Genomic DNA, 138178 nt, shown 5'->3' with positions numbered 1-138178 from the left:
GGTTGCTCCATTGACGAACAGACTTGCAGCCAAGGCCACGGCAGTCCTACTTGCGTCTTGCTTCCGTGAGAGCACCGAGTGATAGCTGATGGATCCCGCTGTTTTGGACGCCTTGATGGTCTGTTTGATGGGACCCTGCAGTGCAGAATGAGGGCCAACCTCGACAACCGCAAGCATGTTGCTTCGCTTTTCGTTTTTTCGCGCCGTGTCAAAGATCTCGGCCAGAGCATCGGCAAAGAGAACGGGAGATGTCAGGTTTCTACCCCAATACGTCGCATTCAGCTCCTCGCCTTGAACGGCCCTGCCCGTCACAGAAGATACCATTTGGACATGCTGCCCGCAGTGTAAAGGTTTGATGTCCTGAATGGCGTGCAGGTATTCTTCCAGAATCATGTTCATATGGTGCGAATGGTAGGCCACGTCAACCGCCAGCTTGCGGTTGAAAACGCCTCTGGCGGCGAGCGTCTCTTGAATGCTGCTCAACACTGCTTCATCTCCGGACAAGGTGATACTGGCAGGACTGTTGACGCACGCCACGACGACCTTTTCGCAAGTGGCGTCATTGTCAAGATATTTTTGCGCCTCGCCTACCGACAGTCCAACAGCAAGCATGCCGCCGGAAAGCTCGGGTTTCTTCTCCTTCAGCCGCTTCACCAGATGGCCACGAAAATAGGCGACTTTCAGACAATCCTGTGCTGTCATGATGCCAGCTGCATATGCCGCCGCAATTTCTCCGCTCGAGTGTCCGCACACCAAGGCTGGTCGAATTCCCCACGTCTCGAGCAAGTCGACGAGTCCAATCTGGATGGCGGTGCAGCAAGGCTGTGACAGGGCGGCTTCGTTGATTCGAGACGTTTCCCATGGTTTATCCAGCTCGGCGAGAAGCCGCCAGTCAGCACCGAGGTGGGTGAGATACTTTTCTGAGCGCTCCATGGACTTGGCAAATACAGGGTATGCGGCCAGCAATTCGCGGCCCATGCCTGCCCATTGAGCACCCTGACCTACGTGGTGTTAGACTCTTGTGTGCAAAAGTTTGCATATCCTCATCACGACTATACCTGTAAAAGCAAAGCATATTTTTCGCTCTTCAGCTTGTTGTAGGGCCCGATCCGTGCCCTCGACTATGTGTTCAAGTCCATCCACAAGTTCGTCACGACTGGATGCGGCTACACACCAACGAAACCTGTGGACAGACCGCCGATCCGATAGAGTGAAGGCAAGACTATCCAGAGATTCATTCGTATCAGGCAGCTTGTCCAAAATAAAGCGCTTGAAATTGGCCGCTAATTTCGCCACGCCCCCTTCCTGATCGTGCGACAAGGGAAAGAGGCGTGGTCGCGTCATGGCGTTGGTGGGTGAAGCTTTCAGGCTCCTCCTGTGTTGTAGAGTCGAATGGCCATGGACGTGCGTCGTCGTCGGTTCTGCTTCCGTTGGGTTTGAAACAATTATGGTCATGGCGAGACTACTTGTTTCCGTAACTTCTGCCACTTCGTGTGCCAAGTCTCCGTTGACTTTACCCTCGCAAGCTCGAATAGCGACTGGGGGGCACATGTGCTTCATATTGTCGAGGTAATCGTCGGCCGCATCCAGGATAACGTGGGCGTTTGTACCTCCATACCCAAAGCTGTTGACTGAGGCGCGGCGAGTGGCATTGTCCGGCCACTGGAGCATCCTTTTAGGCACCTGCACACAATGCATCAGTCCCAGCTTGACAGGATAGTAAAGGGGCTTCTGTGAGAGTCTGAAGACGCACTTCCATGCCCCAGCTTTCCAATGGAATGTCGCTGTTTGGTTTCATGAACGTGGCATTGGGGGGTATCATCTTTTTCTCGAGCATCAAAACCGTCTTGATCAGACCGGCCAATCCGGCCACACTCTCTGTATGGCCCACATTACCCTTGACGCTTCCGACAAACAGTCTATTTCCCTCTTGCCTTGCCTTGCAAAAGGTCTCATGGAGAGCAGTCGCTTCGGCCTTGTCTCCGGCCTTGGTTCCAGTTCCTGCTCGCCGAGTCAGTCATTTCTGCATCAAGGCATGGCAACCAGAAACGAACCATGTGCTTCCACATAGGTGGTATCCCTCGGGTCTAGGCCTGCCTGTTGGTAGGCTCTCTGAATCATTCTCCTCTGGATGTCGGAAGATGGCATTGTGACTCCAGGCGTGCGACCATCCGAGCAAACGTTGCTACCACGAATGACAGCCCGAATCGGGTCGCCGTCACCAAGGGCCATGTCTAAGCGCTTCAGCACGACAGCAGCCACGCCTTCACCCCTTCCAAAACCATCGGCACGGGAATCGAACGCGTAGCAGCGGCCGTGGGGAGAGAGGAAGCTGTCGCACAATTAAATCGTCGTCCCTCTTCTTTGAGCTCAGGAGCACTTACTCCATTGAAGATATGATATTGACCTGGTCTGGATCGAGAATCAAGTTCGTGCCACCGACTAGTGCTTGCGCCACGTCTCCCGCCCGGATGGCTTTACAGGCTTCATGAACCGCAACCAGTCCACCGGAACATGCTGTATCAAGAGTGATACTTGGCCCGTGCAAATCAAGCACGTAGGAAATGCGGTTGGAAACGAGCGCAGGTCCAGTTCCGGTAAATCGGTATCTTGTCCAATGTCAACATCTGATGAAAAAAACCCTCACGTCAAGAATCTCACCCTGGGGATAACTCGGGATCCCTGCCTAGGATCTTGTCATAGTCGTGATGTGAAACCGCGCAATATACCCCTGTATCTGAGCCTTTGACATTCTGCATCGTGATTCCCGCCGTCTCGAACGCTTCGTATGCTACTTCAAGCAGCATTCGTTGCTGAGGATCGATGGCCCTGGCCTCAATGTTGGTGACCCCAAAGAACAAATTATCAAACAATGCGGGATCCTGCTTGATCAAGTGGAAGCCTCTTGCGTTGAACTATAGCCTGTTAGTGGAAAGGGGGCGGCGGCAGCTTTCATGGCAGAGCTCGACTCACCGAAGCGTTCAAGTCAGACTGCGGGTGCCAGAAGGAATTCATTTGGAAGCGGCTGCTCCCGTTGCTTGACCATCCCGTTAAGCCCCTTGCCAGCATCTGCCAAAGGCCTTCCGGGCTCGTGGCAATACCTGAGAGGCGGCAGGACATTCCCACAACGGCGATCGGCATGAGACCATCGCCGTCTGTGCCGCTCGCATGGGAAGAGAGCCGGCCTGACATTGTGGGTAGTAACTGTCAAGTTTTCTGTCAGAGTCTGGTTTGCCAAAACGAATCGACATGTGCCTCTGCTGGGGCGGCTGCATATTATACCATATGCCAATAAGGCAGCGCTACTGACATTTGGTTGCAGACAGAGTGTCACGCGGAGGACGGTCTGTTCGCGGAGGAAACAGTCCACTTGCGTTGTCTGACACAGCTTTAGTTGTCTCATTGCGAGACACGACAACTGCTGATCGAGGAGATGTCGGCACCGCCAGCCCCCCCTGATATTGGCATCGCGTCTTGATTCAGGGGTAATGAGACAAATGAGATATGGAAGGGTGAAACCTTGACAAGGTGTTTCTCAGCTGGAAAAAGCAGACACGAGGTCGGGCGGAAGCATGTTATTGTTGTGAGATTGCAGAAATCGTTTCCAGCAGACGGAGGATAATAAGAAACACATTCCGTCTTGACTATATGAAAATACAACGTAATATACTGTAATACAGGGTGCCGCAAAAGTCAGACGAGGCTGCTTCTGTCAGTTGAACAAGCAAACATGACGTAATGGCCAGACGCCAAAATCGTTGATGTCAAAAGGTTGAAACTGGCCAGCCGCGCTGTTCATCAGAGGATAGATGATGCGCGACATTCAAAGCAAGAGTGAGAGAAATCGCTCACACCCAGGCGAGCACCGGTTCATCGACTCTCCCTGGCCAGCCGGAGCCACTCTTCATCCTGTCTCAAGAGCCTCAAGGTACTCTTCTCCAGACACATGAGCAGCTCTAGTCCCGCATCCGTTCTCTGCGGCAACACGTTGACCCAGCCATCCTTGATGGGCAGGTACGCATAGCGCAACGCTCTGATTCTCCCCAGCCCCGAACCCCATTCGGCACGATAAATGTCTCCCATGGCCGCAGTGCTGGTGACCTCGAGGTCGGGACCTTGGAAGTTGTCCATGCTTGGCTCGACCTTGTTCACCATTGCACTGGACTCAATGGCCCCAACCAGCTCCCAAATTCGCTCCGACGTCCACCACTCAATCGCGTCGGTGATTTGCCTGGCCATCTTGTACAGCATCCCGGGCTCGGTCGACTCCACGTCAGCGGTGGCGGCCGACGTTTTCGCGTGGACAACTGCATTTCCGGGATATTCCAACGGCAGCGGGGGATCCAGCCGCCTCCGAACATTGACCGTGTTGACAAAGGAGCTCGCAACGATGCCCCGGCACGATAGCCGACGCGCTCGGGAGATGTGACGCCACAGCACCGCGCACAGGATCGTGTTGTCGGTCAACAAGGGCAGTCCCTCGGACGGCGGCAGTGCAGCGTCCCTCATGGCGCGCATCGACTCCGCCGAGATGAACCAGTGCGAAAGGCTGAGTTTCTGCAACAGCGGGAGCCTGGGGTGGTGCCCGGAAACGGCAGCCTCGACCAGCTCTCGTTCCATGGCGCATCGGTACGTTTGACTCAGGCGATAGTTGGGGAAATCGCCGACTTCCTTGCCGCCACACCCAAACACGTTTGATCGGTCGAGAGCTTCCTCTGGAAATGCATCCCCGGGCGCGATGAAGCGACCGCCGGACAGCGCCGCCATGTGCTTTGCAAACGTCGTGGCCAAGGTGAGCATCCCGGCACCGTCCATGACAGAGTGGTGGCTGTTGAACGTCAGCAGCAGTCCGCCGGCGATGAACGTTGCAAGTACAGTGAGGACGGGACTTTGCTCTGCGTGGTGAACGCGAGGCTCCGGCATCAAAGCCAGGAGGGGGAATTCGCCAGGCGGAAACTCGCGGCGCTCGAGTGCATAGTAATCGATTTCCGGCAGCTCCTGGGAGTGGAACCAGACGCCAGCGTCATCCGAGATTTCTAGTTGGATCGTGCCCTGCTCTTCACAGTCCGGCACAACATTTGCCGCCAAAAACGGCATCTCCCCGATGGTGCTGGCAAGACTTGTCTCCAAGTCTCGCAGTACGAGCCGCCCAAGAGCCGGTGAGGACATGTTGAAAACCAGCACCAATGGCAATATGAATCGACTCTCGATTTGGTCTAGAGGAGTCAATTTCATCCATCCGGGGATCAATGGGACTCTTGGTGTGATCAAGGTGCTCTGGCGGCCCGTGGAGGCAAGAGATGGAGGTGAGATGGAATCGTCCTCATGGTTTTGAGGCGCCATGCCGACCCCATTCGCGGCCGCAGGTTGAGAAGGAGAAGTAGGCATGGTGGTCCTTGGGAATCGTGCGTCTGCCTCTTTACACCGGGCAGGTATGGAGGGAAGCATAGACGCGCTCTATTATCTCTTGTTGCTGCAAGCAGCTCTTGGGCCGTGGGAAAACCTGGGGTTCGGACTCTCATTGCCAAGGGAGCCCCGGGGTTCCAAAGGCGAACTGAATCATGGCCCACCCATGGACATTCCAGCCCATCCGCGCAACTATGCAGGGAAGCGTGAAACGATTCAATTTCATGCTCATTGTAGTTGTGGTAGCGTGGATTCCCACCGGTTGATTGAATGCAGCGTCGGTCAGCCCAACAATAGGTAGGAGGTTTGACACGTTCCTTCAGGCGAGCAGGGAGGGACCGCGCGAGGGGTCTACGATGAAGGCACAACTCGTGATGCAAACGACAAGTGCTGTATTGCAAGAGAGCTGGTAGAAGTGAAAGGCTTGATCATGGTGACATTTGTGAGAGAGGAAGATACCTAGCTAGCTAGAAGAGCCGGCGTAGGAACAACGACCAGATGCAGGCGGTGCCACACGTGACTGTGGGGGCCCTGGGGGCCTGGGGCCCTTACACACTGTGAGCTATCAGCAATTGTCACATGTGCACTATCAATTCTAGAATGGCAATTTTACTTGGTGTTTTCTCCTCACCTTTTGGACCTTTGGTTTGCGTCCATCCCTTCTTCTAGATGCTGATGGAAAGTATTCATGCAAGCAAGGTCTCTGGGCGGACTCGGACGTAGGGATGGGTGTGTCCATGATAGAGGCCGGAATGGTCACTGCCTTGGATTCCTTTTTGCCTCGCCATCCATTTCCGCAAAAGATGCCATGCCCGTTCTTTCCGAGACACGCTTGGCGATCATTATTCAGATCAGTTTACCTGTCGCAAGACGTCCCTACCCCCTTTTTTGTCTTTTTTTAGGGTGGAGGTAGGGAGGATGGCGGCCAAGACGGAACCTGAAAAGGGCACGGGGGTTTGGCACGCTGTGCAGCCGTTTATTGACCCCAGAAAATGGGGCGTTGCACGAAAAAACAATGAATAAAAGAATACCCCGCAGTATATGATTTAAAAGACACGCCGCGTATGTAATAGAAACAGGCAGCGATGAAGCGGCAAAGACTCGCCCGGATTACGCACACCGGACACAAAAAGTAATACCAAGACACGGAGCGAGACACGGAGACTGGCAGCATACAAATCGAGACTTGGATAGTGCGGACTGGCGCGGGTGGTGGCGTGGTTGCTGCGAATATATGATATATCTCGGCAATCACACTATTAGCTTGCAATAACGGATTTCCAAGCACAAACTCTTACCACGTATAGCTACTTAAGCCCAAAGACGACTCCTTTCTGGCCTACCCCCAAGCCTCTTAAACTTTCTACTCTCATGAAAGGTTACCCTTGGTCCAATATTGTGACTTGCACCCGAGCTTCAGTCCATCAAATCCTGAGCATCGTCTCTACAAATCTGAAACCCGTCAATCGACTGCCTACAAGTACGTTGTGACACATCGACTAATAAACATTGAGGCTAATATTTCCAATAGATAAAATGGCGTACATCACAGTAGTCAACAATGCGTCGGGGGACATTTGGGTCGGTGTCACTGCAGCAGATGACCAGGGAGATGAGAAATGGCAGCCGCGTAACGCTGTAGCTGTAAGTGGCAGAGGAACAATTGGGAGATGGTGAAATTTGTCAGGAGCAGGACCCCTGGAGCCACAGTCGAGACTGTCTTTGGGCCAGTGGACAATACTGTAAACATATATTAGCCGGAGATCTAGTCAGGCAAGTACATGTTATTTTAAAGTCAACATGTTCTGGGGGCGGCGAGAGGGCAGAAATGGTTTTATATACCTACTTAGGTAGGTAGTAATTTTCATGTATCCAATTCACCAAAGTACCTAGAATTCATCTCCTACAAGTTCCACCAACCCGTCTTGGCGGTGAAATAAAGGGGCTCTTATGCCCCAGTCGCTATACGCTGAATAGCAGTCAACATTCTGATCACGACTGGCGAATTTTAGATCAATTGATTGCGGCACTAGCTGGCACTTACTATTAGGTAGCCACGAACAGGTGGCTGCGGGCAAAGCTTAGCGTTCAGAAGTAGTCTGGTGAGATCACCTAGTCTTGGGCCTGTCTTCGCGTTGCCCCGATAATTTTCCTCTTTAAGCTTATTTCTCATCGTAAAAGTGTATTCAAGTCCTAAATTTACGTCCAGTTTCTCCGGGTCCACAGCAATAAATCGTCCTCGCGGCAGGAGCCAATCAAGCCCACTAATGTGCACAAGGGTCAATAACGGAAAGCAAGAACTATTAATCCGAACGTTTATTTACTCTGTTGCCTGGGCGAGATCTCCGCACGAGCAACGCGTTCACTCTGCCTCACGCAGAGGAGACCACTTCCGACTTCGAGACATAATTTTTCGAGTCTGTTAGAGTATAGCTGCAATGAATCGGCAAGGTTTGCAGCAGCAACCTGACTTTGAAGCGGCAGCTCGCGCCCTGGAGGTTGTTGTTGACAATGTGAAGCTTTGTTCCAACATCCCAGCTGTTGACAGTGGTGCGGCCTTGGAGCGCAAAATGGACGCTCTCATGGAACAGATGGTCTTGTTTAACCGGAAGCTAGATGCACTGGATAGCAAGGTTACGGCACTGGGTGGAAGGTTTACGGGACTGGATGGAAAGTTTATGGGACTGGATGGAAAGTTTACGGGACTGGATGGCAAGGTTATGGCACTGGATGGCAAGGTTACGGGACTGGATGGCAAGGTTACGGCACTGGATGGCAAGGTTACGGGACTGGATGGCAAGGTTACAGCATTGTGAGTGATACCGCGTTCTTATTGATTCCACAGTCACGGCTGACAGGCGTTTCGCAGGGACAAGAATTCTAGGGCTCGGGCGGCGAATTCCATTGTCATTAGTCCTTTGATGGAACTGACACCAATGCACAATGTTCGGACAGGTGAAGAGATATCCGATTGCCCATCCACACTGGGACAGCTTGAGGGATTATCAAGTAAGCCAAATGCACTAAATCTGAGGAGGAGATGGCACCTGGGTGCATGTTAGTGCTAATGCTTTGTTTTGCTAGTGCAAGAGTTGGCACGATTATTACGAGAGCTTGGTGAGCCTGTGCCTAGAGCCGAGCGTGAGAGAAGGCGATTAGTAAAATTAGCTTTTGGCCTTAGAACACGGGAGGTATAATAAAATATAATAAAATATAATAAAATATAATAAAGTATATTAAAGTATTTATAAAAATAAGTATTTACAGCCAGGCCTGAATTCTTTATATTTTAAGGTATATATCAGGCACGCAGTTAAACTTACCTTTTAGTGCTATTAAAGACGCTTTTAAATACCTATTAGTTGTCACGAGGGGCGGGCCGTGCCGGCGAGCCGAGGCAATTCTTGGCAATTTGCCTGCCAGAAATAGTATTTTCCGAGAGCAAGGCGCACATTGGCTACGACGGGACACTTTGACTGGCGGGATTTACTATCACGGGCATGGATTCGTCCGAAAAGCGTAGTAGCCGGTCACATTCATTGCCTATCCCAAAGTTTGAACCAGACTGCTGCCCACGTTCCATGTTGTCTAATCTCGGAATGACATGAACCAAATACCCCTTGTATGCGATTCGCTTTTCTGCTGGGTATTGGCAAAATCCGCAATGACGATATTGCCGAGAACAATATTCCTGGGTGCACCCAAAGGGCTTAGTCTTCCTTTGTCTCCTCAGCGCTCTTCAAAAACCTGTCTGGCTTTCCTGGACGTGGGCGAGAGGCGAATAAAGCTCCGGGTTATTCCCTTTAGAGCCATCCTCCCTCTTTCCAAACTTGGCCGGTGGGTACCAACTGGGTCCGGTGGACGCATCCAACGCGGGGCCATTCTCAGACTTTTTTGTAATGATTCGAAAGACGGCTGGCCTGTATGTGGTTTCCGACAGCGGATCGTAGAGGTCATGGGGAATTCCAGGAGCGGGCTGTTTAATCGTCAGTGCTGGCGTTTTTCTGGCCATGGGGACAATTACATCGATTGGAGCGGCCGCGACCACGGCAATACATGCCGCGAGGATAGTTGCTTTGGAAACCATAATGATGATGATAAATACCGCGAAGCTGATGGTGAATTGCCCAGAGATTTTAAGAATAAAAAGCTACATCGCGGCGATGGAGGCCATTTTTATAGTTGAACCCAACCCATGCGAATGAGTCTCTCGTAGCTAGTAAGCCTGTTACGAATGGAAACTTGTAATTTGCTGATAAATTATCATGGTTAGCCGTTCGAGAATTTGTGCGCAGTGACTCTCTCTTGACGGTATATTCTTCATTTGTTCAACGCCGACACAGCCGCACCATGCAAAGGTCCCGTACAACACAAAATTGGCGCAAGGGCCCTCTCCAAAAGCTCTGATTCGTAGCAGTTTGACAAACGATTCCTATTGTAGTGTCATGGCGGCTCGGCGGGCGTGCATGAACGAAAACAACGTAAACGACCGCCGGCACTATTGGTCCGGCATTGTCCTAATAAGGAAAGTATTTCAACGCAAAATCTTATTGGTGCCCGCGCCGGTTCCAGGATCAAGTCCTTGGCATTATTCGCCCGGTGGAACACGAGGCTGTCACAAGATATAGGGGTTACCAACACACAATTACATGTGGCGTGGCCACGCCCATTTTTTGGTGTGACAGTTATGAGCCCGGGAGGCATGCTACGTCCTATAACTTGCCGGATTACCGGTAATTACTACATGTACTAATTTACACCACAACATGCTATTACTCACAAGTTTAAGCTCCTGATACAGGCCATAAAAGAAGTAGCCCCATAAACGCGTTATGTAGCCTAAAATGGCATATAGATCGCTATAGCGGTGAGAAAGACCCTATCACTCGACTATATCCGCTAGTTGATATTAGTATTTAGGCGCATCTTATTCTTACGGTACTTTTAGCGTCACAGAATATGCTAGAAAGTAGGGGGTGTGTTACGAGATGTAGGGGCTAACACACAATTCCATGTGGCGTGGCCTCGGCTATTGCTTACTCCAAGAGGGCCGAAAAAGATGTTGCAAAAAGATGGATGTGTTTTTAATCCCATTTTTTGCATCCATTACATTCCATGGCCTTTTTTCATTTGGTCCAAGTTGCCACAAATGGCTGCGAAATATACCAAGCCCAAGGCCCAGTACTCTTGGTTACCAGACGAGGACAAGTCACTGTTGCAGAGTGACAATGACAGCAGAGAGCTTGACATGGGGCAAGCGACTGTCCGTCTAAAGAAAAGGCTCCTCATATCAACCATCTGCAACGCAATATCGTTGCTACTGTTCATCGGTATCGGCGTTGCCCGCCTCCACGACAGCCGTCAGTTGAATGGCAATTTGCGAAAATGCTCATCGTACAGTACATGGCACCAGCACCCACCACCTGCATTGTTACTAAAACTATACAGGTCCTATTCACGATCAACTCGACCTTGAGCCCAGTATTCAAAAGATCAACGGCACCTTGTTCCCCAGCAACGCCCCGTCCATAGCCCGTGAACTGCCAAACCCAGCTGCCGATCAAGTCTGGGAAGAATGGGAGCTGACACGAGTTTTGCCCATTACCAAAGACCAAGTCATCAAGATGGGAAAAGACCCCGCATATACCGCCAAGTTGGAGGACGACATATGGGGCCTAGGAGACGACGCCTACGCCGGCGTGTTGGACGTGTACCACCAGCTTCATTGCCTCAACTCCCTGCGGCAAATTGCCTACGGGGCGTATTATAACGCGTCAACCGTTAATCCGAAAGTCGCGAGGCTGCCGGAGATTCACGTCAATCATTGCGTGGATATTCTGATGCAAGCTTTACAGTGCAGCGGCAACGTCAATATCATAACGCTTGATTGGGTCGAAACGCAAACGTACCCGTTTCCTGACATGTAAGTCAGTTTTGGAGGATGCTTGTAGCAGGGGATTGACATTTGGCAGGTCTGTGAATCGGCAATGTGTCAATTTTGAGCGGCTGACGGCGTGGCGGAAAGAAAACACGATTGACATGGATAAATATGTCCGGGTCATGAAGAAGCCCGAGGGTATAAGGGGACGTCCCATGGCGGATCAGTTCTACGCGTATCATAACTTGGACAACCCTAACCACCTCCATGGCGCTAATCTAGGTCAGGATTTCAATGTTTGACACGCTGTGAAGTCGTAGTAATGTAAGGGCCTGGGCTTGATGGCATTGTAGCTCGTGGCTTTTAATTCACAAGTTGACTTTATGACCACATGTACCCATCGTGGAACGTGTAGGGAACATACATGCACACAGAGTTGGACAAGATTGGCCACGAAACTGCAAAATTGTATTAGAGGCCCCCGCCCCCATTCCCAACCCGAGAAAAAAAAAACAACAACGAAAATCACAAAAAAACAATCTCCCCCCTGCCCTTCCCCCAGGAACAAATCACCAAATGGCATTGGCCTAATCCACTATAAGTCAGTCAATTGCACCAGATATGAGTTTGAAACTGCTTGCACTCACCTTGCGGCCGCAGACAGGACTTGACTCGACTTCAAGACAAGTCTTCATCCATCCTTTCATCCAGCTTGTCACTGGCAGGACGGTGAAAAGGGCGCGGGTCGGCCATGTCCTCATCCTCCTCCCGTCGTGGGTACCATGGGTCACCACCGGTACTGCCAATGACTTGGAGTGGAATCTGGAAAAGTGATTCCGCATGCTCAATGACGGTTTCTTGGCCGGCCGTCATAGGATCCAAGGGCAGTTTAGACGAGTCGTTTGCGACATAGTCAAAATCTGTCCAAGGCTGAGTCTCGCGCTCCATCAATTCCTGGGCGAAAAATGGTGTCCACGGGAATTTTGATGGCAAGGTGATGTCACCTTTTTCACTGGCCTCCATGAATAGTTTTGCCCAGTTGGGGAACGCGGCCAGAGTAGGACGGTTGGCGCGGTGTTCAATCGCCCAACCCAGCTTCCTTTCCAGACGTTGCGGCCATGTCTGCTTGCAATCTTTAGCTGACTCATGGTCAGCTTTATTGCAGACAGGACAGCCGTGCACAAAGCCGTCCTCGGCCGGATGGACACAGTCACGGACTCTATGTCCATGCTTGAGGCAATTGCCGCAAAAGAGCTCATTTTGAGCTTTCTCTTGGGCTGCCCGGGCCGTGTCGCGACCTCGAGACACCTCCTGTTGACGCCACTTGTTGGCATCTTGTATGATTGAAGGGTCCTGGCCGAGCCTGGCCCCCAAGCTACGAGCAGAAGACGATGTCCCCTGACGGCGAGATTTTTGAATGCCACCACGGCTGGGCCCGCGTGATTGGCCGCGGCGGTCTTGTCCACGGGAGTTCTGTCCTTGGACTTGCCACCCTCGGCGGTCTTGCCCTCGGCGGCCTTGGCCTGACCGTGGCGTCTGCGACCCCCGAGCGTCCCGGGCCTGTCCACGGAATGCTCCGCGTTGGACTGAGGCCGGAGTCCGGGGACTGGCTGTGATGCCAAGCAAATCCCTGGGAGGGGCTGGCGGCGGCGGCAGGAGTCCACCTGTCAACATGCGTGAAGCATTGTTGGCATAGATGACCCAATCATCGTCGTCATGCGCCTCGGAACGCCTTGCTATATCCTCCATGGCCCCCGAGAGATCCCTGGTGGTGGTGGTGGCCACGAAGCTGGAGCGCTCGTCGTTGAGGGAGCGGACTCTGCGGCTGCCACCGGGCTGCTCCACAACGCCGTCTTCTACTCCCTTGCTCATCTGCTTGTTTGAAGACATGATGATGGTGGTGATGGTGGTGGTGGTGGTGTTGGTGTTGTTGTTGTTGTTGTTGTGATGGTGGTGGTGATGCTTGTGCTTGTGCTCGTGCTTGTGCTTGTGTGGTGGTGATGGTGAGTACAAATTTTAAAAATTCACTCGCCCATCAATTATTCAATGTAAAAATTTTCTGGCACGTGGGAGCTTTTACACAGTGGAAGCAGGGGGGCTGGCAGCGGCTAGTTAAAGTGAGAAAAAAGTGAACAAAAGGGGAGCAGGCTGTCCGAGAACCTGGCCATGAATTTGCATCACAAAAACAAACTAGAAAATATTTGTACGCCATCTGTCTCTTCTGCCTTTTACACCTTGACAGCATTTCCATTGACATATCCATCACAGACAAACTCAACATGTCCAAGGTGTGTCGATGTGCTTGAACACGGAATATCAAATTCACTAACTTTCAGCAGCTCACACTTACCGATTGGGCCAACCAGCCCGAGGCTGTGGTCTTTGGCCACTGCAACCCGAACAACCTTGCGCCATACGAGCAGGTTCAACTCCTGTTTGAGGGAATGGATATGACTGCCGAGGGTCATGTCAAGCTCTACGTCGTGGCCGACGACACCGAGAGCCAGATCATGTCGGCCGAGTTGAAGCAGCGCGCTGCCCTCTCTCCCGACTTCGCCATTCCCACCATTTGCGACTATGCCTTGCTTCTGCAGCAGCTGCGAAAGACCAAGGTCTCCAAGCTGTGGGAACAGGCCTGCGTTACCATCGTGGCGCAGATTGACCAATATTGCTCGGCACCATTCGCCTTGGCCATCCTCGAGTTGGTCAAGTGGGCAGCAAACCCAACGTCCCAGACTCGTCTTCGTTTCCTGACAGTCTCTACCTTTGAAGAACCGGAAGAGTCCGTCCAGAGGGCTCTGGAGTACTTTTGCCCAAAGCTCACGGTCTCACTGGTACAGGTGCCAACTCGGGTCGCCACCACCCGCCCAGCCCCGAAACGACTGCTCTGGTCGGATCCAGACTCTGTCGATGAAGTCGTCAAACTTGTTAAAGCGCAGGTCGACGGGCAAAGGACATCCATTGTTCTTTGCCACCCTGATGAAATACATGCCATTATCACAGGTTTGTTGCGGATGAGGGCAAGGGTCAATAATCTGGTCAATAGTAGCCGTTTCTTGGCCCATATACTGGCGATGAGAATTGAACCAGTCAAGCCCGGTTCCTTCCCGGCAGTTCTTTTCTGCACCGAGAAGAGCCAAATTCCCATGGAAATTCACAACCTCGGTGCCATCATCATTAGCCGTCGTCGACAGGCAGCCATTTGGGAATGTGGCCGGATCGTGTACAAGCCCGAGCAAACATCGCAGTGGGAGGTCAACCAAGCTGTTTCGTACGTGTGGCAAACCTCGACACCCACGACGGGAATTACAATCTTGGCGCCCGAGGCGTCAAAGCTCGCTGAGCTGCTGCCTCGTCGTCGAGTTGACAATGACCAATCCATCCCATTCCTCCTAGATCTCCTTGCCAACTTTGATGGAATGAGTATGGATGACATGCTTGGATGTTTTGTGACAGACTTTCCCATTGTCTATTCGAACCTGTCACAGCTGAAGCTCATGAAGTGTGCCCGCGAGTGCAGTGACGATCTTCGCATGTTCTCGCTGGTGCCAGGTAATGCACAGGAGCTTTTGTTGGAATTGCTGCCACAGTTCGAGCACCAGTTTCTTCCTGCTTGGTTCCTCGCAACTGGCATCACCTTCCCAGGGGCCACCGTGTCGGCCAAGAAGGCCATGATTCGACTCGCTGCCATTGTGCACGAGGGGGTGGGCTTTATTGATCGCGGAAGCATCTTCTGGCAGGAGGTTCCGGAAATCGAAAAGGCCGAGCACCTCCAGACCCTTGGTTACAAAATCTCGGGGCAGTTCAAGATGCCTCACGGGCTGATGAGGCAGGGAGGTCTGTGGGTGGCACTCGCGGCCTGGCACTCTGCGTCCGTAACCCTGCAAGGGTTCAAGGACGTCTCCAAAGCCGAGACCGATGCTGATTGCGTCAAAGACATAGCTAATGGTTCTCGCATCGTGCTGATCCAAACCCAGCTTGCAAAGCGGATCGCGGACTTGGTTGATAAGCTGGAGGATTTCATCGGCATCAGCCCCCAAGACAAGGGAAACCAACCATTGTCCTTGGACGAGAATGACTGCATAGTTATTCAAACCGTCATGGTGCAGACTTGGATGCATCGTACCATTGGCATTGCCAAACAGCCTCGTGCCGATGGCGCGGGACATACCATTCTGTGCACCGACATGGTGTCGATGGACACCCCGGTAGCTTCATCTGGGACAGACCTGATGCCCTTTGCCGCCATTATGGAATCCCCTGGCACAGGAGACGCGTCCATGCTTGTGGCGGCACTGCATCTTCAACGTCATTTGCGCACAAGAACCCCCGTACTGTTTGGGTCTTGTGTCATCCTTCCCATTGAGCGTATCTGGGAGTGGCAAAGAAACGAAGGAGGCAAAGACTTTCTTTTGCATATTCGCTGCCACCACCCTCCGGTCGGCGAACCCGAGGTATAAGTCTGATTTTGGGAGACGCTGGAAGCGTCGTGGTTGGCCGTTTGGCATGGTCACGATTCATGAGTGCGATCAAAAGGTCCGATAATGGGCGATGAAGTTTGTGCGTATATTCTAAATTAAAAAAAAGTTTCGCCTCCCAATCAATGCTGATCTATGTGACTGTCTGTTGGTCAAATTCCAGTAAAGTCATCTCCAGCGCTTTCGTTCAAATTATACACTTTCGGGCCAAAGCTATATGATGAGGGACGAATTGATCTGGTTAGATATAACACTCTCAGCTCGTTTTTGTGTTAATAAATAAGCGAGATGTTAGTTTTGACGGAATTTTGTGATTCTTGACCGGGGTGGCTGGTTCTGGTTGGCTGGTTGGCGTGACTTGTTCACGTTCAACTCACCTTGTGCTCACTACAAGCAGTAACTCATTTAATCACGGTCAGCTAGTAAATTTCCTAGTTTTTAAATTCGTTGCAAAATGCAAGCGCCCGTTTAACTTTACTCCAACAACCACCAACGCCAGCAGCAGCAGCAACAGCAGCAGTAGCACCACCACCACCACCACCACCACCACCACCACCAACAGCAACAGCAGCAGAAGCAGCAGCAGCAAAATGGCGTTGAATGAGCAGCAAGTTTTGAAGCTTGCCAAAGAGAAGCCAGAGGAGTTTGTCGCCTGGGCTGAAGGCGATATCGTCAACCAGCCGCTCAAGGAGACGGTGATGGCAGCGGTACGCAAAGTCCGCCCTCACGTCACCACTGGCCAAGTGATGAGTCTCTTGCACGACATGAGATCCGAAGTCTACCAGGAGAAGCTCCGGGAGCTTACTCCCCCCGTCACCATTCTCGGCAGACCATTTGTCGAGTTCAAAATGATGGAAAAGCTGTGCCGAATGCTCGGCATCAGCATGTGGTGGATGACTGAGAGATACTGTCCCGCCCAGACGACTGAGCCAGCCGACATTGTGTACAGCACACTGTACCTGAAGGCTCAGGAGGCCACCAAGGCCAGGTTGGTGGAAAAGTTTCAAAGATTCAAGCTCGAGCGTGAGGCCAGGGAGTCCTCCCAGCCCGCTGCGAAGCCCGTCACCAAGCCCAGCGCACCCGGTGACTTGGGAAAGTCTCGATGGGCTCCCAATACCGAGGCTGCTGCTGGCCCAGCGCCGAAAGATGATTCTGGCGTGGCTTCAGGCAAGTCGTCCAAGGACACTGCCGCCACAAAGCCCGCCGCTCCATCCGCAGGTGGCAAGGGCAAAGGGAGGGAGATGGACCCCTCGGAGGAGGCACTGAGATCGGCTTGGAAAAGCATCATGGGCAGCGAGGCGCCTCCAAGCTGGCCTGCCTGGCCGGGATTCCCGCACCACGAGTTCGGGACATTTGACATTCCGTTCCCCCCGGAGAGAGACTGGGAGGCTTGCTACGGGCGTCCGGGTCGGGATCTCCGGCTCTACGTGTCCCCGGCAGTCCAAGTTGACTGTCACGTTTACGGCGAGGGGTTTCGCAAGTTGGTTGTGCGTCTACGCGACCAACAAGCCGCGACTCCATTCAACCACATGGAACTGTTTCGTTCCTGGGCTGGACTTGCCGCATGGGCCAATCAGCTCGCAAAGGGGAATCAAGATATTCCCATCACTGACTTCATGAAGAATTACCTCAGGGTCAGTGTCAAGTGCGCGTTCACCGTGATCTCTGGTGAAGATTGATTGGTTTCATTTTTATCTCCTTGTTCTTGTGGGAAGGGCGGGAGAGGGGGGGAGGGGGGGGAGGGGCGGTTTTCTCTTTTTTTTTTTTGGTATTTGGTATTTGGGGATGAATAAAAAAGTTGTGTTGTCTGGTCTCAATGAATTTTGCACATGTGCAATGCCAAGTTTTGCCAAAGTGAACAGTCCTCAACCACCACCCCTTTTGTAAGAGAGAGCGTAGAAGATTACGTTCAAGAAACTGTAAAAAAGGGTGACTGGTCAGCCGCTCCCGCACGTCAACGCCAGCGCGTACTCGTAATTTTGCCAGCATATTTATAAGTAGAAAAGTAAATTTACGTTGGTGAGTTATACATGTTAAGAAAAAAAAAAGAAAAAAAAAACTAAGCAGTGGCCCACGTGGCTCTGGCGTAAACAAACGGTCGAATCGAAATTTACCGCCCGACAACTGGCAACTTTAAACAGCACAATCTCGACTTTACCTCCAACAACGAATTCTTGTTTGCTACCAAAAAGAATCCAAAACTCTTCCCATGTAAGCAGACCCGTGTCTCTTCGAATTGTGTGCTAACCACTATTTTGTAGCACTTGACAAATTTACAAACAAGCCGACAATCCCCTCCGCGATCTTGATTCTCGACAAAATGGCTAGCTTTCGAGATGTTCGCGAAGATCATGCCAACGAGTCTCACGATCAACTGCGGGACAAAGTCCTCACGTTTTGGCCCAATGGTAAACATGACCTTGGCGCTTCGACATCGGGTATCAACTGCCTGATTGTGCTTCTTAAAAGAATCTACGTCTCCATGAATGAGCCATTATGGAACAAGCATGATGAGTCCGTGAAGCAAATGGAGGACGATAACCCGTTTATGGCTCACGCCTGGCTGCTTCTCGGCCTGTCGCTAAATACAATTGGTGTTGCCTTGGACAATCTTACTGTCCAGGTATGGGGAAAGAAATTGGACAACGTCGCACCTGAAGACCTCCATTTCAAGAACCTTGTGAGCCACGCGCGAATGCAGACCACCCTTTGGTCCATGCCGCAATTCAATCTAATGCTGGATCATCTCTGGTGGCAGCAGGATACTCGTCGGTGGCGCCGGCTCCAGCACAAGGCCACGCCTACTGAGGTGAAGGACTACTTTGCAAAGTGGCATCCTACGCCGACTCCCGACTCTGTTCGACTCGATGCCTTTCCAGGAATGAGCCTGGACGTCGAGGTGAACAAACTGTTTGGAGAGTTCTCCGTCGGAGAATTTACCGTCCTGGTCCGCCCAGACGCACCGTCCTTCTTTTACGCAACGTTTACGGTAAAGGATGTTGGCCAAGAAAAGCTTGATTTCAATGCTTTTCGCCGTTTCACTCTGGAGGTTGGCAAATCTGTCGACGTCGATGGAGTCATGCGCTGGCAGCGAACAGGACGCCCAGGACAAATGCCATACAACCTCATGGCTATTGTCAAGTATAGGGACACTGCTGATGGCAGTGACTTGATTCGGGTCTACGATGATTTCGGCAATAATAGCATTCCAGTTGGAAAGTTGCCCGACTACGCATCGCCTGAATGGAGAATGGCGGATATGAAAAACGGGGACACCTTTTTGGCCTTGTTTGTCTATTCTCGCATGCCGCCAAAGTCCAGACCTCCGTTTCCAGAGGTCTACAAGAATGTCGACAAGACTGAATTTTGCGAGCAAAGTCGCTTTTTCTCTAAATTTTCTGCTGGGCGCCGAGTGAGAAAGCGAGAGTAAGACGCACATATATGGTACCGATGGCACATTCGTGTGCACAAGGCAGCTTCGTGGCCCTTTTTTCTTTTTTTCCATATTCTGTTTGTTATGTAGTTGGCACTCAATCAATGCAGAACTCTTGACTCATCCAAGTCAATTCATTACTAGATTCAGCTCCATTGCCTTTGTCGCTTTCATTGTCATCCACACACAACCCTTCTTCCAGGTGGGAATCCGAGTGCTGCGCCCGTATTGTTAAAGTGAGAAAACACGAGATTCTAAAAGTTGTGCTTACTGGCTGCCAATGCCAAAGAAGCTTGAGGAATTCCTTTACTGCCGCTTTATATTTCGTGGTGGATATTGTGTAAATGAGGGGGGATTTATTAGGATATGGCTTTGCTTTTACATCTTCTCATTTAACTGACCAAGTTTCGCCCTGCTATGCTGCTATTTCATGTGCCATGTAGACCAATTGCTTACTCTGTGATTTCACTTTACTTTTCAGCAGCCCCAGGCCTAGAGATGTTACGACAAGTGTCACCACTGATTCCATAAATACCATGAATTACATATTTTAATAGCTAAAAACCTTCGGTTTCGTGGACCTCGTCCACAATAAGGCAAACGTAATACCACGGAATCTGGATTGCAAACGAGGAACGGTGCCTTTATCTGAGTATCTCTGCAGAGTAGTGCATTTAGATACCGCAAGTGTGTCGTAGTAAATTCAAGTAAACCTTGGATTCCAAAGGCGCTGAGTTGTAAAGCAGTGACACTAATTTGGTGAAAATATTACGTGGTTTGGTTGCGTCGAGATCACAGTAATTCTCTTCTGTTTTTTTACCATTGTGTAGCCCGTTTGCACCTCAAGTGCCGGTTTTGTGCAAATAATAAAATTTGCAGCTGCCATGGTGCACAGACTCAGTCACCTACAGAAGCCAGACCAGACAACTCCAATCTCATTCTTCACACTTGAAATACAATTTCATGAAATTCGAGTCTTCCCTGCGTAACGTGCATCCCTTTTATTTTGATTGTTTTACGAGTCTAATGCAGCCTGCTAACTCGCCAACTTGAACTAGACGAAAAAAAAAAATGTCCGAACCACGACCCTCGAGATCGGCCAAGTCCAAGGCCAAGGCCAAACTCACCAGGAGAACGACTCGTGGGAATATACGAGACGAGAACGACGATGAAGAGCACGAAGAAGTCGAGCTCGACCCTCGAAAGATGCACGTTGGAATGCTAAAGGCGTTTCAGAGGATGGCTGACAAGTACCAGTCCGATGTGCTTGATCCAGCCTCGGCCATCCACAAGGATCAGCTCACGGCCCTGAACAAGCGGATGAAGAAGTCCATTCATCCTGCAATGCCCAAGGTCCATGTTGGTCGAGATGGCTGGTCCAAGCAGGACGAGAACGACGTTCTCGACCAGTGGGAAGCCGAAAAGCACCACTGGATCGACATTAATGACGTGAAGCTATATCACATGCTCTGGAAGATATGCCTACAATACGCCAAGTGCACGCCGTGGGACATTGTGGGCTTCAACACCAAGCTCTCTTTTGAGCTTAGTTGTCGAGGCGACTTGGGAGGCGAAGTTGAAGAGAACCACACCTGGTCCTCCGATTTCAGTGACCACCTCGCCTGGCTCATCCCTCATCCCGCATGGGCCGGGGGGGAAAGCTCTTCGCGACCGTCTTTGCTAGCCACCGCAATTCAGTACGCCGTTATTCTGCGTACAAACGATCAAAGAGTCTGGCGGCTCAACCACCTCGGGGACGAGTTCTTGGTGGCATTCGCCGCCCTATGTCGAGAAAGCTGCCCTTGCTCAATTGCAGGGGTCCACGCAGAGGTGCTCGCACGTAGGAGGGCGGAGGGAATCAAGACGATTCCCATCATCTCCCGCGTGTTTCAGTCGTTGGAAAAGGTGATCCAGACACCAACTGACAGCTTTGTGCCCGCAGATGAAGAGCCGTACTTTGTCACGACTCAAGATTTGACCAATCTCATCCGGGCACTGGATCAGATTGTTGATCCAGACACAAAACTCAGAATGTTCTTGCCCGTAGAGTTTGTGTATGAGAGCGCACAGTCGGCTCACGGCGGCCGCCAGCCCCCGACCAGAGAACAGCTTCACGAGTACCACAAGCTGGCTCTGATTGAGGAAATGAGGCGCAAGGCCAAAGCCACTCGATCGGCACAGAGCAACCTTGGCCCAGATGACGATCACCAAGGCGGCGGCCAGGGCGACGACGACGACGACGACGACGATGTCGATCCGTTTCAAAGCCTCACCCTGCCTCGGCGGCCCACGAGTACCACGAGTACCACGAGACGGCGGCGCTTGTCCCATGTCTCTGCAACGCCAAGCGACGACAGAAGTCGCCCGGCCGCATCGTCGGAAGCTCAGGGCTTGGACAGCGAACCGCGTCTCACGCGCCCACGGCCATCATCCGCAGGGATCACTCAATCCCTCGGCCTTGGATCGAGTCGTGGTTTACATTGGGGTAGTGATGACTCCGGCCAAAGTGGCGGGGGCGCATCAGAGCCAGAATCGCGCGATGATTTTGGCCTTGACGACGGGTTCGATCATGGCGGTGAGTCTGAAATGGGTGGTGGCTCCGGCCATGACGGCGAGGACGCACCCGAGCCAGACCTAGGTGGTGAGTCTGGCCATGATGGCGAGGAAGCACCCGAGACCCTCGACGACGATGCAATGAGTGTCGACAGCACAGAGTCAGAATGTGCGCTGGGGGGATCAGCACGAGAACAGCCAATGGCTCCTCGTACTTACCGCTTTGCTCGATGGGGTCAAACCGGACAAACTCGCACTTCTGGTATGGGTTTGTTTCGCTAGGTCGTCAGCAGACATGCTGCTTTGGCGCTGAATTTGGAGACGTGGACGGGAGCTAATGTGTTGCGGCTTCTGCCAACACCGGAAAAAAAGGGAAAAAATCAGAGGCGGAGGGACCATTTGATTGATGTACAATAGCCAGATGACACAGAAGATGAACACAGTCGGATCAGAGTTCCATTCGCCTTGATAAATTTGCCAACCTCTATGATTCCACCATCTGTCAAGACCAGACTTGGAAGATAGCCAAGCCCCCCCTTTCCTCTCAATCCTAATCTCAAAAACAAGCATAAAAAAGCCCCTTCCCACTTCCAAAAAGAACTGCCAAGTTGTATTGACCTTGCACATAACTGTGTGTGGCCCTGGCACTCATGGCAACGTGTGACACACTCTCAATCCCAATCCTCGAAAAAAAGAATAACAAACAAGCCCCTCGCCACTTCCAAGAAGAATTGCCAGATTTCATTGACGCTTTTTTAAAAAAAAAAAACAACGAGACGGTGAATTTGCTTGTGGTATGTATCTTGTGGGGAAAAACTTTTACAACTCGGACGAATTTCTGGGGGTTTCTTCGTGGTTGTTGGACTCTGGGAAGGAGCGAGCGGGAGCTCCTTCCGTTTTCGTTGGCACATCACGTCTTCCCTTGTTCGCGTCGGCGCCTCTGGAATACGCAGACATCTGGGACAATGGAATCGGAACGATTGCAGGGCGAAACTCGGTCAATTAAACGAAAAGATGTAAAAGCAAACCCCGACCAAATGAGTCCTCCGCATTTCCCCTCGTGTGCACAATATCCACCGCGAAATACAAAGCAGCAGTGAGACCTCGAGCTGGCTTCTCTGCAAGGAATATCTCGGCGGCCTTGCGTTTTGACAATCAAAAAAAAAAGAAAAAAAAAGAAAAAAAAAGAAAAAAAAAGAAAAGAAAAGAAAAGAAAAGAAATACATACCTACATACGACCCACTGTAGGTACTTTTTTTTAGCGAGCAGGCTGCTGGCGGTCAAGTCCAGAAAGTGAATAACAGCAACGGGCAAACGGCAACGAGCAAACGGGAAAATAAAGGGCACCCAAACAATCCGTTTTTGCTCCTTGAACCGACTTGTCGAAGCGGCGAGCTTCACTTTCGCGTTGGCGGCCAGTAAGCCCGACTTTTGGAATCTTGTGCTGTGTTTTCGCACTTGAACAATACAGGCGCAGCACCCCAATTTACACCTGTATGAAGGGTCCCGAGGGCATTCAAAATTGCATGGAAACTTTAGATGAAAGGGTTTTCAAGTATTCCATCTGCCACTACCTGGAATATGTTGCCAGCCTCTATCATCCCATCATCTGCCAAAGCCGGGCTTAGAAGCCATCCAAGTCCCCCAAATCCCCCCCTTCTCGAAATTCCAATCCTCAAAAGAACAACAAAAAGGCCCTCTCCCACTTCCAAGACGAATTGCCAAACTGTATTGACCTAATTCACTGTCAGTCAGTTAACCGAGCGGAACTTGGAAGCTGTTGCGCTTACCTTGGACAAGTCTTTACACAGCTTGTCACTGCCCACCAGGCGACATTCGAGAATAACAAATAGTCCATTCGTCAGTCGGATCCGCTTGGGTTTGCAAAAAGCGAAAAAATTGACCCAGTTCACCCCCTTCTTGGGCCGGATGCTCTTGTTTATACGCTTCGAATGCCTCTCTCACCGCAACGTCATGTGGGTTGGATTCGTCAAAATGCACAACCGACTTCCCCTGGGAGTCGAAGGAAACTTGTATGCCGATCTGCACCAAGTCGAGGCCATTTTGAGGCTGCTGATGAGTGGCCTGGGACATATTGATTGTGGTGATATTGATTGTGTTGGGTGTTGGTGTTGGTGATGGCAGTGGTGTGCTGTGTCGAAAAAAAATTGTCCTTTTTTTCTCCCCAGGGGCCAGGTTATATACTTGATCAAATACAGGTCACGGGACAGAGCCATTAGATAACCACCAAGTCTGCCAGCTGTCGGGCAAGGAAGCGAGCAAACGGCAACAAGCAAACAACGGGTAATTACCGCGGTGAAAAACGGAAAAATTCGTCACGAGCATCAGTCACCGGCATCACCGGCATTGGTCACTGGCAACAAGCAAACGGCAATAGGCGAATAGCAACAAGTAGCTGGCCGTGAATCACCAGCATTAGTCACATCATTCACCAGCACTGGCAGTGAATCACCAGTATCAGTCACCAGAATCAATCACATCATTCACCAGCATCAGTGACTAGCAACAATCAAACGGCAACAGGCGAACGGCAACAAGCAAACAGCAACAGGCGAACAGCGACAAGTAACTAGCAGCAAATCACAAGCATTAGTCACTAGGTCTATCCAAACTCGCTGTCCAATGGGCAGAAGATCCCTCGAGCAAAGCAGAGTCCTGGTTGCAAGGCATCAAAGAGGGTCATCAGGATGAGCAGGTGACTGCGTGGAAAGGGGCTCTAGAAGCGCATAAGCAGCACGGGAAGGATCTCCAAAGGCAGTTGAACGCCTAGAGCAATCATCAAGCCGCAAGGCCCGCGAGCTATTCCTTGCAGAAAGGGAAAAGTTTGCACAGGAGCATCCGGCCCAAGCAGAGCCAGGGGCCGAAAACGGTTCATTGCCGACATCTCACGAGAGCCGCGACAGTTACTGGCAACAAGTAAACGGCAACGGGCAGCCAGCATTAGTCACTAGTAGGGCAAACAACAAGAAAACGGCAGTGAGAACAGGTACTAGGTAAACGGCTTGAACGGCAATAACCAAATAATGTTGGGCAACCGGCAAGAGATCTGGAAGCGAATGAGCAGCCGGTACTGAACAAACCGCAAGTATAAAGCGCCTCAACAATTCCCAGATACGTTCCAAGACACGAGCCCAGACACGAGCCCAACAACATTCCATCTCTTCGAAAACATCACTGGAAATAGCCAGGATGGATGAAATGCCCAAGGTAGTGTTGCAACATTGTCATTCGGATCTACACAGACAACTGACATGCCATGTAGCTCGCCCTCGGCCGACTAACCTGACGCCATACGATCAGGTCCAGCATCAGCACCACCACCGCCGCCGCCGCCGCCGCCATGTCCCAACCAAATGAGCAGCAGCCGCAAGATGGGAACAGGACTGTTGACGTCGTCATCCTCGTGGCTGCCATCTGAGCCACGAGAGCGCAAACATGGCACAGCTTCACGAGTATCACAAGCTGACCATCGTTGAGGAAATGAGGCCCAAGGCCAAAGCCGACTTTGTGTACGAGAACACAAACTATACGCCCAGGGTACTGTTGTAATGTTGTCATTTGGATATCCAGACAAACTGACATGCCATGTAGCTTACCATTACCGACGAGCAAGCTGACACCATACGATCGAGCCCACCACCACGAATACCTACGTTATTTTCGATGAAATCGAACGCCGAACCGAAAATACATTACATTACAACTCCCATTCGAGATACACACTGTCCGCCGTGTTGGCAAGCTTTTCCTTTCCTACCCACGAGCGATGAAGCCTGCGATTCTCAACTACGGCCAGACAACCGAACGAATATTCCAGCTCCACCACACAGAGCACCAGCGAGGAACACTGCCCTGCCATGACGACTGGACAGGCCGATACTGTGTTTACGGAGACAGGCAAACCACAATGGCTGTACAAGTACCAGACTGCAATTCTGGGACAGTACAATTGATCGGGTCATATCTGATCTAGCCATTCTCAACGTGGTTGGGGCCGAAAACATGGAGCCAGAAGAAGTGCGCCAATACTCTGCAACCCGACAACCTCGACGCCATAACCGTACCATGGCATCTTGAATGACGGCAAGGCTCCAGCCGCGCCCGAGCCAGAAACCCCAATAGAGATGGCTCAGAAAAGCGTCATGGGCCTAGATTCCCGAACCAAGAGCTTGAGCCTACATACGACTGATATGGATGGCGACGGTGGGTTGACTTTGCTATTTGTCCCGGGGAACGCAATCATAACAACACACAAGACGTAACAAACGACGGAGCAGGAATATAGCAACTCAGAAACATACAATGCCGTCACTCATTTATTGAACAACGACGACTGCAAACAAATGCTTTTGGGCCGCTCATGGCCCTCGTAAAGCACAGAAATAATACTGAGCTTGAACGCTGCCGAAGCGGAACCCAGAACGCTCGAACCACACTCAGCAGAAGCCTCGCTCTTAGGAGCCCATCGAGAATACAAGCCGAGCTGGCAGATCTCAATATTATTCGGAAACTGCGAGAAGATTTCAAAGAGCAACGGGCGGCCCTGCGAGACTTTCGCTCAAAGGACGACATTGACTCTGTTGTTGTGACAAGGGCCTAGCTTGGAGCAATTACTCAATTCATCTAATAACAGTCTTTGGTATCAAAGGTCCTTGGTTTCCCTTAAGGCCTTGAGGGACCGAAGCCGTCTATTTATACAAGAAGTCGGTGAGAGCCTTCTGCCCTAATCCCGTGACCGTAGCCCTTATGTAACCGTGTGACAGTTGTATCGCGCCTCTTTGCAACTCTCTCAAACAGAGTCAACGCGCTGGCAAACTGGCAGGCAACGACGTCCCCAGACGGCTTGGCCACTGAAATCCGACAAACCATGGCCCGGCCATCGCCCCCAAAGCCATCATGCCCAATATTTGCAACTACGCTTCCCTTTTGCAACAGCTACGAAACTCGCGAAGCTATAAGTCGTGGGAGCAAGCTAGCATTACCATAGTGGCGCAAATCGACCAATATTACTCCGTATTATTCGCCTTGAGCATTCTCGAGTTGGTCAAGTGGGCAGCAAACCCGACATCTAATGCCCGTCTTCGTGTCTTGACACTGTCTGCCTTTGAAGAATCAGATGATTTAAGGTTCCAGAAGTCCGAGAGGTCCGAGGGTCATGATACTTGCTTTTTCTAGAGTTTTCGAGTTGGGGCTATGAGGAGGGACATCACAGGGGTACTCGGGGGATTCAGCATGGTACAAGTATAGGGATACTGCGGATAGAAGTGGCTTGATTCGGGTTTACAATGAGTTGGGCAACATGAACATTCCCAAAAAAAGATGCGCGAGTACGCGGCACCTAGCTGAAAGATGGCAGACTTGGAGAATAGGGACAACCTTTTTTGGGCCCTGTTTGTCTACTCTCGCATGGTCAAAGTCTAACCTTTTATGACCAGAGTTCCTTCATGTATATGTAGTGGTAACTCGTCCCTCTCTTCCTGGAAAACCAAGGACCTTTGACACCCCCATTCCAAGTCTATAATCGTGCCCTTGTCACAAAATAATGATACAAGCATGACAAAAGTATTGTGCAAGCGCCTTCGGTAGCGAAAGAATTGGCTTGATACAGAGAGACTTGTTCATACCGTGTTTACCATCAACCCATTGTCCATGTTGCAGTGTTTGTCGCCATTATTCTTCTGTACTCCCTCTCTCGACATTCCAATAAACCCGAGAGCCAAAGCCGTTGTCGACATGACCGGCCAAGAACTTTTGTAGATCACTGGCAAATCCTCGGCGGTGGGCACAAATTGATGATTATCGCACGGCCAACACCTGGACAGAGGCATTAGACAACAGAGGCGCTGCAGCGAAAGTGTTTCTACGGACCATGTAAAGCAATACAACACACGGCAACGGCGTCAAGACACAAACGGGAAATAAAGATGTTGATGCGAGCAACAAGTGTATTCACTTGATCCCTATAGTACCCCAAAACCGAGACCCTAAAGACAGCACCAAAATGAAAAAGGAAATAGTAGTAAAGCGAAATGCCGTCTCTGCGGAACAACTAGGAGCGCAGCACATGTAAAAAAAGACAACCCATGACCATGGAGACCATGAGGCTTCATCTTCCAACTACCCTTGGAGCACCCCGTGGTAATCGACTTGGTCGTCTTGGAGAGCAGAGCTTTGAGTGGCAGCGTTGACCCCGGACATTCCAACGTCTTCGACATATACAGACTGCTGAGTCGGAGCATACAGTGCATCTCTAGCAGAGCTCGGGATGTTTGCGTTGTTGTGTCAAACAGTTAGTGGGCAGCATCTGCCAGTTGTTGGTGGCGTAGTCAAAGGTCAGCCAAGGAGGTGTGTCGCCCGACATCAGGCGTATAGTAAATGCCACCGTCCAAGGCAAGACACTTGAAAGGATACTTCCAGAAACAACTCGTGCCGGTATGTAGCCAAAGGTAGGCGATGCGCACGAGGTTCAATTACCTAGTAGAACTTTCGCTGCAGGCTTTTAGGTTACTTGTTGTTACAATTACCTGACTCGTGGTCAGATATATTGCAAATTGGACAGCTATAAACGAAGCCATCGCGGAAAGGATACAAACAGTCTGCAACCTTGTGACCAGGCTTACAGCAGTTCACATATAATTCTTTTGCGGTCATGTCTCGACGACTTTGAACTTTGGCGGATAAGAGTAAAGTTGGAGGTGCAGTCGGAGCTGGGTTTAGACCTGGATTTCGAGCTGAAAATATAAATTAAGTATTATTATATTAATTTATTTTTATGATATAATAGTAAATTTAATAGCCTTTTCTACTTACTTAGATTATATAATACTTAATATATACTTAAATAAATGTATTATATAAATTTATACTTTTAATAGCTAGTAAAAAAATAATTAGTTTATATTATAATAAAACTTATATAAAAAAGCGGTTTTCTTGCTTTTATATATTATATATTATATATTATATACTATAAAATTATAATTAAAACTTTACTTAACTTAATTATATTATAATTTAAATTTATACTTTTAATATCTAGTAAAAAAATATTACTAGGTAATATTATAATAAAACTTAAATATAAAAGTAATATTCCTGCTTTAATATATTATATTTTATATATTATATACTATAAAATTATAAGTAAAACTTTACTTTACTTAATTATATTATAATTTAAATTTATACTTTTAATATCTAGTAAAAAAATATAACTAGGTAATATTATAATAGAACTTAAATAAAAAAGTAGTGTTTTTATATTTATATATTATATATTACGTAATATATACTATGAAATTATAATTATTACTTTACTTTACTTAATTATACTATAATTTAAATTTATACTTTTAATATATATATAAAAATAAAAAAATAAAATATTTAAATATTAATTATATAAATATAATTATATATTAGTTTTACCTCTCCGGAAAAGGTAAAACCGCTAATACAAATTTATTTGGCAGCTTTAGCCTTGTAGGCCTTTTTGGCTTTTTTGGCCTTTTTGGCCTTGGCTTTGCTAGCCTGATTAGTGTTACGACCTAGCCGCAAGCTACAATATAGGTCACAGAATAAGCCGGCTATATAAGCCACCTTATAGTGGTAACTACTAACAATAAAACCCTAGTAGAATTAAATATATAAGTAATTAAAGTATTTAAGGTTTAATTATTTTAATAAGTATAAAAATTAAAAGAATTAAGTTTTAATTTACTTAATGTTACGACCCAGCCGCAGGCTGCAGTGTAGGTCGTAGAATAGGCCGCCTATATAAGCCACCCTATAAAGGAATAAGGCTTATATTAAAGAAATAATTAAAGTATATAAGGTAATTATAAGAGTTATTTTATAATTAAAATAATTACTAAGTAAGTTAATATAATTACCTTATAATTAAGATAATTTATAGTTAAAAGTTACTCTTAAGAAAAAGTAACTACTTTATATATAAAAACCTTAATTTTACTTTATAAATAAACTTTAACTTTTTAGCTTTTAATAATAATTATTATATTAACTTAAGCTTTACTTATAACTCTTTAACTTTAATTACTTAGTTATAATTTATAACTTATTACTAATATAATACCTAATTACTTAAATTAACTACCCTAATAGCTTTATTAATATAAATTATAATTAGTTTATTCCTTAAAAACCTTAGCTATTATATATTAAAAGCTTTTATTTAAACTATTACTATATTACTTTAAGTAATACTTAATAATTATTAATATAATATTATATAAAACTATTATTATATTTAAATTAAATAAAACCTAAGAAAAATTAATTATTATTTTTATTTATAATATACTTATTAAGATTATATACTTTTAAAAATAAGTTTAATAAATAAAAAAAAAATAATAAAAATAAGCTATAATTATAATTATAATTAAAAAGAACTTAAAAGAAATTCTTAAACCTAAAATATTAAGATTATATAATAAATTCCTAGGTATACTTTAAGGATTCTTTACTTAACTTAAGGCTTATTATTAATAATTCTTAATTAAAATAAAAGAATCCTTTATTAAGGTATTATATATAAGAGAATATATAATAAAAGTAATACTTATATAATTTAAACTTATTATAAGGGATTACCTTAATAAAAAAAAGATAATTATAAAGAAGAAATTAATATTATTTTTAAAAGTTATAATAAGTTTAAAAAAGCTATTAAAAAAGCTTTTAAAATAATTAATAAAGTTAGAGCTATTAAGTATTATATTAATAAGCTTAAGTAAAAGGGATTAATATTTAATTATATTACTTATTTTTAATAACTTATATCTTAGCTTAATTAAAAGAATAAACCTTTTATATTAGCTTTTTATAAAGGACTTAAAAAAGAAGTTAAAAATAAACTTTATAAAAAAAATAAACTAAATAACTTATTAAATTATATTATTATAATAATATAAATTAATAATAAATAATATTAATAATATATATAAAAGAAATAAGGTAAAGGAACTTAAAGCCTTACTAAAGAAAAAAGTTATTAAGCTAATTAATATAAAAAGTATAATAAACTTATTACTTATAATTATACTTTTAACCCTAAATAAATAAAGCTTAATATTACTAAGAAAAATAATAAAAAGAAAAAAAAATACTATAATTATAAAAAACTAAGATATTTTATTAATAAATATAAGAAACCTAAGAAAAAATAAAAGCTAATACTAAAAAAAGATAAAAAATAACTTAATTCTATTAATTAATAAAAAATCAAAGTTATTAAATTAAAGGTAAAATATAAGAACCTTAACTAAACCTTTTATTATAATAATAATTATTATATTTATATAAGTAATAAATAAGAAAAAGGATAGTTTTTAAAAAAACTAAGAAAATTAAAAAAAAAAGTTATAAACTTTATAAGAAATAAGCTATAAGTAGCTAAATAACTAGTATAAAAAAACCTAAATAAATAATTATTAAAGAAGAAAATACTTATAATAATAAGATAAAAGGAACTTTATAAACTAAAATTATTAAAATATTTAAATAAAAACTTATATTAAAAAATTCTTAATTAGATATAATAATAAGTAAAAGTAAAAAAAGTTTAAAGGGAATAATAATATAAGAAGAAATAAAATATATAAATCCTTATTACTTTTAATAAACTAAAAAATAAAATAAAGGAAATAAGTATTAATAATAATAATATAATCTTAAATACTCTAGAAGTATTTAAAGATAAATAAAGTAAAAAAAAAAACGCTTATAAGGCTAATAACTATATAAGAATAAGCTATATAATAATATTTCCTTATATTAATAATAAAATATTTTATAATTCTTATTTTAATAATAAATACTATTATAATAATAAAAAACTAAATATTATAGTTTTTAAAAGAAGAAAAAGAAAATAATTTTAAACTTTTACTAAAATATATAAAATATATATATTTAATATAAGTATTATATATATTTATAATATATTAAGTATATTTTTAAACTAAGATATAATTAGATATATTTTTAATTAAGATAAAAGAATATTTAATTAAAGTATTATACTTTAGATAAGAACTCTTAAAATAAAAAGTAAAAATAATTAATAATAATTAAATAATAATCTTAAAACCTAATTTAAATACACCTATTAAATACTAAGCTTATATAAATCTTATAAATATATATAAATTAAATATATATTAATTATATATATATATAAAAAATAAGTAATAATATTAATATATATATAAAAAAAAAATCTTAATATATAAAAAAAAGTTATTACTTAAGTTACCTTAATATAAAATAAAAGACTATATAATATACTTATTATTAAATTATTTAAAATATATAATAAATAAGGCTAAAAAATAATATAAGTAATAATATAAAATATTAATAATATATAAATAAATATAATAAGTATTAGATATACTTAAATAAAAAGACCTTAAAGGAACTATAAAATTAATATATTATAATAAATAATAATTAAATAAGTAATATAATAAATAAAAGTTTAACCTTAAATATAATAAAAAATATATAATAAATTATAATAACTTAAAATATAAAAAGCATAAAAAAATAAAAAACTAAATTTATAATTACTTATATTAAATATTTAATAATAGGTTTTACTTTAAGTACTTATAAAATAAAATTAAACCTATAAAATAATACTAAGAAATAAAATAATAAATCGTAAAGGAATCTATTCTAAAAAACTTAAAAAATAAGACATATTATTTATAAAAGGGCTATAAGCTAATATAAAGAGAAAAACGCTAATAACCCTTAATATAACTAAAAGTAAATAAAGTAATAAGATAATATTAAATACTAAAGTTATAAGATATTATGTTTATATACTTATAAATAATAATATAATAAGTAATTATATTTTACTTAAAGTTATAAATTATTATTAATTACTATAAAAATATAAAAAGATATTATATAAGTTAATTAATATTAAAAAAAAACTTTTTACTTATAATAATAGAATTATTAATTAAGAGATTAATTATCTTAAAGTATAAATTTAAGGTTATTTAAAAGTAATTTAACTTAATATTATAAATATATTAAAATATAACCTAGTATTAAAGTACTTATAGTTATAAGAGAGTAACCTATTAATTAATTAAAGAATAAGCTAATTAAAGTAAAATAAGACTTTAAGCTAATAAAATTAATAAAATTTAAAAAAAAGAATAAAATTTTATTATAACTTAGCTTATAAATAAAGTTCTAAAAAAAGAAAACCTTTAAGTAAGTTATTTAAGAACTAATAATAATAAATAAGTAATAAAAAAGTAATTAAAATAATTAGATCTATTATAATAACCTTAATAATACTATAAACTAAAATATAAATAATAATAAGTAATAAGAAGATAAAAGCTAAAATCTAAAAGGTTATTATTACCTTAAAAAAAAACCTTATAAATATAAATAAGAAACTTATAAAAAAAAAAAGAATAAAAATAATAAAAATAATAAAAGCTTAATAATAAAAAAAAAAAAACTTAAGAATATTCCTAAGAAATATTAAAAATATAAAAAATTATTTATAAAAGAATTAAAAACCAGACTATTAGAATATAATTAATAAAATTATTAAATTAACTTAATAAATAAAAAATTAATAATATTTTATAAGATTTATAACTTAAATATAAAAGAACTTAAAATATTATAAGAATATATTAATAAAATACTAATAAAAGATTATATTAAAGTATTTATATTAAAAGCTAAATACCTAATTATATTTATTCTAAAAAAAAATAAAAAACTATGGTTAATAGTAAATTATTAGTAATTAAATATAATTATTATAAAGGATTAAATATTATTATTACTTATATTAGAACTATAGGACTAATTATATAAAATAAATTAGTTTATTACTTTAGACCTAAAAGAAGTATATAATTTAATTTAAATAAAGAAAAGCTATAAATAAAAGATAGCTTTTAAAATAAAGTTTAAATTATTTAAATACTTAATAATATTATTTAAGCTTATTAATATATTAGTAATATTCTAATAAATAATTAATAATATACTATAAAAATATTTAAATAATTTTATAATAATATATTTAAATAATATATTAATCTTCTTAAAAACCCTAAAAAACCATAAAAGATATATATATAAGGTATTATAAGTACTATAAAACATAAAGTTACTAATAGAACTAATAAAAAGTAAATTTTATACCTAAAAAGTAGACTTTTTAGAATATATAATATAATTAAATAAAATATAAATAAAAAAGATAAAAATTAAGGTAATAAAAGACTAACTAATACTAAAAAATATTAAGAATATATAAAGCTTTAAAGGCTTTATAAATTATTATAAGAGATTTATTAAGAGCTATAGTAAAACCATAATACCCTTAAATAAACTTACTAAGAAGGATAAGTTAAATAAACTTACTAAGAAGGATAAGTAGTAGAATTAAAATAATAAAGCGTAATATACTTTTAATAAGATTAAAGAACTTATTATATTTAAACTTATTTTAAGAACCTTTAACCTAAAAAAAAAAATAAAACTAAAAACTAATTTTTTAAACTTTACTTTAAGAGTATAAGTTAAATAAAAAGATAATAATAAGAAATTATACCTTATTATATTTTATTTAAAAAAACTTTATAAAGTAGAACTTAATTACCTTATTTATAATAAAGAATTCTTAGTAATTATTAATACTTTTAAGGAATTTAAATATTATCTTATAAGAAGTAAATATAAAGTTAAAGTATATATTAATTATAAAAATATCTCTTATTTTATAATAATATAATAATTAAATAAATAATAAATTTAATAGGCTAAATATCTTTTAGAATTTATTATAAAATTATTTATTAAAAAGGATTTAAAAATAAATAAGTAAATACTTTAAGTTAAAAAAGTAATTATAATATAAGAGTACTTATAATAATAGGATAACTCTTTAAGATTAATAAAAATAGTAATTTTTAATAAAAATAACTAAATATTATATTAAAAATATAAAAAAAAAACCTAATATATAATAAAATATACTAATAAGTAATAAATAATATATAATATATTAAGGATATATTAATAAGATATATATACTACCTAAAAAAAGTATTAATATATAAAGAGAAAATCTAAATACTACTAGAATTATAAGAAGAATATATTAAAAAAATACATAAATATTTAGTTTATAAATATTAAAAAATCTATAAAATATTAAATAAGATATAATAATAATATAATTTCTTAGGAATTAAGAAAATAATTAAAAAGGTTATTAATAAATATATATAATATAAAAAAAGTAAGGCTTTATAATATAAGCTATATAAAGAACTATAATTATTACTAGTACTAATATAATTATAAGAATTAATAGCTTTTAATTATATTATAAAGCTATTAATATTAAAAGAACTAATAACTAATATAAAATATAATAATATATTTATAATTATAAATAAACTTATAAAGTATAAATATTTTTTATTATATAAAGAAGTAAGTAATATAAAAAAACTTATATATATATTCTTATAAATAATAATAAGTAATTATAGGCTATTAAAGGAAATTATATTAGATAAAAAAAGTATATTTACCTCTAAGTTTTAGTAAGTACTTATAATATAACTTAAAATAAATTATAAGTTATGTATTATATATTACTTATAAATAAATAAATAAATAAAAAAATTAAACTAAATACTTAAATAATATCTATAATATTATATTAATTATTAGTAGGATAATTAGGTAAAATAGTTACTTATAATATAATTAGCTTATAATAGCTTAATATTAGAATTAATAAAGTAAATATTAGCTTATATTAATTATAGATTTAATCCTAAAGTATTTTAAATATAATATAAAAAACTATAAGTAAAATAAGTAATATTATAAGTAAATAAACTAAATAAATTATATAAAAAAATATAATATAAATTAGAATTTATATAAAATAAAATAATATTATATTATAATTATAAAAGATTAAAAAAATTAATCTTTAAGGAGAGAAATATAGTTTACTTACTTTAATAAAATATTAAAATAATATAATTAAGTAATAAATTAAACTATAAAAAATTAAGATTATTTATTATTAAAAAATAAATATTAATAAATAATTATAAACTTTTATTATTAAAAACTATAAGAAATTATTTTATAATATATATTTTACTTCTTAAGAAAGTATTAAATAATATATTAATAAAAAAAAATATTAAAGTTTTAAATAATAAAAAATATAAAGTAAAATAAATTCTAAATATAAGAATAAAAAATAAAATATATTAATACCTTATTAAGTAAAAAAACTATAAATATAAAAAAAACATATAAGAACTTATAAAGCACTTAAAGAAGTACTAGTACTTATTAAGGCAGTTTTATTAAAAGTATTACTAAGATTAATAAATCTTAGGTTTATAAGTAAGAAAGGAGATAATATAATATTTAAATATATATTATTTTAGACCCTTTTAAAATTAATATCTAATAAACTAAAAGAAAAAGAATAGTTTTTAATTATATAATACTTTTTATACTTAGCCTTTTCCTTTTTTATATATTTTAACTCTTTTATATTATTAATACCTTATAAAACTACTTATATTATTTTCTTAAACTATATTTTTTTTTATTTTTTAAGATAAAAAACTTTCTTTTTTATAGCTTTTAATTTAAACTTAAGCTTAGTATATTAATTAATTATTTTTTAAAGCTAAGTAAAAGTAATACCTAAGATATTATATTATAAGTATTTTAAGTAAATATACTTAAAATATTATAAGGAATTAATAAGTAATACTTTATAAAAAAAAATACCTTAAAAAAAATAAGTAAAGTAAAATAATATATTAATTAAATAAAAGAGAATAATTAAAAAAAGATTATTAAAATAAAGTAATAACTTACTTTTTAATTTACTTTTAAAAATATAATTAAATATAATATTAAGAGAATATTATAAAAAATAAAAAAAGATAAGAAAACTTATAATTAATATAAGTAAAAAAAAAAAGCTACTTATAATATAAGACTTAAGCCTTAAGGATAAAACTATAAGAAAGGGGATATTATGTTATAATCTAGCTATAAGCTATAATATAGGTTATAAAATAGGCCGCTTATATAAGCTACCTTATAAAAGAATAAGGCTTATATTAAAGAAATAATTAAAGTATATAAGGTGATTATAAGAGTTATTTTATAATTAGAATAATTATTAAGTAAGTTAATATAATTACCTTATAATTAAGATAACTTATAGTTAGAAGTTACTTTTAAGAAAAAATAACTATCTTATATATAAGAACCTTAATTTTACTTTATAAATAGACTTTAACTTCTTAGCTTTTAATAATAATTATTATATTAACCTAAGCTTTACTTATAACTCTTTAACTTTAATTACTTAGTTATAATTTATAACCTATTACTAATATAACACCTAATTACTTAGATTAATTGCCCTAGTAGCTTTACTAATATAAACTATAACTAGTTTATCCCTTAGGAACCTTAGCCGTTACACTTAATTAACCTTATATAATAAATTATATAATTATTATAATTTTTTTTTATAAATAAATTTTAGTTTTTTAGCTTTTAATATAAATTATTATATTAAATAAGCTTTACTTATAACTTTTTAATTTTAATTATTTAATTATAATTTATAACTTATTATTAATATAATACTTAATTACTTAGATTAATTATTTTAATTATTTTATTAATATAAACTATAATTAGTTTATCTCTTAAAAATCTTAGTTATTATATATTAAAAGCTCTTATTTAAATAATTATTATATTATTTTAAGTAATATTTAATAATTATTAAAATAATACTTATAATATTTATTTTATTTAAGATAATTATATTATTAGTATTTTAAAAGCTTTAAAGCTTTAAACCTTAAAATATTATAAATAAACTTATATAATTATACTAATAAATTAAGTAATTTAGCCTTAAATATTAAATACTTATATTAAAATAAAAAAATTTAAAAGAAATTATTAAGCCTAGAATATTAGAACTTTATAATAATAATCTTGTAACGGCTAAGGTTCCCAAGGAATAAACTAGTTATAGTTTATATTAGCAGAGCTACTAGGGCAGTTAATCTAAGCAGTTAAGTGTTATATTAGTAATAAGTTATAAACTATAACTAAGTAATTAAAGTTAAAGAGTTATAAGTAAAGCTTATTTAATATAATAATTAGTATTAAAAGCTAAGAAGCTAAAGTTTATTTATAAAGTAAAATTAAGGTTCTTATATATAAGGTAATTACTTTTTCTTAAAAGTAATTTCTGATTATAAGTTATTTTAATTATAAGGTAATTATATTAATTTATATAATAATTATTTTAATTATAAAATAACTCTTATAATTACCTTATATACTCTGACTATTTCTTTAATATAGGCCTTATCCCTCCGCAGGATAGCTTATATAAGCAGCTTATCTTATAACTTATATTATAGCTTATAGCTAGATTATAATATAATATCCCCTTTTTTATAGTTTTATCTTTAAGGCTTAAGTTTTATATTATAAGTAGCTTTTTTCCCTTACTTATATTAATTATAAGTTTTCTTATTTTTTTTTATTTTTTATAATATTTTTTTAATATTATATCTAACTATATTTTTAAAAGTAAATTAAAAAATAAGTTATTACTTTATTTTAATAATTTTCTTTTAATTATTCTCTTTTATTTAATTAATATATTATCTTACTTTATTTATTCCTTTTAAGATATTTCTTTTTATAAGGTATTACTTATTAATTTCTTATAATATTTTAAGTATATTTACTTAAAATACTTATAATATAATATTTTAAATATTACCTTTACTTAGCTTTAAAAAATAACTAATTAATATACTAAGCTTAAGTCTAAGTTAAAAGCTATAAAAAAGAAAGTTTTTTACCTTAAAAAATAAAAAAAAATATAATTTAAAAAAATAATATAAGTAATCTTATAAAGTATTAATAATATAAAGAAGTTAGAATATATAAAAAGGAAAAAGGCTAAGTATAAAGAGTATTATATAGCTAAAAACTATCCTTCTTTTTTTGGTTTATTAGACGCTGATTTTAAAAGGGTCTAAAATAATATATATTTAGATATTATATTATTTTTTTTCTTACTTATAAACCTAGGGTTTACTAATCCTGGTAGTACTTCTGGTGGAATTACCTTAATAGGTGTTAGTACTTTTTTAGGTACTTTATAAGTTTTTATATATTTTTTTTATATTTATAGTTTTTTTACTTAATAAGGTATTAGTATTATTTATTTTTTATTTTTATATCTAAGATTTATTTTACTTTATACTCTTTATTATTTAAGACTTTAATATTTTCTTTTACTAATATATTATCTAGTACTTTTTTAAGAAGTGAAATATATACTATAAGATAATTTTTTATAATCTTTAATAATAAAAGTTTATAGTTATTTATTAATATTTGTTTTTTAATAGTAAATAATTCTAATTTTTTATAATTTAACTTATTACTTAGTTATGTTATTTTAATGTTTTATTAGAGTAAGTAAACCATGTTTCCCTCCTTAAAAATTAATCCCTTTAATCTTTTATAATTATAATATTATATTATTCTTTTTTATATAAATTCTAATTTATATTATATTTTTTTATATAATTTCTTTAGTTTATTTACTTATAATATTACTTATTTTACTTATGGTTTTTTATATTATATTTAAAATACTTTAGGATTAAATTTATAATTAATATAAGCTAGTATTTGCTTTATTAATTCTAATATTAAGCTATTATAAGCTAATTATGTTATAAATAATTATTTAACCTAATTATCTTATTAATAGTTAATATAGTATTATAAATACTATTTAAGTATCTAGTTTAATCTTTTTATTTATTTATTTATTTATAAGTAATATATAATACTTAACTTATGATTTATTCTAAGTTATATTATAAGTACTTATTAAAACTTAGAAGTAAATATACTTTTTTTATCTAATATAATTTCTTTTAGTAATTTATAATTACTTATTATTATTTATAAGAATATATATATAAGTTTTTTTATATTACTTGCTTCTTTATATAGTAGGAAGTATTTATACTTTATAAGTTTATTTATAACTATAAATATATTATTATATTTTATATTAGTTATTAGTTCTTTTAATATTAGTAGTTTTATAATATAATTAAAAGTTATTAATTTTTATAGTTATATTAGTATTAGTAATAGTTATAATTCTTTATATAGCTTATATTATAAAGCCTTACTTTTTTTATATTATATATATTTATTAATAACCTTTTTAATTATTTTCTTAATTTCTAAGAAATTATATTATTATTATATTTTATTTAATATTTTATAGATTCCTTAATATTTATAAACTAAGTATTTATATATTTCTTTAATATATTCTTCTTATAACTCTAGTAATATCTAGATTTTCTCTTTATATATTAGTACTCCTCCTAAGTAATATATATATTTTATTAATATATCTTTAATATATTATATATTATTTATTACTTATTAGTATATTTTCTTATATATTAGGTTTTTTTTTTATATTTTTAGTATAATATTAAGTTATTTTTATTAAAAGTTATTATTTTTATTAATCTTAAAAAGTTATCTTATTATTATAAATACTCTTATATTATAATTACTTTTTTAACTTAAAGTATTTACTTATTTATTCTTAGATTCTTTTTAATAAATAATTTTATAATTAAATTCTAAAAGATATTTAGCCTATTAAATTTATTATTTATTTAATTATTATATTATTATAAAGTAAAAGATATTCTTATAATTAATATATACCTTAACTTTATATTTACTTCTTATAAGATAATACTTAAATTCCTTAAAAGTATTAATAATTACTAAGAATTTCTTATTATAAATAAGGTAATTAAGTTCTACTTTATAAAGTTTTTTTAAGTAAAATATAATAAAGTATAGTTTTTTATTATTATTTTTTTATTTAACTTATACTTTTAAAGTAAAGTCTAATAAATTAGTTTTTAATTCTATTTTTTTTTTAAGTTAAAAGTTCTTAAAATAAGTTTAAATATAATAAGTTTTTTAATTTTATTAAAGGTATATTATACTTTATTATTCTAATTTTACTGCTTATTCTTCTTAGTAAGTTTATCTAAAGGCATTATGATTTTATTATAGCTTTTAATAAATTTTTTATAATAGTTTATAAAGCTTTTAAAGCTTTATATATTCTTAATATTCTTTAATATTAGCTAGTTTTTTACTACCTTAATTTTTATTTTTTTTATTTATATTTTATTTAATTATATTATATATTTTAAAAAGTTTACTTTTTATATATAGAACTTACTCTTTACTGGTTCTATTAGTAACTTTATATTTTATAGTACTTATAATACTTTATGTATATATTTCTTATGGTTTTTTAGGGTTTTTAAGAAGATAAGTATATTATCTAGATATATTATTATAAAATTATTTAAGTATTTTTATAGTATATTATTAATTATTTTTTAAAATATTACTAGTATATTAGTAAGCTTAAATAGTATTACTAGGTATTTAAATAGTTTAAGCTTTATTCTAAAAGCTGTTTTTTATTTATGGCCTTTTTTTATTTAAATTAAATTATATACTCTTTTTAGGTTTAAAGCAGTAAATTAATTTATTTTATGTAATTAGTTTTATAGTTCTGATATTAGTGGTAATAGTATTTTATTTTTTATGGTAATTATATTTAATTACTAATAATCTACTATTAATTATAGTTTCTTATTTTTTTTTAGAATAAATATAACTAGGTATCTAGCTTTTAATATAAATACTTTAATATAGCTTTTTATTAATATCTTATTAATATACTCTTATAGTGTTTTAAGTTTTTTTACGTTTAAGTTATAAATCTTATGAAATATTATTAATTTTTTGTCTATTAATTTAATCTAATAATTCTACTAGCTATGTTCTAGTAATCTGGTTTTTAATTCTTTTATAAATAACTTTTTATATTTCTAGTATTTCTTAGAAATATTTTTAAGTTTTTTTTTTTTTATTATTAGGCTTTTATTATTTTTATTATTTTTATTTTTCTTTTTTTTTTTAAGTTTCTTATTTATATTTATAAGATCTTTTCTTAAGGTGATAATAACCTTTTAGATTTTAGCTTTTATCTTTTTATTGCTTATTATTATTTATATCCTAGTTTATAGTGTTATTAAGGTTATTATCGTAGATTTAATTATTTTTTTCTTTATACTTATTATTTTTATATTATTTATTTATTATTATTAGTTCTTAAATAACTTACTTAAAGGTTCCTTTTTTTTAGAACTTTATTTATAAGCTAAGTTATAATAAAATTTTATTTTTTCTTTTAAATTTTACTGATTTTATTAGCTTAAAGTCTTATTTTACTTTAGTTAGCTTATCTTTTAGTTAATTAGTAGGTTACTTTTTTATAATTATAAGTACTTTAGTACTAGGTTATATTTTAATATATTTATAATATTAAGTTAAATTACTTCTAAATAATCTTAAATTTATATTTTAAGATAATTAGTTTCTTAGTTAATAATTCTATTATTATAAGTAAAAAGTTTTCCTTTAATATTAATTAATTTATATAGTATTTTTTTATATTTCTATAATAATTAATAATAATTTATAACTTTAAGTAAAATATAATTACTTATTATATTATTATTTATAAGTGTATAAACATAATATTTTATAACTTTAATGTCTAATATTATCTTATTACTTTATTTATTTTAGATTATATTAAGGGTTATTAGTGTTTTTCTTTTTATACTAGCTTATAGCCTTTTTATAAATAATATATCTTATTTTTTAAGTTTTTTAGAATAGATTTTTCTGCGATTTATTATTTTATTTCTTAGTATTATTTTATAAATTTAGTTCTATTTTATAAGTACTTAAAATAAAACCTATTATTAAATATTTAATATAAGCGGCTATAAATTTAGTTTTTTATTTCTTTATACTTTTTATATATTAAATTATTATAGTTTATTATATATTTCTTATTATATCTAGGATTAAACTTTTATTTATTATATTACTTATTTAGATTTTATTTATTATAATATATTAATTTTATAATTTTCTTAGAGTTTTTTTATTTAAGTATATCTAATACTTACTATATTTATTTATATATTATTAGTATTTTATATTATTATTTATATTATTTTTTAGCCTTATTTACTATATATTTTAAGTAATTTAATAGTAAGTATACTATATAGTTTTTTATTTTATATTAAGGTGATTTAAGTAATAGCTTTTTTTTATATATTAGGATTTTTCCCTTATATATATATTAATATTATTACCTGTTCTTTATATATATATATAACTAATATATATTTAATTTATATATATTTATAGGATTTATATATACTTAGTATTTAATAAGTATATTTAAATTAAGGTCTAAGATTATTATTTAATTATTATTAATTATTTTTACTTTTTATTCTAGGAGTTCTTATCTAAAGTATAATACCTTAATTAAATATCCCTTTATCCTAATTAGAAATATATCTAGTTATATCTTAGTTTAAAAGTATACTTAATATATTATAAACGTGTATAATACTTATATTAAATATATATACTTTATATATTTTAATAAAAGTCTAGGATTATTTTTCTTCTTTTCTTTTAAAAATTATAATATCTGGTTTTTTATTATTATAGTAGTATTTATTACTAGAATAAGAATTATAAAATAATTTCTTATTAATATAAGAAAATATTATTATATAGCTTATTCTTATATAACTATTAGCCTTATAAGTGTTTTTTCCTTACTTTATTTATTTTTAAATACTTCTAGAGTATTTAGAATTATATTATTATTATTAATACTTATTTCCCTTACTTTATTTTCTGGTTTATTAAAGGTAATAAGTATAACAGCTAAGGTTCCTAAGGGATAAACTAGTTGTAGTTTATGTTGGTAAAGCTACTAGGGTAGTTAGTCTAAGTAGTTAGGTGTTATATTAGTAATAGGTCGTAGACTATAACTAAGTGATTAGAGTTAAAGAGTTATAAGTAAAGCTTAGGTTAATATAATAATTATTATTAAAAGCTAAGGAGTTAAAGTTTATTTATAAAGTAAATTTAGGGGTCCTTATATATTATAGTTACTAGTTAATGTAGAGGTAAGTATCCTTAATACTTACTTTTAAATATTAATAAGTATTATATATACTTACTTATAATAACTAAGTATTCTTCTTATTAGTCTTAATATACTAACTAATATTTTATGGTCCATTTTGCCTGTGCTGCCTAGCGGCCTATATAGCCGGCCTAACCTATAGCCTACTTCTTATATATGACTAGGTTATAATATAATATCCCCTCTCTTATGGTTTTATCCTTAAGACCTAGGCCTTATTTTATAAGTAGTCTTATGTTCCTTTCTCTTATTAGTAAGTTCTTTTTTTTTTTATCCTTTATAATGTTCTTTTAACGCTATATCTAGTTATATTATTATTCCTTATACTTATAAGTAAAAAGATCCCTTATTAAAGGCTTTTTTTACCTTATAGAATAATTATTTAGTTAATTTTATTAAATCATTTAGTTATAATATTATATTATATTCTTTTTATTTTACTTATGGCTTTTATTATAAGATGATTAAGTGTTCCTTTAAGTATAAGGAATATATATAGTAAGGGCATTCTTATAATGCTTTTAGTATTATAATTAACTTATATAGGTACCTTTTTTATGTGTTATTACCTCTTATTAATAAGTATCTTTTAATTAATTATATTATTTTTAAATTAAAATATTTAAATTAAGAGGAAGAGAGAGTAAAAGAGTAAATACTTAAAGCTTAGGCTAAGTTAAATAAAGTATTAGCCTATTTAGCGTGGTTACGCTGTTAAAAATAGCAGTTAATTACTAAGGGTTAATAAATAACTTATTTAGGTCTATAATTATTAAATGTATTAAAGGAGGAGGAGTATTATAAATCTAAGGCTATTATTAATATATAGTCTTTAGGCGTTATTAACGTGTTAAATTAAAATATTATGTTTAAGGATGCCTTATTAAGTACTACTAGTAATACTACTATAATAGGTGCTAGTAATTCTTTAAATGCTTTGTAAGTTCTTATGTGTTTTCCTTATCTTTATAGTTTTTTTATTTAATAAGATATTAATATGTTTTATTTCTTATCCTTATATCTAGGATCTGTTTTACTTTATATTTTATTTTATTTATGACTTTAATATCTTTTTTTATTAGTGCGTTACTTAGTGCCTTTTTAAGGAGTAAAATATATACTATAGGATGATTCCTTATAGTCTTTAATAATAAAAGTTCATAGTTATTTATTAATATTTATTTTTTAATGGTAAATAGTCTTAATTTTTTATAATTTAATTTATTACTTAGTTATATTATTTTAATGTTTTGTTAGAGTAGGTAAACCATGTCTTCCTTCTTAAAGATTAGTCCCTTTAATTTTTTATGATTATAGTATTATACTATTTTATTTTATACGAATTCTAATTTATATCGTATTTCTTTATATAATCTCTTTAGTTTATTTACTTATAATATTACTTATTTTGCTTATAGTCCTTTATACTATGTTTAAAATACTTTAGGATTAAATTTATAATTAGTGTAGGCTAGTATTTGCTTTATTAATTCTAATATTAAGCTATTATAAGCTAATTATATTATAAGTAACTATTTAACCTAATTATCTTATTAATAATTAATATAATATCGCAGATACTATTTAAGTGTTTGGTTTAATCTTTTTATTTATTTATTTATTTATAGGTAATATATAGTACTTAACTTATAATTTATTCTAAGTTATACTATAAGTGCTTATTAAAACTTAGAAGTAAATATACTCCTTTTATTTAATATGATTTCTTTTAGTAGTCCATGGTTACTTATTATTATTCTTAAGAATATATATATAAGTTCTTTTATATTACTTACTTCTTTATATAATAAAAAGTATTTATACTTTATAAGTCTATTTATAACTATAAATATATTATTATATTCTACATTAGTTATTAGTTCTTTTAATATTAATAGCTTTATAATATAATTAAAAGCTATTAATTCCTATAGTTATGTTAGTACTGGTAATAGTTATAATTCTTTATATGGCTTATATTATAAAGCCTTGCTTTTTTTATATTATATATACTTATTAATAACCCTTTTAATTATTTTCTTAATTCCTAAGAAATTATATTATTATTATATCTTATCTAGTATTTTATGGATTTCTTAGTGTTTATAAACTAGGTGTTTATGTATTTTTTTAATGTATTCTTCTTATAACTCTAGAGGTATTTAGGTCTTTTTATGGTACTTTAGGATATTTCTGGGTTTTATAAGATATTCTTTTAGTGTGTTTATAAACCTAACCTTCTTTTTTACCTATTATTAGATTTTCTTATATATTAGGTCTTTATTTTATACCTTTAATATAGCATTTAGTTATCTTTATTAAAAGTTATTATTTTTATTAATCTTAAGGAGTTATCTTATTACTATAGGTACTCTTATATTATAGTTACTTATTTAACTTAGAGTGTTTACTTATTTATTCTTAGATCCTTTTTAATAGATGATTTTATAATTAAATTCTAAAAAATATTTGGCTTATTAAATTTATTATTTATTTAATTATTATGTTATTATAAAATAAGAGATGTTTTTATGATTAGTATATACCTTAACTTTATATTTACTTCTTATAAGGTAATATTTAAATTCCTTAAAGGTATTAATAATTACTAGGAATTCTTTATTATAAATAAGGTAATTAAGTTTTACTTTATGAAGTTTCTTTAAGTAAAACATAATAAGGTATAGTTTTTTATTATTATCTTATTATTTAACTTATACTCTTAAAGTAAAATTTAATAAGTTAGTTTTTAATTTTATTTCTTTTTTTAGGTTAAAGGTTCTTAAAATAGGTTTAAATATAATGAGTTTTTTAATTTTATTAAAGGTATATTATGCCTTATTATTTTAATTCTATTACTTATTCTTCTTAGTAAGTTTATTTAAGGGTATTACGATTTTATTATAGTTTTTAATGAATCTTTTATAATAGTTTATAAAGCCTTTAAAGCTTTATATATCCTTAATATTTTTTAATATTAGTTAATTTCTTATTACCTTAATCTTTATTTTTTTTATTTATATCTTATTTAGTTATATTATATATTCTAGGAAGTCTACTTCTTATATATAGAACTTATATTTTATTAGTTTAAGTAATAGTTTAGTATCTTATAATATTCTTAGTACTATATATATATATTCCTTATGGTCTTTTAGGGTTTTTAAGAAGATTAGTATATTATTAAGATATACTATTATAAAGTTATTTAAATATTCTTATAGTATATTATTAATTATTCTTTAGAATATTATTAGTGTATTAATAAGCCCTATTAGTATTACTAAATATTTAAATAGTTTAAACTTTATTCTAAAGGCTATTATTTATTTATAACCCTTCTTTATTTAAATTAAGTTATATGCTTCTTTTAGGTCTACTATAATAAACTAATTTATACCGTGTAATTAGTCCTGTAGTTCTAATATTAATAGTAATAATGTTCTATCTTTTATAGTAATCGTGTTTAATTACTAATAATCTATTATTAACTATAATTTTTTATTTTTCTTTAGAATAAATATAACTAGGTATCTAGCTTTTAATATTAATGCTTTAATATAGCCTTTTACTAGTATCTTATTAATATATTCTTATAATATTTTAAGTTCTTTTATGTTTAAGTTATAGATTTTATAGAATATTATTAATTTTTTATTTATTAATTTGATTTTATAATCCTATTAATTATATTTAAGTAATCTGGTTTTTAATTCTTTTATAAATAATTTTTTATATTTTTAGTATTTTTTAAGGATATTCTTAAGTCTTTTTTCTTTTATTATTAGGCTTTTATTATCTTTATTATTCTTATTCCTTTTTTTTCCTTTAAGTTTCTTATTTATATTTATAAGGTCTTTCCTTAAGGTAGTAATAACCTTTTAGATCTTAGCTTTTATCTTCTTATTACTTATTATTATTTATATCCTGGTTTATAGCGCTATTAAGGTTATTATAGTAGATCTAATTATTTTAACTGCTTTTTTATTGCTTATTTATTATTATTAGTTCTTAAATAACTTACTTAAAGGTTTTTTTTCTTTAGAACTTTATTTATAAGCTAAGTTATAATAAAATTTTATTCTTTTTTTTAAATTCTATTAATTTTATTAGCCTAAAGTCTTATTTTACTTTAATTAGCTTATCCTTTAATTAATTAGTAAGTTACTCTCTTATAATTATAAGTACCTTAATATTAAGTTATATTCTAATACGTCTATAATATTAAGTTAAATTACTTTTAAATAACCTTAAATTTATACTTTAAGATAATTAGTCTCTTAGTTAATAATTCTATTATTATAAGTAAAAAGTTTTCTTTTAATATTAATTAACTTATATAATACCTTTTTATGTTTTTATAGTAGTTAATAATAATTTATAACTTTAGGTAAGATATAATTACCTATTATACTACTATCCATAAGTATATAAATATAATATCCTATAACTTTAGTATTTAATACCATCTTATTACTTTATCTGCTTTTAGTTATATTAAGGGTTATTAACGTCTTTCTTTTTATGCCAGCTTATAGCCCTTTTATAGATAATATACCTTATTTTTTAAGTTTTTTAAAATAGATTCTTCTACGATTTATTATTTTATTTCTTAATATTATTTTATAGGTTTAATTTTATTTTATAGGTACTTAAAGTAAAACCTATTATTAAATATTTAATATAAGTGATTATAAATTTAGTTTTTTATTTCTTTATATTTTTTATATCTTAGGTTATTATAGTTTATTATATATTTCTTATTATATTTAGGATTAAACTTCTATTTATTATATTACTTATTTAGATTTTATTTATTATAGTATATTAATTTTATAGTTCCTTTAGGGTTTTTTTATTTAAGTATATCTAATACTTATTATATCTGTTTATATACTATTAGTATTCTATATTACTACTTATATTATTTTTTAGCCTTATCTACTATATATTTTAAGTAATTTAGTAGTAAGTATATTATATGGTCTTTTATTTTATATTAAGGTAATTTAAGTAATAACTCTTTTTTATATATTAGGATTTTTCCCTTATATATATACTAATACTACTACTTATTCTTTATATATATATATAACTAATATATATCTGATTTATATACGTTTATAAGATCTATATAAGCTTAGTATTTAATAAGTATATTTAAATTAGGTTCTAAGATTATTATTTAATTATTATTAATTATCTTTACTCTTTATTTTAAGAGTTCTTATCTAAAGTATAATACCTTAATTAAATATCCTTTTATCTTAATTAAAAATATATCTAGTTATGCCTTAGTTTAAAAGTATACTTAGTATATTATAAATACGTATAATGCTTATATTAAACGTGTATATTTTATATATCTTAGTAAGAGTCTAGGATTATCTTTCTTCTCTTCTTCTAAAAACTATAATATTTGGTTTTTTATTATTATAATAGTGTCTACTACTAGAATAAGAATTATAAAATGTTTTTTTATTAGTATAAGGAAATATTATTATATAGCTTATTCTTATACGGTTATTAGCCTTATAGGCGTTTCTTCCTTACTTTATTTATCTTTAGATGCTTTTAGAGTATCTAGGATTATATTATTATTATTAACGCTTATTTCCTTTATTTTATCTTCTGGTTTATTAAAGGTAGTAAGGATTTATACGTCTTACTCCTTCTTATATTATTATTTTTTTTAAATCTTCTTTACTTTTACTTATTATTATACCTAATTAAGAATTTCTTAGTATAAGTCTTTATTTAAATATTTTAGCGATTTTAGTTCATAAAGTTCCTTTTATCCTGTTATTATAAGAGTTCTCTTCTTTAGTGATTATTTATTTAGGTCTTCTTATACTAGTTATTTAGTTACTTATAGCCTATTTCCTATAAAGTTTATAATTTTTTTCTTTAGTTTTCTTAGTTCTTTTAGAAATTATCCTCTTTTTTATTTATTACTTATATAAATATAGTAGTTATTATTATAATAAAAGGTCTAGTTAAGGTTCTTATATTCCACCTCTGATTTAGTAACTTTGATTTTTTATTAATTAGTAAAATTAAGTTATTTTTTACCTCCTTTTAGTACTAGCTTTTATTTTTTCTTAGGTTTCTTATATTTATTAATAAAATATTTTATTTTTTTATAATTATAATATTTCTTTTCCTTTTTATTATTTTTCTTAGTAATATTAAGCTTTATTTATCTAGGGTTAAAAGTATAACTATAAGTAATAGGTTTATTATACTTTTTATATTAATTAGCTTAGTAACTCTTTCCTTTGGTAAGGCTTTAGGTTCCTTTACCTTATTTCTTTTATATGTGTTATTAATATTATTTATTATTAATTTATATTACTATAATAATATAGTTTAATAAGTTATTTAGTTTATTCTCTTTATAAAGTTTATCCTTAACTTCTTCTTTAAGTCCCTTATAGAAAGCTAATATAAGAGGTTTATTCTCCTAGTTAAGCTAAGATATAAGTTATTTAAAGTAAGTAATATAATTAAATACTAATCCCTTTTACTTAAGCCTGTTAATATAGTACTTAATAGCTTTAGCTTTATTAACTATTTTAAAGGCCTTTTTAATAGCTTTTTTAAATTTATTATAACTTTTAAAAATAGTATTAGTTTCTTTTTTATAATTATCTTTTTCTTTATTAAGGTAGTCCCTTATAATAGGTTTAAACCATATAAGTATTACTCTTATTATATATCCTTTTATATAAAGTACCTTAATAAAGGATTCTTTTATTTTATTTAAGAATTATTAATAATAAGCCTTAAGTTAAGTAAGGAATCCTTAAAGTGTACCTAGGGATTTATTATATAGTCTTAATACCCTAGGTCTAAGGATTTCTCTTAAGTCCTTTTTAATTATAATAATAATTATAGCTTATTCTTATTATTTTTCTTTTATTTATTAGACTTATTCCTAAAAGCATATGATCTTAATAAGTATATTATAAGTAAAAATAATAATTAGTTCTTCTTAGGTTTTATTTAATTTAAATATAGTAATAGTCTTATATAATATCATATTAATAATTATTAGGTATTACTTAGAGTAATATAGTAGTAGTTTAAATAAGAGCTTTTAATGTGTAATAGCTAAGGTTCTTAAGGGATAAACTAGTTATAATTTATATTAGTAGAGCTATTAGGGTAGTTAATCTAAGTAATTAGGTGTTATATTAGTAATAGGTTATAGACTATAACTAAGTAATTAGAATTAAAGAGTTATAAGTAAAGCTTAGGTTAATATAATAATTATTATTAAAAGCTAAGGAGTTAAAGTTTATTTATAAAGCAAATTTAAGGGTCCTTATATACTATGGTTATTAGTTAACGCGGAGGTAAGTATCCTTAATGCTTACTTTTAAATACTAGTAAGTATTATATATGCTTACTTATAATAACTAAGTATTTTTCTTATTAGTCTTAATATACTAACTAATATTCTATGGTTTGTTCTGCCTGTGCCGCCTAGCGGCCTATGTAGCTGGCCTAACCTGCAGCCTGCTTCCTGCATATGACTGGGTTGTGATAATAAGGATTTATATATCTTACTTTTTCTTATATTATTATTCTTTTTAAATTTTTCTTGCTTTTACTTATTATTATACCTAATTAAGAATTTCTTAGTATAAGTTTTTATTTAAATATTTTAGTGATTTTAGTTTATGGAGTTCCTTTTATCTTATTATTATAAGCGTTTTCTTTTTTATTAGTTATTCATTTAGGTTTTCTTATACTATTTATTTGGCTATTTATAGCCTATTTTCTATAAAGTTTATACTTTTTTTTTTTAGTTTTCTTAGTTCTTTTAGAAACTATTCTTTTTCTTATTTACTACTTATATAAACGTAGTAGTTATTATTATAGTAAAAGGTTTAATTAAGGTTTTTATATTTTACCTTTAATTTAATAACTTTGATTTTTTATTAGTTAATAGAATTAAGTTATTTTTTACCTTCTTTTAGTACTAGCTTTTATTTTTTCTTAGGTTTCTTATATTTATTAGTAAAATATCCTAGTTTTTTATAATTATAATACTTTTTTTCTTTTTTATTATTTTTCTTAGTAATATTAAGCTTTATTTATTTAGGGTTAAGAGTATAATTATAAGTAATAGGTTTATTATACTTTTTATATTAATTAGCTTAATAACTCTTTTTTTTAGTAAGGCTTTAGGTTTTTTTACCTTATTTTTTTTATATATATTACTAATATTATTTATTATTAATTTATACTACTATAATAATATAATTTAATAAGTTATTTAGTTTATTTTTTTTATAAAGTGTATTTTTAACTTTTTCCTTAAGTTTTTTATAAAAAGCTAATATAAAAGGCTTATTCTCTTAGTTAAGCTAAGATATAAGTTATTTAAAGTAAGTAATATAATTAAATACTAATCCCTTTTATTTAAGCCTATTAATATAATACTTAATAGCTCTAGTTTTATTAATTATTTTAAAGGCTTTTTTAATAGCTTTTTTAAACTTATTATAGCTTTTAAAAATAGTATTAGTTTCTTTTTTATAGTTATTTTTTTTTATTAAGGTAGTCTCTTATAATAGGTTTAAATTATATAAGTATTACTTTTATTATATATTTTTTTATATAAAGTATTTTAATAAAGGATTTTTTTATTTTATTTAAGAATTATTAATAATAAGCCCTAAGTTAAGTAAGGAATTCTTAAAGTATACCTAGGGATTTATTATATAAGCTTAATACTTTAGGTTTAAGGATTTCTTTTAAGTTCTTTTTAATTATAATAATAATTATAGCTTATTCTTATTATTTTTTTTTTATTTATTAAACTTATTCTTAAAAGTATATAATTTTAATAAGTATTTTATAAGCAAAAATAATTATTAATTCTTTTTTAGTTTTACTTAATTTAGATATAATAATAGTCTTATATAATGCTATATTAATAATTATTAGGTATTACTTAAAGTAATATAATAATAATTTAAATAAAAGCTTTTAACGTATAATAGCTAAGGTTCTTAAGGGATAAACTAGTTATAATTTATATTAATAAAGCTATTAGGGTAGTTAATCTAAGTAGTTAGGTGTTATATTAGTAATAGGTTATAAATTATAACTAAGTGATTAGAGTTAAAGAGTTATAAGTAAAGCTTATTTAATATAATAATTAGTATTAAAAGCTAAGAAGCTAGAGTTTATTTATAAAGTAAAATTAGGGTTCTTATATATAGGATAATTACTTTTTCCTAAGAGTAACTTCTAACTATAAGTTATCCTAATTATAAGGTGATTATATTAACTTATATAGTGATTATTCTAATTATAAGACGATTCTTATGATCACCTTATATGCTCCGATTATTTCTCTGATATAGGCCTTATCTCTCCGCGGGGTAGCTTATGTAGGCGGCCTATCCTGCGACCTATATTGTAGCCTGCGGCTGGGTCGTAACAAATCTAAGAATACTTTAAGAATTTTTAATTTAACTTAAAGTATATTATTAATTTTACTTAAATAAGTTAATTAATATATAAATAAAAGTCTTATATATTAAAAAATATATAATAAGTATTATACTTATATAATTTAAATTAATTATATAAAATTATCTTATTAATATAAAAAATAATTAAAAAAATAAAATAAAAAAAATATTTATTAATTATAAAAAATTTAAAAAAGTATTTAAAAAAATATTTAAATTAATTAATAAAATAAAAATTATAATTATTTATATAAATTAACTTAAATAAAAAGGATTTATATTAGATTATATAATATATTTTAAATAAGTTATTTTAATATTAGATTAAAAAGATAAGTTATTTATATTAGCTTTTTTTAAAAAACTAAAAAAAGAAATTAAAAATAAGCTATATAAAGAAAATATATTAAATAATTTTTTAAATTATATAATAATAATAATTTAAATTAATAATAAATAATATTAATAATATATATAAAAATAATAAGAAAAAAAAACTTAAAATTTTATAAGAAAAAAAAATAATAAGCTAATTAAAAAAAAAGGTAAAAAAAACTTATTACTTATAATTATACTTTTAATTTTAAATAAATAAAGCTTAATATTATTAAAAAAAATAATAAGAAAAAAAAATATTATAATTATAAAAAACTAGAATATTTTATTAATAAATATAAAAAACCTAAGAAAAAATAAAAGCTAGTATTAAAAAAAAGTAAAAAATAACTTAATATTATTAATTAATAAAAAAATAAAATTATTAAATTAAAAGTAAAATATAAAAACCTTAATTAAACTTTTTATTATAATAATAATTATTATATTTATATAAATAATAAATAAAAAAAAATTTTTTTTAAAAAAAATTAAAAAAACTAAGAAAAAAAATTATAAATTTTATAAAAAATAAGCTATAAATAGTTAAATAATTAATATAAGAAAAACTAAATAAATAATTAATAAAAAAAAAATTTTTTATAATAATAAAATAAAAAAAACTTTATAAATTAAAATTATTAAAATATTTAAATAAAAACTTATATTAAAAAATTCTTAATTAAGTATAATAATAAATAAAAATAAAAAAAATTTAAAGAAAATAATAATATAAAAAAGAATAAAATATATAAATTTTTATTACTTTTAATAAATTAAAAAATAAAGTAAAAAAAATAAATATTAATAATAATAATATAATTTTAAATACTTTAAAAGTATTTAAAAATAAGTAAAATAAGAAAAAAATACTTATAAAATTAATAATTATATAAAAATAAGCTATATAATAATATTTTTTTATATTAATAAAAAAATATTTTATAATTTTTATTTTAATAATAAATATTATTATAATAATAAAAAACTTAATATTATAATACTTAAAAAAAAAAAAATAATTTTAAACTTTTATTAAAATATAAAAACTATATATAATTAATATAAGTATTATATATATTTATAATATATTAGGTATATTTTATAATTAAAATATAATTAAATATATTTTTAATTAAAATAAAAAAATATTTAATTAAAATATTATATTTTAAATAAAAACTTTTAAAATAAAAAGGAAAAATAATTAATAATAATTAAATAATAATTTTAAAACCTAATTTAAATATATTTATTAAATATTAAGCTTATATAAATTTTATAAATATATATAAATTAAATATATATTAATTATATATATATATAAAAAATAAATAATAATATTAATATATATATAAAAAAAAATCATAATATATAAAAAAAAGTTATTACTTAAATTATTTTAATATAAAATAAAAAATTATATAATATACTTATTATTAAATTATTTAAAATATATAATAAATAAAACTAAAAAATAATATAAGTAATAATATAAAATATTAATAATATATAAATAAATATAATAAGTATTAAATATATTTAAATAAAAAAATTTTAAAAGAATTATAAAATTAATATATTATAATAAATAAAAGTTAAATAAATAATATTATAAATAAAAGTTTAACTTTAAATATAATAAAAAATATATAATAAATTATAATAACTTAAAATATAAAAAGTATAAAAAAATAAAAAATTAAATTTATAATTACTTATATTAAATATTTAATAATAGATTTTATTTTAAGTACTTATAAAATAAAACTAAACTTATAAAATAATAATAAAAAATAAAATAATAAATTATAAAAAAATTTATTTTAAAAAACTTAAAAAATAAAATATATTATTTATAAAAAAACTATAAGCTAATATAAAAAAAAATATTAATAATTCTTAATATAATTTAAAATAAATAAAATAATAAAATAATATTAAATATTAAAATTATAAAATATTATATTTATATACTTATAAATAATAATATAATAAGTAATTATATTTTACTTAAAATTATTAATTATTATTAATTATTATAAAAATATAAAAAAATATTATATAAATTAATTAATATTAAAAAAAAACTTTTTATTTATAATAATAAAATTATTAATTAAGAAATTAATTATTTTAAAATATAAATTTAAAATTATTTAAAAGTAATTTAACTTAATATTATAAATATATTAAAATATAATTTAATATTAAAGTATTTATAATTATAAGAAAATAACTTATTAATTAATTAAAAAATAAGCTAATTAAAATAAAATAAAATTTTAAGCTAATAAAATTAATAAAAATTAAAAAAAAAAAAAATTTTATTATAATTTAGCTTATAAATAAAATTTTAAAAAAAAAAACTTTTAAGTAAATTATTTAAGAATTAATAATAATAAATAAATAATATAAAAATAATAAATATAAAAAAAAAATAATTAAATTTATTATAATAATCTTAATAATATTATAAACTAAAATATAAATAATAATAAGTAATAAAAAAATAAAAGTTAAAATCTAAAAAATTATTATTATTTTAAGAAAAAACCTTATAAATATAAATAAAAAACTTAAAAAAAAAAAAAAAATAAAAATAATAAAAATAATAAAAGCTTAATAATAAAAAAAAAAAAATTTAAAAATATTTTTAAAAAATATTAAAAATATAAAAAATTATTTATAAAAAAATTAAAAATTAAATTATTTAAATATAATTAATAAAATTATAAAATTAAATTAATAAATAAAAAATTAATAATATTTTATAAGATTTATAACTTAAATATAAAAAAACTTAAAATATTATAAAAATATATTAATAAAATATTAATAAAAAGTTATATTAAAATATTAATATTAAAAGCTAAATATTTAATTATATTTATTTTAAAGAAAAATAAAAAATTATAATTAATAATAAATTATTAATAATTAAATATAATTATTATAAAAAATAAAATATTATTATTATTAATATTAAAATTATAAAATTAATTATATAATATAAATTAATTTATTATAATAAACCTAAAAAAAGTATATAATTTAATTTAAATAAAAAAAAGTTATAAATAAATAATAGCCTTTAAAATAAAGTTTAAATTATTTAAATATTTAATAATATTAATAAAGCTTATTAATATATTAATAATATTTTAAAAAATAATTAATAATATATTATAAAAATATTTAAATAACTTTATAATAATATATTTTAATAATATATTAATTTTCTTAAAAACCTTAAAAAACTATAAAAAATATATATATATAATATTAAAAATATTATAAAATATTAAATTATTACTTAAATTAATAAAATATAAGTTTTATATATAAAAAGTAAACTTTTTAAAATATATAATATAATTAAATAAAATATAAATAAAAAAAATAAAAATTAAAATAATAAAAAACTAATTAATATTAAAAAATATTAAGAATATATAAAGCTTTAAAAGCTTTATAAACTATTATAAAAGATTTATTAAAAGCTATAATAAAATTATAATATTTTTAAATAAATTTATTAAAAAAAATAAGTAATAAAATTAAAATAATAAAATATAATATACTTTTAATAAAATTAAAAAACTTATTATATTTAAACTTATTTTAAGAACTTTTAACTTAAAAAAAAAATAAAATTAAAAACTAATTTATTAAACTTTACTTTAAAAGTATAAGTAAAATAATAAAATAATAATAAAAAATTATATTTTATTATATTTTACTTAAAAAAACTTTATAAAATAAAATTTAATTATTTTATTTATAATAAGAAATTCTTAGTAATTATTAATACTTTTAAGAAATTTAAATATTATTTTATAAAAAATAAATATAAAGTTAAAATATATATTAATTATAAAAATATTTCTTATTTTATAATAATATAATAATTAAATAAAAAAAAAATTTAATAAGCTAAATATTTTTTAGAATTTAATTATAAAATAATTTATTAAAAAAAATCTAAAAATAAATAAATAAATACTTTAAATTAAAAAAGTAATTATAATATAAAAGTATTTATAATAATAAAATAATTTCTTAAAATTAATAAAAATAATAACGTTTAATAAAAATAATTAAATATTATATTAAAAGTATAAAATAAAAACCTAATATATAAGAAAATCTAATAATAAGTAAAAAAAAAAGTTAAGTTTATAAATATACTAAAAAAATATCTTATAAAACCTAGAATTATTTTAAAATATTATAAAAAAACCTAAATACCTTTAGAATTATAAGAAAAATATATTAAAAAAATATATAAATATTTAGTTTATAAATATTAAGAAATATATAAAATATTAAATAAAATATAATAATAATATAATTTTTTAAGAATTAAGAAAATAATTAAAAAAATTATTAATAAATATATATAATATAAAAAAAATAAAGCTTTATAATATAAGTTATATAAAAAATTATAATTATTATTAATATTAATATAATTATAAAAATTAATAATTTTTAATTATATTATAAAGCTATTAATATTAAAAAAACTAATAATTAATATAAAATATAATAATATATTTATAATTATAAATAAACTTATAAAGTATAAATACTTTTTATTATATAAAAAAGTAAATAATATAAAAAAACTTATATATATATTTTTATAAATAATAATAAATAATTATAAGTTATTAAAAAATATTATATTAAATAAAAAAAGTATATTTACCTTTAAGTTTTAATAAGTATTTATAATATAACTTAGAATAAATTATAAGTTAAGTATTATATATTATTTATAAATAAATAAATAAATAAAAAAATTAAATTAAATACTTAAATAATATTTATAATATTATATTAATTATTAATAAGATAATTAAGTTAAATAATTACGTATAATATAATTAACTTATAATAGCTTAATATTAGAATTAATAAAATAAATATTAGCTTATATTAATTATAAATTTAATCTTAAAATATTTTAAATATAATATAAAAAACTATAAGTAAAATAAGTAATATTATAAGTAAATAAACTAAAAAAATTATATAAAAAAATATAATATAAATTAGAATTTATATAAAATAAAATAATATAATATTATAATTATAAAAAATTAAAAAAATTAATTTTTAAGAAAAAAAATATAATTTATTTACTCTAATAAAATATTAAAATAATATAATTAAGTAATAAATTAAATTATAAAAAATTAAGATTATTTATTATTAAAAAATAAATATTAATAAATAATTATAAACTTTTATTATTAAAAATTATAAAAAATTATTTTATAATATATATTTTACTTCTTAAAAAAATATTAAATAATATATTAATAAAAGAAAATATTAAAGTCTTAAATAATAAAAAATATAAAATAAAATAAATTTTAAATATAAAAATAAAAAATAAATAATATTAATATTTTATTAAGTAAAAAAACTATAAATATAAAAAAAATATATAAGAACTTATAAAGCACTTAAAAAAGTATTAGTACTTATTAAGGTAGTTTTATTAAAAGTATTACTAGGATTAATAAACCTTAGGTTTATAAGTAAAAAAAAAAATAATATAATATTTAAATATATATTATTTTAGATCCTTTTAAAATTAATATCTAATAAACTAAAAAAAAAAGAATAGTTTTTAGTTATATAATACTTTTTATACTTAGCCTTTTCCCTTTTTATATATTCTAACTCTTTTATATTATTAATACCCTATAAAACTACTTATATTATTTTCTTAAACTATATTTTCTTTTATTTTCTTAGATAAAATACTTATTATTATTTAGCTAAGGCTCTTTTTTTTACCTCCTTTAACTCCTACTTAAGCTTAGAATATTAGGTAGTAATAAATTATAACTAAGAAGAAGAAACGCTTAAAATATTATAATAAAACTAATAGTTATAAATATACTTTATATAATAAGAAGAATTAATAAGAAATACTTAGTAAAAAGATTATTTATAAGCCAGATAGTAAGAGTAAAAAGGTATATTAAGGGAGAATAAGTTATTTAGAATTATAAAGAAAAGATTATTATAATAGATTAAGGATTTAGCTTTTAGCTTATTTTTAAAGACATAACTAGATATAATATTAAGAGGGTATTATAAAAAGTAATAATAAAGGAAGAAAAAACTTATAAGATATTTATTATAAAATATAGCTTAAGCTTTAAAAATAAAACTATAAAAGAAGGGATATTATATTATAACCCAGCTATAAGCTATAATATAAGTTATAGAATAAGCCAGCTATATAAGCCACTTTATAATAGTAACTATTAATAATAAAACCCTAGTAGAATTAAGTATATAAGTAATTAAAGTATTTAAAATTTAATTACTTTAATAGGTATAAAAATTAAGGGAATTAAGTTTTAATTTACTTAATTAACCTTATATAATAAATTATATAATTATTATAATTTTTTTTCTTTATAAATAAATTCTAGCTTCTTAGCTTTTAATATAAATTATTATATTAAATAAGCTTTACTTATAACTTTTTAATTTTAATTACTTAATTATAATTTATAACTTATTACTAATATAATACTTAACTACTTAGATTAATTACTCTAGTTATTCTGCTAATATAAACTATAACTAGTTTATCCCTTAGGAACCTTAGCTGTTATAATTAGCCCCTTTTATAGCTAGTTTTATAGCTTTCTTAGTATTATACTTTAGTTCAGCGTTTTTAAAGGCCTTTTTTTTTAAATTCTTAATTATTTTTATAACCTTTTTAATTTCTATAAAATCAGGATTTTTGGCCTTAAAATAAGTATTCCTTTTATTATAAAAGGCTTTTAATTTATTAATAGCTATATTACTTACTAGGCCTTATTAGCTTTAACCCTTAAAGGTTATAATAGGCAACCTACTTGTATTAGGCTTGTTTAGTAGCTTATTATGCTTAGTTATCTTGTTATTATTGGTAAGCTAGTCCGGTTAATCTTGTTCTGTAAGGGCTCACGTTAACAGGTGTGTACTTTGTGTATAATAGTTTATAAATAGCTATAATAGATGTTAGTAAGCAAGCGGTTACAGTGCTTATAGGAGATATATATATATAGGGGCAGTAACTTATAATTAGTTATATTAGGTCTTAATAGCAAAAAAGGTAAATAACTTAGATATAAAATTAACTTAGAATACAAGAAAGACCTTATAAATATACTATATATATAGGTATTTTAGGTTTTTAGTATAACTTAGCGTGAATTATAGCCGTAAAGTTACGATAATATACAAGGTTTAACTATATAATAATAGCTAAGGCTATTATAAGGTAGCTATAACTAGTAGGTTATAGCGCGGTATTAATTATACTAGTACGTTTAATACGTTATAATACGTATATAAATAGTTTACTTTTTTAGTTTTTTACTATTTTTAGCCTAGTATAGCCTAATATTATTTTAGATTTTACGCTTATATAATACTAGTATTATATATATAATTTTATTTAATTATAAAGTAAATCAACCAAATATTAAAAAACATTAATATATTAGTTTTATATTAAATAATATAATATCCTTCTAAAAGAGGTAAAACTACTAATATAAATTTATTAAGTAGCTTTACTTTTAGTATTATTAGCTTTATTAAGCTTTTTTATAGCTAATATAATAGCTTTTTTAAAGTTATATTTTAGCTTTATATTTTTAAAAGCTTTTTTTTTATATTTTTAATAGTTTTATTATTTTTTTTAATTTTTATTAAGTTAAAATATTTAGTTTTATAATAATTATTTTTTTTATTATAAAAAGCTTTTAATTTAATATTAATTATATTATTTTTTAAGCTTTATTAGTTTTTAACTTTTAAAAATTATAATAAGTAATTTACTTATATTAGGCTTTATATTAGGTAGCTTAATACTTTTATTTATATTATTATTATTTATAAATAGCTATAATAAATATTAATAAGTAAGTAGTTATAATACTTATAAAAAATATATATATATAAGAGTAATAACTTATAATTAATTATATTAGGTCTTAATAATAAAAAAGGTAAATAACTTAAATAAAAAAAAATAAAACTAACTTAAAATATAAGTAAAACCATATAAATATACTATATATATAGGTATTTTAGGTTTTTAGTATAACTTAGCGTGAGTTATAAGCGTAAAGTTAGTAGGTTTATAATTTACTTTTATAATAATAGTAGCTAAGGCTATTATAAGATAGTTTTAGCTAGTAGTTATAATATAATATTAATTATGCTAAGATAGTTTACTTTTTTAGTTTCTTATTATTTTTAGCTTAATATAGCCTAATATTATTTTAGATTTTATGCTTATATAATACTTATATTATATATATAATTTTATTTAATTATAAAGTAAATTAACTATAAATCAAAAAAAAATAATATAATATAATATATATAGAAATATTATTATAATTATTATAATAATTATTAGCCTATAATATAATATTATTTGGTTAAACTAATTTACTTTAGCTTATAATTACCCTAATTAGTTAAATTAATATTATTCTATTTTAGTATTATTAGCTAGGCTTATAAAGCAGCTTATAATAAAAATTACCTAGGGTAATAATACTAGCTATAAAAGCTATAATACCGGGCTATATACGGGCAATAATTTCCCTTTTCTTAGACCTTTTAATTAATTTAATTTACACCTAGTTACTAGTAACTCCAATACCTTATAAGACTAATAATAACTTATTAATTTTATTATATATTATTAATATTTAAATTTATACTTTAAGAACCTAGTAAAAAAGATAAATAAATTACCTTTTATTAAGACTTATATTAATAAGATAGCCCTTTTTATTATAGAATAGCATCAAGTAATAAGTATATAAAAATACTATTATAAGTATAATATATTATTATATTCTATTAAATTATTAAATTAACACTTTTATATACCTAATATACAACTTTTAATTATTTTATTTTAGGATTATAAATACTTATAATAGATTTAAAGCTTTTAAAAGCTACATATATATAAATAAAAGCTTAAAGTACTTTTCTTTTAAACTCATTTATTATCTAATAACTAAAATTTAAATTTACACTTATTTCACCTAATATATATATACTTTATCATATTATTTAATAATTATAAGTATTCCTTCATATATACTAGTATTTATATATTATTTATAAATAGTATAATATAAAAACTTATACAGCTTATTTATAAATATAATATAACACTTATAATATAAATTTATACTTTATTTATTTATATAATATAGTAAATAAGCTTATATATAATAGACTTTTTATATAAGAAAAATGTAATAAGTTAAAAATAAAGCTAAGGCTTATACTGATAATAGTAGAATACTTTAGTACACTTATATTACTTTATATAATTATAATATAAATTTATACTTTTATATAAAATATAATAGTAGGCTTATCAAGACAAGACGTACAAGACAAGTAACAAAAAGTATATATTATAATTGCCAAGTCCAAGTATAAGAGACAGCACGTTAATTGATGCCAGGCTGGTACTTGTAGTGTATTTAACCCAACTTGTAGCTACTTTTTGTGTTTTATATCAGCTTTGGAGATTTCGCGGACCCCTTGACTGGACAGACTACGTTGTGGAAATACAACTTGAAGGGATATATTCATGGAGAATAATAGCCATTTTGGTAGACGGCAAATACAAGGCCCGAAATAGATTGTATTCTCGGGCGGGTATCGCGAGCACATTATAAGCATGTATTGTAAACACACCCAGTACAAAGCAGAAACTTAGATACGCACTCGTTGACAGCGTCTTTGTTTTCTCTGTTTATACAGAGGCAGAGGATACTCGCTTATAATATAAACGAGATGTTCTTTACAGCGGTGAAAGCGCTGGTGCCGCAAGCACTTTTATGCTCTTATAATAACAAATGCACACCGTCGATGTCTTGCCGGACAAAACAAGCCTGGCCCTTATGTAGTCAAGGATTTATGCTAGTAAACGCTGAAATGTGAGCTTATTAGACAGGCACCAGCTGCCAGCTGCCAGCTACTAGATTCCATAAACCGGCTACTCTCCCAATAAACGCAAACGCATCCTTTTTTAAAAACTTTTTCCTCTAACCGTCACACATCGACAACGTCCCAAACATCTCCCAACATCTCCCAATAGCGTAAAAACAATCATGTCTTCCAACCAGCAAACAAACAGCGCAGGTAACAACGAGGACATGGAGTTTTTAGCTATAACCGAGAACCTACGACGCGCAATAAGAGAAAGAGCTTCACAGTTGACTGTTAGGCCAAATGAGGAGTTTGAGAGGCGCCTTGGGGAAATGGTCTCTCATGGGACAATTCCGCCTACGCGCGCTCTGCCCTTGACCGACCAGGGAGAGGTTCAGAGATTAATCCAGGAAGAAGTCCAGAGATTAATCCAGGAAGAAGTCCAGAGATCAATCCAGGAAGAAGTCCAGAGATCCATCCAGGGACAGTTGGACGAATTCAGACCCCAAGCTTTGCCGTCAACCGTCCAGGGAGCGGCACAGAGATCGACCCAGGGACAATTAGACGATCTTAAGTCGCGCATGATGGCTCCTTGGATATTTCCGGGGCCGCCCCGGCCTCCGCGAAACATGTTTGGACTTTCGACCAGACAACTCGCTCTGCCGACGATCCAGGGACAAGCTTCAGGACCTCAAGATGCTCAGGGCCGTGTACAGGCACAACCTCAAGGGCAGGCTCCGTCATCGCCTGAAGAGGAGGACGATGAGGAGGATGGGCGAATTCGCCCCTTTTAACGCGCGGTTCGCTCGGCGCTAATCGTGGCGGAATTTACGGGGATAGCTTTGTCCATTGCTATCCCATGTACAACGGGTCTGGCTATAAATGGGCGCAAGGTTGTAAAATGGACTAGCCGTGGCGCCTGGGGAAGAGGCTGGCCAAGGCTTGTGATGAGGAAGCCGTTCAAGTCCTTACTGGACATACTTGAAGTGGCGTGGATCGCGCCGGTTCCTTTTGGTTGACTCTTTAGTTTTCTCACAATACAACCTGTTTATTACATGACGAGCTCTTGTGACCTCATGGTAAATTCCTCTGTACAGTCCCATATATACCGTCCACGAGTGTAAAGAGAGTTGTAACACAATCTCATGTCCCTCTGCATGCGACTCGGGCCAAACCTGACAACTACACTGATGGCGAGGGATGCAATCATGTAAAGGCCACTTCTCAGCTACCGTAGCGTATAGACTTTGTCCCTGAGAGTAAAGAAACGATTTGTGAGTACTACCATGGTCTTTGGACGGGCAGAGACTCGTCGTGGCGTGGCTGTTGTGCCGTGCGAGGCAGAACACAGCGTAGGTATCTGTCCCTTTGAGCCCATTTCCACGACGTATCCCGGCTAATCGAGTTGTCAGCGACTTTACCTTGGCTTGGTGTTGCGGGATGACGGGTTTCCTGCCTCCAGGTGTAGCAGCATTTTTGTCGAGAAAACATCGGTTCACACAGCGGAAATAAGTTATTTTGGGAGGCACAAGAAAATTGTCTGATACTACTAATGACTACAGAACTTTTTTCCAGACCCGTTTTATACCCTGCTCCTAAAAAAAAAAAAAAAAGGAAGACCGCGACCAACCACCTTCAATCATCCCCTGGCTCGACAGTCCTGGCATCGTCAACGGACGTACAGCAAGGGTCGTGTCGAATGATTGTAGACGCTCCAAGTAAGTTGCCTGCAATCAAGCTCAATCGACATCCATTTCATCAATCGCGGGTAATGATGAAGAGTCAGAGGTCTGCGGAATCACAGTCACCACTGACGATGACGAAAGCGGAAGCGGCCGTCTCCCCTGGCCAGCAACGGGAGTCGCGGGCACCCATCTGACCTCTGTTGCCGATAAAGGCGGCTGAGAGTCAGCAGATTGATGGCCCGCGGACGGCGGCGGCGGCAGCATGGCATTTTGAAGGCCGATGACAGCTTGCATGCGAACCTTCCAGTCCACCAGCATGTCCGTCTGCTGACAGAGCTTTTGCAGTTTGGTCTGCAGCATTGCGATGCCTGCCGTCCACCCAATCGGCTTGAGTGCCATTAAACTGCGAAGTTGTTGCCTAGTCCCATCAATCTCTTGCTGTAGATCGGACAGGTACTGGCTCAGCCTCTTCACCTCTTGGATGAATTTCAGCCTGTCTTTGAGCACGGTATCAACCCCATCAATATGCCGTTTCAAGTACGGCTTGACGGAGAAGACGACGGATTTGGCGGTTTGGAAGGCGTTCGGGTTGAACGGGCAAGCCTGTCCTCCCGCTTCCCTGGCGTTAAAGCCGTTTTGCGCCACCAATGACTCGGCAAGCGTGGCAACAAGCCGCTCTGCATATGGAAGCTGATGTCGCTCCCAGATGCGAATGACGGGGCGAACGTAGAGGGTAGACGGAAGATTCATCATCTTCAGAACGTTGAGGGTCAGAGCCAGCAACTTGTTTATGTTGCCGAGATTGACCGGCGCAACGTAATCTCTAGTCCGCTGTTCCAGCTTTTCCGAGCATCCAACGTAGAGCGGGCTCTGTATTTGGATCGTCTGGCCCGTCGGATCAACGGATTCGATGGCCTGGGCGCGTTCTCGGAGTCTCTCTGAAAACAAGAGTGCGCGCTGTTGCTCGCTAGGGTTGTCGATGCTTCGACCCCCTTTTGCTGAAGCGACACAGTTGGAAATGGCATTGTCAACGCTGCGCAGATATCTGACGTCTTGACGTTGACTCGAGGTTCGCTGGCCAGCGGCTGTTTGCAAGGCATCGTATCCAGCGGAATACCGGTCAATGCCTTCTGCCAGACGGCGGATTTCCTGTGCAGACAAGAAACTGCCTCCACGCCCGTTTACTCCAATGCCGACAGCGTAAACTCCTGGCCCGGCCGCAGAATACCAGTCAAGACTAGTCGTCTTGGCTGCTTGCCAAGCGACTGTGCCCGAGAGAACAGCTCGAAAGGAGAGCGGAGACATGGACATTGCGAGCTGTATGACGACGTAATCTGTCTCATAGCCCTTTTCGAATGCCTCGATGGTTTGAGCAATACCAATTTTGGCTCTCTTCAGGCGGTCACGCACTGCTGGAGATTGTAGATCGTCAAGGAGCTTGTAGAACTCCCGGCTCGCATCATGCATGTTGTTTCGGCGGTTGTAGGCATCGAGAACGCCCGTTGCTGGCGTCACAAACGCGGCATTGGCCGAACCGACGGATACATTCGACATGGTGTCTGGATGATGTCTTGAAGCTTGTTTCTGCGCTGTTGGTTTCGAGATGTTTCAAGTGTTGTAGATGGATAACGAGCCAAGGAAGAAAATTTCTCGGCAGCGATGGAGTAGAGCAGTCGAACAGTGCTTGACAGGTGTCAAGTTGGCAACCGTCTGATATGCCACTCCATCCCATTCACCATATAACGGTATGGTTGACAACCGGACAGCCGGCAGCCACGAGTGCCCCCAAGAAGCCAGACGTTGCGTCTCCATTGGTCAACACTGAGTCGACTGGGCTGTCCTGACCAGGTGGCATGCATGTTTCTAGACGTGTGTGTTGAACCATGACTGGGAAGATCATCGTGACCAAACCGCAATAGAACTGTTCCTATCAATGGGTGCGGGAAGCGATATTGACACTAGAGTTGCGAGAACAAGTAGATCAAGAACTGGTAGTTTGGAAGGGAATACAAGGTTTTACGTCTGCTCAAAACAGGCTTACCAGACACATTATTTACACATGAAATGAATTCCAAGCTCTTTTTGACGAAAATTGAACTGATTCCAGACGCGCAACCAATGGGGACATGTGTGTCGGCGAAAATGGAAGGAGCTCCCGCGCTCCTTCCCAGAGTCCATCAGTCAGGAACAGCCCCCCCAAGAAATGCGTCTAGATTTGGAATTTTTTTCCACAACATACACACCACCCGCAGTTTTATCGTCTGGTTTTTTTTTTAATTTTTTTTAAAAAAAACGCATTCAACGATACGCCAACATGGCGTTTACTGAACAAATTGAAATCCTGCGGAGGGAGATTAGGGGCATGGAGGAATTTTTCGGGGGCCTGTCCGTTGAAGCAGTCGAGGAAAACTCCAGACTGACCATCCTGCAATGGACAAAGAGATTGTGTGAGCGGGCCGAAACCATGATCAAGAATCATGAAGATGGCATCAAAGCTCAACAAGTGGCTGCCCTAGAGACTGAGCTGCAAGTCTCTGAGAGTGCAAAGGCCCGGCTTCGCTCGGAACTTGACAGGCTCCAAAGGACGTTTGACACTCGTCTGCAGGACCAAGTCAAGGCAGAGACCGAGGCGATCCAGGCAAGGCTGACGGAGCGCATGGAGAAGCAGTTTGACAGCCGCCTCATTGCACTCGCGACAGAGGTTCGTCGGGCAGATGCCGAGGCGTCCCCTTGCCAGATTGAGCGCGAGAAGCGCCTCGACGAGAAGGAAGAGCGCCTCAACGAAAAGGAGAGGAGGTTGGCGGAGCAAGGGGCAGCATTGACTGTCCGCGAAACCTCGCTTCAGGAGACGCGCGACGACGTCAATCGTCGATCGCGGGAGCTGGTAGCTGGTCGTCAAGACCAGCTCGACAGGGTCCAAACCGTGCTGGACACCGAGCTCTCAGCCATAAAGTCGAGACTTGAGAGTCTTGACAAGGCGGTGGCCAAAAATGGAGATGTCTGCAAGCTGCAAGAGACTCTCAACGAGCAGCGGGCAGCTCTTGGAGGTTTACCCTCAAGGAGTGACGTCGAGTCTGCCGTCTCGGGGCTCCCTGTATTGCAGAGCCTGGTCGGAGCGGCGTCAGGTCTTCAGTCGGCCGCAACGAGCCAACAAGACCGGCTGGGGGAGCTGTTGTTGTCTAAAAGGGAGACGCTGGCTCTCCTGAATGACGCAGTCGACGCCGTCGAGACCAAAGTCGGGCTGGTCCACGAAGCGGTCGAGGATCACGACAAAGCTGTCAGTCTCCAATTCTCGGCTGTTGGTGATTCCGTGGACGGCATCGGGCGTCGTCTCGATGTCGAGGGTGGCCTTGCTGGACAGCAGGCTATTGACCGGCTGAAGGACGGCATTGACGGCATCGGGCGTCGTCTTGAAGTCGAGGGTGGTCTTGCTGGACAGCAGGCCGTCGACCAGCTAAAAGACGACGTCGCCGGCCTGTCGAGGGTTGCTCGCCGCCTTCCGACGGCATCGCGCGTGACGAGGTCTCTGGGAGAGCTCAAGGGCTCACCCGATAACCAAGACGGCTTTATTACCTACGACGTCTTTGTTGGGTTTGCCCGAGACTTGGCCTCGGAGCTCTGCGCAAAGATTCCGCAGGGGTCGACGCTGCTGTCGGAAGAGCAGGTCCATGCCATTGTGAGCAGCGTCGTCTCTGGTCTGGCTACAGTGTCGGATCTGGAGTCGTGCGGGCTGCTGGACGCAGCCCACGATCGTGTGCAGAGGCGTGACATTACAGACCTGACTGCACAGGTCTCGCAGGCCATTGCCTGCCACGACGCAGCCCTGGGCCAGCTGCGTCAGACGGCCTCGGACCAAGGCCTGCGGAGGTTTGATTTCCTGAATCTCGCTTCCAAGGTCGGTTCCATCCGCGCAGACCTTTCCCAGAGGTCCGACGTCGCGGAACTGAAAAGCATCGTGTTGCAAAACAACGAAGCCCGGGACTCAGAATGCCAGGCGCAGGCAGCGGAATTGGCAAAGCTGTCCGCCAAGGTTGATGGTGTCGACAGCAAGTTGGCAAACACAAACCTGGCCGAAAAGGCCGATCTTGTCGAGTTGACCGACACGGTGCGACAGGCCGACTCTGCCCGAGACAAGCTCGTGCAGAACGAGGACATTGCGGTTCTCGGCGACAAGGTCGAAGCCATGAGCGCATGGCTGATGGATTCAGACTATCCAAAAGGCGCTGAAGTTGCGAGACTGGCGACCAGAATCCTGAGCCAAGACGCCGACCGAGAGATTGCGTCTCAAGAGGTGTGCCAGGCAGTCTCTGCAATGTCGGAGAGTCTTGCTCAACACCTCGAGGTGCTGACAAACTGGCGGGGAACGGCAACCCCAGACAGTTTGCAGACGGCGCTCGGAGAGCTTTCCGAGACTATCACGTCGATCAAGCAGCAGATTGACGGCACCTCGGAGGCGGTTGACCAGATTTCCAGTGATCTGGGCAAGCTCGGCGGCCCGACGCCCCCTTCGACTACGGAGGTGGGCAAACCACAATGGCTGCACAAGTACCAGAGTCTGCGATTCTGGGACAGTACAATCGATAGGCTTTTGACCAGTCTAGCCATTCTCAACGTGGTTGGGGCTGAAAACCTAGAACCAAAGGAGGTGTGTCAATTGTTGCTAGATACTCTGCAACCCGACAACCTCTACTTGGCAATGCGCTTGGTTGACTCGGGACCAAGGGAAGATTGGTTCTGTTTCCGAGGAATCTGTAACGGCGAGGAAATCGAGCCGGAGAATGGCCAGTGTCCCATTCATGGGGACTGCATTCTCGTCAAGCGCACCTATTTCGATAATGAAATGGGGGAGCCCGAGATCGGCTTGAAGTTCCGCAAGGTACGCAAAGCCGTGTAGCTATCCCTGCCATGAATAATAGCACATTCACTTGTTATTATTTTCTGGACAACCTCGTGAGCAGTGGCACTATTGGCCGCGACGACGAACTTGCTACACTCACTGGATATTGCGTCGCCTCTCTCACAAACTCGGCTGCCATTATTTAAAAAAAAGAGGGCATGTGAGAATGAACTGCCGAGGATGGCATGTGAAAGCGGAGGATTGGGATTCGGTTATGCCTGGGGAAGGGTTGAGTAACTTGATGTATACATTTAATTGACATCTTGACATCTTGTTATTGCTGTTAATCCGAATAATGCAGTTATTTATTTTGGTGACATTTTGCCATGTGAAGTTTAATATCGTAATCAGACACCATGGCGCTGTCTCCGAACATTAAACGTTTGTATAAACAAAGACATTTAGAGACGTGACAGCAGAGCCTGGTAGCTTCCAACTGTCTCGCATCCCAATCTGCAGCCTCAATTACTGGTCAATCGAGCCTCTTCACCACGCTCTGCGAAGCTCACTGGCAAGCCTGGCATTTTCAGTATTCAGACTATGATTTTCAGTTAGAGCCAACTCCGGAGACCATCCAATTCCTCGTTGGGAGGCTTGATGAGTGCTTCAGCCAAGACACGAAGACTCGTCGAAAAGTCTGGTTGAGATGGTGTAGACTTTGGCAGCTGTCAGCTCACACCATTGACGTCAACGAAAATCAGCTGCCAGTTGTCAAAGTGCAGGCAGATATTGGGACTCGAAAAGTTTTTACTCTAAAAAGTTTTCCACCTTGTACAATCTCGAGTTTTCCAGCGACAGCAATCACGTACTCACTCGACACATTCGCAATGACTCACAATCTAGGTCTCGGTATTCGCATGCCGGCCATTAAGGATGTGGAGAGGCAGTTGAAGCAAGTCGTTGACAGCTTTAAAGATCTCGACACCACGGCCAAGCGCGACTTGGCCGATGTCTTCGAGTACAGCGACCAGTCTACTGCCAAGCTCAAGGAGTACTCGGACAGGTCAGTGGTCAACAAGACCATGGCTGCCGACCTCCAGCAGTTGATACGTGTCTGCGAGGAGGGGAACCAGGTACTGGACGATTATCTGCGCCAGGATGAGAATCTAGACGACTTGGGCGCCTTGGCTAGAGACCGAGAAGACTATGTGGGACAAAGAGCCTTTGACCACATCCTGAGAAATCCGAATATATCGGTGGCCATGCTGCAGCATTGGGGACCTGCGTGGTCTGAAAAGCTCGAGAAGGCTTTGCGGGACCTTGACCGGCCAAGCCAGCTTCCAATCGGGATCGTAAAGGATCTTCAGGGCGATCTTACTCATGCGCGGGGCGAGATTGCTCAGCTGCTAGAGGACAAGGCAAAGCTGGCGACGGAGCTCGAAGCCGTGCGCTCCCTGCAGGCGGAACAACGCCAATCTGCCACGGAGAAGCTTCAATCGGCGAAGCGTCAAGCTCGCGAAGCCATTGAGGAAAACAAGAGGCTTCGGGACCAGCTGGCCTCTCTTGACATGGAGTCGGCTGCCTCCAAAACAAGGCTCCAAGAGCAGGAAGAAAGGGCGGCTATTCAGACGTCTCTTGTCGATGCCTCCATCAATGTCATGGAGAGCATCACCGACAGCCCGGGACAGCCCGAAGACGACTGGGATGCGCTTCTGCAGTACGTCAATGACTCGCCGCGGAAGCTTGCCGCAGAGTCCGACTACACGGGCTGGCTCTGGCTGGATGTCTGGAGCGGCGACATGGGCAAGACGGGCAAGACCTGTCCTCATGCCTGTCACGGAGACCAGGCACTCATCAAGCTGTTTTTCGCGCTAAGGCGCGATGAGCTTCTTGGCTCCGGCTGCGAGGCCCTCACATTGCTCCAGTCTGTCGTCTCTGCACTCGCCGCAGCCGCCAGTGTGTCGGAGGGACTCTGCAAGTTGGCTACAGATGCCATCAGTGGCCTGCCAGCCTGTGAGCTGCCCATTTGTCTCATGTTGGGCCAGATCCTCCACATCGTCTCGGAGCGGTGGCCATCAGTCGGAGCTGACCTCTCTGGGTTCGTTGGTACACAGAGAGCATGGCTCAAGGGCGACGATGGCGCCTTGGTCGAGGCCCTCCTCCTCCAAGGACAAGAAGGGCACGTGTGCGACACTGTCCGGCTGTATGCCCGTACAACCTTGGATGAAAATTCGCCCGGGGTTGTTGTTGTCGAATCAGTCGACATGTTTCTTTACATTGATGCGCGCGGAATGCGTCTTCGATGGATTGAAGCAGACTGCGTCGACTGGGAGGACATTGGCTTCGATGCCCTGAAATTGAAGTCACCCACGGGCATTGAATGTATTCATGCCTTGCCTCATTCTGGAGCATTGGCACTTGCTCTCATCAGAATGAAGGTTCGAGTCTCCCAAAGCGGGCATGAGACGTGGGAGGGATTCGGCGATTAAGGCCAATTTGTACATAGTTTGGGCCTGGCGTTTTATTGCATATAATATACACTTTGGTTGTGGCTCCTACCTTGTGCCTTGCAATTCTTTGATCAATGTTATAAAAACGTAATAGGGGAGCCCAGGATTGGCTTGGAGTTCCGCAAGATGCGCCGAGTCGTGTAGCTGTCACTGGGATTTGACGGCGGCGAATGGGATCTGAGTGGTTTTGCAATGCAACATGGTGATTACATCTAGATGTCTGCCATACGAGTTCCGGCAAAGAATAAAAAACACGGACCAGTATAATCGATATGTAAGTATGAACTTTAATTTTTTCCCCTTCCGACAAGACCCATTTTGCTGTCGCATCGGTGAAATGTGCCGTCGCATAATTTTTATAGACACACAAGGATCGAGCATTATTAAGACCAGACGTTTGAGAATATTGACAGATTACATTAAGACACCAGCAGTGAATTGCATTATTGCTTCCCCCTCCGTCTCTCCCTCATCTACCTCCACAAAGAGCGAAAGAAAAAAAGAAAGGAAAAGAAACGAGAAACAAAAGTTTGAACACAGTATTACACCCATGTATAAGTCCAATGAGGACTTGAATGGCTCCAAGTATTTCGCCGTCTTCGTCCTCATCCTAGTTCTCATGATCTCATGGCCTGCCACCAGTATTGCTAATGACCGGGCGCGAGAGTAGACTGCGAATCACCGCGTCGTTTGCGATGACGGCGGCCTGGTCCGTCACAAGAGGATCCACCGGCAACGCGGACGAGTTGTTGGCCACGTAGTCAAAGTTGGACCAGGGATGTTTTGTGTCCGGATATTCCCGGATGAGGGTCCGGCTGAAGAGTGGCGTCCACGGGAAGCTTTGTGGCAAGGCCTCCATGTCATTGCCCGCGTTCCGGGCCTCGGTGAAGACATCCAGCCAGTTGGGAAAGGCGGCCAGAGTTGGACGCCGAGCGCGCTGCTCGATTGCCCAATACAGCCTCCTTTCGAGGCGGTGCGGCCAATGCATTTTACAACCCTGGGCTGATTCATGATCAGACCCGTTACAAATAGGACAGCCGTGGACATAGCCGTCATCGGCCGGTTGAGCACAGTCCCGGACTGTGTGCCCAACCTTGAGGCAATTGCCGCAAATAGCTGCCCTTTTGGCCCTCTCTACGGCTGCCCGAGAGGTCTCCTGTTCCTTTCGCAACGCGAGCTCCTCCACCTGTCTGAGGAGCTCCGGGTCCCGGTCGATTCTGGCCATGAGTTCGCTAGCAGACATGGAAGACGATGTCCCCTGCTGACCAGATTTCTGCACGCCGCCACGATTGGCGCCGCGTGAACGGCGTCCTCTGGCGCGCTTCTGCTGAGGCCTCTGAGCGTTCTGCGTCTGAGGCGGCTGCGGAGCCGGCCCTGGACCTTGAAGAGGTCCCGGACCCGGCCGTCGTGCAGCCTCTTGAGGTCCCGGGACTTGCTCCTGCGGCTGAGCCCAGCGCGCGGACGGGGGCCCAAACGGAATCATGGGCGTTGCCGGGATGAGCCTCGGCGGAAGTTTCCCGCGAGAAACTATCCGTGACATGTTATGGTATTGCACCGACCATTTATCGGCTGTTGGCGCCCTGGACGGCAGAGCCACGTCCCTTTCTGCGCCTGCGATATCATCGGTCGTGGTAGCGTACTGCGAGCCGTCAGCGGCCGTGTAACGTACTTGGCGGCTACTACCGGGCTGCTCGATAACGTCGTTGTCGGCTGCGTTGGTCATCTGCTTATCTGAGGACATGCTGATAATGGTGGTGTTGTTGTTGTTGGGGCAAAATCTCAAAACCTGAATGATCCGCCGTCAGTATCAATCAGCAACTGCAGAGCTTTTCGAAATACAAGACCTTTCATGCGGTAAGAGTAAGGGGCGCTGAGAGTTGCTGGCTTTCAGAGCCAAAAAGGTAATCAACTTGGACTTTTTTGCAACACGGTCAAGTGCATAAAGTTCCCCCAATGTCAAGGGCAAGGATAAGGGCAAAGGCCTCTTCCTTCATGTTACCACAGGTCGGGATATCAACAATGAAAGTGGGGGGTGAGAAACTACTTGGTAAACCAATAATAATATTGCAAACGAGTTCACAGCCGGAATACTTGTTTGCCTAGATGATTTACACCCATAACGTGAGAAAAACCTGAGCAGTAACCACGTGGCTCTAGTACAAAGAAACAGTCAAGTAAATATAGCAACCGGCAGACTTAATCCTCTCGGCCTTTTTTTATTTTTCCCTTTTAATAAAAAAAGGAAATAAATTATCTACTATTATTAAGAGAATTAAAATTATTTTATATAAAACTTAAATATAACTTTATTTATATAAGTAATATAAAAATATTAATAATTTATATTTTTTATTAAGTAATTAAAGTAGAAATTTAAATTATTAATTAATTTAATACTTTTAATAGCTATAAAAACTTATTTTATATATAATTATATTTATTACTTTATATAAAACTTTAATATTACCTTATTTATATAAGTAATATTAAAATATTAAAAGTTTTTACTTTTTATTAAATAATTAAAGTAGAAATTTAAATTATTAGTTAACCTAATACCTTTAACAGCTATTAGAACTTATTTTATATATAATTATATTTATTACTTTATATAAAACTTTAATATTACCTTATTTATATAAGTAATATTAAAATATTAATATTTTTTACTTTTTATTAAGTAACTAAAGTAGAAATTTAAATAATTAATTAGCCTAGTAATATAAAAAGCTAATATAAGCTATTTTATATATAATTACTCTTATTATTTTATATAAATCTTAAATATTACTTTATTTATATATGTAATATAAAGATATTAATTATTATTTATTTTAAATTAATAATTAAAGCAGAAATTTACGTTATAATATAATTTAATAAGTTTATAAACTTATAATCTTTTTATAATATACTACTAATAATATTACTTCTATAAATATAAAACTTTACCTTTTTATATAAGCTATATTATAATATTAACTTATTAATTTATTTATTAATATATATTATACTAATACTTAACTTATAATTTCTAGTATTAATTATTATAAATATAAAGCTTTAAAATTATAAAAAAAAGTAAAGAAATACAAGTAAATAGCCGGCTAATTAGCCGCAAATATCAGAGTTTACATGTAATAACAGTAGTAGCTTGATAACTGACGCGACGAGCTGGTTGGAGTTGACACGGATCGCATTCGAGGACTCGACACAAACCAAGTGCTTTGTGTTGTTGCGGGATAACAGGTTTCCTGCCTCCAAGTACATGGCGCGACTGATTCTCTAAGATCTCGTGGAAAGCCGAGGACCTTGATACAGCTTCGCGTAATATAACTAGGGGCTTTATTGTTCCTGAACAACTCGAATCCTTAAGACTCCTGTTCACGCTACTTCTAGTGTCCTTCCGGCGAGGTTTTTTGAATACCACTATAATGGGACCCGCCCGATCGGTATTGTCTTTAGCAGCCTTGATCTGGCCGTGTGCGTACTTTGCCTGAAGCTTCTCTAGTCCAAGAATCTGCTCTGTAGTAGACAAAGCCTATACCCAAGGGCGTATAAGGAAGTCCAAGTACATCTTTTAGAGTAGCAGGTTGCAGCGGCAGGAGTCTACTCGTAAACAGAGGTAAATCCGCCTGGGCTGGGTGCTCCCGCCAAGTAAAACTTTCCTTTCTGCCGGGAACATATTAGCAGCCCGTGATGTAAGACCTGCTCAAGGCGTCGTTCAAGTGTATTGGAACTTGTTTGGCCGTCTTTACAGCCTCTCTTTGCGTTGAAGATGCTTCTAGTGCTTCTTTCTGCACAGCTTCTTTTTTGGGACATTATGGTAATAGCGGTAGTGCTGCAAAATAGCGACGGCTTCAAGTATATTATCGACGAGTACCCCTGGGAGATACTGCCGCACGATAACACTATAAAGGTGGCCGTCCAGGCCTTGTTCCACCTTGTGGCACGTCTCGTCTGTCCGAGGGTATCCAGAAAGGCGTCGTTCATCCCGGTCTTCAGTATCATTCCCGTTATTGCCTCACTTAAACTCGGTTTGCATGGCTGCTTAGGCACTAATGCTATCCAGCGCGACTACCTGACCCTTCATTTGTAGTGGCAAAGTAGACGCTGCTGTTTATATACTTGAAGCAATTTATATCCTAGGCTGTAGTTGTCAATTATTTTGGGTATCTACCTACTTTGCTTTTTAGATTTACAAGGCAGCCCTTGTCTATAAAGCCTCTCGAGTTGGCCTGTTATCGCCAAATGCAAAATTACAACCCTATCATGGTGTTTACTATAGACGGTAAAGTATAAATTTTTATATAGCGCGTACCTCAAAGCTTTCTCGTATATAAGAACTCTCTGTATATAGATTATAGTTGATTTCCTTATAGAATTTTATTTTTATAATAATACCTAGCCTTAGTACTTTATAATATTATAATAGCTATTTTGTATTATTATAAAAGTATAAATTTTAATATTACGTGTTCTTTATAATTTACTAATATATAAATACTTTTTATAAATATAGTTTAGTTATTATTAACTAAAGGATTCTTATAATAAAATTAAACCTAGTTATTTTACTTAAAAATAATATAATAGCTATTTTTTGCTGTTAAAAAAAGTATAAATTTTAATATTATATGTTATTTATAATTTAATAGCATATAAATACTTTTTATAAATATATTTTAGTTATTATTAACTAAAAACTTCTTTTAGTAAAATTAAACCTACTTATTTTACTTAAAAATAATATAATACCTATTTTCTACTATTAAAAAAGCATAAATTTAAATATTATAAGTTCTTTATAGTTTACTAGTATATAAACACTTTTTATAAATATATTATAGTTATTTCTAATTATAGCTTTATTCTTTTAAGCTTAAACTTGGTTATTTTACTTAGAAATAATATAATACCTATTTTCTACTATTAAAAAAGTATAAATTTAAATATTATATATTCTTTATAATTTATTAGTATATAAATACTTTTTATAAATATATATTTATTATTTCTAATTAATACTTTATTCTTTTAAGATAAAACTTAATTATTCTACTTAAAAATAATATAATAGCTATTTTCTACTATATAAAAAGTATAAATTTAACTAATAGTTGTATTTAGTATATATTTACGCTAAAAAGAGGTTTATAAGGTCCCTTTATACTTATTATAAATATAATATTAAAGAAAAAGCTTATTTATAACTTTACTATAAAAGAAATAAATTAATTATTCTTTTATTAAGTAATTAAAGTATAAATTTAAATAATAATTATATTTAGTATATATTTACGCTAAGAAAAGGTTTATAAGGTTTTCTTAAACCTATTTTAATTATAATATTAAAAATATAGCTTATTTATATATTTTTATAAAGAAAATAGATTAATTATCTTTTTTACTAAGTAATTAAAGTATAAATTTAATTTATTATAAAATAATATAAGCTATTATATTTATAAGATTTTTATAAGGTTTTATAATACTTATATTATACCTAATATCTAAGAAATAACTTATTTATTTATAAATTATTAAGTAATTAATTAATTACTAATTGTACTAAATAATTAAAGTATAAATTTATTTACTATACGAATTCTTTTAGATTTTATACTAATATCAGGCTTATAAAATACTAAATATTAATATTTTATAAAATATTAAAAACCTAGCTTATATATAATAAAATTATAAAAATAATAATTAATTTAAATTTTTATTAGGTATTTAAAGTATAAATTCAATTTATATTATAAGCTTATAAGTTTTTAGGTTAATATAATATTTTTATATTCCTAAATACTAATTTCTTATCTAATATTTAAAAGTTAGCTTATATATTAAAAGATTATATATTTTAATTATATTTAAAAGTTTACTAGGTATTTAAAGTAGAAATTTAATTTCTATTATAAGGTTATAAGTTTTTAGGTTAATATAAAGTTTTTTATATTACTTAATACTTATTTCTTATCTAATATTTAAAAGCTAGCTTATTTATAATAATATTATATAATTTAGTTAAGTTTAAAAATTTACTAGATTATTAAAGTATAAATTTAGTTTATATTATAATATTATAATATTTTATACTTATAAGTATATTATAAGGTTATTTAGTATAATATTCTTATATAATAATAAGATATTGAGTTATTAATAAAAGTATTATAAGTACTAGTAAATTTATAAATTTTACTAGGTTATTAAAGTATAAATTTACTTTTAAAGGTATAATTATTAAATTTAATATTTTTATACTATATATTACTATTATTAGAGCTAAGTATAACTAACTAATTATATTATTAATCGGCTTAGGTAATTATTTGCCTTTTTTATTAATATTTGTAATAAAATATAATAAAACTATAAATTTAATATAAATAATTAGATTATATATTTCTGAGTATATATACTTTATAAAATATACAAAATATAGCTAATTTATAAAAATATCATTATAATTTCCTAGTATTTTAGCTAATTAATAAATTTTATTAGTAAGTAAAATATAAATTTAATTTATAATATTATATTATAATAATATATATTTATAAATTATATATTAGGTAATATAGTATATAATTTTAATATAAACTTAGTTTATATATAAAACTATAATAAAATACTAGTATTTTAAAATATTTACTAGATAAGTAAAGTAGAAATTTAGTTTTTAATATTATTATATAATATTTTTTTATTTTTAAATAGTTTATATAGTTTTTTATTATATATTTCCTGCTTAATATCAGAAATAAGCTTATTTATATAAATATTTAAAAAGTATTAACTTATATATAAGTTTTATTAGGTAAATAAAGTATAAATTTTCTTTTACTTATAATTTACTAAATATATATATATATATAATTATATATTCTAATAATTCTGGTTACTTATAACTTAATATTCCTAGAAAATATCTTATATATTTAAGTATAATAAAAGTAAAAAATATTTATATTTTTAACTAGGTAATTAAAGTATAAATTTAATTTATATTATCATATAATATATTTATACACTTATTATTAGATATTCTAATACTTCTGGCTATATATATATTACTAGAATCAAAATATATCTTATATACTTAAATATAATAAAAATATAAAATATTTCTAATTTTTACTAAGTAACTAAAGTATAAATTTAATTTATACTATAATATAATATACTTATATACTTATAATTATATATACTACTATTTCCGGCTATTTATATCTTAATATACCTAAAATATACTACATATTTCTAAATATAATAAAAATATAAAGTATTTTAAGATTTTATTATATAATAAAAGTATAAATTTAGTTTATAATAAGAAAAGTAAAGAATTATATTTCTGGTAATTTATTAAGAGAAATATAGCTATTCTTGTTTAAACAAGCTTATAATATATACTATATAATATAAATACTAAGAAATAATACCTATTTATAAAATTTATTAAGTAAGTAAAATATAAATTTTATTTCAAGTATATAAAAATAAGTATATATACTAATATACTAAAGTAACCTTAATTATATCATTTTATATTTCAAAATATACTTTATTTATTTAATTCCTTGTGCCGGGTAAATCCCCGTTTTACACCTCTAGCAAACACTAGATCAAAGCCGCACGATCGGCACAGAGCAACCTTGGTTCGGGTCCTGGTCTTGGTCATGTTGGCGATGACGTGGGCTTCGGTGATAGCTCTGGTCATGACGACGAGTCCGACCTGCGTGGTAATGTTGGCAATGTCCCCGGCGATAACGGCGGTCGTTGGCAGTCACGTCGTGACACCTGATGGGCGGCTTGCAATATGTTGAGATGAATCGAGATAAAGGGGCATGTAATAAGGCACTTGGGGTATAGTAGAAGTTCAATACATTGTGGAACTGCTGCTAAATTTTGTCCGTTTATCACGAATTTTGACTTGCCGAGTTTTTACTCAACAATTACCATGCCTTCCACCGAGGTTTCACAAACCATACGTATCAAGTAACCACCCGGGGCTGTGTTTAATTTACCAGCCAAGGGAACACAGCAGTCACAATTCAGGTTTATATATTGCATCCCAAACGACAAACTCAACCCAAGCCCACTATTACGGGTAAAGGTCCCGGTGGTCGCGCTTGATGGCATCAGCGCCCTTCTCAGCAACCATGTAGACCGAGTTTTGAATGCGGCAGTCGGGAATGACAGGAATGACAGACGCGTCAATAACACGGAGGTTCTTGACCCCGTGGACCCTGAGGGCGGGATCGACGACGCCCTGCTGGATATCCTTGGACAAGCGCGCCGTGCCACAGGGGTGGAATGAGGTCTGGCAGCGGTCGAGGACAGTCCTCTTCATGGCGTCGTCGTCGTGCAGCGGCATCTCCCAGGGGTACTCGTCCTCGACAATGTCCTTAAAGCCGTCGCCGTTTTTCAGCACGTCGTACGCGTAGCGGATGCCCTCGCGGACGGCGATAATGTCCAGGTCGTCGTTGAAATAGTTGAGGTTGATGTTGGCCTGCTGCAGGGGGTCGGCGCTGTTGAGGGTGACCTCGCCGCCCTCGGAGACGGGCCGCACGAGGTCGACCATGACGGTCATGTAGCTCCCCTTGTTGGGGTGCGGAAAGTGCCACTGGAAGGCGCTGCCAAACAGCGGGATAAAGTCGAGCTCAAAGTGCGGCTGGCCGTATGGGCAAAAGGGGTCCCGGCCGTCGTTGGCCGCCTTGGCCTTGCGGTACTCGGGAGACCTCTCGAGGTACTTGTCGATGCGGGGGAAGCCAATCATTTCGAGAAACGGCGATGCCATGGCGCCGGCGTGGCCCTTGGAGTAGGCGGCCAGGACTTGGTCTTGGAGAGGGCCCTTTCGCAGGACGTGGCTGTCCATGGAGTAGCTGTCCTTGAGGCGGAGGCAAAAGGGGACGCCGGGGTGGTCGAGCAGGTGCTGGCCGACGTGGCGCGAGTCGACGAGCAGGGGGATGCCGTGCCGGGCCAGCTCGGGGGCCGGTCCGATGCCGCTCAGCATGAGGAGCTTTGGGGACTCAAAGACGCCCTCGGAGACAATGACCTCGCGGGTGGCGTAGAAGCTCAGCTCCTGGCCCGAGGCGGCAATGACGGTGACGCCCTTGGCGGTGCGGTCGGCGTCGTCAATGATGAGCTTCTTGGTGTGGACCTCGGGGAGGATGGTAATGTTGGGCTTGCCGGCGACGGCGAGGAAGCTGCCGGAGCGCCGACCCTTGTAGATGGTGTTGATGCTGTGGACGAGGCCGCGCATCTCGCCGTCAAAGATGTTTTCCGTGAGCGGCTCGCCCGTGGACTGCCAGGCCCGGGTCAAGAGGTCGCGGAACGGCTTCATTTCCGGCATCAGCTCGGCGTGGGCAATGGGAATGGGACCGCCCGAGCCAATCTTGTGAAGCTCCTTGGGGTACAGGCCGGCGTCGTCGTGATATGTGACGCTCTTGCGAAGGTAGGGCACGAGGGGGTCCCACGTCCACTCCTTTCCTCCGTACTCCTCCCACATGTCAAACGTGCCCTTTGATCCCGGCACCCACGAGAAGTAGTTGAGGGACGAGCTGCCGCCGAGGGCCTTGCCGCGCGTGTTGGGCTTCTCGATGCGTTCGTAGTCGTCGCGCTTGACCATGGTCGTCTTGTAGGCCCAGTCGTACTGGCTGCCTCGGATCTCCATGGCCCGCCCGGGGGTTCGGATCTCTTCATTGTCAATCGAGTTGCCAATGCCGGCTTCCACGACCAGAATCCTGGCGTTGGGGTTTTCGGCCAGGCGAGCAGCAACAGTGTTGCCAGCCGTGCCGCCGCCGACGACGATGAAGTCGAAGCGGGCACCGTCTTTGGCAGCCATGATGGGGGATGTGATGAGATGGTTAAAAGTATGTTCAAAGGGTGTGTCTGGGTTTAAAAGTGCATGCCTGGGTTGGTGCTCGACAATTATTCGGACTCGTGCGGGGATTTATATACTTGACTGGATGTCGTACTGTCGCCACATTGGGAAGTAGTAAACTGCCGCGCAAGATCAGCCGCCACCCCAGAGGGCTGAGACGTCAAAGCGATATATCACAGTCCGCTGTGGAGTCGGCACTGGAGAAGGGACGCAATATTGGCCATCTCTGATTCAAGGTTTCAGTAAAGGAACTGACCATTCGGAGGGTTCCGGCGGACGTGAAGTGGTCTGAGTGGTCAACTCTCACGATACTGATGGCTAGCTCCATGCAGCACCCGCTTGGCGTACGAATAATGTGACGACGGCTGGCGAATTAGGTTTTGAAAATCTCTGACCCGATGCCGGGTGATCCGTCGGTCTTGGAGATGCTACAATGGTCAAAGTGACGACTCGATTGCTACTGTCACCAACTGCTGGCACTAGCCGTGTTTGGAATGAGTATTTGTCGCGCAGCTCACAAATCATGGCTGTCAACTACCAAGCGGAGGCCTGCAGAGGAGATGCATCATGACTGGTGTATTACGGTTTTGTATAACAATAGCAAAGTCAAAGTGGCTAACAAGCGGCTTGTTCACAACTGGCAGTGATTGCCGTAACCATCTCTAGTTAAAGTCCAGGGACACACAATTCTTTGATACGCTTTCACAGTGTCGGGGCCGTCCGTATTGGGATCGGGGGAGCTTTTCATTGGCCGAGTGCATTTTCCTAACCAAGTAAGCGCCCGCTAGCTGCCGTGCCATGTGGGGAATAAACGGTAACGCTCAAGCTTCCGCGACTCCGAGCCAATCAACCATGCGGCTTGACGCAGGACTAAGTTTACGAGGACAACATGTGAGACTGAGTTGAGTCAGTTTACCAGGGACTGAACGCCTCCATGCTACTTGGATTCCAGTAAACCAAATTGATGCCATTTCTACATTGCAACCTGCTATCCATGTCGCGAGACGACCTCGTCCTGTTCTGTCAAATTTTATCGGCTAAACCGTCTCGCTTCTGCCGCCAGCGCCACCAAATAAAGGTCCTCCGTCTCCGACCATAGACAGACGTAAAATTACGCCCGTTGCCTGGCATTGTTATTATTCGCAAGCAAGTTTGGCGAACCCTTAAGATCGCCCTTGACCTTGTCCTTTGTCGCGGTCTGCGTGAGAAACTCGAGGACATCTTTGCTACTCTTGCCAAAGACGGCCATGGCATTCAACGCCAGCGCCGCCACGTGGGGTGCGGCCATTGACGTCCCAGACAGCGTCTTTGTGGCAACGTCGCTCGTGTTGGATAGCGACAAGATTTTGCCCCCGGGGGCCAGAATATTCACCTTGCATCCAAAGTTGGAGCTCGGGGCCACGCTCCAGTCCGACCGGATGGATCCCACCGTGATGGCCTCGTCTGCGCAGGCAGGCGACGCCCCGGCCGCGTCCTTGGCGTCGTTGCCGGAAGAGGTAATGGTCAGGATGGGCCCGTTGGGGCGGTTAAAGGCCCGCTCGACAATGGTATTCCAGGCCATCGAGAATTTCCTCCCCCCAGAGTAGTTGATGACGGCACTGTTCTGGCGGCCCTTTTTGATAATGTCGTTCATGGCAAAGGTGAAGCCCAGGATGGCCTGAGACGTCAAGACCTGGCCGTTGGGGCCAAAGACCTTGACCGAGAGCACGCGGGCCTGCTTGGCGACGCCGTAGGTTTTGGCGGCGATGATGCCGGCAACGTGGGTGCCGTGGCCGCTTGAGTCCTCAAAGTCGTCCTGGTTGTCGGCCGTCTTGAACGCTGTCCAAAAGTTTTCGGCGCGGCCCCCGAATTCCTGATGCGTCGTTCGAATGCCCGTGTCGAGAACGTAGGCATAAAGGGTCTTGTCCTTGGGCCAGGGCGTGTAGAGATAGTCCGAGTTGCGAAACATGTTGAGTCGCGTGGGCGCAGACCGGTGAGAGATGGCTTGGAGGTTCCATGGCGCCTTGGATTGCGCTGCCGTCTTCGGTTTTGCCGGGGGGGCGGCCGAGACGAGGCAGGAGAAGGCGGCGAGGAGTATTGAGATCTTCATTGGGTGACGATTTAATTGGCTTTTAAGCTTTATAACCCGGAATACTAGCAGTGATGGAGTCTGTTTGAGACGAGTAAATATACAAGACGCAAAGCGGGCGGAATGACTAGGTCTTTAAATAACACCGGCTCCGGGGCCCATCGGGGACCTCGCCGGGGCCGGCTTTATGGATTGCGAGGTCGTGATGCTGGCGTCGGCCACATTTTTCATTAACCAGTTGCCGATGCGTATTTTCTTTATTGATTCATTAAAGTGTAGAGGACGCTTTTATTACATGTTAATAAACATGTATAGCGGGAGGCTGCACCCAGCGTACTGCTCGCCAACGTAAACCCGGCCACCAACTTTTATCCCGCCTTACCGAATCGAAAAAAAAAAAAAAAAAAGAGACACTTTTTTCTTCGCTCCCCCGGGCTATGAAAAGTGACAGGGATTTCTTCCTTCCAATCTATTGCTTTGGTGCCGCATTGACCGAGTTGCGGAAATGCACAATCCGGAGTGGCCGTGGGTGTCAATGTGGCGTGATTTGCCGAGTCCGTGTGTTGGAAAGCAACAAGATGACTTGGTTATCGATGTGGTATTCTTTGCGCGAGTCATAGCAGACAGAGTGCAACGGACAACCGGTGCGGCCGCGCCGTGTGTAACAGCAATGAGGCCCGCGTTGTACAACAGAATGGGTCGCCAGAGTTGATGCCGGGAGAGTTCCGGTAGCCGGCGCGCCATGGGAGACGCGTCGTTTGCCGCGTCATACGACTGAGTCGCTCGAATCGGTTCTTGCCGTGGCCATGCTTGCAACCTAATAGACAATTTGGACCCTGAAAGCCTAGCAGGGGTGAAGGGGGTTATACCAAATAAGAGAATTATGTAGAGGTGTGGTAAAAAAAGTTGAAATCTCTTATCGAGACAGGTCACAGATCACTAGTCCCTTGCCATTAAGCTTATATTATAGTTAAAAGCCAAAGGGTGTCAACTCGGGTCCCTGCATATAATCCCCACAGACTCCCTGTCGCTGCCCAAACTTGCAAGGGTGGGAGTAAAGCCGAGAAAAGATGGAGGATGCAAGTGATCCGTGGGCCCTGCGATAAGGCATGATTATAATGTCAATAGAATATACCACAAGTCCCATAGTGACCCCTGTTGTCCTGACTCCTGACCGCCTTGGGGCAAGCGGAAAAGTCCATGGCTCGGTATTATTGTACATGGTTGCTGAGTATAGCGGCAGTTGTTTACAGAAATGACTGCCGTTTCCATTTCTTTGCTTTAAATAATGCTCAGTCAATATATATTGCACTGTTCATGCTCGCTCTAGTTCACCAACACTCTTTACACTTAGAAGCCACCTTTGCGACATAGTTTCAATCGCTGCACAGCTCACAATGAAGTGTTTCCATTGGACTGTTGTCCTTGCTGCTCTACTTCAAACGGCAGCTACAGAGCAAACCTCGTCAAGCGATGGCGCCCAGCCGCTAGGGTAAGACAAGCCCCGACAAGGACGTTAAAAAGGCAGTGCTGACCGTATTCAAGCCACATTGTGGTCCTCAAGCCAGGATTGGAGTCCAAACACCTCGAACGTCATCTTGAATGGGTAAAATCCGTCCACAAGCGCAGCCCGGATAATGATGGCGAGAACCATCATGGCGTGAAACACACGTATGACGGGGAGGACTATGGGTTTCTTGGCTACGCAGGGCACTTTCCGCCGAGTGTGCTCGAGGATATAAAACGACACGAGCATGTAAGTCGTTACTCTGCAACACTTGTCGTCTTCTGTCAAGCTAAGTCTGCAGGTTGACTTTGTAGAGCGAGACCAGGCCATTACCCTCGTGCTTCCCGGAGAAGAAACGCCAGAGAGCCAAGCGGTTTCCCAAGATAACAACAAGCAGAGCAGCAGGATTGTAGGCCGTGGCGGTTTGACCATGGGACAGGGGTAAGCGTGCCTCGTCGCAAACTGATGGCTTTTCTAACGTGATCAGGTACAATACGTTTTTGGACAAGGGAGCGATGCACAACGCCGTCCTCTTTAGCGAGGGAATGAATAAGAGAAGCGAAAATTCTACAGCAGAGTTGTTCAACCAGGACATGATGACGAGGTTCAACTTTACGCCGCCCAGCGCAGACTTGACGGATATCGACATGTCGTACTTTGACCGGCCTGATCCACGCGCTCTCATAGAACAAGCTCTTGCCGGCTTGGCCAGGGACGGAAAAAACACGACTGACCTCACCAAACGACACACGAGGACTGCTAGCCAAGACGAATGCAACGGCAGCATGCGTTTCACGTCGGAGCTGGTCGAAAATTACGAGCAAGTCCCACCCAACGTCCCAAGTACTTGTTGTTTTATCTTCATGACACAAGCATCGACAACGTCTGATACAAATCAAGTCTTGCTAACACGACTCGCCAGGTCATATCTACAGACGCTTGAAATAAGCGGCGGCGCAACTCTGTCCGGCTGGGGCCAAAGTGCATCCGTGTCGGGTGCTTACCTGAACAAGGCAGAGGCAAGTCTCTGTCGACCAATCCACGAGGAAACCTCGATAACAAGAATTGTAGTTTTCCAAGAAATCCGTAATATTTGTAGCCATAATCAACATTGAGAGACAGCTCGACTCGCCCACCGGATTCGAATTCAACACGCACAACTATAAGCCCAAGACGTTTAATCGAGACTTTGGCGACAAATGGATCCAAGGCAAGTCCCAAAGACAAACACATGGACCACACACGGCTAAACAGTGCCCTAGGCTTCCACGAAGGCGGGAAAATGATTGCTCGGGTAACTTTTACCGCCAAGAATCAAATTGCCAAGAACGACCTCCAAGCGCAGTACGGCTTCGTCCCTGTTTGAACGCTCGGCAACGCTAACTGCTACACAGGGCCAAGGCTTCGCTGCGATTCTGGGGTGTAACCGGGGACATTGAAGCATCGGCCAAGAAGAGCATGGAGGACGTCAACACAAACGCCGACGTGGAGATTAAGCTCTTCTACCAAGGAGAGCTGGGCCGGTTCATGCTGCAGTCGGGCTCCCCCAAGAGCATCAGCGAGGGCACCGCGCAGGCGTCGTTTCTGCAGGCCAAATCGTGGGCCGATCAATTTATCCAAAACGCCTGCCAGCACCGCTACGCGTACCGGTAAGAGCATCGTGGACTCGCGCCGGGGGTTGGATATTTATCATCTCGACAGGCCGCTTCTCGACGAGTACAGAAACATAGAGGGCTTCCCTGAAGACCAGGGCGTGCCCGACTATTACGTTGCGCATAGAATGGTGTGTTGCCCTCTTGCCCGTCTGGGACATGTGCTGAACGAATGCTTCTAGTCGTACATGATTTTGAGTCAGATTGTTGTCATTTCCGACATGAAGGACTATCTGCTGAGCCGTACGCCTCGTCGCTCCAAGCGTTTTCGCGTTGCTAACCTCGTCTAGGCACCGATCTTGACATCAAGCTCAAGTACAGCATCCAGGTTGACGAAATTAAAATGGTGCAGCTGGGCAGGGACTGGGTATTCTGCATGGCCAAAAAGACAGGGAAAGCAAAATACTAAGTGGATATAGGTCCAATCTACCGTTGAAAAGCCAGAGGATGCCATAACAACCGCAGGGGACCTCCTTGAAAAGTTTGACAAGAACTTCCGCGCCAAGTACGAAATGCTCATGCCGCAGAAACCGTACATTGCCGGAGTCAAGGTAAGAGCGTATTCCGCGAGGCATTTACCGCTGCTAAGTATAAACAGGTCGTCTACGGCGGATACCCAAGCAAGGACCCGCCGGCGGGCAGGGTCAAGGAAGCCGAGGGCCGTTCTGACGATATTAATCACGGTCGGGGCGGAGAGTGAGTTGTGGCTACTCGTCCTCTACAACATGAATTAACACTCTGCAGTTTTGTTTGGCTTGTTCCGATCCGTACGGATCACGCCGAGGATGCGTGCACCTCTTTTGAACTCGTCATCGACCAAGTCCCCGACGAGTTTGGAAACCTGGTCAAGGGCTCCAAGGACAAGAGCCGGTATCTGCGGTGCAAGAAGAGTTCGTCGAGAGACAAGATCCGCCGACTGGTGCTGTCTCGGCTAGAAGCTGCGCCTGCGCCTGCACCACGGGTCACCAAGGATCGTCTGGCTTTCATCAAGAGCTTGCTAGGCCGCTCATGGGTCGAGAAGGTCCGGTTTTTACGGGCCTTCACGGGCAAGACATCGAATATCAACCAGGGCCGGCATGGGGCGGATGAATTGTATCTCCTCTGGTCGCCCCGGGAATAGGTCGCGGCCAAGTAGGGACTTGTGATGTCTAGACTAGGGTACTCATGTGCTTGAATGCGCTTGCTAGCCAATGAGAGGCACGTATGCTATATTTCCAGTGGTTTGATTTGCGGCGGTGACTTTCAGGAGCAGGGTGGCATGGAGAGGATGGCGGCGGTGGCGTGCTTTTGAGACAATTGTAGAGAAACGGCAATGCAAGAAACAGCCAAACCGAGAATTGGCATGATTGCGTGCTCTGTGCCGTCTACGCGGAAACCAGCTACAAGGAGCAACACACGGTAGCAAACTCCCGACGTTGCCTGGACAATATCACATGTGTAGCGGCGCACTTGTACAGAGTCTAGACATGTTTCGTAGAGGCAATAAACTATTTAAAGACGTCGCAGATCTTGGCCAGCCTGCAGGAACAGTTGGGATTTAGCCGTCTAAATATTACTCTTGAGCGTCGTTTTGGAACCAGCACCGGGACTCGGGGGGCGAAAAGTCACAGCCCTCGGCATGATGGCCCGGCAAGTGAAGATTTCGGACACATGGCGGCTCACGCGTTGAATGCGTGCTCCAGAGAGTGTTCAGCTCGTTCAGATAATGACGGCAATCCCAAAAGAATAAAAGCATGGGCATCAAAGCAGTGGCCTGGGGCGCCGTCAGAGTAGGAATTAATGTACAAGTTGTGGTCAAGACAGCCTCAAGTCCACACTCTCATCTCTCGTAAGGATGCCCGGTGCCAGGAGTCAATCGTTTCCCGACACAGCTTGATGTGTTTGGAGCGCCACGGCTGTTGTCGGACATCGGCACACTTTCTACCGAGTTGACGGAGCGCCTTGCCAGGGTACCTCTTCGGCCGGCTCGGCCAATAGCAGGCCCCTGATACGTTGGACATCAGATCAGCCTCGGAGCGATCGGAGCCGAACATGACGGAATAAAGTTCATTTCCAGCACCCCAGCCCGGGCACCGGGACCGGCTCAACACCACATCTCTAGCCACCGAGTACAGCACTGATAAGGTCTGCTGATAACGGATAACCAGTTTGCACCTGCGCATGGTGATTGGTTTCCACATGCCCAGCGCTGGAGATTGCGCTGCCCGAGCGCCGGCGATCATTGAGCATCATGTCCAATACTATCTCGACTGATAACTACCTAGGTACTCCGTACAGAGGCAAAAAGTAAAAGATACCCGGGTACCGCGCGCCATGCTACAGTACGGAGTAGCGTATACCTGTTGATAAGCGACGGTTGCGCCATGAAATGTCTCACCTGTAGACAATCACTTCATCTCATCTCTGCAACTCGGCAACTCTTAAAGAGAAAATGGAACTCGCCGCCTCCAGAGCAGCTCAAGCCTGCACCGCACACCTCCCCCTTCATTTTGCCTCGAGGCCGCTCCACGACGGCCCGCCATGTCTGCCATGACAATCCGCTCCCTCACACCCACCGAGGTGGTCTACGACGTGGGCGAAGCCGGCGCGCGCAAGGGGACCACGAGAGTAGACAAGGTCTTTTTCAGCGGCGTGTCGGCCGGCTGCTTGCTGGCATTTGCCTGCGGAACGGTGCTGAGCACCAACACGGCGCCGGCGTGGCAGGAGAGCGCCCCCGGCCTGATCCGGACCGTTGGCGCCGTCGTCTTTCCCTACGGCCTGTGCATGATTCTGCTCACGGGGGCAGACTTGTGTACGGGGTCCTTTATGGTGCGGCCGCCTTTTCCCCGGCCGTGATGGCGACGGATGACCGACTAACGGCCGTGTCCAGTTCACCACGGTTGCTGTTCTGCAGCGGCGTCTTTCCTGGTCCAGGATGCTGCTGCACTGGCTGGTGACGTTCCTGGGCAACCTTGCCGGGTCGCTGTTTGTGGTTGCCGTGATATTCGGCTACGGGGAGACGTTTTCGGCCGAGCCGTACCGGGCCGAGGTGGTGGCCTTTGCGACCAGGAAGCAGGTCTCGCCCGGGTTTGCCATGATTTTCCTGCGCGGCATCGGCTGCAACTGGCTCGTGTGTTTGGCGTGCTTCCTGGGGATGCAGGGGCGAGACGTGGCGAGCAAGGTCGTCGGGATCTGGTGGCCGACGTTTGCCTTTGTGTCGCTGGGGTTTGACCATGTGGTTGCAAACATGACGTTTATCCCCATGGCCATGTTCCTCGGGGCCCCGAACATTACGGTTGGCCTGTACGTCTGGAAGGGAATCGTACCCACGCTGTTGGGCAATGTCTTGGGCGGAGGGCTGTTTTGTGGTGTGTATTGAACTTGACGCTGTTCCTGGCTGTTGGGCATCCGACTGACATGATGATGACTCTAGGCATGTACTACTGGTACATGTACGCGCTGGACACGGCAGACTTGATACGGCAACGCGGCGAGACGGGCAAGGCAAACGGGTATAGCGTTGACGTGGAAGCCGGCGTGAATGCTTGAGCTAAGAGGGAGCTGATGTTTTAGTGTACATGACTATTGACCACATTCAGCCCAAGGACCGGTATCCATAAGACCAGATATTCCATTAGACCATGAAATCGATAGTTGGAATACTCAGCCGACGCCTCACTCATGGCGTTGCTTGTATTTCTTGACCCCTTTAATACATGGCGTGACAAATGGACAGCTACACACTTTGGCACCGTACGCCACACACACTGTGAAAAACATTACATCTGGTATGTTTCCATTCCCCCTAATTATCTCGGCCTCACCCAGACAGCCGTGGCCGGTTCAACCAGCCCCCGATGGTCGTCCTCGCCCGCCGGCGCCTCCAAGGTGATGGAGCTCACCATGCTGATTTTGGCGCCGTCAAAGCCGAGAACAAACACTTTGCCAGCCTCGCTATCCGTCATGGCCATGATGTGCTGCGGCAAGTCGCTGTGCGCCAATCTGACCTGCCACGGCGCGGGCTCAATGGCGTTGGCGATGCCGCCGCTCGTCGGCGTCTCCCAAATGTCGACGGCGGCGGTCCGCTTCAAGGTGCCGTCCCGGTTCAGCGCAAAGGCGCACACGTAGCCCCTGGTGCGGCTCTCGAGGCCCCTCGTAGACGCAAACAGGTACTCGGGGCCGGCGCCGCCAGGCGTGCCGGAGAGCCGGACCTCGTCGGCCCAGTAGTCGCGGGCGTTTTTCCCCTGTGGCAAGAGGCTCGCGGCCTGGACGTGACGCAGCGCGGCGACGGCACCCTGCGCGTCTCTCTGTATGCGAAAGACGTCGACGATGCTGCTGTGCTCCTGGACAACGTAGAGCACGTCCCCGTTGGGGTGCGGCCAGGCGTGTCGCGGGCCGTCGTCGTCCCTGGGCGCCGCGTGCCGCCGCTGGTCGTGAAGCACTCGCCGGCCCGTGCCGTCGACGGAAAACGTCCACGTGCAGTTTCTCCCAATGTCGGCGACGTAGAGCGTGCGGCCGTCGGGGCCGAGGTCGCAGCCGTGTGCCCCGTGGCGGAGTCCGCCGAAATCGCCGTGGGGGACGGCATCCGGCGCCTTCGGGGCGTCTGCCTCTTGGCCGCCGGCAAAGTCCAGTTCCTGCGCGAGGGGGCCTATCCCGCCGCCGTGCTCGACCCGAAAGACCTCGCCCGTCGGGCCGCCGACGCTGAAGATGTGCGAGCTGGAGGCGGTGACGTAGCCCGGCTTGTTCCGGACGGGCCGGGAGCCCAGCAACTCCAGCTGCTGCGTCGAGCCGTGGTTCCGATACGCGGCGACGCTACACGTCGGCTTCGTCCAGGCCGTTGTGTACAGGGTCCGCTGGTCCGGGGAGAGCGAGAGCCATGAGTGAGGGCCGGTGGCCTCGCTAATGCGGAGGACATGCAGTTGGTTCCCGTTTGGGTTGAAGCGCAGGGAAAAGATGTAGGGGAGGTTAAAGGTTCCGACATAAAAGTCTAGAGCGTCGCCTGCTCCTGTAGCATTGCCGAGGTTGGCGGGGTTTTCGGCGGCGCGCTGCATGATATCACGGAAGAGGAAATGCGGTCTGGAGATGCAACATGCAATCCTGTCAACCACGCCCTGGTGTTCACTGTTGCGTACACTGTTTCTCGGGCCAGGGGCACAAGGCACACAAATTGAAGCGACGTGTCAACCGTCGAGAATCAACTAGCCGTGGCTTTAATAAAGGCGCAGCAGAACGTATATCTGTGCATAAGACTGACAACCGCCCCGGACCTTGCGGAGGAACGGAGACGGCTTAAGTAGCCCCGTTCGGCAGCCCCAGCCAGTCAGGTGACGAGGACTAGACCCGGAATGGATAGGGTTTCGGGTGACGGGGACGGGACGGAGGCCCGATGCCAAGACATTGATCAATCTTCCGAGGCGGCTGCAGACTGGACTGCCAAACAGGGATGCAGATGCGCCTTGGCGGCAGGGGAACACGGCCTGCATCCTGTGCTCGTCGGGACTCGGGACTTTGGCGGCTATAAAGGCACAGTGGCTGGCCAACTTGGCCCATCGGGTCATTGATTCTCTCACCGGATGTTCCACCGCCATGTCTTTGCCCGCCGAGTCAAAAATAGACGTCCTCATCATCGGGGCCGGCCCGGCAGGGCTGATGATGGCGACATGGCTGGCCAGGTGCGGCGTCGGCGCGCGCATCGTAGACAAGCGCGGCACCAAAATATTCAACGGCCAGGCAGACGGCCTGCAGTGCCGGACGCTCGAGATCTTCGACTCCCTGGGCTTCGCGCACCGCGCGTGGCGCGAGTCCAACCACCTGCTGGAGATATGCCTGTGGAATCCCGACGAGCACGGCCGCATCCGCCGGAGCGCCCGCATCCCCGACACGATCCCCGGCATCAGCCGATTCCAGCAGGTGGTGCTGCACCAGGGCCGCATCGAGCGGTTTCTCCTCGACGCCGTGGAGGAGGCGGGCAGCGACATCCGGGTCGAGAGGGGCGTCGCGCCCACCAGCATCGACATTGACGAGTCGCGGGTGGACGACGACGACGCTCACCCCGTCACCGTCCGGCTGCGCCGTCTTTCGGAGGAGGAGGCGACGCCGGAACAGGCCGCGGGCTCTGGCGACGACGGCCCACCGGTCCAGGACGGCCTCTTCCGCAGCAACCTGGCCCCCCGGGACGACGCCGACCGCCTCCTGACCGCCGCGGCGGCCGGCACCGAGGAAGTCGTCCACGCCAGGTACGTGGTGGGCGCGGACGGCGCGCACTCGTGGACGCGGCGCCAGATTGGGCTCGAGCTCGAGGGCGACTCGACCGACTACATCTGGGGCGTCTTGGACATGGTGCCCATTACCGACTTTCCGGATATACGCATGCGCTGCGCCATCCACTCGGCCGACGCGGGCAGCATCATGGTCATTCCCCGCGAGAACAAGCTGGTCCGGCTCTACATCCAGCTCACGACGACGGAGAGGGTCGGAGACGAGGCGGCCAGGGCAGACCGGTCCAAGCTGAGTCCGCGGGTGATTCTGGAGGCGGCGCAGCGCATCATGGCGCCATACACCATCTCCTACCGCAAGCTGGACTGGTGGACGGCGTATCAAATCGGCCAGCGGGTCGGCACCTCCTTTGCCGTCCACGACCGCGTGTTTCTGGCTGGAGATGCGGTGCATACACACAGGTATAAACGTGCCGCGCAGTCTCCGTGTGTCCAAGGCTAACACGACGCAGCCCCAAGGCAGGCCAGGGCATGAACGTCAGCATGCAAGATTGTAAGTGCTACGACAATTCTTTTCTACGGGAATATTGGCTCACGCCACGTGCGCAGCTTTCAATCTCGGATGGAAAATGGCCAGCGTCGTCAAGGGCCAGGCACACAGGTGCATCCTCAAAACCTACGAGTCTGAGCGGCGCCAGATTGCACAGGACCTCATCGCATTCGACCACAAGTTTTCAAGACTCTTTTCGGGACGGCCGGCGAGGGACGTCATGGACACGGAGGGCATCAGCATGCAAGAGTTTAAAACCGCCTTTGAAAAGGGCCACATGTTTGCCAGCGGCATAGGTGCGTCAGGCTCTACGATACAACCACCCCGGCTAACAGATGACAGCCGTCGACTACGGCAGCAGCGTCGTGGTGGCCAAGGACGACGGACACGGCAGAGTCGTCTCCGACCAGTCCGCCGCTCCCCACGTCCCTGTCGGGAGGCGAATCCCCAGCGTCAAGGTGCTGAACCAGGCCGACGCCCGGCCGTGGCACCTGCACGAGCTGCTGCCGAGCAACGGGCGCTGGCGCGTTCTCCTTTTCCCCGGCGACGTCACCAGGGACGAGCAGCGGCAACGGCTCGCCCGCGTCGCCGCTGCGTTTGACGACGAGGCGTCCTTCCTCCGCAGGCACACGCCCGTCGGGGGGCGGTGCGACGACGTCTTCGAGGTCCTCACCATACACCGCGCGCCGCGAACACAAGTCACCATTTTCGACTTTCCCCCCGTCCTGCGACCGTATGACGAAACCGACGGCTGGAGCTATGACAGGATCTTTGTAGACGATGTTTCGTATCACGAAGGCCACGGGGAGATGTACCGGGCATTTGGCATCGCGCCGGCCGGCTGCCTCATGATTGTCCGGCCGGACCAGCATGTATCGTATGTCGGGCCGCTGGATGACCCCGCGGCGGTGAATGACTTTTTCGCCCGTTTCATGACGGATCAATCCCGCCGTGGCAGTGTAGATAGCAAGACCCCGATGCCAGCCAAGTGTTGACCTAGGCAAGCGAAGAGATCTCATGTGGAAGCCTTGGTGCTGTAAATTATCCCTCCGGGGGCCCTGCCGGGGGCCGCCTGCGGCGAGCTGTGGCCTGCGGCCGGCGTTGACTATGTGTTCATCGGAAGTTGGCTCAGCCGGATCGGATGTTCGTCATCGGAACCCCACATTTCCCCCGCATATATCATCCGTTCGGCCTGTTGGGGTCAGCATGTCTTCGACCCGAATATATTCTCCAGCGACAAAAGTTCCGAGTCTTGCACAAAGACGAGAGACGTTGACAACTGGCCCCACCGCCAGAAATGAAGCCTCAAGGACAGCAAGACCGGCTGCAGCAGAGATGCTCCAGGGCATGTGACACGTAAGACCATCCTTTCACTGTTGGGACGCGGCAGCCAGTCAAGATTGCGTGCCCGCTCCCATTTTTAAAAAAAGAAAAATACAACAACTGGCCCTGACAAGACCCCCCCAGATGCAAGAAGCGCAAGGAGCGATGTGATGGCCGCCAGCCGTGTGGTCGGTGCAACGAGCGCGGAGTAGAGGACAAATGTCGTTTCGACACGGACCACGGCGTCCGACGGCGCCGCGCGCGGCATCTAGGCACGGTGAAGCAGTCGGCGGCGGCGACGGCGCTGGATGCCGAGGGAGTCGTGTGTTCGCCCCAGTCTGCAAACACGGCCTGGGAGCAGCAGTCGTCGGTGGCCGGGTTGCACCAGTCCCGGCTCGTCAGAGACAAGAGGGGCAGGTTTATATTCCTGGGCGACTCGGCAAACCTGTCGCTGCTCCGCGTCGTGCGCGACGTCGCCAGGACGTGCCACGGGGAGTCGAGATTCGTGGCCGATCCGCTGCGCGCCGGCTTCGTCGAGGCCTCGACAGACGACAGCGGCAGCTGGATGGACGCGGCGGGATGCGAGCCGGCCCCGGCCGTGTCTGCCCAAGAGGCCGAGTCCCTGGTGGACATGTTTGAGAGGGCAACGTCCGGGCTGGTAGACTCTGTCGACACGGCCGAGCTGCGGACGCGCCTGGCCGCGGCGCTGCATCACAAGTCGGCGCTGCCGGCGCAGGAGCGCATCGTGCCGTACCTGGTCGTGGCCATTGGCGCCCAGTCGTCGCCGCAGCTCGGCCACCATGCCGAGGGCTTCTTCCGTCGCGGCCGGTATCTCGCCGCGCGCCACCTGACGGACGACGCCAGCATCATGACGGTCCAGGCGTACGTGCTCATCACCATCTACCTGCTGTCGGCGTCGCGCCGGAACACGGCCTCAATGCATCTGAGATTCGCCATCGGGTCCCTGTACGCGCTCGGGATACACAGAAAGGCCGTCGCGCTGCGGTTCACCAAAAAGGAGGCTCTGCTGCGGGAGAAGCTGTGGACGACGGTCCGCATCCTCGACCTGTTCCTGAGCGCCTCGCTCGGCCGGCCGGTGGCTACGACCGAGACCCGAAACACGCGGCGCCAAGACGAATACTCGGCGTGGAACGACCTGTGTGCGATTCTCGAAGACGTCCTGACCCAGGTCTACGAGCGGCGGTCCATCACGGCAGAGGTGGTCGACAAGATTGGACAGCACCAGAGGGAATGGGCAGACGGGCACACCAGGGCCCAGGCGACGGCGCAACCGGCGACGGCAGCACCGGACATTGGCACCCTCCACATGAAGCAAATGTACTACTGGACCATCATGCTGCTCACGCGGCCGTTCCTGATCGAGCGAGTCGTGGCCCACGTCCACCAGACGCCAAACAACAACCTCGGGCGCTGTGCGCTGCCGGACCTGTCCGTGTCCAAGACGCTCGTGTACGCCTGCGTCAACTCGGCCATCAAGACCATCCGCCTGCTCGAGCCCCTGGCGCGGCGTGCAGACGTCCCAGCCCGGCTGCCGCTGCTCGTCGACGCCGCGTTCCACTCTGCCCTGACTGTCGGGCTGGCCCATTTTGGCGACTTGCACCTCGTTTTCCCGCTGGCGAAGCATCTCGACCTGGCGCACTCGATTCTGTCCGCGTTTTCCGACGACCCCGTCGCTTCGCGCAACGCCGCCATTGTCTCGTTTCTCATGGAGGTGTGCCAGCTTCACATTGAAAGGCGACACGCGGCCAACATGGACCTCGAGTGCGAGGCCATTGGGAAGCTGTTTGGCCAGATTGACCACCCCCGCGAGCAGACGGACCCGGGCCGGCCAGAGGATGCTGGAGAAGCCGGCCCGTACGATGGCGGTTTCCCCGACACGCACGCGTCCCCGGGTAACTTGCCCCTCGACGGACTGCCCGACGGCCAGTTACCAAACGCAATCGGGGGTTCGGCGTCTGTCTATGCGGGTTCTGGTGTCTCGCAGTCGCCGCCGCAGATGATTCCGGGTTTGGACCCGTTCGGGCCGGTGCCGACGGCTCTTGATGGTTCACTCGCCGGTGACCCGCAGCTGTTTTGGCTCGACTTTGAAAAGGACGTTTCTTCCCTATTTACAATCATTGGTCCGACTTGAATCTGGGGATTTCTCGCAAGCGTTGACGGCGTCGGCGGCATACACCTGCTGAGTGGGTGGTTGTGAGCCAGCCATGTATACTACATGTAGTTTGTTTATAAATGTAGCGGGCTGCCGCTTTTCTAAATTCTGCTTCAAATAGTCTAATCAAACCAGAGAATTAGCTGCCACGTCGATCCATCTGTGATATAACCTGCTTGCTTGATTTGGTAACATGCAAACAGCTCACTTTCAAATACATGCATTAGAGTTGCTTCTCAATCCCATCTAGTATCCAGGAACTCGCATGAAATGGGCGACGGAAAGCAGTAAAAGTTTCCACTGTATGAACCCAAAATATATTCCAACTCACCTGGAACCCTGGTAATGAACATGATGGTAGAGCAGCCAGTGCTGACACAAGACAACCAGCAACACTCTTCAATCACATTCCATTCATTGCGTCTCCTACTTTCTCAGCCCATCCAGCACCACTGCCTTCGCCACGGCCATCGGGGACTACCGAAATCCATTCGCGCCAGGCAAGAGGCGCCACGAGTGGTATGCCTCGAATGCAGGTTGATTGTGCATAATATAGTTGACAGCTCAGCCAGTGAGGTTGCGGCATGACAAATATGTTTACAATGGCCCTGCCTACAACCCCCTGCACATAGATCGTGGTGGGCCGAAAGTCCTGTTCGGTGATGTGCCGTCTCCGTAAGCTGTCCGTTGTGAGTTCCAGCCGCGCCTAATGGTGTCTGACAGAGAATGAGGCACACAAAATAGTATCAAGTCAGCAGAGAGGGGATGGACTTGCCCTGCAGCGGGCCTCTTCCTGCGTGTCAAGTTGGTCTGCTCTTCCGGGCTGTGTCCCTTCTGAGATGTCTCTGGAGCTACACCACTCGAACGACCTGGACACGCCTTTATCAAGGGCCATGCTTTACAAAAGGGTCGGTAATACCGATATTTGTTGGCGGGTGACTCCGTGGTAAAGGAGCAGCTTTGTTGGCGCTCGGGGGCCCTGCAACACCTCGGGGCTGTCGGAAGTTTTTGCCCAGGGTTGTGTGCCTGTCCGAGCCGTGGCGTCACGAGGGACCGGCCGATTGGCTTCGAACAAGACACGTCCGAGTGAGACGGACATTGGAGACGTCGTGGCGTTGGAGAAGCAGACATCTTGATACCAGCAACCAACAGAGGGAATGAGCGCAATAAATGCGGATACCAAACGTCCGAGCGAATCCAGAAACCTGCAAACATCCACAAAGCTCTCCGAGTTTCATACTACTCTATTGTCAGTCCCGTAGTACAGTTACGTCAGCTCAGCGCAGGTGGACGGGACGGGGAGACGGGGGAACAGGAAACACGATCAACATGCAACCAGGGGGACACGAATCTGGACCATCCACATGCAGCATCAGTCACCCCCAACGCAACAATGCATGCGACGCTGCGGGGACGTCGCAATCGTGGGGAAAGGAACTTGCACACTCCACAGGCTCGCTGTCGAGTAACACTCAGCGACAACAGAGCCGTAGGAAACAACCCGACATGAATCGGCTAGTCGATCATTCTTGCGTCGTCGACTGCTCTCAGACGCTTCGCTTGTTGGCGGTCCACCTTGAAGCTCAGAACCAGGACGCGGCGCCCGCCGAGGGCCGGCACAGCTGGGATTGTTGTCAGAGACTCGAGTTGCGGAGGCTTTGAAATCTGGCGGATCAGCCCGTCTTGCGGAGAGACGATGGAGGCGAGGGGATGTCTGTTCAGAAGGCCAACTGCTTGGTTACCACGATGTGACGCCATAATGTATATATAATGCAATCCCATCCCCATCAAAACTGCGAATGCTAACCGCCGCGGCAAGACCCAATGGCTCCCCATCTCGGCCTACGCGGCTCCTCTCTGAGTCGGGCCATCATCTGGCTTGTTGTTTGCCCGGCATTCTTTTGCTACGGATACAACCTGAGTGTTGCGGGCGGGTTGTTGACGCTCGACTCGTTTGTAAAGACGTTTCCCCAGCTGGACACCATCAACACCGTGGGGGATGAGCAGCATGACAACGCCACCATCCAGGGTATACTTTTCCTCTCTCGCGCCCACGCAAACCCTCTGAAAAAAAGGCAAACGTGACAAGAATAACACTCGGCGGCAGGAACTGTCGTCGCCCTCTTCACCGTCGGTGGCGTGTTCGGGTCGCTGTCCTGCATATACCTCGGGGACAAGCTGGGCCGCCGACGCGTCATATTCCTGGCCTCCGGCATCACCGTGGCCGGCGCCGCACTCATGGCCTCGTCGTTCAGCCTGGCCCAGCTGGTCGTCGCAAGAGTGGTTCTGGGCGTCGGCACCGGCGGATATCTGGCCACGGTGCCGGTGTGGCAGTCGGAAATGTCCAAGCCGGCCAGGCGCGGCGCCCACGTCGTCACGGACGGCATCTTCCTCGGCGCCGGCGCCTCGGCGGCCCTGTGGATCGACCTTGGCTTCTACTTTGTCAAGACGAGCTCCATCTCCTGGCGCTTCCCCCTCGGCGTCCAGGCGGCCCTTTTGCTGGCAATGATGGTCTTTGTCTGCGTCCTCCCAGAGTCGCCCCGGTGGCTGGTCAAGCAGGGCCGGCAGGGCGAGGCAAGGCAGGTCCTCGCGGCGCTCAACGACACGGCCCCGGACGACGACCGCATCACCCAGGATATTCGCGACATTGAGCTCTCCCTGTCCGTCTGCGGCACGCTGTCCTGGAAGGCGATGCTCAGCAACGGGCCCCAGCGCATGTTGCACCGGACCGTGCTGGCGGCCGCGGGACAAATGTTTCAGCAAATGTGCGGCATCAACCTCATCTCCATGTACGCCACCACCATCTTTGAGCAGTATCTCGGGCTGAGCCCGGTCAAGTCGCGCATTCTCGCCGCCGCCATGTGCCTGACGCAGCCCTTTGGCGGCTCCCTCGCCTTCTTCACCATTGACCGGCTGGGACGGCGCGTCCTCATGCTGTCGAGCGCGGCGGGCATGGCCGTGTGCATGGCCGTTTTGTCGGGAACCATGTCGGCAGGGGGAAGCACGGGGGCCCTGGTCGTGGCCGTCGTCTGCCTCTTCGTCTTCCAGTTCATCTTCACCGTTGGATACGCGGGCCTGACCTTTCTCTACGCCACCGAAGTCGCCCCGTTGCAGCTCCGGGCGGCCATCAGCGCCGTGTCGACGGCCGCCGTCTGGATCTTCAACTTTTTGCTGGCCGAGGTGACGCCCATCGGGTTCAACACCATCGGCTACCGGTACTACATTGTGTTTGCCGTCCTCAACGCGGCCATTGTGCCGAGTGTGTACTTTTTCTTCCCCGAAACCAGCGGCCGGTCCTTGGAGGAGATTGACGAAATCTTCTTCAGGTCCAAGAGCATTTGGGATCCGCCCAGAGTCGCACAGTCACTGCCTCGCACGCACGCCGGCGGTGAAGAATCAGAAGAGTCGGCATCATCATCATCCGATGTCAAGGCAAGGGCGGAGCATACATGATGCGCAAATTGGCTTTGCGTAAATGGAAAGGCTACGTGTAAAGGCAAGGATTGCAAAATCATGCTCTATTCCGATGTTCTTGATTGTTCTCGGGAAAAGAGGAAAATGCGGATGGGTTTTCATCCACACGCGTGGACGTTTGTCATCACGTGATCGCGTGAGACCTCAACAGCAGGTCGGTAGTGCCAGATGCAAGTTGTCGGGATGGACTTGTGATGTAACACGAAAAAAGAAGGCATCTTGTAACTGGGAGTGGCGAATGGATTGGCTCAGATCGGACCAGATTAGCTTTGCCGGCCTACTCCGTACTGTTACATTGGGATTGCCCTCAAAGTTTGTAGAACCCGGGTGAAATGCAGCTTGCTTACTGTCATCCCAGATTCTTCTCTTTTTTTTTCCACCAATAATCAACTTGTCCTTTCAGTACAGAGTACCCAGCCTGCATGATCTCAACTATAAAAACGGAGTCTCGGCTCCAGCGATGGAGAGGATGTCAGACACTCTTCCCATCACCACCCAGCAAACCCGTCCACCATGCTTGTAAACACAATTCTTGTTGCGCTTTCTGCTGCCTCTCTCGCACTGGCGGGGACCCCCGTCGAGAGCGGAAACTGGGTGGAAGATCACCCCGACTACTCTCAGCAGCAGTGCGCGGGCGGCAGAGTAAACGGCAACACCTTTTCCATTCCCAAATCTCCCAATGGCGACACCAGCGGATCCGGATGCTCCAATGGTCACCTTCGCGCCGAGCGCAGATACAAGGACGACTACTCTTCCGGGGTTCACCAGTTTGGAGGCGAGTTCAAGATCAACTCCATGTCTGGCTCGCGCATTTCCATCAAGCAGACCTTCAATGGCAACAGCGGCCCATACTTCATCATGGGTGTCGAGCAAGGCGGCCGGCTATACAATGTCGAGGGGGGCAAGACCATCGCCGACGGCGTCGCCAAGGTTGGCGCGACGGTCCGCATCAACACGGTGCACAATGCCAACAACCACCGCTTCAGCGTCTATGTCAATGGCAAGGAAATGTTGCGCGACGAGAACGCGCCAGGCGGCAGCTTCTACGACAAGATTGGCGCGTACGCGACCAACAGCGGTACGGGGGATCTGAGCATCACCTGGAACGACGTCCAGTTCTGGCACAAGTGAGGGACGGGGTGTATGCATGCTGCCGAAATAGTAGTTTAGGCCAACAAGCCGTTTTCTTGGTATTCACCATGTACATTGCATAGAAACGAGACGCGGGATCAATCATTATCAACACACAAGGTCACACTCTTGGAACTGAAATTTAAAACGCAAAGCTGATGAATTGTCTACACTAACATTTACATACAAGTAGAAAGAAAAAAAATAAAAAGAAACAATTATGTATCTTTTGAAATACTTTCAACCCACTCGGGGCTGTGTTTATAAACCATATGAAAAACCAATATTATGATGCCTCATGACCAAGATATGCAAAAACCCCTTCTCTAGTAGCATCCTTCCCAAGAACTGCAGTGGTTGGACGTGTCGATGTACTTGTTGGCGGCCACGCAAGCAGAGTACTGCTTCTTGCACTTGAGCTGCGTAAGAAGGCCGAGCGTGCGACGGTGAGGCCCCTCGTTGGCGGTCGGGGCGACAAAGTCATCCTCAAAGGCAGACTCGGAGCGCTTCAATCCGTGGCAGCTCCAGAGGCTGGTCTTGGTGCACTGGTCGTACTGTTCCTTGCAGGCCTCGGCGCAAGCGTTGGGAACCTCTGGGTGCGGGAAGATCGGGCACTTGCTGGTATCCGCGTCGTTGTAAAGCTTGAAGGGCGCGGCGGCAAACTGACTCTTGTCGTCGTTGCAGCTGACAATGGGCAGCGGGACGCCGCAGATGGAGCCAGTGTCCTTGCAGATGTTGGTCGGCTTGGGGGGGCAGACGGTGGGCGGTGGTGTCGGCGGGTTGGTCGCCGTCGGCTCGCAAGGAGTGACGATGGTGGTGACGGACACGGTCGGTGGCTTGCAGTCGCTCTTGTCGCACTTGCCGAGGACGCACTTGAGACAGGAGAGCTCGATGGACTTGCAGAACTCGACGTACTTGAAGCAGCCGATGGCGCCGGTGAGACCGGCCTTCTTGAAGCAGGAAGCCCACTGCAGCTTGCACACGGCGGCCGACTTGATGCAGCCAAGCTTGTCGTGCCAGTCTGGCACCGGGGGAGCGCACCAGTCTCCAATCTGGTACTCGCAGTCCGGAGTCGTAGTGGCGGTGGTTGTGCAGAGCGTCGTGGTGCTGAAGCCCGTGGTTGGTGTAGTTGGCGTCGATGTAATCGGGACCGGTGTAGTTGGGGTGGTTACTGGGACCGTGGAGACAGGAGTAGTAGTCTCTGGAACCGTAGTAGCGGGAATGGTAGGGATCGTGGTGACGGGAGTTGTAGTCTCAGGAACCGTGGTGACAGGAGTCGAGGACTCGGGCACAGTTGTGACGGGGGTCGACGACTCGGGGACCGAGGTGACGGGAGTGGAAGACTCGGGCACAGTCGTGACAGGAGTGGAAGACTCGGGCACAGTCGTGACAGGAGTGGAAGACTCGGGCACAGTCGTGACAGGAGTGGAAGACTCGGGCACAGTCGTGACAGGAGTGGAAGACTCGGGCACAGTCGTGACGGGAGTGGTAGGAGTAGGAGTGCACTGGCTACCAGTAAAGGTGCTCGTGCATGTGACCGGTCCAGTTGGAATAGGTCCGGTGGGACTAGGTCCGGTTGGCTGTCCAGGGGTAGTAGGCACGGGAGTACACTGGCTACCAGTAAATACACTTGTGCATGTGGTCGGGACAGGGCCAGTCGTCTGGGGCACCGTGGTAGCGGGAGTTGAAGACTCAGGGACGGTAGTAACGGGAGTCGATGACTCGGGAACTGAAGTCGCGGGAGTTGAAGACTCAGGGACCGTGGTAACGGGAGTCGACGACCCGGGAACAGAGGTAGCAGGAGTGGTAGTAGGAGCAGGAGTACACTGGGTACCAGTGAAGGTGCTTGTGCAAGTAGCCGGGCCCGTGGGAACAGGTCCGCTGGACTGACCAGGCATGGTAGCAGAAGGTGTGCACTGGCTACCGGTGAATACGCTTGTACACGTGGTAGGAACAGGGCCGGTAGTCTCTGGCACCGTGGTAGCGGGAGTAGACGATGCAGGAACCGTGGTAACGGGAGTTGACGACTCGGGAACCGAGGTAGCAGGAGTCGATGACTCGGGAACCGTGGACACGGGACCTGTGGAAGTAGGTGTGCACTGAGTACCAGTAAAGGTGCTTGTGCAAGTGGCCGGGCCCGTGGGAACAGGTCCGGTAGACTCACCAGGCAAGGTAGCAGAAGGTACACACTGGCTACCAGTGAATACGCTTGTACACGTGGTAGGAACAGGACCGGTGGTCTCTGGTACCGTGGTAGCAGGAGTGGACGATGCGGGAACCGTGGTGGCGGGAGTTGAAGACTCGGGGACCGTGGACACGGGACCTGTGGGAGTAGGCGTGCACTGGGTACCAGTCAATGTGCTTGTGCAAGTGGCTGGGCCCGTGGGAACAGGTCCAGTAGACTCGCCAGGCATGGTAGCAGAAGGTGTGCACTGGCTACCAGTTATGACAGTTGTGCATGTAGTGACAGGCGAGGTAGTGGGAACTGGACCAGTGGTCTCGGGCGTGGTAGACTGGCCAGGCGTGGTGGTAGGAACCGGGCCTGTAGACTGGTTAGGAGTGGTCGTGGGAGCCGGACCAGTGGTCTCAGGTGTGGTTGACTGTCCAGGCGTGGTCGTGGGTTTAGGAGGACACTGGCTACCAGTCAATGTGCTGGTACACGTGATAATCGTGGCAGGGCCCGTGGGAACAGGTCCGGTAGACTCGCCAGGCATGGTGGGAGCGGGTGTGCACTGGCTACCAGTCAACACGGTTGTACATGTCGTCACAGGCGTGGTGGTAGGAACCGGGCCTGTAGACTGGTTGGGAGTGGTCGTGGGAGCCGGACCAGTGGTCTCAGGTGTGGTGGACTGTCCAGGTGTGGTGGTAGGTGTGGGAGGACATTGGCTACCAGTCAAAGTCTTTGTGCATGTAATGATGCTAGGAGCCGGGCCGGTAGGATTAGGTCCAGTGGACTGGCCAGGAGCTGTAGGGACAGGTCCACAGTCGCTACCAGTTACGACGGTTGTGCAAATAGTAGGCGTGGTAGTAGGAACTGGGCCAGTAGTCTGGGGTCCGGTAGTCTCAGGAGGACCAGTGGTTTCTGGGCCAGTAGTCTCGGGAGGACCAGTAGTCTCAGGACCGGTAGTCTCGGGAGGACCAGTAGTCTCAGGACCGGTAGTCTCGGGAGGACCAGTAGTCTCAGGACCGGTAGTCTCGGGAGGACCAGTAGTCTCAGGACCGGTAGTCTCGGGAGGACCAGTAGTCTCAGGACCGGTAGTCTCGGGGGGACCAGTGGTCTCAGGGCCAGTAGTCTCAGGAGGACCAGTGGTCTCAGGGCCAGTGGTCTCGGGGGGACCAGTAGTCTCAGGGCCAGTGGTCTCGGGAGGACCAGTAGTCTCAGGGCCGGTAGTCTCTGGCGTTGTGGTAGGAACAGGGCCAGTAGTCTCAGGGGGACCAGTGGTTTCTGGACCAGTAGTCTCGGGAGGACCAGTAGTCTCAGGGCCAGTAGTCTCGGGAGGGCCGGTGGTTTCTGGGCCAGTGGTCTCGGGAGGACCAGTAGTCTCAGGGCCGGTAGTCTCTGGTGTTGTGGTGGGAGCAGGGCCGGTAGTCGAGGGTCCAGTAGACTGGTTGGGCGTGGTAGTAGGAGCAGGTGGGCACTGGCTGCCAGTCAATGTCTTGGTGCAGGTAATAACCGTGCTGGTAAGAGCTGGGCCTGTAGGAGCCGGGCCCGACGGGGAAGATCCCATTCCAGTAGACTGGCCAGGCGCGGTAGTGGGAGCAGGTCCGCAGTCGCTGCCAGTTAGCACAGTTGTGCAAGTAGCAGGCGTGGTGGTAGGGACAGGGCCAGTAGTCTGGGGACCAGTAGGGACGGGGCCAGTAGTCTCAGGGCCAGAGGGCTGCGGGCCGGTGGTCTCGGGGCCAGAGGGTTGCGGGCCAGTGGTCTCGGGGCCGGAAGGCTGCGGGCCGGTGGTCTCGGGGCCGGAAGGCTGAGGGCCGGTAGTCTCAGGGCCGGAAGGCTGGGGACCGGTGGTTTCAGGGCCGGAAGGCTGGGGGCCGGTAGTCTGGGGACCAGTAGTCTGGGGGCCAGTAGGGACGGGGCCAGTAGTCTCAGGGCCGGAGGGCTGAGGACCAGTAGTCTCAGGGCCGGAAGGCTGGGGGCCGGTAGTCTCAGGGCCAGAGGGCTGAGGGCCGGTAGTCTCAGGGCCGGAAGGCTGAGGACCGGTAGTCTCAGGACCGGAAGGCTGAGGTCCAGTGGTCTCAGGGCCCGAAGGCTGAGGGCCGGTAGTCTGGGGACCAGTAGGGACAGGGCCAGTGGTCTCAGGGCCGGAAGGCTGAGGACCAGTAGTCTCGGGGCCGGAGGGCTGAGGTCCAGTGGTCTCAGGTCCGGAAGGCTGAGGACCAGTGGTCTCGGGGCCGGAGGGCTGAGGACCAGTAGTCTCGGGACCGGAGGGCTGAGGACCAGTAGTCTCAGGGCCGGAAGGCTGGGGACCAGTAGTTTCAGGGCCGGAGGGCTGAGGTCCAGTGGTCTCAGGGCCAGAAGGCTGAGGACCAGTGGTCTCGGGGCCAGAAGGCTGAGGGCCAGTGGTCTCGGGACCGGTAGGCACAGGACCAGTTCCGGTAGGAGCAGGCGGGCAATCGCTACCAGTCAACGTCTTTGTGCATGTGACCACGCCGCTGGGAAGAACTGGGCCAGAGGTGTAGGGGCCAGTTGACTGGTTAGGAGCTGTAGTGGCAGCAGGTCCACAGTCACTGCCGGTCACGACGGTTGTGCAAGTAGCTGGCGTAGTGGTGGGAACCGGGCCAGTCGAAGCTGGGCCAGTGGTCTCAGGGCCGGAGGACTGGGGACCGGTAGAGGCTGGGCCGCTGGACTCTGGTCCAGTCGAACCCGGACCAGTCGAGCCAGGACCAGTCGAACCCGGACCGCTAGACTCGGGACCCGATGAAGCAGGCCCGGTAGGCACAGGCCCAGTGGAAGACGGCGTCACGGTGACAGTGACAGTAGGCGGGGCAGAGCACTCAGACGGAACACCTGTTCCGGGAAGAGTAGGTACACCGGAATTGCTGGAAGCGGGCACGCTTGATCCGGGAGCGCCGGACGAGCCTGGGGCGGACGATGCTGCAGATGTGCCAGGGCCGGCGGTAGAGGCAGGCGGTGCGACCGAAGTAGAAATGGGGGGCGGCACGGGGATGCAAGGCTCCGTAGAAATGAGCACCTTGGCCTCGTACACGGTCAAACGACCGCGGCCGCCGCAAGATACAGAGCTGTCTCCGTGGCAAGGGATGTTGCACTGCGAGGCATCGACAGCCTGGGTGGCCGGGTTCAGGAAAGAGCCGCACCAGCATTCACCTGATGTAGAATGTTAGCACGTGAGATAGAAAAGATGTTTTTAAGCTTGTTTCGAACGATGGGGCCCTACCTCCAAACTCGGTTCCGGCATAGGCAAATCCGTTGGCCTTGCAGGCAGCGATACATGACGAGGGTGTGATGGAAGCCGAGTCGACGTTGACGGGCCAGGACAGGGTCCTTCCCTTGTTCGTGTCGTCAGTGTAGCAGCCAATAGCCTTGTAATCATCACCAGAGACCTCCTCGGGCTTCTTGGGGTAGGTCTTGTCCTCCCAGACGGACAGCGTCGAGTCTCCTCCACACTTTTGAGCGTTGTTTCCACTGCAGGGATACGAGCATGAGCCCTCGTCTGCGGGCGAGCCGCCCAGGGTGTTGCCACAGAAGCAGATGCCATAGTACTTGAGGCCAGCGTATCGGAAACCATTTCCTAGTGCAAAACATGTAAGCGTTTCGTGCCTGTGACACGAACTGTCGGGGAAGCATAGAGGCCAAACACACCCTTACAGACGGCACCGCACTTCTCAACCGTCATCTGGCCCTGATCTTGGTTCGATCGCATGATGAGAGCCGAGGGGCTGCCATCTTTGACACAGCCAACGTATTCAAGCGTTTTGCATTCCTGGCCGCAAGGGGGCACCTCAATGTTGTGTGCCAAAGCCACATTGGCGAAGCCAGCGGCTAGCGCGGCCACGATCAGAGACCGCACCATGGCGAACTATCTAATGAAACGAATGTAGCAAGGTTCGGGGGGGGGATGGAAGCGAGAGGAATGTGCCGTGTTGGCAAATGTGAATTATACAGATGAGTTTCCGACAACCAGAACGCAACGACAAGGGAATATATATATATGCTGGAAAAGCACGGCGAAAAGGCTTGTTTGCATGCTATCTTTTCTTCTAGTCGAAAATAGCGGCCATGAAGTCATCGCACAGACTCGAGCTGCACAATCTCAGCTCAGTCCATCGACGCCGAGGACGGTGAGCTCATGGCGCTGGACCAGGATGCCGTCGATGCGGTGGGTGTGACTGGCTCCATGTTTACCATCATGTTGCCAAATTGGGCGTCGAGCAGCCCGCCCTGGGAGCCGATGCCTGCGCAAAGTCTAAATCCAAGGAAACAAAGCCCGCGATCGCTTCAAGCCGATTATCCTAGGGCGCTCTCGCAGCAACGCATGGCCAGGCCTGAAACACTAGGTAAGATTGGAAGGATGGCAAGGGCTGGGCCATCGCTCGTGACCGGGCGCCCGCGATCTGGTGTCGATGGCAGATCCCGGTCCCGAGCTGCAAATATAGCTTCGCTGTGCGCCACCGAACTGCTCTCGGGCGCCCGTTCCTGGGCCGATTAAGGTTCGCGAGTGGGCCGACCTGCAGAAATATCCGATGTCCCGAACGCTTGGACGTCCAGGCATGGTAAGGAACAGGAAAAACCGCCAGCTAGTGCGAACGCCTGTTCCTGGCTAGTCGAGCGAACGGCTCCACGAACCTGACACGGATCTCTTAGCGCACTTGGCACAGTCTTGATCAATCTGCCCGTCAGTCCTACCACTGTTTTATCCTCAGCTTGTGCTCGGCGCATCCGACCGTGCCTTGTGCTCCTTGATGGAGTTGCCATGGCCAGATTTCTATCGCCCGAATCCCTAGCCCAGACGAAAAGTCTCACCATGGCCTGCGTGCAACTCTGTCCGCTGCGAAGCCCAGTTTCATCCAGTATATACAATCCCTTCGGGACGAACAACGGAGACGAACCAAACGAGGGGATGAATCGCGGGTGTTTGATACATGTCTGCAGATGGGAATTTGCTGTGGAATGCGTCTGGTCCGGGCATTTATAAAATGATCCTGTGTCGAGTCGTCCAAAAAAAAAATTAAGAATAAAAATAAAAATTAAAAAAAGGGCAACACAAGGCGTGTGAAGTTGTCAACACAGCCCTCGAGCCCAGGAGTCCCAAGTCCATTGTATAATTCACGCAGAATACGACCTCCTGCGTCACCCTAATGCGGCCATTGGTTCTCACCCTGGTCCTTGGACTGGCCTCGGCCGCCGTCCAAGGAAACTTTCAGCCGCCCAATAGTGGCATTCTCCAAGAGAGAACGCTGGGCCTTGACGAAATCCTTGGAGATATTTCTTCCGGCGGGCTCCTAGGCCTCAAGGCCCAAAAGATTGCCTTCTTGTGCAAGTTGGTGGATAAGGCGGAGAGCATTGCCGGGTTTGTTGGCGGCCTGAAGCTTGAGAGCCACTTGAAGAAGAAGCTCGAGTTTTTCCTCAAGGACAAGTGCAAGGTGAGTCCCTTTTCCATGACGCAAATATCAACTCGAGGCCGGGAGCTAAAGTGTGTGATGCGTCCGCAAAAACACAGAAAACCACTCAGACTCAGCCACCACCATCAACTTCTGTGCCGCCGCCCGAATCCCAAACTTCCCCTTCAACGACTTCTTCTCCTCCAGAGACATCATCACCAAGCACACCTCCCCCAGAAACAAAGACGACTCCCCCAGAGACAAAAACGACTCCTCCAGAAACAAAGCCGACTCCTCCAGAGACAAAGACGACTCCTCCAGAGACAAAGACGACTCCTCCAGAGACAAAGACGAGCCCTCCTCCGGAAACAACACCACCCAAGGAGACCACCCCCACCCCGGAAACGACGCCTCCCAAAGAAACTTCTCCCCCGGCACCACCTACAGAAACTACCCCTACCCCGGAAACAACGCCTCCCAAGGAAACTCCTCCCCCCCCGGCTACAACTCCCGAGACAGAGACGAGCCCTCCTCCGGGAACAACACCGCCTGAAGAGACATCTCCCCCAACACCACCCAAGGAGACCACACCCGCTACCCCGGGAACGCCTCCCAAGGAAACCTCTCCTCCTCCAGGAACTACACCTCCCAACGAGACCACCCCGGGAACAACACCTCCCAACGAGACATCTCCTCCTCCGGATACGACGCCTCCCAAAGGCCCAGAGAGCAGCTTCATCACCAAGACAACACCCAATAACAGCCCTCCCCCGGTCACGTTGCCGCCACCCACACCAACCACTGCACCGCCGATCACACCGACCATCACAGAATGCATCGACGTCACCACTGCCATTCCCCCATGCGCCACCGGCTGCTTCTCCTCGGCTGGCTCCCAGGTCGGATGCAGTGATAAGGACTTTGGGTGCTTCTGCAAGCCCGGCTCGCAGGAACAGTTGTCCATGCTTGTGCAACAATGTGTCTCGACTGCCTGTCCGCCCGAGTCTGCCACGTCTGTCAGCATGGGCGTCAGCTCAGTGTGCTCCTGCTTCCCCAACCCGCCCGTTCCAACAAACACCGGAGTGCCTCCCACACCGTGTACTCCGGGAAGCGGCGACGATTGCACCCAGACCAAGCCTCAGCCCGAGCCCACTACCCCGGGTGTCCCTCCAGGTTGTACTGGCGGTGAAGGCGACTGCAGTGCAAGTCCACCCAAACCAGGTGTCACGACGACCCCGTCGCAAGGAATGCCGTGCCCCATTGTAAATGGCACCGGAATCGACTGTACGAGACCGACTTCGCCTCCAGTCGTTACGGCTGCAGCAGACAGGTTCAGTTTCGGCCTTGGTGGGTGCGTCCTGGGAGGCGCTGCGTGGCTCGCTCTGGCTCTGTAGAGGCTGCCGGACATGTCATCCGAGTCCTGGAGACTTGTGTAATTAATTCCACAGTATACCACGTGTTTTTTTCCCTTTTTGCTAGTTGCCACATAGAGGCTTGTCGAAGCCAAAATAATAGAATCACTTATTCTCGCGATTCAACCCTGGCTATGTCCCAGGAATCCGCCCAAGGCACGCAAAGGACATGATTTGTGAGCTGCGGCAATACATCTGTGCACTCGAACTGGCCGGGCCGTGTGGAGCCTGCAGTGGGCAGATTGTAGCACAAGTTTGAAACAATAAATGCCCGGTTTGTAGCCGTCGGCAGTGTTTGTTGCTGTGTTGGTAGTTGTGGCGGTTTTTCCTTTCGTCACGCAGCTCAGCTGCCCAAGTTACATGGACTGGGCTAGCATGTTTTTTTTCTGCCGATCACTGTCGTAGCTGTTTTGGATTTGCCCCTCGGCAGAGGCAACGGATGCCGGGGACAAGGGGTCACTGGTAGCTTTTTGAGTGCCTTGCCATGAACTTGGCTAGCGTAAGTTGGTTGTTGCCGCTTGCTTGCTCACATGAGGCCGTCCCCAAGTAGTATCTGATTTGGTCAAGACATGTCATCAGCAGCTCATTGATAAAAAGGTGGCTGAAGCTACTCACGCGCAAATGTATCATAACCCGCGTGAATCGTGAAAGCCCGTCCGCTGCAGGCGACCCCCGGAGGGCAAAATGAATGAAGGATGTGAGAAATTTGATGGCTATTACAGCTAGCCTTGTAGCAGCTTCGATTAACCCGGCCAAAAAACTCAAGCTTTCAATTGAGCGTAGCGGCAGCCCAAGCGGTCAGAATGTAGTGGCTTCAAAACGCCCAGATTTGGCGGCCTTGAAGCATTGAAGGCTTGGTTCCAGTACCAGCAGTAGTCTGACGGGCCGAGGTCAAAGCTTATAAAGACTCGAGTCTGCAGCAGCAGCCCGAGGGGCCTCAGCCGTTGATGGCTTCAAGCTTGGCCATTTCCGCTTTCCCTACCCAGTCAACAACATGTCGTTGGCATTTCGTTTCCAGCGCCACTGAATCCCTGCAAAAGTCGCCAAGACGAGTGTCGACAAAAATGACGGCCATGACAGGATCTACCAGAGGACATGTAAATGTCCATGAGCGACGTCTGCGCAAAGTGAGGCCAATCATGCAAGGTATTTAGGGTAGGAGATGCGGTGGGATGTGCGACCAATTCCCTCGCACACCGCGGTGCGGGTGGCTGTGGTCCATGTCACGTGAGCATCCGGCATGGCACCGCACCTCTCCGTCCGTCTCCACAGACGCGGCCATCAATCGCGAGGCTGAAAGCTGCTTCGCTTGGTGATGGGCAAGTGGGGCTCACCAATTTGTTGTGCGTTGCCTGGTGCCAGCCTGTCAATGTCTTGCAAACCGCTGCCAAAGCCAAGGGGGCATTTTTGCTGGGGCCAGCTTCAACCTCCTTTCATCAACGTCGGTACCAGGGCTCATCAGACCTCGACGTCAACCTCGGACTGCTGCTCGAGGTCTTTTTTTGTCTTTGCACCTCTTCTTCGTCTCACGCACTCTGCAGCCATGAAGAACAAGCCGGACCTGGAGGGTGACATCACCTACATCAAGACGCCCAAGGCGGCGCCGTCTGCCTTTGAGGCGGTCGATTGTGGCGTGCCCATCACTCACGTAAATTTTCTTCCAGACTCCCTCCCTCCCAGCCCACGAAACCACCTCAATGGCCCTGTGCTAACTGCGAATCAAGTCTCCGTCCATCCACAATGCCCCTCTGCCGGCCGAGGGCGCCGGGAGCGAGGGCTTCTCCAACATTGTTCTGGGGGTCCTCCTGGTGGGCGTGCCCTACTTCCTGAGCCGCTTCGTGGGCGGCGGCCTCAAGACGACCGTCTTCTTTGGCATTCTCACGCTTTTCCCCATTCTCATTGCCTACTGGACCTACATGTCCAACTTTAGCCCGCGCATCAATGAGCATGTCAAGCTGCCTGGCCGCCCCGTTGAGTCGTACGTGACCTTCAAGGATGCCGCCGACCAGGCCAAGTGGAGCGGAGCCAACAAAGTGCCCATCCAGACCTTTTCGGAAATGTACATTGATGGCAAGGCTGATTTCAAGGGCGACGTCTTGGACGTGCTCGAGTACCGCCACGACTGGTCCAAGTTCAGCTTCACCTGGGATCTGTTCAAGTACATTTTGCTCACCTTTGGGCCCGACGTGCTCTTCCACACCAAGGACCAGGACATGGAGCAGATCCGCCCCAACTACGATTCCGGAAACGATCACTATGCCTGGTTCCTCGGCCCCCGCATGATTTACACCAGCGGCATCATCTCGGACACGACGCGTGAAGAGACGCTGGAGGAGCTCCAGGACAACAAGATGGCCATTGTGTGCGAGAAGCTCGAGCTCAAGGAGGGCGAGACCCTTTTGGACATTGGGTCGGGATGGGGCACGCTGGCCAAGTTTGCCAGTGTAAACTACGGAGCAAAGGTTACCGGCATCACCATTGCCGAGAATGGCGCCGCCTGGGGCAATGACGTGCTGAGAAACGCGGGCGTTCCCGAGGAGCAGAGCCGGATTCTGTGCATGGACTACCGGGACGCCCCCAAGCAAAAGTACAACAAGATCTCGCAGCTTGAAATGGGCGAGCACGTCGGCGTTCGAAAGCTCACCACCTTTTTCCGCCAGTGCTACGACATGCTCGAGGACGACGGCGCCATGTACGTTCAGCTGTCTGGTCTCCGACAGGCCTGGCAGTACGAGGATTTCATCTGGGGCCTGTTCCTCAACAAGTACATCTTCCGAGGCGCCGATGCTTCGACACCCCTGTGGAATTACGTCCGGTCGCTCGAGAGCGCTGGCTTCGAGGTCAAGAGGTTCGTGACGCCCGTCTTTGTCGGCAAACATGGGAGGCAAACATAAACTGACCAAAAAATACAGCGTGGATACCGTCGGCGTGCACTATTCCGCCACTCTCTGGCGTTGGTACCGCAACTGGGTAGGAAACGGCGATGCCATCACGGCCAAGTACGGCCAGCGCTGGTACAGAGTATGTTGACCCCTTGCCCAATTTTTTTTTAATCCTCCGATGCAGCGACTGACAAGGGTGCAGATTTGGGAGCTTTTCCTCGCTTGGTCCGTCATTGCCTCCCGCCAGGGAAGTGCCACGTGCTTCCAGATCCTTGTCGTGAAGAACCTCAACTCGGTCCACCGCATCAACGGCGTCGGATCACAATTCGGCCTGTCTGGAGCTCTGGCCACCAGCCGTGCAGCCGGCAAAGCGTCTCTCCCCAAGTAAGATTTAAGGTCGGTTTGACGCCCTTGGCGTGGCTCAGTTGACCAGATGCCGTGCAACAAGTTTGGTCTACTTTTTTTTTTTCTAAAAAAAAAAAGGCTAAGAAAAGAAGCGATCAGAGGGAGCAAGGCCATGGATCTCGCATGAGGTGAGCGAAATGAGGAAAATGAAAATATAGAGCTATCTGGTTGCTTTCAAAATTTAGAAACGTGCTAGTCTCACTGGGCGGCTACATTTGTGATGAAGGGTTCGTTTCATTATATAGACTGAGATGGCGCAAATGGGCGCGCAACAACGGTGCATCACAACCGGCGCACTGGCAATGCAAGCTATAATATTTCTCTCAACCACGCCTTGATCTTTTTGCCCTGCAGTGTTTCTGTATTGTCCCCAACGTAGATGTTGTACACGGGAGCAACATGAGCTTCGCGGTGTCCTATAAACAACTCCACGTTGGGCAGCGCGGCCTGGTGCCCGTGTCAGCGCAGGGAACTGGTTCGCTTGGCGACGAGCAAAAACAACTTGACGTACCTTGAGGTTGTCTGCCAGCTCCTCAATGGCAGGCAGCAGGATCTCGTTGCCGCCGCCGAGTATCAGGACTCGCTTGACGGGGAAGGCGGCGAGCCAGCTCCGGGGCGCCGTCGACGCGCTCGTAAAGTAGTCCTTGTCGGCGCCGCCCAGGAAGGCTTGGGACCAGGGCCCGTCGACGGCGGGCGTGATGAGGTCGCCGCCGTGGTAAATGTCGCGGTCGCCGTGGTCCTCGCCGATCAGGGTCCAGGGCGCGATGCCGACGGCGCCGGCGAGCGGCTCGGCCACCTCGAGCCTGCGGATGGCCGGGTGCCCGTGGGCGAGGTGCGACAGCACGCCCATGACGAGGTTGCCGCCCGCCGAGTCGCCGCCGATGAGAACCTGCGCCGGCGTGCGGCCCGTCTCGTCGAGGATGTAGCGCAGCGCCTCGACGGCCTGCGTGAGCTGCGTCGGGTACGCCGCGCCCGGGGCCAGCGAGTAGGTCAGCACGAAGACGGCCAGCTCCTGGCCCGCCCGGTGCGACGATGCCACCAGGCTCTGCAGGAACTTGAAGTATCCCAGGTTGGCGGGCAGGCAGAAGCCGCCGCCTTGATGTCGGGCGTGTCGTCAGCCATTCGGTTCAAAGTGGAAGGGGGGAAAGGGGCACGTACCGTGGTACCAGACCAGGACGTTGGCCGCGTCCTTGTTCCCGAGCCAGTGGCCGTGGGCGCCGGCTCCCAGGGCTACCGTCTCGGGCTTGATCTTGGCGGAGCGCGCATACTGCTTGTACACGACGTCGGTCAGGGGCGAGACGAATCTGGGAGGGTTGCGTGAGAAGCTTGTACGGGTGCGCGGAGGGAGGGGACGCCGGGCTCACTGCAGTTGAAGAGGCGTCAGTCTGGTCGTGGCCTTGCGCAGCACGGCGTAGGCAATGTGAAGATGCAGGCTGGGCGCGTCTTTTTGGCCCCGGAACAGGCCCGTCAGCACGGCAAGCAGGCCGGCGGCGACGATTGAGACGACGCCGGGGAGCAGATCGAGCATGCCCAGGATGGACAGCTTTGTACCCGTCTTGGACGGCATGTTGGCGCGCGTGCCGATTGGTGTCGAGTTTTGTTACACGGGGGTTTTTGTCTGTTTTTTTTTTTTGCAACAAGGTGACTCTTGCTTTCAATGTTGGCGCGCAGACCACAGCTGGGGTTATAATTCCTGCACCGAGCGGCGATCCCAGTCAACTTGTTTCGCACGTCTGTGGCCAATGGGATATTGTGTCCGCCGCAAGGGCCGCGCTCACCTTGGTTAAAACAACAGCCAAAGAGTTTACATTTGACGACGGGGCCACAAAGAGCCGACATGAAAGCTTTCGTGCCTCGGATGCGGCATCATGGGTGGTGCCGCGGCTCCGTCTGGGGACATGGAACCGCAGCGCCCCGCAGGAACGGCCGCCCGAGCGTGCTGGACGTCCAACGGACCGGATGAATCGTGTCAACTGGTCTCTTTTTTTTAAATTTGATCAGTTTAATTGCAGGGGTAAAGGCTGGTTGTGTGCCACAGGACGAGTCCATCTGGGTGCGGTGAACGGTTCCACGAGTCGCCGCCCTTTTCATCTCGCGATGGTCCCATGTCTTGGGTTAACGTCTGGTGTCATGCCGCGACATCGGATGCTGATGGACAAAGCCAGAAAATCCGGGGTAGCAGCCGTCCCAGGACGGTCCCCGTGGTGCTTCGTCGGTTTCACAATTGCTGTTTGTGGAAGCGAGGAGTGCCTGCAGGCCACCGTCTTGGGATGGAAACGTCTTCTCTGCAGTAGATACGCCTCAGCCCCTTTGTTCCCATTGACTCGGTTGATTGAGCCGGCCGTGGACCCCCACCAGCCTCCGCACACCTCGTGGGATCAATTGATATGAAAGCACCCATGTTTGCGCGCTCTGTGCTCCCGGGTAGGCGCCTTGATTTCGACCCAGGGAACTCGTGCTGGTTGCTCTTTATTAATTTATTAAGAACAGCACGTCAGACAGGGTACCATGCATAATTCTACACCCCCGAATACATCGTTGCGATTGGACCTGGGCCACATGTCCGCCAGTCCTTTACAAGCGGCACTGTGGTTTTTCGATGCAGTTTCATGCTTTTGCCAGTTATCAAGCCCATCTCTTTAGCGGCCAAATGGCCCGTGGGGCCTCCTCTGCCATACAATTTTCTTAGGTAAGCGACATCTGGAGTCTCCACGAGCCATTTGGCCGCTAAAAGAGATGGGTAGACCGATTTTGACATCTTTACATCTTTCCACGCGACAAGGACGCCCCGGCAGGTAGGCCGGACACCCCTGTCCATGCCGACATATCGGGACGGGCTTTGGCAACATTTTTATTATTATTTAGTACCTTGCTACTGTTTGCAGCTCGCAATGGATCCGCGCCCTGTCGATGCCGTGCCTCTCCAAAAACTCTACAAACTGCACCGTGATATTCTCCGCCCCGCAGACAAAGTACTCTGTGCACTCGTTGCGGAGGAACAAGTCGTCGGGCCGCAGAGAAACCAAGTCGAGCCGGGCGTCGTCCTGCCCGTCGCAGTCGGCCGACGCGTGCCCGTCGTGGGCGATGCCGAGGGTCGTGTTCCTCAGGTTCCTCCTCCGGGCGGCCAGCGAGTCGACGCGCGCCTGGAACGGCATGGCGCCCTGGGACGCGTTGATCCACGAGACGGGCCTGGCGGGCTGCTCCTTGGCGGTGAAGTTGAGTATCGACAGCATGGGCGTGGCGCCGATGCCCGTGGAGAAGAGGACCAGCGGCGCGTTGGACAGGTTCTTGGTGTCGAGGAAGATGTGCCCTGCCGGGTGGGACAGCTCGAGCGTGTCGCCGGCGACGGCGCTGTCGATGAGGTGGTTTGACACGGCGCCGGGCGGGCTTGCGTACGGACAGGCTGACTGGTGCTGCTCGTCGTCGTCGGCGGCGGCGGCGGCGCCCCGGTTCCTCTGCACCGTGATGCGGTAGTAGTCCGGGTTGGGCGCCTCGCTCAGCGCGTACTGCCGGATCTGCTTGTGCTCCTTGCCCGGGACGGCGACGCGGATGGAGACGTACTGGCCCGGCATGAAGGGCGGCAGCGGCTTCTTGTCCCGGGGCTTGAGGTAGAAGGAGACGACGTTTTCGCCGTCGTGGACGCGGTCCGCAATGTCAAAGGGCCGCCAGTCGGTCCACGGCCCAAACGTCTTGTACAGCTGCTTCTCCCGGGCGATGAACATGTTTGCCAGCATCCAGTAGGCGTTGTTCCAGGCCATTTTGGCGTCTGGCGTCATGGACGGGTCCAGGATGCCCGTGAAGGCCTCGAGGAGGTAGGCGCCCATGATTTTGTAGTGATGGGGCTGCACGCCCACGGAGCAGTGCTTCTGGCAGATGCGCTCCATTTTGGGTATCAGCTCGTATATGTGGCTCACGTTGTTGGCAAACTGGATGATGAGCGAGGCCATTGCCTTGGGCTGCAGCTTGTTGAGCTGGTTGGCCGTGTTGAAGTAGCTCCGGAGCTCGGGGTGGCCGCGCAGCAGGCTTTGGTAGAAGGATGCGATGATTTCTTCTCCGCGGGCGTTGAGCGCCGGCACTGTGGCGCGAATCTTTTGGCATTGTGAGTAGGTCAACGCCATGGTCGACAGAGCGGCCAACGGGCGATGTGTTGAAGAAAAAAAAAAAAAAAGAAAGGAGCCGGAAGAAAGCGACAACTGCCCGACTTGATATCACAGACTTGGTGGTGACGACACGTTAGAGCTCGAAAGGGCCAAAGCGGAGGGGAGCATTGAATAATAGCGGCCGTCAACTAATGGATTGCCCTCATTGATATTTTATCCTTTCTGGAATCCCAAAAAAGAAGACAAAAAAGAATGCTTACACTACCCCGGCATTTTAATCTTGACATGACTGCGCATGCCCGCGTCGCCTTCAGCCTCGCCGTTTGTATCCACCCAGCATCGTACGAGTCTGTCTCCCGTGATTTCCGGCGGCAACAGGTGATTTGCAGGCGTGGAATTACGTCACGAGAAGAATCAGTCGATGGTCAAGGCGAATACTTGCCGCCTCGGGTGCTTTTTCCCAATTCTTTTTTGCTTTTGCCCCGGCTTGGCCGCTGGCCCACGCAAGATGGAGCGGTCCGCAACGTGGCAAGACATCCCAGGCACGAGGGCTTCGAGACGCTCCAGCGTATCAATGATGGCATCTGCCCAATCCCGGCCGAGGGAAAGCGTGCGAATGACAGCCCAGAGTCTGGTGTACCCGGTTTGAGATTGATACGTCTGCGGTGCCCGATTGGTGCTGTTGCCGTTCATGGCAATATATCTGCTGCAGCCGTCTTCGTCGCTCGTTTCATGACCAAACTTTAATGCCACCACGAGTTTCTCCTTGACGCGCTCGGCATTCTTGATTTGGGAAAACAGTCGCAGTGTGCGCCTGCTTGCCTACATTGCGTTGTGCACACAAGCGTGATGTCGTCTACCGAGCATTGTTTCGTATTCTTGCTAGCCAAACTTTGTCCCCAGCTCATAGCCGATTTGACACCTGCCACATTCCATGTTCCGATGAAAAAGGCCGATGCGGAGGCGCAAAAAGGTCCCGTCGAATTAGATTACGGGGAACAAGTTTCTTCACCCCATCCGCAAAACCAAAATACCACGCCGCTAGCCCGAGTTGGCGTGGAATTCGCAAATCTCGGCCGCAATGCGCTCAGCTGGCCCAAACATCTTTCCAGTCTACTGTCTCCATGCTCTGATACTGGTGGCAAATAAACAGACGCTGTAGTGTTGGTGCAATAGAACTGTGCGTGGACGATGATGCCATGCGTCGACAAGGTGAATGACATGCGACCCTGGCCAATATTGTTGCTTGCCAAGGCACAGCATAAACTCGGTGTGTAAGTGCTCAATTGGGTCGTATGAGAGTGCATCATCTTTAACGCACAGTCCCAAGATAAAATCCGGTATGTTTACTGTACAGCAGAAGCGCCGTCAGGGTAGAATATTGCAACATGTTGAACAGCCAACAGCCGTCCTATTCGTATGTCTGGCCGGTGCTCCAACAAACAGGCCCATGTTATGCAACAATTAACATTGAAATTGTCCTCATTTCCAATTGATGCCTGGATTAAATGGCTTCGCCGCGACACGGGATAAGCGCTCGGTACCGGACCCTGTTGCGCCCGGACACCTCCCGCATGCCACACCATGCAAGTCTGGTACGACGCGGCAAACAAAAAACTACGTCCCTAGGAAGTCAGCCAGGTTGCCAGGCTCTTGAAAGAGACTCTGCATCATGCGCCTGGGCAGGTAACCAAGGCGGCAGCCTAATCATCACGTCCAGATGTCCTGATATTTAGTAATTTACCAAGAGGCTACTCCGGAATAAGTTCGGAACAAGTTACCTAGGTACATGTACAGTTACGCCGTTCATACCAACGCAGATCAGGATCCACACGTGGGCAGCCTTGAATTTGCACTTCTTCCATGTTGCAATTGTTGCAGCAGCCAGTCTCGCGGAGACGACTCACCTGCACCGCCATGCCATGAGACATACAGAGTAGACGCCGCCGTCTTCAATGTCTCGATATCCACGCCGACTCTGCCGGAAGACAGGGGCAGCAGCGCCGCAGATGGCGGCTACTCATGCCATGCAGTAGCGTGCGTGCAGCCATGCTGTCCAGACGGAACGGCCATGCTGTGCAATTTACCTTCTGGCCTGTCGGAAGAAGCAAAAAAAAAAAAAAACCTTTGTCTCCTCCCATGGATGGGACGGGAAGCAGTTTGTTTCGCGACCTTTTGTCGTGGCTCAGACAGACATGCCAATCGTACTCTTGCCAAAACGCCTTCACCATCCAGCTCCAACGTGGCTTGACGATGGCAACCGCCGTCGCCGTCTTCGAAATGCAGATCTGCGAATCGGGCCCCCGTTGCTGTCATCTCGGTTGCATTTAGGCAGGCCAAGGTTTGAAAGGGCCAGCCACACTGCAACGCCGACGCACGAAACTGGCCTAGCACCGGCCATAATTCGCCCCCCTGATGGCCCAGAGGCCGACGAGTCGAGGGAAAACCGCAAAGAAGCAAGCTCATGGATCGAGGCATCATTCCAGTTGGCCGCCGGGGGGGCTTTCGACTTCTGGAAGCAAAAACAGAAACCTCCGGGCGGCTCTGCTTGCGCTTCTGTCAACGTCAACTACCACAAGGTTCGACGGGGCACGTTCGGCCAAAGCAACAACAAACACGTTTCCGTCCGTCCTTCGCCATGACATGATGTGAGGTTGATTGATGGAGAGCAAAACCACGCGAGATTTTTTGATTGGCATGCGGCTTCTTCCATTGGCACCATTGACTCCTGTGCAGCCGCAATGAGCGTCGACGCCGGCCGAGGGCTGCCGGCCACGGACACGTCGTACAGCTCCGACTGGCTTCTCATCATCGTCTTCATCAGCATCGCCCTCTACAACGTCGTCGAGCTCAACTTTCTCATCGCCACCACCTTCAAGCGCTTCCGGGGGCTCTACTTTTGGAGCTTTACCTGCTCGACCTGGGGCATCGCCTTCAACGCCGTCGGCTACCTCCTGCGCCATGTGCACCCCAACCAGCTCGGCTATCTGCACGCAACGCTCATCCTCGTCGGCTGGTGTGCCATGATCAACGGCCAGTCGCTGGTGCTCTACTCGCGCCTGCACATTGTCATGCACCACCCGCGCCGTCTGCGCTTCGTCCTGGCCATGATCATATTCGACGCCGTCTGGCTGAGCGTCCCCGTCATTGTCCTGGTGTACGGGACAAACTCTGGCGACCCGGGCCCGTTTGAGCAGCCGTACTCCATCTTCGAAAAGCTGCAGTTGAGCGTCTTCTTTGTGCAAGAGGTCATCATTTCGAGCCTGTACATTGTCGAAACCACGCGGCTCCTCAAGATGCAGCGCGGAATCGCCTCGTCGTCGATGCGGCGCGTCATGGGGCACCTGATACTCGTCAACGTCTTTGTTGTTCTCCTCGACGTCAGCATCCTCTGCCTGGAGTTCACCGAGCACTACAACCTGCAGACGGCGTGGAAGGCGCTGGTGTACAGCGTCAAGCTCAAGTGCGAGTTCAGCGTGCTCAACCGCCTGGTCGAGTTCTCCCAGCACCTGCGGGCTGGCCACGACGTGTCCTCGGTCAACTACGATGCGTCGACCGACGTGGCCCTGGAGCGCTATCTGAGGAATGCGTCGCAGGCACCCGCCGGCGCCGAGTACAGCATGCAAGTCACGGCAGAGCGACCCTGCGAGAACGGCCCTCCGGAGATTGTCAAGACGACGGCCGTCACGGTCAGTCGCAGCGGGAGGTCGGCGCCCCCGACTCGCCCGTCTACGGCGGCAGACAGTTCGCTGGGAGGCTGCGCAGCCGACGAGATGCACGACGCCGACGGCACCTCGTCGCTGTCGTCGGAAGCACGGCTGGCGCGGCCATGACGCCCTGCATTGGTTTTGTCTATAGTTGCAATATACGAAAAACTATCACTACGACTATTTCCGAATCTTGCAGATGAAATAAACGATCCGGGCTACGGCGGTTGAATTGTCATCACTGGGCCAAGAAAGGCAAAAAAAAAACATGAAAACCATCTCCCCTCTCTCTGCTGTGCCACAGTGGTAGAGATGCGAGTTGCACCACGAGGTTGGTTCCAAGACCTGCAGCCACTCAGGCCTCACTCATTAGACAGTCATTGGTTAGCTACTGCCTGGCCGACTCCGTATTCAATCTCCTGCCGTCGCTTTTTTTGCTGGTCATGTTGTTTTCCATGGCCAGGCACTGGGGGCAAAAGGCACGCGGCACGGAGCAGCCCTACCAGATTGGTTTGGTGCCAATTCGCTACCGTGGAAACTGCCGGCGCAAATGTACGAGGCATTGAAAAGGGTAATGTCGGTGTGGACTCTGCCCAGCCAAACTCCTCCCACTAAATCCATGCAAGACGACGTAAATCTGCACATCGGCGGGGTTGGCAAGGACAACCAAATCCAACGTTTGACCACAAAGACGGGAGTCGAAGCCGCTGCGAGTTGAATCTTTATTGATAAAAGACGCCCGCCGGCCGGCGTGGCCCAAATCCGACGTCATGCCAGTGTTTGCGGACTACGAGGCCGTGGCATTGATTCCCTTTTCGTTTGGATTCATCTCCCAGGTACTCCTGGGGAGCTACAACATGTCCATCTCCAATATCAGCCTCTTGGCTGCGGCCACCGATGCCGGCTACTTTGCCTCTCTGCTGCCGGCCAACTCGTCCACACCAGCCATCTCACTGCGCGCGTACCACGACGACTTTTACAACCTCATTGGACACGAGGCCAGGGCTCGAAAAGTGTGGGATCTGCCCTGGGAAGCCTTCCACGAGGCCGGCGTCTACAACCGCCGAGACAACTCGCTGTACATTGCCTCCAACTACCAGAGCCTCGAGGACAACATCAACATCACCGTCGTCAGCCTCGACTCGGACGACTACCCATTCTACAGCACCCAGTTCCCCAATCTGGCCATGGCCAACGGCGGCACCACCTACTATCCCCCCGGGTCGCGTCACGACGAGACGACGACGCCCCCGATGCACGTCTACTGCGACGAGGGCGACTTTGAGCACGACTCCAAGCTGGTGGCCGTCGACCCAAACACCAACAGGTCCAAGCCGCTGCTGACCAGCTTCCTCGGGCGCGGCTTCTCGTCGCTCAACGACGTGCGGCAGCACCCGCAGACGGGCGACCTGTGGTTCACCGACGCCGACTACGGCTACTTTCAGCACTTTCGCCCCGAGCCCAGCCAGCCCAAGCAGGTGTACCGCTTCGAGCCCGACACGGGCATCGTGCAGGTCGTGGCGGACGGCTTCGTGCAGCCCAACGGCCTCGAGTTCTCGCCGGACCTGCGGACGCTGTACATTTCCGACACGGGCAGCCAGCAGTTTGGGCGCGAGCCCACGCAGCCGTCCACCATCTACGCCTACGACGTGGTCGACAAGAGACGCCTCGCCAACCGCCGGACCTTTGCGTGGGCCGACACGGGCTTCCCGGACGGCGTGCACTGCGACACGCGCGGCAACGTGTGGGCGGCGTGCGGCGACGGGCTGCACATCTGGAACCCGCGCGGAGTCTTGCTGGGCAAGATCCACGTCGGCGAGATGAGCAACAACTTTGCCTTTGCCCCGGGCAAGGTGTTTGTCTTTTCCAACTCGCGGCTGTGGGTTGTGGAGAATATAAGGGCGCAGGGGAGGGAGGTGTGCCGGGACTTTGGGGTGGGATGCCATTAGACGGGCTTTTTTTGGGACTTCAGAAACACGGAAGGCTTCGGCATTTTGGGGCAACTCACTTCCTTGTACCGTCATTACAGGGGGCTAGACTGCGGCTTGACAACATGGGATTGTTCTGCCACGGGTATGTGATGGCAGTTAGGTGCCTCTCCGGGGCCGTCGGACTGCCGCAAGATGGGCAGCAGCATTTTTCAGCCTACATAGAGCTGACATGTATATACTCGTCTGTACTCTGTACACTGTAGAATACAGCCATCATCAGGACTTTGTGCAATCGGTGCGTGCTAGACTAGTGATATCATGCGGACGAGGCAGCCGAGGCAGTTGGCCAACAACGAGTCCCGTAGGATCCGGATGTGTTTGGTACTCTACAAAAATAGTCCACGGCTGGCTCATCGCTGATAAAAGCCGCAACGGGCTGGTTTCGTCCTGAAACAATCGGGCTGCGCAAACATGAGCCGAAATGGGACATGTGCGGTCACGGCCATGGACAGCAGCAGCAGCTGGCACAAAGTGGACCACGAGAAATGGACGTGCTCTTTGGCATGAATATTTTGGCGCAGTTGGTTGCGGGGTGGCGAAAAGATGGAGTAAGATATAGCACTCGGAAACAGGGACCACATGTGAAGTCAATGTAAATCGCAGGAATTGCGCGAAAAGCAGTCTGGAGGTTGAGCCGTGTCCGTTCATGGCGCAATGTCACGCAGAATGGAGCCGAGATGGGTGCGGGTTCGATGGTTGGCTGCGACCAAGTATGGGGTTGTGGGTTGCGTGTGTTTTTCTGCTTCCCTAGCCTCCAAATCTTCACCCATGATGCTTCTGTCCCCCGCACCAGCACAGACTAACTCAGCGCGAGCGGACTGGCCAGGCGCACCAGACGCAACATTGAAAGTCGAGATCGTCGTCGAGCAAATCAAGGCCCGTGGAATTGCGCACCCCGAGTCTCCCCGCACGTTTGGGGCCTCCCCCGCCTCCATCGACAATCTCCATCTTCCCCATCCATGACCGCTTTCCCCAACAGCCAGATCCAATGACGCGCATCTGAGGCTCGCCGGCATCCAATCGCAAGCTTCGCCGTATCTTTGGCCCTTTTCTGGCGTGCATATTTTTGGACTCGTCCTTGTTGGACGCACCACGACGCTCGCGCGCAGAAACGCACTGGCGCCGCCCACACCTGTCTTGTCTTGTCTTGTTCATCACATTTTGTTCAGCCTCGGTAGCCTCCCTGCCCGTCTTCTTTCATATGCACATGTGGCCGTGTGCCCGTTGTTATAAATGTCCCGGGAGTGCCTGGACCGGCCGTCGAGGAATCCAAACCCGTGTGTATGATCTTGTGGACCACGGGTGCGATAGTTGACATTCTCTTGGCAGACGCGGCGTCCCATTTCCAAAGGACGGGCCATTTTTTCTTTCCATTCTCATTTACTAGGTAAGGTCTATTCGATTGCTTGCTGTTTTTTTTTTTTTTTGGTTTTTTTTTTTGTGGGAGGGAGAAAAAAGTGAAATGCCACCAACCCACCGCAACCCCATCCCGACACGACTCAAACCTCTCTTCACCCTCTACATCTTTGGGACAAAGCCTTTGTAGCTCCTGGCAGTACATTGTCTTTGGACGCCTCTCGCTCCTTGGGAGAAGAAATTAGCGTCCCTCTGTGTGGTGGCACGCTCTGAGCCCCCGTTTTGACGACACGCATGCTAACATTGCGGCCGTGTTAGACTTTCTCCAACTTTGACTACGCTCCATATACATATATTTTTTTCATAGCATTTCCCCGGCATCATCAGAAATGGCATCCCCCATCCCCGACGGCCATGTTGGCAACCTGACTGCTGAGCAGGAGGCCAAGCTCCGCGAGCTCTGGCAGACCGTCTTCAAGCTCTACGACATCCTCCAGGAACACAGCAAGAAAAAGGCGGCCGCCCCGGCTGCTCCGCCGATTGAGGTCGCCTCGCCCAAGAAGTCTCGCTTCGGCCTGTTTGGAGGGTGGAAGGCCGCCCCCGAGGCCCCGGCTGCGCCCGCGATCCCCGAGGAGGCGCTCAAGCTCATCGCCTGCGACGAGGAGGACAAGTTCGGTCTGGTCAAGCAGTTCCAGCAGGTCGTGGCCACGCAGACGCCCGAGTCCCTGCGCGCCATGGTCCTCGGGTCCGTCAAGCACGAGCACCCAGACGCCCTGGCCCTGCGGTTCCTGCGCGCCCGCAAGTGGGACGTGAACCGGGCCCTGGTCATGATGTTCTCCGCCATGAACTGGCGGCACAACGAGGCCAAGGTCGACGACGACATCATGGCCAACGGCGAGGAGGTGCTCGTCAATGACGAGGAAAAGGGCGAGGTCAAGAGCAAGGTGCTGGCCCGCGACTTCATGAAGCAGATCCGCACCGGCAAGAGCTTTATCCACGGCACCGACAGGCAGAACCGGCCCATCAGCTACGTCCGCGTGCGCCTGCACAGGGCCTCGGACCAGTCGGTCGAGAGCCTGGAGAGGTACACGACCTATCTCATCGAGACGGCGCGCCTGGCCCTGAACCCCCCGGTCGAGACGGCCACCCTCATCTTTGACCTGTCCAGCTTCACCCTGGCCAACATGGACTACGTCCCTGTCAAATTCATCATCAAGTGCTTCGAGGCCAACTATCCCGAGTCCCTCGGCGCGATTCTTATCCACAATGCCCCGTGGGTTTTCAAGGGTACGTGAATCCGCTCCTATTGGCGTAACCCCCCCCGTCTTCACCAGCTTCCACTAACACGCCGCCCGGCAAATAGGCATCTGGAAAGTCATCTCTGCCTGGCTCGACCCCGTCGTCGCCGCCAAGGTCCACTTCACCTACGGCCGCAAGGACCTAGAAGAGTTTATCCACCCGTCGCAGATTATCAAAGAGCTCGGCGGCGACGAGGACTGGGATTACGTATATGAGGAGCCCGTGCCCGGCGAGAACGACGCCATGAAGGACACGGCCGCGCGCGACGCGCTGCAAAAGGCCCGCGAGGACCTCGCCGAGCAGTTCGAGGCGACGACGAAGCAGTGGATCGCGAACCCGACGGGCGCCAAGGCCGCCGAGCTCAAGGCCAAGCGCGAGAGCATCGCCGCCCAGCTGCGCGAGAACTTTTGGAAGCTCGACAAGTACGTGCGCTGCCGGTCCCTGTACGACCGCCAGGGCAACATCCGCCCGGGCCAGAAGACTATCTGGTACCCCGAGGCCGCTGAGAAGAACGCCGTCGACAGCGCCGTCCCCGGCGTCACCACCATTGAGCAGATTGAGAATGCTCCCCTCGCGGCCGCCGCGCAGGTCACGGCCTAGACGGGGCGGGCAGTGTACAACAAGACGGGCGAGCTTGGCTCATGGTGGGGACGGCATTTACGACTAGAGGAGGGGGAAAAACGGTTTCTCTTGAGATGCGTACGACTGAATGTTGACGTACAATGACTTTTTTTAACGGTCGAGATCTAGTATTCGAGGTTCTTTTTGTGTATGTGCGTGCAAAGGCATTTGGTTAGCTCAGAACAACAGTTCTATATTACATATCATATATTATACCCTTTTCACGTATGAAATGCGTCGCGTTTCCCCTGTGGCACCCAGAAGAGAGTCGGCTTGTAGTTGAGACATGAACGCCGCGATATGCATGCCATGCCACCGGACGCTAGTTGAAGTGTTTAATCAGGTTGGTGGTGATGGTGGTGCCTTGTCACGTGTATGTGCATCAGACCAGGAGGAAAAGGCACCCTCCTGCCAATTTATTTCCATACTCTGTACATCAGGCCAAACCCTATCACTGTCTGAGCTTGGCCCAACTTCGGGCGACACCACGGCTGGTCTCCCGTCGCTGATGCCCTTGGCTGGCATCTTCCAGACAGGAAATGACTGGAATCATCGTGCCGTCAGCAACAGCTCCACCGTAGCCCCGTATCCTGGGCTCAGTACAGGCTCCTACGACGGCCTCAGCATCAGCAGTCTCCCGCCAATCTCGCGATCGCGGCTGTCGGTTCGTCGTGCCCGAGCGCGTCCCGCATCGCAGCAGGGCCGTGACCGAAGCCGTCGTCTCGTGCACGTCATCACTGCGCACTGCGTCAGCTGCTCCGGCCATGTCGACGACGCTTGTCCCCGTCTGCCGACGACGCGGCGAGGCATTTCCCGCTCGAGGACCGGCGGAATCAAACCGCTCGACACTGGGGAGCCGCCGTTGGCAGGGGTGGGCGTGCCGGCGTCGGGGTCACGACGCAGCAGCGCGTAAAAACATTGACTAAGAGAGTGGGCTGTGCACTCGCCGGTGGTGTGATGTTGGGATACATTTGCCTGGCGCAAAGGGCGTACTGGACGAGGTTCTACAGATGCCGGACGGTTGTGCGCTTTCGATGCTGCGGTGCCGCAGATCAACTCGCAACTGCCGATTTGTGTTTTTTTTTTGTATCGACATGGACCTTGACTTTTTCTTGTGGCTGTTGTCGGCCCAAGCTGGTACAATGCTCTGCTGTCTGGGTCGTGTCGACACTAGTCGGTACGAACCACGCGCATTGTTTGGTTTCCTCTTTCGCTCTCTCTGACATGCCGCAGGTATCTTGGCAGGGGCTGCGTCGTCGGGAGCCGGGCGCATGCAGAAAATGGGTGAGACATGTCCATTAGGCGTAGCCGGTTCGGGTGCTCTCATGTGGAATGCTAAGCCGGGCCCTCGTCTTGCTGCTTTCGTATCACCACCACGACGACATCTCGCATCAAGTCCATCTCCGCAAACCCGCCCTCGTTTCATTACGCCTCCATGCCCTCTGCCGTACCCAGGGGAATCCCGTCGCCAACGGACCAATCTTCAACCGCGTCGTTGTCATGACTAATTCTCGAAATAAGCTACTATCCGAGTGCGGATCCGTTGCTACAGATGATGTGGACCTACATGGGACCACGAGCAAACTCTTCGAGATTCTCTCCAGCTGGGGTCTTCTCCATGTTGGGGTTTGTTGGGGGACAAAGATGGAACAAGAGTCACATTGCGTCCGCAAACGAGGGGAGAGATCCGGCCGTCTTTGGAGAGACAAGCGGGAGGAAAATCTGCATCAACACCAACGTGGCCTGGGTTTGCCAACAATTTGTCTACTCTCTTTTTCTCTCTCTCCTTTTACTTTACCCCCCTTCCCTCTCTTTGCACAAAAACAGCCGAAAATGCGCCTATCCCATCCATCTGGCCCAGAACACGCGCCACACCCCCCTGCCCATCCGCTATCTCTGCCAACATGGAGTCTCCATGACTCGGCTTTCCACGGCCCTCTCAGAAAATTCTTCACGCCCTTTAGATAACGGGAGACCCTCGGGCAAATTGACATTTGTTCGTCGCGCCCAGTCTTTTTAAAGATGTGTCGGCGTCTCTCCCAACCTAGCCTGGCTCCCAAAGCTGCTTCCTCCTTGCCGCTGGGTTGAGGATCGTTTCTCTCGAAGCCTCTTTTGCCCGCCACCCTTCTCGAAAATTCTCTGCCCATCATGGCTGAGCAAATCACCAGCACCCCTGCGCCTGCAACTGCCACTGCCGCCGTCAAGGCCAGCGCCGACTCCGGGAAGCCTTCAGCCGCGACGCCACCGGCGCCGTCCCCAAGCCATCCGCTGGGCCTGGCCGACACCGACATCTTTGGCGAGACGAGCGAGGAAATGGACCAGGACCGCCTGAAGCAGATCGCGGCCGCGGGCAACGCCCATTTCCACCGCCTGGGATGGAAGCGGCTCGCCGTCGTCACCATTGTCGAGGCCGTGGCCCTGGGCGCCCTCAGCCTGCCGGCCGCATACCACACGCTGGGCATGTTTCCCGGCGTCTTCCTCACCATCACGCTGGGCTCCATTGCCATCTTCACGAGCTGGCTCGTCGGCCAGGTCAAGCTCAAGTACCCGGAGACGGCCAGCTACGCCGACGCCGGCAGGCTGCTGCTGGGCCGGTTCGGCTACGAGGTGTTTGGCGCGGCGCTGGTGCTCGAGCTGGTCATGGTGGTCGGGTCGCACGCCCTCACGGGCAGCATCGCGCTCAGCGACCTCAACGACGGCCGCACCTGCTCCATTGTCTTCTCGGCGGTGTCGGCCATCATCCTGCTGATCCTGGCCATCCCGCCGTCCTTCACCGAGGTCGCCATCCTGGGCTACATTGACTTTGGGTCCATTGTGGCCGCCGTCGGCATCACCATCATCGCCACGGGCATCCAGGCGCGTGACGGGCCCGGTGGCCTGTCGGGCGTCGGGTGGTCGGCCTGGCCCAAGGAGGGCGTGACCTTCTCGCAGGCGTTTGTGGCCGTGAGCAACATCATCTTTGCCTTTAGCTTCGCCATCGGCCAGTTCTCCTTCATGGACGAGATGCACACGCCCACCGACTACATGAAGTCCATCTGGGCCTCGGGCCTGATCCAGATTGCCATCTACACCCTCACCGGCGCCCTGTGCTACGCCTTTATCGGCCCCTCGGTCCAGTCGCCCGCCCTCTTGTCGGCGGGGCCGCTCATCTCCAAGATTGCGTTTGGCGTCGCGCTGCCCGTCATTTTCATCTCGGGCTCCATCAACTCGACCGTGGCCCTCCGCTACATCCACGGCCGCATGTTCAAGAACTCGGTCCTGCGGTACATCAAGACGCCGCGGGGCTGGGCGTCGTGGATCGGCCTCGTTACCGTCTTCACCATCGTTGCGTGGGTTATTGCCGAGGCCATTCCCATCTTTTCCGACCTGCTCTCCCTGGCGTCGGCGCTTTTTGTGTCGGGCTTCTCGTTTTGGATCCCCGCCATCATGTGGTTCAAGCTGCTTTGCCAGGGAAAGTGGTATTCCGGGCGGAATCTGCTCATCAGCCTCGGCAGCATCGTGGCATTCGTCATTGGCGCCGTGACGCTTGTTGCCGGCACCTATTCCACCATTGTTGATATTGTAAGTCTGGAAAAAGCCCGCTCGCCTTTTTTTTGCGCGCTTGTTCAGTGGGCTAACTTGGTTTTTTCGCAGATCAAAGAGACGAATGACGGCTCGGCTCACAGCCCATTTGCCTGCCGATCAAGTTGAGAGAGTCGGGAGGTTTGTTCATATAAATCACATGGAGCGTGTACATTACATAGATTTACATATATGCATAAGACGATGGCATGGTGGCAAATTAGAGAACTGGCATTACTACGTTTTTTTTTCTTACAAATTCACTGCATCTCTCCTCCGTAGCCATCACACGTCCTCGAGAACCTCGAGGAACTTGGCAAAGTCGTTTGGCACGCCGAGGCCGGTGATTGCGTCCCATCCCTGCTTGGCCGGCCAGCCACCGGGGCTGACCTTGTCCCAGGTGCACGAGTAGCTCTGGCCCTTGGTGATGTCCTGCAGCAGAGAGGTCACCTTGTCCGAGTACAAGATCTCGTTGAGCCACCCCAGCGAGGGCTTCCCCTTTCTCAGGCGGGCATCGTTGATGAGGGAGATCATGGCTGCGAAGACGGGCGCGCTCGCGCTGGTGCCCTCGATGAGCTTACGGCGGGCGCCAACAATCACCCGGAAGTTGGTCCCCACGGCCGAGATGTCCGGCACGGCCCTCATGCTGGCGTTGTAGTACCCGTCCAGGTGGCCGTTGATCTCCTCGACGTATTTGTCCACGGCGGCCGCCTGCCACGCGGGCCGCTCAAAGTACTGGGAGAAGCCGCCGGAGCTGAAGCTCGCGCCGGAGGGGGGCTCGGCGATGTTGGAGGTGGCGCCCACGGCCGTCACCCACGGACACGACGCGGGAAACGTGGACATGGTGACCTTTTTGTTGGTGCCGTCCTTGGTGCGGCAGTTGCCCACGCGGCCGCCGGCCGAGCCGCCGTCCCCGGACGAGTGGATGATGGAGGTGCCGCGCTTGGTCAGGAGGCCGAGCATGCCGCAGACGCGCTCGGCGTAGGGCCGGGGCACCGACAGCTCGTCGTCGCCGTAGGACACGGACAGCACGTGCGGCACCTCGTCGTCGGGCTTGTCGAGCAGCGCCTGGATGAACTCGAGGTAGGGCTCGTTGTCGAGCTTCTTGCCCGTGACGGGCTTGCCGTCGTCGCCAATCTTCTCGCCGCGGCCGCCGGTCGCGTAGTAGGTGACCTGGGACGGGAAGCCGAGACCCATGACGTACTCGAGGTCGAGCTGGGCCTCGCTGCCGGCCGTGGGCGGTTTCTGGGGGTCGGTGCCGCCGTTGACCAGCTCCACCTTGAAGTCGTAGCGGGGGAGCTCCGGGACCTGCTGCCGGAGGAAGTCCCGGACGTCCGCGTGGTTGGAGTGCTGCTCGAGGTAGCCGCTCACCCCGAGGCGGACCTCGGACGAGTTGCCGGGGGCCTTGTAGTGCATGTTGTACAGCTGGCGCAGGCACTTGGGCGTCACGGTGCCGGAGCAAGCGGCGGTCGCGCGTCGGTCGCGCGCGTCCTGGGCGGGCAGGGGCGTCATGGGCTCCCGCAGCGGCGTCATGAAGTTGGAGATGGGGTTGATGAAGCTGATGGCGTCGGAGAGGTGCGACGGCACCGAGTACTCTCGGGCCCGGACCATGGACACCTTGCCGTCAAACGAGTAGCGCTGCAGCTGGGTGTTGAGCAGGCTCTCGGCGGTGCTGACGGTCGTGTTGACGTGGATCCAGTCGTCCTTTGTCACGGTGTCGTGGACGCCGTTTTCACGGAGCCAGTCGACGACGGCGGCGGCGTCTTTCGGGTCGGGCGCCCGCAGCGTACGGACCTCGTCCAGGGAGAGGTGGCCGGAGCCGCGGGCAAACTTGGAGGCCAGGCGGTGAATCTCGGGCTGTCTCAGGGCAATGGACAGTCTGAAGGGCCGGTCCGGGTCGAGCGAGGCGTCCATCCGGGCCCATCCTTGCGGCAGTTGGGGGACACGCTCGTGTTGGACGAGGTTGGCGGCGGCACTGGCACCGCTCAACAGCCCGGCCAAAACTGCGACTAACAAAGGCATTGTTATTATCATGAAAGAGCCTGGTGTTTCTTGGACGGCCAAACCCCTGGGGCGAAAGAGAAAAGGCCATACTCACGAGCAGTCTTAAATACACTTGCGGTTTCGTGATGACCATGCCTAGCCGAATTGACCTTCACCGTCACCTTCTTCTTTTAGCCCTGCCCGAGCGTTTATCCTTATCATTTGCGGAACGGCTTCAACCGAGTGACGGGACTTACCGTTACATCAGGGGTGGCGCCTGCGGCAAGGCCAGCAAGGACGTCTGCCGACTCGAGCCCTCCGTTCTGCCCTACGCCTCTGTTCAAAGATGTTGTGCTCCATGGCATCATCCACATCCGGCAGGTGCCGAGCGCAACCCCAGTTTGCTCGAATACACTTGGCCCGGCGTCGACGCTCAACCGTAGCTGTCCCCGAAAGGACGGCAGTGCCGAAGAGCAGGACCTCGAGGTCGTCGGTGGTCGGTCGTCTCCGGGCCAGGGAAACAAGGCCGCTGTTTTCGACGGACAAGTTGTCTTTCGGCTCGGAGATGGCGGCAGATGGCTTGACGGAACAGTGTGTTGGTGTTGAGCAGCGTTATACCTCTGGTTCGCCAAGCCACCAGTTCCCAAAGCTGTCGTCGGCGCCAGCGAGGTATTACCGAATACGGCATCCTTTTCTGGCCAAGAGATTCGGAGCTTCGGCATCATTGTGGCACTGGGGGCGTCTCCCCTGCGGTACGTCTGGTGGTCGTGCATGTGCTCTTGGACTATTCTCAACGAGGAAGGCTGCAAAGAAACTACGCCTTACAGCCTCAATAGTTCCCTGGCCTGCATTCGATTACATAACTAGTCGCTCGGGGCAGTCAGATTCTTATCTGCGGCTCCCCATCGACCTGCCGACCTGAGCTACAGACCAACCTCGCGTGCGCGGGACACTGAACTTTTGTGAAGCGCAGCGACGTGGCACCCTGTCGATGGTAAACGTCTCCGATTTCCCTTTAGCACGAATGGTAAAATGCGCAAGTTGTTTATTGCGTGCTGGATAATGGCCAGCTCCGCTTGTGAATGCGTTGGTCAACATCGACGGAATGTAGGCAAGGGCTCAATGCAAAGGCAAGCATGGCAAAATCATACCAGACTCTATTCCGATAATCTGGCAAGGCCTAAGAAAAAGGCCGGAAGAATAAGGTGCACACGCGAGGCTGTGTGCCTTGACGAGATCACGTGACACCCTCCACAGAATGAGCAGAACCATTTCAATTCACAGGTCAATGGTTTCAAACTACACCAACGACCTGAAGCGAGTGGCTACAGGCAGAATCGACAAAAATACAAAGAGCCCAAAGACACTGGGATATCTTCAAAAACCCGCCATGTCGGCAACGCAGCGAATGGATACAAAGCACACGAATCCCACTCTGGCGATCCGGTTCTCCCTCTTCTTCACTCCCCCCAGATGGGCCACACGCCCCCTCTGGAGCGAGTGATGCTGCCAACATTGAAACTCAGGCCTTTTCCGTAGTCCGCTGCTTGGCCTCGTGGTACAGGGGCGGGCATGTCTCGTTTCGGCGCCAGAGGAACCACCTCCTGAACCACCAAGGAAGCACGGTCCCGAGCTGATACTTGGCGTGCGTGCGGTCAGGCACGGCAAAGACGTAATCGAGCTCCTCCAGAGTCTTTTGCTTCGTCTCGGGAACGAACAGGAAGATGAACACAAGAGCCACGAGGTTCAGGCCCGCGTAAAACCCAAATGCGCCCGTGGGCGTCATGGCACTCAGCATGCGCGGGAAGGTGAGCGAAAGCACCGAAGCCCAAAAGTTGTTTGTCGCCACGGCCCACGACATGCCGACCTCGCGATGGGACAGGGGAAACACTTCTGCCGAGTACATGAAGGGCACAGGACCCTCGCCTAAAGACTCTTGTCAGCCGTCTTTCATTTCCAGGCCTAGGAGGGCTCTCTCTCTAGTGGCACACGTACCGGGGGAATAAAACGCGGCAAACAGATAGACAAAGGTGGCGACGGAGGCGATTCGTGCCGTGCTGTTTTCAACGCCCTTGTCGATCAGGTAACAGAGACCGGCGACTACGCAAAGCATTCCACGGTCAGCATGAGGGTTCGGGGTGCGCGCGCCCGTGTCAGTTACATACCGAGAAGTGCCCAAAACATGTTGGGAAACGTAAAGAGCAACAGCGCACGGCGGCCAAACGTGTCGATTGTCCACACGGCCGGCCAGGCAAAGAGGAAGTTGATGAGGCCGAAGCCGAAGCTCGCCCAGAGAGCAGTGTAGTCATCGATGCCGCTTTGCTTGAAAATGGTGCTGCTGTAAAAGGCAATGATGTTTACTGCAGCGAAACGACGCCCAGGTTAGCTTTTGCTGCGGATTTACATCAAGGGGATGGAGTGCGGCCCACGTACTTCCGCACATTTGCTGCGCAATCATGACGATGCCAGACGCCCAGGTGGCGCGCCGGATGCGCGGGATGGTGAATAGCTCGACGAATCGGGTAAAGACGTTGCTCGTCACCTTGAGACCAGACTCCTTGACGAGTTCAACCTCCTGCTCCAGCAAGCAGTTGATGTAGAACAAGTCTCTGGCGGCTTGCATGGGCGTGTTTCGGAGCCGGAGGAGCGACTTCCACGCCTGGTTATACCGCTTCTTCTTGAGACACCACCGGGGACTCTCGGGGCAGAAGAAGACGCCAATGACGAGGGGAACGGCCGGGATAAAGGCCGACGCAAACTGCAGGCGCCAGGCGATGTCGCCGGTTTTGCCAACCGCCAAGTTGGCGCACGTACCGAGGAAGATTCCTGACCAGGGGGCGGGCTGTCAGTGTCGTGCTCCCGTCGCACAAAAAGAGAGAGCCTGAAAACGTACCAAAGGCCGTCCACATCTGCCACGACATGACGAGACCGCCGCGGATGATGGCGGGCGAGTTCTCGGCGGAGAACACGGGCACCGTCACCTCCTTCAGACCCATGCCGATGCCGAGCAGCATTCTGTCGTGCAGAGTTAGAGAGGAACAGGTGTGTCTGAGCCCTGCGAGAGCTTACCTGCAGACTGCGAGCTCTCCCCAAGTCTGCGATAGGCCCATACCAAAAGGCGCGAGCAGGGAGAAGATGGCGGCGATGAAGATGACGCCACGGCGGCCGAGCAAGTCGTTCAAGGGGTCGGAGATCCAACCGGCACTATAATGTTTTGCCGACGCATTAGGTCGACGGCGCACTTTTCATCACCTGGCTCAATGACTTACAAGAGACAAATTGTAATGTATGGCATGGCATTTACGAAGCCAACGATCCAGCTATTCTTGGCGCATTCCCCTTCGTTGGCTACCGGACCGCACGAGGAACCTGCGCTGTCAGGAATTCCCAAGGCCTGCGGAAAGCTCAAATTGGCTCCGTTGGAACCAGTCTGCCAGTCATGCACATTAGTCTCGGTCTTGTCGTGGAAGCACGGCGGGCGGCACGGCTGCGCCAAGCGGTCACTCTTACCTGATCCCACCCCTGGATGGCGGCCGCAATCGAGTTGAGGATGATGGTGTAGTACAAGGGCCAAGGCTGCTTCCATCTGTGGGTGGTCTCCTCGCGGAGAGCAATCTTGTCAGACTCGTCCAGGTCTTCAATGGCCTCAAAGTCGGCAGGGTTCTGCGCGACGAGCGCGCCCTTCCTCAGGAGCGGGAGGATGTCCTCGGGCAGCTCTTTGTCCTTGTGGAACCGGTTGACCTTTTCAAGAAGCTCGGCGCGAGAAATGTCCCTCAGGGGGTTCTCGATTTCGCCCTCGACGTTTGCAACCAGGCTCACTCGCCTTCGGTGCGAGCCTTCCTTGCCAACGGCGTGATCGGCACTCCTGGCCTGCGTGTCAACAAGACGGAATCCATGGACAGCAAGCCGGACAACATGGTCAGTACGTACTCATCGACCACTACGGCCTTTTCCGGGGCATCAGAAGCCATGGCGAAATGCTCGTCTTGTGCCAACAGCGTGGTGAGTTGAGGAGGGCGGTCGGGTTGGCGATGCTATCTGATTCAGCAGTCACGGAAAGAAAAGAAACCCGCCAAGGGGACCGGGAGCAAGGTAAAGCAACTAGACTCGATGTTATATTTCCGCGTCTTACTCGGTACTGCGTACATGATGGCTCTTTATTAAACGCGACGCCACATCACGCAGGTGGCTGCATGGGGGGGGTGCGGAGGGCGCGAGATTTTCCAGCAACAACCCAACTTTTATTGTTGCACCAGTTCCCCATCCAGATTGAGCCAAGCCCTCCTGTGATACAACGGCAGTTGGACCTATAAAACGGCATCGCAGGCCACACCCCCACGGGTTTTGCTAGTCCGTCAGCCTGCAGCAGGGGCCGCAAGTGGTGCCATGGCAGGC

General features: G+C 43.6%; 39 protein-coding genes across 39 annotated transcripts in view; 22 read left to right on the top strand and 17 right to left on the bottom strand.

Annotated features, from left to right (window-relative positions):
• The window catches only part of mokB (Lovastatin diketide synthase mokB), a gene marked incomplete at both ends in the record, with an annotated part of 8355 nt that extends 5163 nt beyond the window's left edge, over nucleotides 1-3192 (bottom strand). Inside the window, 7 exons of the mRNA XM_066130504.1 lie at nucleotides 1-1001; nucleotides 1059-1683; nucleotides 1754-2001; nucleotides 2055-2332; nucleotides 2385-2609; nucleotides 2662-2915; nucleotides 2974-3192. The exon at nucleotides 1-1001 is cut by the window's left edge and continues 3891 nt beyond it. Coding sequence (XP_065986358.1) covers nucleotides 1-1001; nucleotides 1059-1683; nucleotides 1754-2001; nucleotides 2055-2332; nucleotides 2385-2609; nucleotides 2662-2915; nucleotides 2974-3192 — 2850 coding nt within the window. The remainder of the gene's footprint in view (nucleotides 1002-1058; nucleotides 1684-1753; nucleotides 2002-2054; nucleotides 2333-2384; nucleotides 2610-2661; nucleotides 2916-2973) is intronic.
• Nucleotides 3193-3870: 678 nt separating this feature from the next.
• Nucleotides 3871-5388, bottom strand: easC_1 (Acyltransferase easC; the record flags this gene model as incomplete). Its single annotated transcript, XM_014684320.1, has 1 exon — nucleotides 3871-5388. The coding sequence occupies one exon, from the start codon at nucleotides 5386-5388 to the stop codon at nucleotides 3871-3873; it is 1518 nt and encodes a 505-aa protein (XP_014539806.1).
• Nucleotides 5389-7844: 2456 nt separating this feature from the next.
• G6M90_00g051180 (uncharacterized protein) lies at nucleotides 7845-8603 on the top strand (the record flags this gene model as incomplete). The annotated part of the gene is made up of 3 exons (XM_014684319.2): nucleotides 7845-8218; nucleotides 8276-8415; nucleotides 8491-8603. 3 exons carry the CDS (start codon nucleotides 7845-7847, stop codon nucleotides 8601-8603), a joined length of 627 nt encoding a protein of 208 aa, XP_014539805.2.
• A 542-nt stretch (nucleotides 8604-9145) lies between these two features.
• G6M90_00g051170 (uncharacterized protein) lies at nucleotides 9146-9493 on the bottom strand (the record flags this gene model as incomplete). Its single annotated transcript, XM_066130503.1, has 1 exon — nucleotides 9146-9493. The coding sequence occupies one exon, from the start codon at nucleotides 9491-9493 to the stop codon at nucleotides 9146-9148; it is 348 nt and encodes a 115-aa protein (XP_065986316.1).
• Nucleotides 9494-10555: 1062 nt separating this feature from the next.
• Nucleotides 10556-11586, top strand: G6M90_00g051160 (uncharacterized protein; the record flags this gene model as incomplete). The annotated part of the gene is made up of 3 exons (XM_066130502.1): nucleotides 10556-10805; nucleotides 10855-11329; nucleotides 11379-11586. The coding sequence occupies 3 exons, from the start codon at nucleotides 10556-10558 to the stop codon at nucleotides 11584-11586; spliced, it is 933 nt and encodes a 310-aa protein (XP_065986279.1).
• A 376-nt stretch (nucleotides 11587-11962) lies between these two features.
• Nucleotides 11963-13174, bottom strand: G6M90_00g051150 (uncharacterized protein; the record flags this gene model as incomplete). Its single annotated transcript, XM_014684316.1, has 1 exon — nucleotides 11963-13174. The coding sequence occupies one exon, from the start codon at nucleotides 13172-13174 to the stop codon at nucleotides 11963-11965; it is 1212 nt and encodes a 403-aa protein (XP_014539802.1).
• A 389-nt stretch (nucleotides 13175-13563) lies between these two features.
• On the top strand, nucleotides 13564-15744 carry G6M90_00g051140 (uncharacterized protein; the record flags this gene model as incomplete). The annotated part of the gene is made up of 2 exons (XM_014684315.1): nucleotides 13564-13572; nucleotides 13624-15744. 2 exons carry the CDS (start codon nucleotides 13564-13566, stop codon nucleotides 15742-15744), a joined length of 2130 nt encoding a protein of 709 aa, XP_014539801.1.
• Nucleotides 15745-16352: 608 nt separating this feature from the next.
• On the top strand, nucleotides 16353-17441 carry G6M90_00g051130 (uncharacterized protein; the record flags this gene model as incomplete). The annotated part of the gene is made up of 1 exon (XM_014684314.1): nucleotides 16353-17441. The coding sequence occupies one exon, from the start codon at nucleotides 16353-16355 to the stop codon at nucleotides 17439-17441; it is 1089 nt and encodes a 362-aa protein (XP_014539800.1).
• Nucleotides 17442-18082: 641 nt separating this feature from the next.
• On the top strand, nucleotides 18083-19192 carry G6M90_00g051120 (uncharacterized protein; the record flags this gene model as incomplete). The annotated part of the gene is made up of 1 exon (XM_014684313.1): nucleotides 18083-19192. The coding sequence occupies one exon, from the start codon at nucleotides 18083-18085 to the stop codon at nucleotides 19190-19192; it is 1110 nt and encodes a 369-aa protein (XP_014539799.1).
• A 1074-nt stretch (nucleotides 19193-20266) lies between these two features.
• G6M90_00g051110 (uncharacterized protein) lies at nucleotides 20267-22030 on the top strand (the record flags this gene model as incomplete). The annotated part of the gene is made up of 1 exon (XM_014684312.1): nucleotides 20267-22030. One exon carries the CDS (start codon nucleotides 20267-20269, stop codon nucleotides 22028-22030), a length of 1764 nt encoding a protein of 587 aa, XP_014539798.1.
• Nucleotides 22031-26665: 4635 nt separating this feature from the next.
• G6M90_00g051100 (uncharacterized protein) lies at nucleotides 26666-26944 on the top strand (the record flags this gene model as incomplete). The annotated part of the gene is made up of 1 exon (XM_066130501.1): nucleotides 26666-26944. One exon carries the CDS (start codon nucleotides 26666-26668, stop codon nucleotides 26942-26944), a length of 279 nt encoding a protein of 92 aa, XP_065986551.1.
• A 37139-nt stretch (nucleotides 26945-64083) lies between these two features.
• On the top strand, nucleotides 64084-64695 carry G6M90_00g051090 (uncharacterized protein; the record flags this gene model as incomplete). The annotated part of the gene is made up of 1 exon (XM_014689721.1): nucleotides 64084-64695. The coding sequence occupies one exon, from the start codon at nucleotides 64084-64086 to the stop codon at nucleotides 64693-64695; it is 612 nt and encodes a 203-aa protein (XP_014545207.1).
• A 945-nt stretch (nucleotides 64696-65640) lies between these two features.
• Nucleotides 65641-67140, bottom strand: G6M90_00g051080 (uncharacterized protein; the record flags this gene model as incomplete). Its single annotated transcript, XM_014689720.1, has 1 exon — nucleotides 65641-67140. One exon carries the CDS (start codon nucleotides 67138-67140, stop codon nucleotides 65641-65643), a length of 1500 nt encoding a protein of 499 aa, XP_014545206.1.
• Nucleotides 67141-67900: 760 nt separating this feature from the next.
• On the top strand, nucleotides 67901-70480 carry G6M90_00g051070 (uncharacterized protein; the record flags this gene model as incomplete). Its single annotated transcript, XM_014689719.1, has 1 exon — nucleotides 67901-70480. The coding sequence occupies one exon, from the start codon at nucleotides 67901-67903 to the stop codon at nucleotides 70478-70480; it is 2580 nt and encodes an 859-aa protein (XP_014545205.1).
• Nucleotides 70481-71310: 830 nt separating this feature from the next.
• Nucleotides 71311-72912, top strand: G6M90_00g051060 (uncharacterized protein; the record flags this gene model as incomplete). The annotated part of the gene is made up of 1 exon (XM_014689718.1): nucleotides 71311-72912. The coding sequence occupies one exon, from the start codon at nucleotides 71311-71313 to the stop codon at nucleotides 72910-72912; it is 1602 nt and encodes a 533-aa protein (XP_014545204.1).
• Nucleotides 72913-73558: 646 nt separating this feature from the next.
• On the bottom strand, nucleotides 73559-74674 carry G6M90_00g051050 (uncharacterized protein; the record flags this gene model as incomplete). Its single annotated transcript, XM_014689717.1, has 1 exon — nucleotides 73559-74674. The coding sequence occupies one exon, from the start codon at nucleotides 74672-74674 to the stop codon at nucleotides 73559-73561; it is 1116 nt and encodes a 371-aa protein (XP_014545203.1).
• A 6375-nt stretch (nucleotides 74675-81049) lies between these two features.
• betA_2 (Oxygen-dependent choline dehydrogenase) lies at nucleotides 81050-82792 on the bottom strand (the record flags this gene model as incomplete). Its single annotated transcript, XM_014689716.1, has 1 exon — nucleotides 81050-82792. The coding sequence occupies one exon, from the start codon at nucleotides 82790-82792 to the stop codon at nucleotides 81050-81052; it is 1743 nt and encodes a 580-aa protein (XP_014545202.1).
• Nucleotides 82793-83942: 1150 nt separating this feature from the next.
• ALP_2 (Alkaline proteinase) lies at nucleotides 83943-84920 on the bottom strand (the record flags this gene model as incomplete). Its single annotated transcript, XM_014689715.1, has 1 exon — nucleotides 83943-84920. The coding sequence occupies one exon, from the start codon at nucleotides 84918-84920 to the stop codon at nucleotides 83943-83945; it is 978 nt and encodes a 325-aa protein (XP_014545201.1).
• Nucleotides 84921-86296: 1376 nt separating this feature from the next.
• On the top strand, nucleotides 86297-89178 carry G6M90_00g051020 (uncharacterized protein; the record flags this gene model as incomplete). The annotated part of the gene is made up of 13 exons (XM_066130500.1): nucleotides 86297-86391; nucleotides 86445-86655; nucleotides 86708-86847; nucleotides 86894-87425; nucleotides 87478-87616; nucleotides 87669-87750; nucleotides 87801-88055; nucleotides 88108-88189; nucleotides 88241-88301; nucleotides 88349-88425; nucleotides 88478-88609; nucleotides 88657-88754; nucleotides 88803-89178. 13 exons carry the CDS (start codon nucleotides 86297-86299, stop codon nucleotides 89176-89178), a joined length of 2280 nt encoding a protein of 759 aa, XP_065986461.1.
• Nucleotides 89179-90578: 1400 nt separating this feature from the next.
• G6M90_00g051010 (uncharacterized protein) lies at nucleotides 90579-91586 on the top strand (the record flags this gene model as incomplete). Its single annotated transcript, XM_014689713.1, has 3 exons — nucleotides 90579-90866; nucleotides 90928-91405; nucleotides 91471-91586. The coding sequence occupies 3 exons, from the start codon at nucleotides 90579-90581 to the stop codon at nucleotides 91584-91586; spliced, it is 882 nt and encodes a 293-aa protein (XP_014545199.1).
• Nucleotides 91587-91846: 260 nt separating this feature from the next.
• Nucleotides 91847-93088, bottom strand: G6M90_00g051000 (uncharacterized protein; the record flags this gene model as incomplete). Its single annotated transcript, XM_014689712.1, has 1 exon — nucleotides 91847-93088. The coding sequence occupies one exon, from the start codon at nucleotides 93086-93088 to the stop codon at nucleotides 91847-91849; it is 1242 nt and encodes a 413-aa protein (XP_014545198.1).
• A 535-nt stretch (nucleotides 93089-93623) lies between these two features.
• G6M90_00g050990 (uncharacterized protein) lies at nucleotides 93624-95797 on the top strand (the record flags this gene model as incomplete). Its single annotated transcript, XM_014689711.2, has 4 exons — nucleotides 93624-94714; nucleotides 94765-94805; nucleotides 94862-95098; nucleotides 95145-95797. 4 exons carry the CDS (start codon nucleotides 93624-93626, stop codon nucleotides 95795-95797), a joined length of 2022 nt encoding a protein of 673 aa, XP_014545197.2.
• Nucleotides 95798-96099: 302 nt separating this feature from the next.
• On the top strand, nucleotides 96100-98277 carry FGR27_0 (Filamentous growth regulator 27; the record flags this gene model as incomplete). Its single annotated transcript, XM_066130499.1, has 2 exons — nucleotides 96100-96158; nucleotides 96270-98277. The coding sequence occupies 2 exons, from the start codon at nucleotides 96100-96102 to the stop codon at nucleotides 98275-98277; spliced, it is 2067 nt and encodes a 688-aa protein (XP_065986189.1).
• Nucleotides 98278-99813: 1536 nt separating this feature from the next.
• Nucleotides 99814-100056, bottom strand: G6M90_00g050970 (uncharacterized protein; the record flags this gene model as incomplete). The annotated part of the gene is made up of 1 exon (XM_066130498.1): nucleotides 99814-100056. One exon carries the CDS (start codon nucleotides 100054-100056, stop codon nucleotides 99814-99816), a length of 243 nt encoding a protein of 80 aa, XP_065986314.1.
• A 66-nt stretch (nucleotides 100057-100122) lies between these two features.
• Nucleotides 100123-101751, top strand: STL1_1 (Sugar transporter STL1; the record flags this gene model as incomplete). The annotated part of the gene is made up of 2 exons (XM_014689710.1): nucleotides 100123-100327; nucleotides 100406-101751. The coding sequence occupies 2 exons, from the start codon at nucleotides 100123-100125 to the stop codon at nucleotides 101749-101751; spliced, it is 1551 nt and encodes a 516-aa protein (XP_014545196.1).
• A 534-nt stretch (nucleotides 101752-102285) lies between these two features.
• G6M90_00g050950 (uncharacterized protein) lies at nucleotides 102286-102903 on the top strand (the record flags this gene model as incomplete). The annotated part of the gene is made up of 1 exon (XM_014689709.1): nucleotides 102286-102903. One exon carries the CDS (start codon nucleotides 102286-102288, stop codon nucleotides 102901-102903), a length of 618 nt encoding a protein of 205 aa, XP_014545195.1.
• Nucleotides 102904-103229: 326 nt separating this feature from the next.
• G6M90_00g050940 (uncharacterized protein) lies at nucleotides 103230-108938 on the bottom strand (the record flags this gene model as incomplete). The annotated part of the gene is made up of 3 exons (XM_014689708.2): nucleotides 103230-108232; nucleotides 108303-108656; nucleotides 108728-108938. 3 exons carry the CDS (start codon nucleotides 108936-108938, stop codon nucleotides 103230-103232), a joined length of 5568 nt encoding a protein of 1855 aa, XP_014545194.2.
• Nucleotides 108939-110223: 1285 nt separating this feature from the next.
• Nucleotides 110224-111860, top strand: G6M90_00g050930 (uncharacterized protein; the record flags this gene model as incomplete). The annotated part of the gene is made up of 2 exons (XM_014689707.1): nucleotides 110224-110508; nucleotides 110586-111860. The coding sequence occupies 2 exons, from the start codon at nucleotides 110224-110226 to the stop codon at nucleotides 111858-111860; spliced, it is 1560 nt and encodes a 519-aa protein (XP_014545193.1).
• A 1561-nt stretch (nucleotides 111861-113421) lies between these two features.
• MT1 (Sphingolipid C9-methyltransferase 1) lies at nucleotides 113422-115148 on the top strand (the record flags this gene model as incomplete). The annotated part of the gene is made up of 4 exons (XM_014689706.1): nucleotides 113422-113526; nucleotides 113603-114726; nucleotides 114791-114899; nucleotides 114963-115148. The coding sequence occupies 4 exons, from the start codon at nucleotides 113422-113424 to the stop codon at nucleotides 115146-115148; spliced, it is 1524 nt and encodes a 507-aa protein (XP_014545192.1).
• Nucleotides 115149-115474: 326 nt separating this feature from the next.
• On the bottom strand, nucleotides 115475-116732 carry G6M90_00g050910 (uncharacterized protein; the record flags this gene model as incomplete). Its single annotated transcript, XM_014689705.2, has 4 exons — nucleotides 115475-115612; nucleotides 115677-116260; nucleotides 116324-116469; nucleotides 116530-116732. 4 exons carry the CDS (start codon nucleotides 116730-116732, stop codon nucleotides 115475-115477), a joined length of 1071 nt encoding a protein of 356 aa, XP_014545191.2.
• Nucleotides 116733-118026: 1294 nt separating this feature from the next.
• hmp_1 (Flavohemoprotein) lies at nucleotides 118027-119283 on the bottom strand (the record flags this gene model as incomplete). The annotated part of the gene is made up of 1 exon (XM_014689704.1): nucleotides 118027-119283. One exon carries the CDS (start codon nucleotides 119281-119283, stop codon nucleotides 118027-118029), a length of 1257 nt encoding a protein of 418 aa, XP_014545190.1.
• Nucleotides 119284-122006: 2723 nt separating this feature from the next.
• Nucleotides 122007-123098, top strand: G6M90_00g050890 (uncharacterized protein; the record flags this gene model as incomplete). The annotated part of the gene is made up of 1 exon (XM_014689703.1): nucleotides 122007-123098. The coding sequence occupies one exon, from the start codon at nucleotides 122007-122009 to the stop codon at nucleotides 123096-123098; it is 1092 nt and encodes a 363-aa protein (XP_014545189.1).
• A 644-nt stretch (nucleotides 123099-123742) lies between these two features.
• gnl_1 (Gluconolactonase) lies at nucleotides 123743-124921 on the top strand (the record flags this gene model as incomplete). Its single annotated transcript, XM_014689702.2, has 1 exon — nucleotides 123743-124921. The coding sequence occupies one exon, from the start codon at nucleotides 123743-123745 to the stop codon at nucleotides 124919-124921; it is 1179 nt and encodes a 392-aa protein (XP_014545188.2).
• A 1787-nt stretch (nucleotides 124922-126708) lies between these two features.
• On the top strand, nucleotides 126709-128218 carry G6M90_00g050870 (uncharacterized protein; the record flags this gene model as incomplete). Its single annotated transcript, XM_014689701.1, has 2 exons — nucleotides 126709-127606; nucleotides 127683-128218. 2 exons carry the CDS (start codon nucleotides 126709-126711, stop codon nucleotides 128216-128218), a joined length of 1434 nt encoding a protein of 477 aa, XP_014545187.1.
• A 472-nt stretch (nucleotides 128219-128690) lies between these two features.
• G6M90_00g050860 (uncharacterized protein) lies at nucleotides 128691-129005 on the bottom strand (the record flags this gene model as incomplete). Its single annotated transcript, XM_014689700.1, has 1 exon — nucleotides 128691-129005. One exon carries the CDS (start codon nucleotides 129003-129005, stop codon nucleotides 128691-128693), a length of 315 nt encoding a protein of 104 aa, XP_014545186.1.
• A 659-nt stretch (nucleotides 129006-129664) lies between these two features.
• Nucleotides 129665-129859, bottom strand: G6M90_00g050850 (uncharacterized protein; the record flags this gene model as incomplete). Its single annotated transcript, XM_066130497.1, has 2 exons — nucleotides 129665-129743; nucleotides 129807-129859. The coding sequence occupies 2 exons, from the start codon at nucleotides 129857-129859 to the stop codon at nucleotides 129665-129667; spliced, it is 132 nt and encodes a 43-aa protein (XP_065986501.1).
• A 528-nt stretch (nucleotides 129860-130387) lies between these two features.
• mtr_2 (N amino acid transport system protein) lies at nucleotides 130388-131929 on the top strand (the record flags this gene model as incomplete). Its single annotated transcript, XM_014689699.1, has 2 exons — nucleotides 130388-131800; nucleotides 131873-131929. 2 exons carry the CDS (start codon nucleotides 130388-130390, stop codon nucleotides 131927-131929), a joined length of 1470 nt encoding a protein of 489 aa, XP_014545185.1.
• Nucleotides 131930-132085: 156 nt separating this feature from the next.
• On the bottom strand, nucleotides 132086-133822 carry sed2_1 (Tripeptidyl-peptidase sed2; the record flags this gene model as incomplete). Its single annotated transcript, XM_014689698.1, has 1 exon — nucleotides 132086-133822. One exon carries the CDS (start codon nucleotides 133820-133822, stop codon nucleotides 132086-132088), a length of 1737 nt encoding a protein of 578 aa, XP_014545184.1.
• Nucleotides 133823-135305: 1483 nt separating this feature from the next.
• Nucleotides 135306-137754, bottom strand: PLT5_1 (Polyol transporter 5; the record flags this gene model as incomplete). Its single annotated transcript, XM_014689697.1, has 9 exons — nucleotides 135306-135709; nucleotides 135779-135883; nucleotides 135949-136143; nucleotides 136217-136609; nucleotides 136677-136798; nucleotides 136853-136987; nucleotides 137053-137213; nucleotides 137294-137648; nucleotides 137714-137754. The coding sequence occupies 9 exons, from the start codon at nucleotides 137752-137754 to the stop codon at nucleotides 135306-135308; spliced, it is 1911 nt and encodes a 636-aa protein (XP_014545183.1).
• Between the last annotated feature and the right edge of the window lie 424 nt (nucleotides 137755-138178).

The sequence above is a fragment of the Metarhizium brunneum genome, chromosome 2, assembly GCF_013426205.1.
Source record: "Metarhizium brunneum chromosome 2, complete sequence".
Taxonomy (NCBI): domain Eukaryota; kingdom Fungi; phylum Ascomycota; class Sordariomycetes; order Hypocreales; family Clavicipitaceae; genus Metarhizium; species Metarhizium brunneum.
This window is presented reverse-complemented; position numbering and strand designations above follow the sequence as displayed.